At 39.7% G+C, this 136723-nt stretch overlaps 7 protein-coding genes and 1 long non-coding RNA gene across 21 annotated transcripts; 5 read left to right on the top strand and 3 right to left on the bottom strand.

Annotated features, from left to right (window-relative positions):
* Nucleotides 1-15246: 15246 nt before the first annotated feature.
* Nucleotides 15247-36631, top strand: LOC129722905 (mucin-17). 4 transcript variants are annotated; one of them, XM_055676753.1, is made up of 8 exons: nucleotides 15247-15461; nucleotides 25201-25450; nucleotides 25686-27105; nucleotides 27205-27835; nucleotides 27913-28722; nucleotides 28815-35674; nucleotides 35735-35855; nucleotides 35947-36631. In XM_055676753.1, the coding sequence occupies exons 3-7, from the start codon at nucleotides 25767-25769 to the stop codon at nucleotides 35752-35754; spliced, it is 9660 nt and encodes a 3219-aa protein (XP_055532728.1). In that variant the 5' UTR covers nucleotides 15247-15461; nucleotides 25201-25450; nucleotides 25686-25766; the 3' UTR covers nucleotides 35755-35855; nucleotides 35947-36631. The 4 variants fall into 4 exon arrangements, with proteins under 4 accessions (XP_055532728.1, XP_055532725.1, XP_055532727.1 ...); XM_055676750.1 differs by having other exon boundaries at nucleotides 25686-27835; XM_055676752.1 differs by having other exon boundaries at nucleotides 25201-25471; nucleotides 25686-27835.
* Nucleotides 36632-59392: 22761 nt separating this feature from the next.
* LOC129725880 (uncharacterized) lies at nucleotides 59393-89865 on the top strand. The gene is made up of 2 exons (XR_008728188.1): nucleotides 59393-71832; nucleotides 71886-89865. It is a non-coding gene; the product is annotated as an uncharacterized LOC129725880 (long non-coding RNA).
* Nucleotides 89866-92219: 2354 nt separating this feature from the next.
* On the bottom strand, nucleotides 92220-97929 carry LOC129720591 (uncharacterized). The gene is made up of 3 exons (XM_055672079.1): nucleotides 96309-97929; nucleotides 95679-96128; nucleotides 92220-92242 (listed from the first exon to the last, which is right to left on the bottom strand). Exons 1-3 carry the CDS (start codon nucleotides 97366-97368, stop codon nucleotides 92220-92222), a joined length of 1533 nt encoding a protein of 510 aa, XP_055528054.1. The 5' UTR covers nucleotides 97369-97929.
* Nucleotides 97930-100113: 2184 nt separating this feature from the next.
* Nucleotides 100114-101776, top strand: LOC129723713 (uncharacterized). The gene is made up of 4 exons (XM_055678089.1): nucleotides 100114-100378; nucleotides 100637-100765; nucleotides 100823-101348; nucleotides 101411-101776. The coding sequence occupies exons 1-4, from the start codon at nucleotides 100365-100367 to the stop codon at nucleotides 101774-101776; spliced, it is 1035 nt and encodes a 344-aa protein (XP_055534064.1). The 5' UTR covers nucleotides 100114-100364.
* LOC129723712 (GATOR complex protein NPRL3) lies at nucleotides 101681-103999 on the bottom strand. The gene is made up of 3 exons (XM_055678086.1): nucleotides 103604-103999; nucleotides 102404-103544; nucleotides 101681-102346 (listed from the first exon to the last, which is right to left on the bottom strand). Exons 1-3 carry the CDS (start codon nucleotides 103800-103802, stop codon nucleotides 101851-101853), a joined length of 1836 nt encoding a protein of 611 aa, XP_055534061.1. The 5' UTR covers nucleotides 103803-103999; the 3' UTR covers nucleotides 101681-101850.
* Nucleotides 104000-104115: 116 nt separating this feature from the next.
* LOC129723714 (probable prefoldin subunit 6) lies at nucleotides 104116-104845 on the bottom strand. Its single transcript, XM_055678090.1, has 3 exons — nucleotides 104630-104845; nucleotides 104472-104572; nucleotides 104116-104404 (listed from the first exon to the last, which is right to left on the bottom strand). Exons 1-3 carry the CDS (start codon nucleotides 104700-104702, stop codon nucleotides 104195-104197), a joined length of 384 nt encoding a protein of 127 aa, XP_055534065.1. The 5' UTR covers nucleotides 104703-104845; the 3' UTR covers nucleotides 104116-104194.
* Nucleotides 104846-107835: 2990 nt separating this feature from the next.
* Nucleotides 107836-110283, top strand: LOC129723538 (uncharacterized). 3 transcript variants are annotated; one of them, XM_055677816.1, is made up of 6 exons: nucleotides 107836-107993; nucleotides 108063-108143; nucleotides 108201-108676; nucleotides 108928-109096; nucleotides 109574-109815; nucleotides 109937-110283. In XM_055677816.1, exons 3-6 carry the CDS (start codon nucleotides 108626-108628, stop codon nucleotides 110117-110119), a joined length of 645 nt encoding a protein of 214 aa, XP_055533791.1. In that variant the 5' UTR covers nucleotides 107836-107993; nucleotides 108063-108143; nucleotides 108201-108625; the 3' UTR covers nucleotides 110120-110283. The 3 variants fall into 3 exon arrangements, with proteins under 3 accessions (XP_055533791.1, XP_055533789.1, XP_055533792.1); XM_055677814.1 differs by having other exon boundaries at nucleotides 108201-108727; XM_055677817.1 differs by having other exon boundaries at nucleotides 108201-108731; nucleotides 109937-110282.
* Nucleotides 110284-115073: 4790 nt separating this feature from the next.
* LOC129722773 (uncharacterized) lies at nucleotides 115074-132390 on the top strand. 9 transcript variants are annotated; one of them, XM_055676514.1, is made up of 9 exons: nucleotides 115102-115206; nucleotides 115471-115521; nucleotides 117233-117551; nucleotides 128603-129040; nucleotides 129108-129395; nucleotides 129454-129960; nucleotides 130025-130122; nucleotides 130191-130229; nucleotides 130285-132390. In XM_055676514.1, the coding sequence occupies exons 3-9, from the start codon at nucleotides 117452-117454 to the stop codon at nucleotides 132133-132135; spliced, it is 3321 nt and encodes a 1106-aa protein (XP_055532489.1). In that variant the 5' UTR covers nucleotides 115102-115206; nucleotides 115471-115521; nucleotides 117233-117451; the 3' UTR covers nucleotides 132136-132390. The 9 variants fall into 9 exon arrangements, with proteins under 9 accessions (XP_055532491.1, XP_055532489.1, XP_055532487.1 ...); XM_055676516.1 differs by lacking the exon at nucleotides 115471-115521 and having other exon boundaries at nucleotides 115074-115206; XM_055676512.1 differs by having other exon boundaries at nucleotides 115190-115521.
* The last annotated feature ends 4333 nt before the right edge of the window (nucleotides 132391-136723 follow it).

Here is a 136723-nt window from a genome sequence, read left to right as displayed (position 1 = left end):
ATCACACCACCTTACAACCATCGACACCTATGTCGGCGGTGGGATTCGAACCCAGGCGTCGAGCGTGGTTGACGGAGACGTTACCAACCACACTAGGCCCCCGCTCCCATTATGACGGCCTTGGATGTGTATAAAATTATATACATACATGATGTTGATCTTATTGATTCTCCAACCTGGGATGCACGTCCAACAAGTCATGTTCGGCGTTCTGGACGCAGTAAAGAATGAATTGGACTCATTGGGACGGTTGGGAGTGATCGCGTGAATCCACGAACCCACTCCAGTAGTTAATGCGTTGTTTTAGTAAAACGTAACCAAAAACTGAGATTGATCCTTCACAAGTGTACTGATCCTTCACAGGTGAACCGGAACCTCATGAGACGTCATCATCCGTAAACGACAGTACAGAAGATATCGGACAGTCTGGTTGGGTCAACCCGGTTCGCTATATTGGATTGTGGGCGTGGATTTTTGGGAGTGTGTTCAATCACTCCAAACACTGGGTTGTAATAATAAAGTAAACTTATATTGGGTTCCTGATCACTGTGGAAGCAATCACGAATCGCGTGTGAATCGTGTTCAGCTTCAAAGAGCTCTGGGAATGGCCACGTACCTTGGAAAGTTCATTCCCAATCTGTCTGATATCACTCTCCTCCTTCGTCAACTGCTAGCCAAATACATGGCCTAGTACTGGGAAGTTGAGCAAGAACCTGCCTTCCTGGAAGTGAAGGAGCTAATGACGAGTCCTTCTGTATTGACATTCTACGACGTTCGAGAGCCAGTTACACTGCCAATAGACGCTAGCTCGAAAGCTCCCGTGTTGCTACAAAAAGGTCTACTGGCTTACCTTACGCTTGCGCTTCTAAGGCTCTGACTTTGTACGAGATGAACTACCCTCAGATTGACAAAGAAGCAGCAGCGATTCGATCCGGGTGTAAAAAATTCCATCAGTATTTTTATGGAGAGTCTCTTGAGTTCATTTTCAAGAAACTGATTGAACCCGAAGGTGTTATATGTGAAAGGAATCTTTGATCCTTTGGTCCCATCCCAGACATCCTTAGCCGTGATGTTGAAAACAAGGAAAGCATCGAGAAAGATGATCATCAAGTTCGCGTCGTGCTTCAGATGTTCGAAAAGAAGTGTTTGGAACTTCGAGAAGATGAAAGGCGCCGAGATAAACATGCTTTTCGACGTCATTATGAAAGGATGGCGTGAAACTAAAGAGGAACTGGAACCACAGCTCCGAAATTATCGGGGCTTCAGAGATGAGTTGAAAACGTATGAGAGTCTCGTGTTCAAGTCGAACGAAGTCGTTGCATAAAAAGATGCTGGAAGCAGTTTATTGTGGACATCCAGGAATACAAAGCTGCATACGGAGAACGAAGCAAGTGCTATTTTGAGTCAACATGACTAGAGATGTTCAAGAGATGGTCGAATGCTGCAGTGTATGTCAACAACATCAGCGATGCAACATAAAGAGCACCATTGCGTCGAAGGAAATTCCGGAGCTACCATTAGAGCGAGTGGTGTCAGACTTGTTCTACTTCAGAGGAGAAGAATATCTTCTGATCGTAGACAGCTGGTCGAACTTCTTTGACTTCAAAAAGCTATCTAAGTCAACATCAGAAGAAGATAGAGGTAATGAAGAGCTGGCTTGCCACGCATGGCACTTCGATAGTTTTAGAACCGGACATTGGGCATCAGTACAGTTCGTTGTCTTTTTGCAAATTTCCCGAAAGGTGAGAATTTGAACATCGCACTTCCAATTCTCACTTCCCTCGTTCCAACGGGCTAGCCGAAAGATTTATACAGGTGACCAAAAACTTGCTGAAGAAATGGCACGAAAATGGGTCGAACGCAGGCCTCGCATTACTGTTAGTGCGCAGTACCCCAAGAAGCGACACCATTTCGTCTCCAAGGAGTAAGAGACTCCTATGCAAGAAAAGGCAGATACAGAAGGTTTATGTTGACCGAGGTGCTATAGAGCCTGCGGACTTCGAACAAGGAGATCAGGTAATGATTCAAGATTCCGAATTAAAAACAATGGTTTCCTGGAGAAGTGCTGAGTAAATGTGGATCGGGTGGGTCTTATTTGTTATCAATCGGACAACGCACTTTGGGGAGAAATACTCAACATATCCGAGAAAGGAAGTTCGATGTCCCACCAATCAACAAGAAACGCAAATCTTGATGACGAATGCTGGTAGAAATGACGATCAACCAACGATCTCCTTCGAAACAAACAGAAACAAGGAAAGAGTAACGCACCCAAACCATAAAATGCTATGACTAGAGCTACACACCTAGATTTTATTGCCGAGAATTCAACAGCTGATAAATTCAGCGAAATGTTCTACAAGTTTTCGGCAGAACTTTCAAGAATTTCGGCAAACAAAATGTCAATACATGCTGGTTTACGGTAGATCGATATACTTGCTGAATGTTCGTCGAAATATACTGCTGACATTCGTTAAAAATTTCGCCGAGCTCAATCAGCTGTTGGGAAGTTTGCCGAGATAAATTAAGTGTGTAGTACCCAAGTTCCAACCATAATAGTTGAAACCCGAATATAAGGAGGAAATACCTATGCTCCATCCCAAGAGATTGGTCAACAAAGCGTGTGCTCTCTTAGTTTTGTCATTCCCTACGAATTTTATGACTCATATTTAAATCTCACGTACGGATCGGTTGGTACGGAATGTCCCCAATCTTAGATTATATTATATTATTCTGCGCTACACAGTAGGCCTGGCCGTTGACAAAAAAATAGACTAGACTAGAAAATCTGCTCTATTTATAATAAACTTATATAAGTTTGAATTACCAAAAATCGTTTATATTCGTGGCCTTCCAGTTGGTTTAGAGGCACGAAATTCGTCCCTCGAGAAGGTCATCGTATAATCAAATCTAGACTAAAGGAGTCTTTGGGAACACTGACCATTTCATTGTTTTCGCGTGTCGATTTGGCAACAACATCTAGGAAAGATTGATGCGAATTCCATTTCTTCTTCATGTCCATGAGCAAAACGCAGCAAACTGCGACCGCGAAGAAAAGTTTATTTTCGCGCAAAGGTTTTTCACTGGTAAAAAGTTGAAGATTTATCGCCATAAAATGAAAAACGAATCAACTAGAAACCAATGGAAAATCGGACGAAGGGAATTTCTTATTCAAATATTGCTCTACCTTTTTGCAAACAAACGCACGGTCAATGTTGGCAGATAGTCACACATCGTGCGACTCACCAGATCATACTGAAAATCTGGGCGGATGAACAAATGTCGAACTGGAAATTGATTAACCTTCATTGAACCCTTGTGTGGAAAACCACACAAATGAATTTTGTTTTGATTTTTTTTTTCTAAAACTTCTCGATCGATTTTGATGAAATTTCTTGACAATTCCTAAACCATCAATCTTACACAAAATACATTTTCTCCAAGGGAAAAATATTTTTTGTTGATGAGATATTTAAAAACTTACGTTGTTTACCCTGGTGTGTGGATTTCCACACATACAACATTCGAATTTATTTTGAACAAGAAACAACCTAATTTTGCCACAAACATATTTTTTTCATTGAGTGCTTTCATACCTGAAGCTATAGGTACCAATTAATTCTGTTTCAAAAATCGAATAAGGTGTGTATGTGTGCGGAAGTATGTGTATGTGTGTTTATTTTCATTCTTACGACCAATATATCTCGATTTTCTCAGCATCGGCTAAACCGATTCGATTGTTCTTAGTCGCGTTTGAAAGAGCTTAAAGTCTAGTTATTTGATGGAAAATATCGTTTTGATCCGAGGGTTCATTCAAAAATAACGTAACAAAAGGTGATCAATTTACATTCCTAGCACCAAATTGTTTCATTTGGTCAAACCGATGTTAGGACTTTTTTTTGTTCAATTGCTATCATAGCATGTTTAATTGGTCTCATATCATGAAAACACGTTTTGTTTTGTAACTTTTGCATGAACCATCGGATCAAACAAATGTCCGATGATGACCTAATGGCCTTCAAGCCCTTCCAATTGCAGCCAAGGAAATCAAATCAATACATCCATTGCTGAGATAATCCAAATGTATTTTTCAAGATTGTTTTTGTACACTACGCATAATATCATTCAATTGGTTACCTCCAAACTACTGCAATGTACTAGGCGTTTCCACAAGTTTTGTTTTTTTTTTCAACGTACATTTGGAAATTATCATTCAATTTTAACTATATTTTTGAATATAAATCTACCCTCCAAATCCTAACAAACGCATCTAGCACCAAAAGGACTCAGTTCCTATATAAGCTGACCACATTCCGTTACGTCATTTCTGAATTAACCCTCGGATCAAAACGATATTTTTCGTCAAATACTTATACTTTTAGCTCTTTCAAACGCGACTAAGAACAATCGAATCGGTTCAGCCGATGCTGAGAAAATCGAGATATAATGGTCGTAAGAATGAAAATATACACACATACACCTACTTTCGCACACATACATACCTCATTCGATTTTCTAAACAGGATTATTTGTAACGTATAGCTTCAGGTATGTATGCACTCAATGAAAAAAATAAGTTTGGGGCAAAATTAAGTTGTTTCTTGTCCAAAACAAATTAAAATGTTGTATGTGTGGAAATCCACACACCAGGGTAAACAACGTAAATTTTTTTTAGGATGCAATGAAGGTTAAGCTGAGTAGTATGACGCTGGAGAGATCGAAATCATGCGTGCGGATAGCTGGCGAGACATCAGTCGAGATCGTAGGGTGAATCAGCACAAAACTAGCGCTGCATAGGACTCCCTAGACTGGCTCTTTACGGACATGAAGCATGGACGCTAAAGGGAGTGTTCTGATTTTTTGAGCATAAAGATTTGCGATCGTCGTTTGACGGCAAATTGGAGATAGAGTGTGGCGCAGGCGCATGAATCACGAGTTGTACCAGGTATACAAACATGCTGAAGCAGTGAAGATAATACAGCGGAGCAGGCTCCAGTGGGCTGGACATGTAGCCAGAATGCCTGACAAGAGAGCCGCTAAAACTATTTTCAGGAAGAGGCCGTCGACTCGGTGGCAGACCTTGCACTCGGTGTACGAGGTGACTGGAGAACGGCTGCATAAGAAAGAAGAAGCTGGACATCTCTAATTCGTTAAGCCCTAGACCGGTCCGTCGATCAACAAAGTAAAGTAAGAAACAAAATATGCGAGTACTCTGAAAACCATATAGGTTTTTTGGTGTGTCATACGTAAAACCGCAGGCAGACGTCCACACTGAATTGTATAAAATTTTATATTTAGTACTATCAATACGTTACCAGTGACGCCTGCCTCATACATTTGTGCAAATTTTGTTGTAGCTTTGAGGTCTTTAGGTGGCGCTAGTGTACAAGTGGTTTATAATGTTAGCACAGACAAACAGACGTTTCACTCCGTACAAAATTTTAAGAAAATTATACTCCTACTAACTTGTGCGGCACCTATTGGACATATTCCGCAAATGATAAACTTTCAGCCTTTCTGCTTGACAACTGTCAAGTGAGTTCAAAGGGAAAAAGTACATCAGCGCCACCACCGCTGCGACGGGAATATTCCGCAAAACTGAAACTCATTTGAATTGACTGTTATTTTGATCCACGAAAATAACTGTCGTGGTACGTCTGTTTGTCTGTGATGTTAGTCTGTGGTAAAACCTACACCATACATTGTTTTTAATCATAACGTTAAAATCGCGGTGCTATGAAACTTTCAACTATTGATTCTAGATATTATTGCTGAAAATGGTTGAAAATCTGGAAATTTTAAGAAAGTATTAGATCGCCTACAATATTTATCTTGAAAATATTGTTAAATACACATTTATCTGACATAATGGCAACCTTGGTTGTCATCTGGGAGGTAAAATTAAGAACAGGTTTAGGCTAACGAAGTTTTCGACAGCAGTTTCTTTTAGCATACAAATTCATTCATTAAAATGATATCATACTTGACATAATCTCGCTTCAGCAGTGGTGGGCACCGCTAATCGCAAATTTAGCGACGCTCATCGCTAAGTCGCTAACCGGAAAATTTAGCTCGATAATCGCTAACCGCTAAACCCACATTAGCGGAACTTTCGCTAATCGCTAACTTTTTAATATGTAAATAGTCATATCGCTATATTTATTGCTCGTGTTTTGTAAGATTTGGACGACTTTATTCTTTTTTGGTTAAACAAACGAAAACAATTACTTTTTAAAGCTATTTACAGTGAGAGGTTCATGAAACGGTATTCATGTTTGATTTTGTAAAAACAAGAATAACAAGAGTTATTTAGCTTGCATTGAAAATAGATACTCTTAGGAATGTTTTCATAAAAATTCAATTATTATCTGAATCGGAAAAGTAGAACCAAAGTTGTCATAATTTCAGGCGCATTGCAATTTACCAAAGTCCTTGGTGTGCCGTAAATTCAATCTAGACCTTGTGCTTGTCCTTCAAAATGCTTCTGTGGCTTGTACGATAACTGGAACTCCATTCTAGGGTAAAAAACTGACAGAAGTAACTTTCGCATTAAAGTATGTTCATCTTTCGAAGCAATTTACGTACGCCATCAGCAATTCACAGTTTTTCTAAATACAGGTCAGACTCGATTATATACAGACTCGATTATATATTGACTCGATTATATATGATTCGATTATATACAAAATTGTATATAATCGAATCATGAAAAAAAAATTATTTTTTTTTCAATTTTAAATATAACTTCCCAAAAGCAGCAATGTCGTATAGGGATCGTCCAGAAATACGTAACGCTTGGGGGAGGTAGAGAACTGACGAAACGTCGCGATCAAAACTAAAAATTTTGAAGATCTATACAAAGAGCGTTACCTAGAGGAAAGAGGGGGTCGAAAATAGTTTTTATTTACGGTACGTAATTAATGGACGTTCTCTTCAGTCCAATATGACGTAACGCAACATTTTTTGACCCAAAACGTTGGTTTTTGAGCCATAATGTTTCAAGTAAAGTAAAGCTGATCTAAAACAGAAATATCGCGAGGGAACGTTTACAAATTATGTAACACTCAGGAAACGGGAAAGAGTGTTGGGTTGGCAAAGTGTTGCAACCCATACGGAAAATTTAAACAAAAAAACAGGAGGGTTGTCTGCAAAGCCACGACTCAAATATCTTAAAATAACAATATAGTTCACTCTCGAATTTCCCATATATTCCCGTGAAGACAGACAGGGAACACCCCCTCTTGTGGTGAAAAAGGTAACTAAACTCATTGCACAGTGGTACAGTAAGGCAATTTAGGCGGACATAGGCTTTTCGTTGCGATTTTGGTTTGCGGTTTAAAGCCATAGTTTTTGTAAAAAGTTGTTTCTTATACATAGTCCTCGATTCATGTACGAATGAAAATTAGGGTGGTCCTAAAATCAACGAAATAAAACATTCTTTGGCAAACTTGTAGACCAACTAATTCTAAGTAACTTTGTAAAAAAACTTTTCTGTAGACATGAAATTTGGTTTCCAAAAACAGTCTTTTCGCTCTATTTTTTCAATTCAAATTTAAAACAAAGTTTTCTTCGGTAACTTTAATCAAAAATACGCCAATTTTGACGAAAAAACATTGTCGATATATTATACAGATGAAGAGTTTTCACTATTTCTATTTTAAAAATAGGCCCTTTTGATATATTGATGTCTCCGTTTAGGGCAAACATAAATAATATTTTTTGGTATCATTTGAAAGAACAAATATTGTATGAATATTGTGAAGAAATACCGAAAGTTGCTTAAAATTAGTTAATCCCTAATTTTCATTTGCACATAAAAAATAGACTAAATATAAGAAACAAGTTCTTAGAAAAAAAAATTACTCTAAAACCACAAAATCGCATCGAAAAACTCGTGTCCGCCTATATTGCCTTACTGTACCACTGTGCGTTGTTGTTGAATTTCTGTGAGCGTGTGACATTCTCACACACGAAACTGAATTTACTCAATTTTAGATTAAGTTGACTCAATTTCATACTTTCACAGAAAAAAATATGTTGCAGATTTCGTGCGTATATTGTTTGTATGTAAAACTAACGCCATTCCGGGAGTTAAATATTGATAATATAATAGATGTAGCTTACCGAGGCACGAAGAAGAAATATTCAAATAATCAGGCCACGACGTGTAAATGGTAAACTAATCCCAAGTTGCTATATACGTGGTTCCCTGTGTAACTTCACTAGCTCAGATCCATCACGGGAAGCAACTACGAAATGTGCGGCCGTCAAGCTCAAGCTCAATAATCAGGCCACGAAGTGTACAAATAAATGAATATTTCAATTACCTCGTGAAAAAGATAAAAGGAGAAACCGCACAATGGTTGTCAATAGTCGTATATGGTTGTTGTGCAACTTTTAGCTTAGATAACACTTGAATGTTCTATCAATTTAACAATTTAAGTATGGATACATATCATGTTGTAATTGGTTTGAAAGCTTTATTATATTATATATAAAAGATATTCAACAAAACAAACATAATTAGTGATAACAACTGTTATGCAAAAACTATTATTTAATGTTTAGTTTTCTTGGTTTGAAAGTATTTTTTTGTTTTTTTTTATCCATCCGAATTTTTTGCTTTCGAGTTCTAATCTTCGTATTAATCACTTGCAGCTTTGCTTTAACCAGCATATTTATGTATTTACTAGCTGACCCGGCAAACTTCGTCCCGCCTATTTTTGTGTTTAATTCAATAATTTTCAACATTCCAAATTCATTGATTTCTTGCGATTTGTTTACATCGTTTGAAATTATTGGTTTTATCGGAATGACAACATCCTCGACTTTTGCCTTTAGTACATCACCTCTATTCCGAAAACACTCATATTGGGTGGTATTCAGTTATTTTCGTTGTTTTCCAGAAACTGAAAGTGGTCATCTTCGAATTCAATATGGTGTCCAGGGTCAATGCTTGGCTTCTTTACATTATTTCGATTACGGAAATATTCATATGCAGTAGTATTCGGCTGTTTCCCAGAAGTTGCCATCTTACAATTCAAAATGGTGTCTGAGGTCAATTTTTAGCTCCATGCATCATTCTGGTTAAAGAAACACTCATTTTGGGTGGTATTTGGTCCCTTTAGGCTATTTTTTTTTGGAGACAATTTCTGGCCCCTGAGCGTCATTCTGGTTAAAGAAACACCAATAATAGGTGTTATTTAGTCATTTTCGGCTGTTCTACAGAAACCGGAAGTCACCATCTTAGAATTCAAAATGTTGTCTGTGGTCGATTCTATCTCCTGTGTATCATTCTGGTATCGAAACATCTTATATTGGATGGAAATCGGCCGGTTGAAGAAATACCCATATTGGGTGTTATTTGGTTATTTTCGGCAGTTTCCCATTCACCGGAAGTCGTCATTTTACAATTCATAATGTTATCTGAGGTCGATTTGTAGCTTCAGTGCATCATAACAATCCCGGAAATACCCATATTGAGTGTTATTTGGTCTTTTGCCACTGTTGTTTAGGAACCGGAAGTCGCCATATTGGATTTCAAAATGGCATTTGGAGACAATTTCTGGCCTCTGAGCATCATTCTGGTTAAAGAAACACCCATATTTCCAGTCACCAAAAGTCGCCATTTTACTACTCAAAATGTTGTCTGAGGTCGATTTGTGGTTTCAGTGTATCATCACGATTTCGGAAATACCCATATTGGATGGTATTTGGTCATATCTCGCTGTTTCTCTGAAACCGGAAGTCGCCATCTTGGATTTCAAAATGGTATTCAGAGACAATTTCTGGCCTCTGAGCGTCATTCTAGTTAAAGAAACATCCATATTGGTGGTTTTTGGTCATTTTCCTCTTTTTTCCAATCACTGGAAGTCGCCATCTTACAATTCAAAATTTTGTCTGATTTTTAAAAAACCGGAAGTCGCCATCTTGGATTTCAAACTGGCATTTCGAGACAATTTCTGGCCTCTGAGCGTTATTCTGGTTAAAAAAACACCCATATTAGGTGGTATTCGGTAATTTTCGGCAGTTTTCCAGTCACCGGAAGTCGCCATTTTACAACTCAAAATATTGTCGGAGGTCGACAAACGTACAAACCGTGGAACACCACCCATGGATTGCCTTATGCATAGGTGAACTTTATTATTATAAAATATTCGGCCGAGTTCACTTCACAATAAAATGTGAATTTTTTTCAGTGTACCCATTAGGGTAATATTATTGTCAAAAGTTACTCTATTTCGCATGTCGTGTAGAACAAAATCAGAAGTGGCGCACCTAGCGGTCGAAAAGGTGACTAACGCTTCTGTCATTTTCAATTTGTCTTCATAATTTCACGTAAGTGAACTATATTGGTATTTAATATATTTGCACGACTGCAAGGTTGAAGTAGAATACTTTTACAAGAGAGATAACCCGGCTGCTTGCGAGTCAGTCATTTTTTCTAGTAAATATACGTTAACTAATCAGATTAATCGAATTTTGCGCTTCAACAAGGATTGACCATTTTCAATAATATAGTAAGTTGCTTGTCATGGTTGGGGATTAACAATTTTTGAATTTTGAGATGAAATTTTTTCTGATGTCGTGCTCATGACTGAAGTAAAAGATAATTCAGTACGTTCTGAGACACGGAAATTAAGTAAAATTTATAACTTTTACAAATTCAAAAATGTAAATTAGCTCAAGAGAAAATATTAACGCTTTAATCATCAGGTTTTTATTTCATCCTGGAAAGGACAATTTGTTGTTCAATTTAGTATCGGATAAGATGCCGATTACATCTTTGCGTTATCACTGACAATGCGAACAAAGTATTTGTTGTGAAACTAGACGGCTCACGTGTTGTCAAAATGAGTCAACTTTTCATTGAATGCATTTACTAGTGCCCACTATCGCACAGAGACTGCATTTCACTAAAGTGTCTCACTGCATCAGCCGCTATTGATGCTGAGATCCGCTGCAACTAGTGCGCTATCCATAGCCATGCCACAGTTGTGGCTGCTTTACGCTGCCATTGGTATCCGCTGTCCCTGCATCAGCTGGCCCAGCTGCTGTAGTTGCTGAAATCCGCTATCCATTACCACGCCACAGCTGTGGCCGCTTTCCGCTATCGCTGATATCCACTACACTGCTAGTGCTGCTGTTAAAGGAGGACGACTGCTGTTGTCGCTGTCTAGAACTATTATGATCGGCTTCGGCTGAAACAAGGCCAAATAGCATGTTTTAAATTGCAAGGTATATGATTCTGTCGACCGTGCTTGGGAAGCAATCATATAACGACCAATCAGAAGTCGAATTTTTCGTTTTGACAAGGCTTGACTATTTTTAATAGTACAATAGTATGAATAATAAAATTACAATTATCTTATTTTGGAAATAATCTTAGAAGATTTTCCAATCTATTGCTGCAAGAACGAAGGAAATCCATCGAATACTAACCGATTTATTAGCATTTGAAATTGGACATATTTTTCACTTTTTTCGGTTTTAGATTTTCATTTCACATCCCTATGTGGCCGAACTTCCTGAGAGAAGTATTCTACTTCAAAAGCACGGCAAAGGGGAAAGGAGATCAACAATAATTATTCTTGCGTTACGTTATAAATCAGCGCTTCCTTATTGATTCATAAAAGTCCGTTCAAATGTTACATAACGCAAGCAGGGCTGAGGAAATATTTTATGCCTGGTATGCTGAGTATTGGAAATTTTACGAAGCTAAATCCCTCAGCTTGTGTGTAGGCCGAAGCTTCATGCACGGGGTAGGGGATTGGCATTGCACACGCGCACCGGTGAATTTGCTTACACATCACGCAGTGCAAGTTGCAATACACGCCGTGTAGTGTTTCTATGCAAAAGTGGCACCCGTGCAGCATGGTGTAGTGTTCTTGCCATGGCTGACTGCAATAACATAAAGAATAACTACGAAATCTATACATACATATATTTTGTAAGAAAGGTTTTTTGCGATTTTAAGGGGGTTAGTCAAAAAAATTCTACTTATTTATTAAAAAAAAAACAACAAAAGATGTATGCAATATAAACAAAAAAAAAAATTTTTTTTTTCTGATTCGATTATATACACATATATTTTTGTAAGAAAGGTTTTTTGCGACTTTAAGGGGGTTAGTCAAAAAAATTATACTTATTTATTTGAAAACAACAAAGGATGTATGCAAAATTAACAAGAATTTTTTTTCTGTTTCGATTATATATACATATATTTTTGTAAGAAAGGTTTTTTGCGGCTTCAAGGGGGTTAGTCACGAAAACCCTACTTATTTATTCAAAAACAACAATATATTTATGCAAAATAAACAAAAAAATTTTTTTTTTCTGATTCGATTATATACAGGATTCGATTATATACAGTGAAAATTTTTCGGAGACTGTATATAATCGAATCCGACCTGTATTTGTATTGTCGCTTCTGTACAAAATTTAGCGAATTAGCGATTAGCGTTTCGAAGGCCAAAATTTTAGCGACGCTAACAGTTTCGCTAACCAGCTCAAAAATTAGCGAAATCGCTTAATCGCTAACTGAATTTTAGCGTCGCTAGTTAGCGGATTAGCGGAATGGTGCCCACCACTGCGCTTCAGCCTTAAAAATTTAATCAAGCTTCATCATCTAGAAATGTTGTTATTTTCTCTGAAACAAAAGGAAAAAAATGTTATCGCATTCACATTTACCTTCACCGTTGCTGTGCGAACGATATAAACAAAAACTGACGTTTGTACCTACGATTGCCTGTATAGGTAACTTATTATCGTACATTGCCTTTGGCTATGTCGTTACATCCGGTGGTAAAATCGACGATAAGCATGCAGTAAAAAGCGAGAAAATTCAGTAAAATCGATATATGCCTTTCTCAGTTATGTATACCGTACTGCGTCAAATGTCGAACATATGATGCATCCTCTTGCACAAAAAAAGCATGTTGGTTATCTTATTTTTATTGCAATCAAATGATATATGTATAGATTCAAACATGTTTTGTACAAGACAACAAAATACAGAATTCGGCTTTGATTCAAATTCCGAACACTTCAACGCTAACCACTAGAAGATAGACAAACCGTCTAAGGGGTCATCCACAAATTACGTGAGGGCTTAGGGGTAGAGGAGGGTATCCAAATTTCTTACGAATGCTTACGAAGGGGGAGAGGGGGATTCAAGAGAATCTTACGTAAGATTGAAAAATTTAAAAAAAACTGAAAAAAAGTTCACAAAACTAAAAAAAAAATAGTTGAGTTATTTATCGCTGCGATCTTAACAGTTGAACCTTGGGAAAGCAGTGAATTCGCCGTCGCTGGGTGATTGCGTGCTTTATTTCATTTCTACTTAATTTTGAATTTTGTTCACTTCGACATAGTATCAACTGTATTAACTTGTTTTGTTTTATCTTCTACTAAAATGTTGTACCTTCGAAAATATTTTTTTCCCTAAAAAGACAATCTTACGTAAGATTCGTGGGGGGAGAGGGGTAATTCAAAATCTTACTAAGCCTTATTATGGGGGGTGGAGGTGTCGAAAATTTAGAAAAAAGTCCTTACATAATTAATGGATGACGCCTTTAAGTACTGACTGTCACACCTGCTAATTTTCTGGAAAGAGTCCTACAGTAAAGAGCTTTACATCACTGGGTAAAGGACATTCCAAGAAACGAAATGGTTTATAATGATCATTCTTTTTATCACAATAGCAATAATAAGAAGGTGCTAAAGCTATACCAGTTTTTCTGTCATTTGAAAGAGATAAGTTTTCTTAACAAAACGTGATTTTTGAAAAATGTTGGTCGTTGTCCTTTGAGGTTTAAATGAAGAATAAAAAAACTGCTCGAAAGGTGTTTATTGACAGTTCGCCCATGGGATCCCTTTTTTTATCTTTGTTTAAAAATTGAAGAACAACGATAAACCACAGACAAACAGACTTGCCTCTTTCAAGAAAAATCCTGAAAAATCTTCGTCCTTATTCGAAACGTTACACTCATGCGCCACCATGTGAGCTTATTGCCTACTAACTTATTTTCGTAAAACGGTTTTTGTCTTTGCTAATGGATGTGCGCGCTTGCTAAAATCAACATCAGCGGGCGGTTTTTGTCCTTGACGAAGAATGTGCACGCTTATATATAGCGACACAAGCGGCATTATTGCCCACTAAGCAAAATTTCAAAATAATCGTTATTTTTCTGGTCGATGAAATCGTCATTGAGTGGCATGTCTGTTTGTCTGTGGATAAACGTTTTTTAAAAATCACGTTTTTCTGAGAAAATCACTCTCTTTCAGTTGATGCATAAAAATCTAAATTTCGTGTTAAACTTTAGGACCCAATTCTGACTTAGTTTTTATTCTGAAGTGTTAGAATTTTGAGGCTGCTCGGAGTTCGACTCAAAACCAACTTTTTACGTTCAATCATAAATGTCTTTTTCAAAATGTGCGGAAATGAGATTTGAGCACTTTTTGTAGGAAACACTAACAGGACTAGAGATAGGGGCTTTGTTTTATTTTTGATAGAAATATTTCGGTGATTTAATACGATATTGGTGGATATATATTGATATTTATCGTTTATATGTCACATTCATATCACTTCGACAGACTCCAACAGTAATGTGCTGTCAAAGAGCTGTGGTATAGGTAGACGGGTGCCTGAAAATGCAACGATAAATTTTTTGTGTTATCGAATATTGGAAATATTTTGCAATTTACCAATAGTGTCTTGCCCCTAGACTTATTTATTTAGTCTGTTTGTCGGAGTGATTTGAATGTGACAGATAAACGATAAATATCAGAATAATTCTACCAATATTGTATATTACCGAAATATTGCTTCTAAAAATAAAGTTGTTACACGCTTTGACCAATGGTCAAACATTTGACCTTCTGACATAATGGTCAAATTTATTTGACATCATGGTTGCTGTTTGCCCGTGTTTGCCCCATGTAAAAATTGGAGAGTGTATGAGAGCCTTAACATGGCTGGTGTAATACAAGTACGCTTCTGATAAGGACCGAACGGTCTGCGCCAAAAAGCGGGGAAAGAAAAAAAAACGCGTACGCTTGCCTAATTCAGGTTGACAGTGTACAGCCGTCGCCATCAGTTTTGAGCAACCCCCTCGGTCGAGACAAATATCGATTTTACCGCCGCTCGCTTGAAAAACTGTTCGTTTCCGCCAACGAACTCTACACTTTATACGACGACGACTGCTGCGAAGAAAAGAAGAGTAGAAAAAACTAAATGCAGCAGCCTCGAAGAAGCTCGCATCGGGAAAGGAAAAAATACTTCAAATTCTCGAAGTTGGATACGTTTTCTGGACGTTTTCAAACGCGAAACAATCGTGAAATATGTGCGTTTAATGGACAATAGTGTTTGTGCTTCGATTATCTGTGCGCAAAGCGTGAAAAAGCCTAGTCCGGTGAAGCCTTAGTGGAAAGCAGCGCTCTGGACAAAGTAGGAAACCGTAAGTAGTATCTGTTTTTCTTCCTTTTTGCGAAATTGATTTCTCGATGGCGAAGTGAAAAACGAAAGCCCTCGCTGCTGGCTATGGGCAATCGGGTTTTCTTGCCTGCCAATTTGACTACTAATTTTGGCGAGATCAAAAGCCTCTAGTTAGTACTTTAGCTAATTTTTTCCGTACGTATTTTGGGTGTACTCCGCCGCGATTATTCTATGTACATTCGTGTTGGTGATGTGAAAAAGTCATCAGCAATTTTTTCTCCATTCGTGGTACGAGTGTTTGTGTTGTTTCATCCAAGTAAGCACTTGGAATAAAGCTAGAAAAAAAAACGACAAGGAAAAATTGTTTTTGTGAGTTTTGCTTAATTTTGGTAATTTTCGTTTGGTTTTGCAGTGAAACCAGAAATATTAGAAAGCTTAAAAAAGGTAAAGTTGGCCATCGTCAAAGAACGGAATGGGTTAGTCTACCTTTACGATGAACGAAAAAAAATAGATAAAAAGACAACTACTAGAAGAAAGAAGTGTGCAAAGGGAATATAAGGTGGAAGAGAAGAGTGACGGGAAAAGTAAGAGAGTGGGGAAAAAAGATTAAAGAAGGATTGTGTTGCGACGAAAAGCGATGGCATTTTTCATCTCACGTAAATGTTCCCACGGATTGCGAGGAACTCTCCAACAACAGACCTACGGTGACCCTGAACCCGCGATAATTGCATTCGGGGATGGCTTGCGAGCCATTTTTATTACGCAACAAAAACAAGAGAGGTTCATGAAACGGGGTTCGAAATTGACTAGTTTTTTCACGTACCATTTGCTGCATTCTCTGCCATTTCTGAGTCAGTTTTCGTGGCTACTGCTGTTGGAGAGTTTGCCGATTTTCGTTGTGTCCGTGCAATGGTCAGAAAAATGAAATAGAAGTGCTCGACAAGCAATAACATTCCAGTTAACGCTGACGGTTTTTTATGAGTGTTAAAAGTTGCTGCAATGCTGATAGTGCAGCGATCGTGGCGGACATTTTCTTTTACATTAAATCAAGTCAGCAGTGTACATAGGCAGAATACAACATAAAATTCGCGAATCTAATTGCTGTTATCGGAATTCTTGTCTTCGCGGTCGTCTCTGTCTGGCCAACTAGGATCTGGCTTGCTACTCCATCTCGCGGATCGCGATTTGGTGCTGCTTTGATGAGTGAGTTGTGTGTGTGAAATATTACGCTTAACACGCAGCACCTCAAGCAAGTCCCCGTACGCACGCACACAGCTGCCTGCATGTAGAGTTGAGTGTTGATCGCGTTTGCATGTGTGCGTTATTTTTATAATAAAACCGAATTGAATTCATTTTTATCTTGTTACAATTTTTTGTCGCAACTCGCATCGTCGCAATTTTAAAAATAACGCCATCGTCCAATCTGGCAATCAATGCGTCTGCCTAGTGCGGAGGGAATTTTGTTGTTGCTCTTGCTTCCGGAAGTCATGCAAATTGTAATCGAACATCAGAGAAAAACAGTAATGGCGAAACAGAGGTGATTCGCATCCATTTTATTTTTCCTCTTGTTTTTTTTTTTTTTTTTTTTTTTTCAATGTTGCCCTAGTGGAACAGTGATCAAAACAACAGTGAAGAGAAAGAAGAACGAAGAAAAATTGATTTTGTCTGACTTCTCAACCCCCGCACTGTGATCGCAGAAAGCACGAAGCACAGACCATTGCTCCACCGCGATACGTGAGATAGTGTCAGCGCATGAAGTCGAACCAGCGGAAGAAATTGTTCTCAAGCGTCAAAGGATTTTCTCCAAATAATGGGAGCACAAAAACTTTCTTGAACGATTATCGCAACTTTTGCGTACTTCTATGCTTTTGTGCGACTGCGGAAGACGTGCGCCTCGGGGCTATAGTAGTAGTGTGAGACGACGGGGGCGACAATTGGAAAACAGATTGAATTGATTGAACTCTGCGCTCGAACGTTTGACTACTACAAGTACAGTTATTGCTGATCAAAAATTTTCATTCACTGTTGGCTCGATGTTAAGCACTCTGTGGTCAAAATAAAAAATTCTAAATGTGCACATTTTATGAATTGCTACAAGGGTATAAAATTCAGAATTATGTTTTCAAAAGCTTGGACAAAATGAAAACCATTTGGGCTCTAGAATAAAAGCAAACCCTTATGTGCTTCTTTTGAGAAACATTTGCCAGAACTTGATTCGAGCTTAAGGGAATGTTAACCACTTTTAGCGCGTTCGTTGAAAATTGAAATTCACAGTTTTTTTTTTTCATTTTACTGAAAATATTGCTGAGAGTGAAAATGTGTAGCACTGTTGTCAAAACCATTTCGTCGTTTTCAAAACTGGCTGTTTAATTGATCTAGCTCGAGCAGCTTTCATCGACTCTCCGTGTCATGACATAATGTCTTGATACATATCAAAAGCATACAAATTCTTTGCCATACACGATTCAATTGCTGTGAAAAATATGGAAATCCGTTTGATGTTGGCGCAGTTGCATAAAACGTTTTATGAGAAGCAAAAGCAATGCAGGTTGGCCTTCTCAAGGTTAAACGATGTACAGTTTCATCTCCCAAGGTTAAACGATGTATCAGTACATCTCTGTAGTTTTTTACGTGGAACTACGTTTTTGTCTTCTATACTGCCCATAAATGCAAAACATGAGATAAACCCCAAAAACTCTACATTACGTGTACTCTAAAAAATAACTAAAAAGCTATGTTTGTTGTTGAAATGATAAAAAAATTTAAATTTTGGTCAGGCCCACATTACAAATAAACGCAAAACAGGCTCAGAGGTAAAAATAACTAGTAGAAAATCATAAAAATTTTTTCATTAAAAGACCAGTTAAAGTGTACTAATAAAAAAAAAATAACCTTATTGCATATAAAAGTATTCTGCCAGATATAGATAAAATTTCGCATGACGCATGTTTTAAATTTTTGTTTTTTGATTGAATACTGGAGTACATGCTGTAAAATTGGAAGTCAAACTTGCAAATGTTTCATCAGATTTCAAACGATTATGAATAGCAATAACGAATATGTTGTTGGATAGATAAAATATGAGACGATTTTGTAGAAGCCACTTTGAGCGCACTGATTCGTATAGTGTCGTCAAGCTTCCCACAAACTATTATGGATACCTCATCTGCGTAGCCAATTACCTTATATTCTGCTAGCCTATGGAGGAGTTCGTCTACTAATAAAAAACATAATAAGGATAAAAGTATTCCTCCTTGAGAACAGCCCCCAATCGATCTTATAATTAGTTGCGCACCTCCCAGGTCAGCAGAAATTTCTCGATATTGAAACATCGCCATTATCCGTTATCCGTTACATAATTCTGAATTTTATTCAGGCCACTCGCTTCCAAACAGCTCAAACCTTCCTCCTAACTTTTGGTATGTAACGCAAAGTAACACTGGCTCTGAATAGTTCGGCCGTCAGAGGAATTAGCCCTACTTTTCCCTGTTGAAGTAATGCTGGGTAAATTTTTCCAGCAGATTTGTAAGGCTGAAAAGAACTCAATGCCCATTAAACCAATGCTTTGAGACAGGCATTAGTTGACCATATGTTCGCCTTACCTGTGCTTCACCAGATCCAGGTATCGACCCTGGAGAGTGAGCTCTCATCATTACTTCCAGTGTTTCAGAGGAACCTTTTTCGAGACTGCCTAGACCATTTGAGTGATCTTTTAAAAGAACTTTTTACATTCTAGCAGTTGTTGATTTCTAAACAGATCCGCTTCCAATCCTTTCGTTTGTCGCGTCTAATCTCTCTGTTATATTCAGTCAGAGCCTTCTTGTATTGGTTCCAGCCTGAAGTAACTCGCTCGATTGAACAACTGTCTGGACTTTTTCTTCAATTCTGCCAATAAAAACTAATGTCTTGAAAGAAAACATGCTGGTAAAGGGAACACGTACAGTACAGATCAAGCAGAGCGCCGCTGGTCTATGATTGCAGCGGTGAAGGTAACGCTGGCAAATGAAGTAAACTTGTCAAGCATGAACAAAAATTAATCTTTTTAAACTTTAACTTTGTTGAAATTGCTCATTGCTACGATTTTTTTGCTGGAACTTTTTGAAAATTTTGTTTGACATATCTTTCTATGTTACCCCATTAGTGATCCTATTCCAATTCCTTCCGTCTAGCCAATGTAAACATTCGCGAATGAACCTCCCTCGAAAATGAATGTTTTTAACATCGGCTGGGAGCTGATTCCATAAAGTAATTGCTCGCACGAATCTCGATAGTGAGAAATAATTAATTGTGGCAAAACAAAGGTCTGGTACGTGTGCCTCTGAAAAATCTGAGTTTTTCTGAAAGATAACGGGGACAATGATAAATTATTCAAAATAGAGTAGATATATACCGTGATTTTAGGTAAAGCATGAAAAGACCATCTCAGTAGTTACCTTTGGAGATATGAAACTCGAGAAAAGGTATTAATATTAAAAATCCAACGGACACATCCATTCAGCGCAATTCTTAATCTGTCGAAAGCAGCAATAAAGGCGTTTGATGTTAATTATAAGCCATAGGAAAAGTGGGGAAGTGGAAGTGATTTGAAAATTTTTACCGGAATGGACAGCATGCTTGCAGTTAGCCTTAACCCTTTATAAGGCAACTGGCAACTATATTGCAACAAACTATATTTTTTTCGCTGCACTAAGAATATTGTTTTTAAATTTGGCTTAACCTAAGCCTTCTAAAGGTGTCTTAGAACACTTCAGTTTTTTCTAGGACTGCTAGAAGTGAACAATATTCATTTTCGATTCATTTTTATGTAAACAAACCGTGATCTTGAAACGTCTTTAAGAAATTCATTTTTAATTTGGTGAAAATCCAACAAATTGGTAAGTTTTTCACCAGAAATTTTCTGTTTAAGACCTACTATGTTAGATTATGCAGTTATTTTTGTTAAAATGCATGGTGTGGACAAATTTCATAGTTCTTACTATTTTTTTTTTCAGGATACCACTTGAATAATTTTTTATTTCGATCTTTTCCAGCAAAATAAATAAAGTCCTAATGTTACATTCTAGTAACTATGATGTTTCATTTTTTCATAATCACAAGAAAGCAAGCTTGCAATGTAGCTGCAAATAAATTGCTTCCATCGTTTTTGGGGTTAACGGGCAGTGGCAACTATATTGCCACCAATGTTTTAGGGGTTGACGGGCAGTGGCAACCATATTGCCACCATTTTTTTCAATTGATTCAATAGTGAATTTTTAACAAAGGTGCAGATCTGTTGTTCCTCCTGTAAGGAATACGTTTTACTGAAGTTTATGTTCATTCCTTGCGTAGTTTCCACGGCCTTATAAAGGGTTAAGTGACGAATATCTGCGTAGATTTTTGAGCACTAGGTATTAATATGAGCATCCCAATCAAGATTGTGCTGGAAGGTGATCCCCAAATTGGAGATCTCATCAACATAAAGTAAAGTTTCACGATTGGAAATTACACTCGCTAATGAAGATGGATTTTCTCGTCGACTAATAAACATAACTTTTGTTTTGGAAGCATTTACAGAGAAAAGATTTCGTTCTGACCATCGAAAAATACTTTCAAGATCCGAATTAACGAGCAAAGCCATTTCATCAAGTGAAAAATTGACAGAGCAACAATAAAGCTGAAGTGCCTGAGAACTGTTGTCATTTATAAATCATTAAAAAGCAAACCGAATTCGATAGAGTTCCTTGCATTTCTACTAATTGAGATCGATCACAGAGGTAGGACCGAATAAGCTAAACTCCAAAGCCTTGGATGAAACACAAAGTATACTAATAGGACGGAATCTCCTAGATGGTCTCGAGGTACGATGCTGGTTTAACAAGCCGTAGGTTCGAGTCTTAGCTTGGGAGAGACTAGTGCGCTAGCCCCGCAATTAACCTGTTCACTAAACAGTCGGCTGCGAAGTCTGTGTATAAATAAACAGAAGGTCAAGTTCCGAATCGGAATGTAGCACCAAGGCTTTCCTTCATACTAATAGGACGTAAATTTTCTAAGGAGTTATTTCTATTGACATGTGACATGAAAAATCCGTTAGATGGCATCTATAAATTACGGAACTCACGGTTTAATTGTAAGAAACCCTAGAGAATCTATGCGATACTTGAGTGTTCATCCGAGCGATTCCAATTTTGATAGTGAAGGGTTTCGAATCCATTGGCAGGGCAGTCAACGTTTCGAATGTGAAGAACCCTAAAGAAACTACGATTTACAAATTATGACTTTTACAGTGCAAATTCATTCTGATTTTCCCGAAGAAATGAAGTTAAACGTCTTCGAGTATATTTATTTCAGTAGAGAAAAGCGACAAGGTTTTTACGTATCTAATCGACTAAAATTTGATACAACAAATTGATGTCTTGAAAGTAAAGTGTGTTTGAAAATTGCCTGGTTAACATGCATCACTTTGAAAAAGGAAAATCAATTCACAGCTTCAACCATGAATAAATTTCTGCTGCTTCATTTTTCGAAATTGCAGCTCAAGCTTTGAACAATTTTCCTAGCAAAAATTTATTACATGATAAAAATCAAAACTCTACAACAGTTGGATTTTGCCCCATCAAGACGCACTGCACGTAGGCTGGGAGCTCTCAAAAGTTCGATTACGTTTTCCTCCGGGCGACGGACAGTGTGCCAGTGTGTGAGTGAACTCGGTCCGCTTGACTCGCGAGTGAACGGCACACATTTCACGTTTCCAATTTCCTCACTGCTCGCGCCCGTCACTTCTCGACCGACGGAGCGACCCTGCCTCTGAAGTCCGTGCACTGCACGGTTTCCCTCGACCGACCGACCGACCATTTAGTGTGTGGCTGGTGTGATGATGATATACTGTGTGCTGCCCATGTACGATAGCAGCAGGTATGGTGGCAGGGTGGTAAACTGCGAATGTTCCGTTTCGATCGTTCGTTGTGGGCCGGGGTACAGCGACTGCACGTTCGTTCGTTTGTTCGTTCGTTCGGTGTTTCGTGTCAGCAATGGCAGCGGGACATTTGTGGAAAAGAGCAAACCGAGAGTGTGGCAGCAGAGTATCGCTGCGAGAGGAAATGAAATAATTTTTAAGGAAAGATAGAATGCGCATGTTTATTATTAATTTTTTTTTTCATCTTGTTTATTTGCCTGCTTTGTATGTTGTTCTTTTTATCACTTTTTTTTCTCCTGTCCCACTCAAGCACCACATACAGCAGTTTCGGATGTATGCAGTCTTATGATGACTGGAATGAGATGCGAGTTTGAAAATATGAAGTTCCTAGTCAGTGCCCTTTGAAGCGCTGCGTTTCGCAAGCCGATTTTGTTGGTAGTCGATCAATAAATGGTCTCTGTGCAGCAGCTTCGAACCGATTGGCGCTGTAAGCAGCCTTTTTTCAACCTCTCCAGGCGGAAAGAAGTTTTCGTTACTGTTATTGGCAGACATTGATATAAAATATTGATAGATTCACACGCAAGAGTGTCTAGTATCTAAAGTGGAAAGGGTATTTTATTCTATAAGAAAAAGTCATGTTTTGTTGGAGAAGTATTGTAACTGCAGTAACAGTAACTTCTTTCAACTAATTAAAAATAAAAGGGGTTGGAGTCCCCAAGAATACACAATGATTGACTGATCGAATATCGAATTTATGTAAGGGTTTCGATAATTGTACGGATTTTAATGTTCATTTTTTGGACCATTCGATACGTTTTTTTTTATAATAGGAAGACACTGCTGTCTGTCGAGCAGTTAAAAGTTATAGAGCGAGCTGTGAGAGTTTGCATAATGCTTTGTTTCCACGGCAATTCAGACAAATTCAACATGACCACTACTTTTCTTGGCACCCTTATTTACATTTCCCGAGAGGTTCTTGAGCTCCTGCGATTTTCAACCCGCTTTCTGTTATAATTTTGCAACCCTATCAAAGAGTCTAGTGAGTTTAGCAATCTTCTTGAATGACAGACCGTTAAAAATATGTTGTTCGAGTTCGAGAGTAGTTTTTTTTTTCTTGCAACTATTTGCTATTCTCTTAATTAAAACACCACTTGATTCCAATGCAAATTTCAAGAAACTTACTGGAGCATCTTGGGTGCTTGGGTGCCGTATTATTTTTTTTTGTCGTTCCACCATCAACGTCCTTCAACTCGCATCTTCATGCAATCGAGAGTAGTTGCCATCAACACCGCGGCGGTGTACGTGTCATATTGAACTCTGCGAGTTCGTTCTCTTTTCCATCCAGCAGCACAAAGGCACTGGAACATTTCATTACCTTTTCATCATCGCTAGTGTTGGTGTAAGGTAACTGTGTGGATACTTTTCCACAGGTTATTATTTCTCTTCTTGCCCCGTTTAGTTAGCCTGTTTGTGGCTTGGTCGAAGATTGTGAGACCCTAACTAGCGGCATACGCGAAATTTGCACTCCGTTTCCACTTTTCGCAGGCGATTCGTTTTGTAATCTTCTTTAGATTCATTTTTAGTTGTTGGGCCCGAATGTCCATTACCACACACAGACACCATCAAACAAAAACGACGTCCACTCTTCCAAATAGTGAGGCTACTGACATACTGAGGCGTCAAATTATATTATTATATGAATTCTTCCATTGAAGATTTGTTTGCTGCTTCAAGCACAGTAAATCACGTTTTTAGTAAACATAGAGATTTTTTTATAAAGTCAGTTGCGCTACAGACGTAGTTAAAAAATATAAGAAATTATTCTAAATTTTAAACCCGCTGACCCAAAGTAACGTTCAACTAGTTTATGATATCTGTTCAGTATGTTAGGCATGCAATATCAATCAAAAATACCAGTGTTATTTTCCTGACGACCTGAAAATTTTTCCCGATATTTTCTATATTTAAGACCAAAATAAAACGAATAAAAAGCACCTGGCGATATCAGGTTTAGTCTGAACATGGTATTACTGCACTAACATTTTTATACATTTTAACATTTTGTTACCCGAAAATGTATTCTATTTGCTTTTTTTTTCAATTACCAAACCAAAACAAAGCAAATGTAAAGCACCTCGCGATGAAGATTTTGTCTGAACAAGGTATTACCGCGTAAGTATACGCGCGTCAAAACACTACTCGTTCTGTTTCGCCGCCTCTACCGACGCGTCGTTGCCGCTTGAGTATGACCGGTTTGAGCGTTTCATATAGAAGTTCGAAGAAGTAGCTCGGACGCTTTTGCGACGCTTCTTGCTTCGCTTCATTTGACGCCTCAGTATGTCAATAGCCTGAGACGCTGCAGAGAATCTGGTTCGTCCAACAGAGCGAACTTTTCTCTGAGGACGAAAAACTTAGCTTCTCCTGAGCTGGAGACTTTTGCAAGACGAAAGTACAAACACGACAACGAAAACCTGTGAAAATGACTAAACGTTCCAGAGGGCTTCGAAAGGCAAGCAAGAGAACCAAACTGTCAAGAGTCGAATGCAGTTATGTTTATTTCCGCCTGTCTTCTGCTCCTTACCCCACGTCCAGTCGAGTTGAGGTTAAAACACATTTGCACACCCTGTGTTGAGTGTTGTAATGTAATACGAAACGATTGAGCAATGAGACACAAGCGGGGTACCTTCGTTTTGTTTACCAGCTCCTCAAATAGAAACAGATGCTGGGTTTGCTTCGTTTTGGAAAAGATGACGCAGACCGCGCATTAATCTGTTGCGAAGCGCAGACATTTTGCTTTACACTTCAAAAAAAAAAGATCTCTGGTTTTGCATAGAATGCACTACATTGCCTTTATTCATTCTCATTGCAGATCCGCGGGATATCCTGATATGTACCACTTTGTCATGGCCGTTATGTCCGTATCAATACCAAACACTAGAGGCCAACCGACGATTCATAGCATAGGTGATCCTCCCTCGGCGACAAACACACTGCCGCGTTATCAAGTAGTACCATCAACAAAACAACAGTTAGAATCCTTCGGGCCCGGTCACAGCGCGTAGATACACGCCCCAAGCCAGGGCCAAAACGAGGACAAAGTTCCGTTTATTATCATCAAGGTATTTGTTTATTTGCTTAAGGTAATATTTAGTTTCATTGTTGAAAGACTGCTTTTTTGTTTTGCTGATAAGCGTAAGAATGATGTGACATAAATGCACATTTGAGAAGGCGAGTAACCGTATCGGCCACCGACCCGCCGTCGATAGAAGCGGCCCTTTTGTAGGCGAACGACTGAAGATATGCATTGTTTACTTGAAAATAATATGAACCTTTTCTCTTGTTTTTCGATTTCAGCAAATTTTGCCGTTTCTAGTGGAAGGAAGAGTATTCAGTTAGTGTTGATTTAAGGGGTGTACCGCGTACCGAAAGAAAGCCATGTCTGCGACGTCGTCGTCGTCCAGCCAAAATACCAACAGCAACAATAATCCCGGCAATGTGCTCTCGTCATCATCGTCTGCGGCGTCGAACATCGTCATTCTGGAAAATCAGGTCCTGGATAGTAACGATGTAGTGGCCGCAGCCGGTCTCCAACAGTTGTCCAACGCCGGCACGCTGAAGCTGACAAGAGACTGTGCGGTGCAGTATTCGAATTTAATGAATAGCTACACAGCGAGTAGCAATAGTAACACTAGTGGTAATAGTAGTGGAACAACGATCGTGGGCAACAGTAGCACCCAGATGAATACAGTGAACATTATACCGGGAGACGCCAATCAGGCCAGCTCGCGAGTGCAGGTGCTTAGCAATGTACAGCTGGTTTCGAAAGGTGGCTCCCAACCATCTACGTTCAGTTACGTTGATGCTAGTGGTAAGAATTTTAACGTTCTTACAACCACCGGCAAGATCGGCAGTAACAAGCTGATAAGTGTACCAATTACAAAAGTGAAAACTTTAAATCACATTGGCGGGCAGCAGCAGCAACAGCAGGCGCAAATCGTTTCGTCTTCTGTGCAACAGCAGAAAGTGACGGTTCCACGCAGTATCCAGTTGGTAACAAGGATTCCAAACTCCACCATTTCCGTCAGCAATGGACGTGTTTCGCAAATCGCTTCAGCGATTTCATCACCTCCACAGCCAACGAATCAACAGCAATTTACCATACAGCAGTACCCGGATTCCGGTGCTAGTTTTCCGACCAGCACAATTATCACTACCTGTGCTAATACTGTCAGTAAAACCGTACCGGCCAAGTGTAAATCTGCTGCGGCATCACTCAGAATGATGCCAAATGCAACTGTCAATCAACTTACATCCAAACCACCCTCGGTGGGAAAAGGAATGAGCGTTAGTCTGAAGAATGTCCGGACCAACTCCAAAGCAGCGGCGGTATCCAGTGTAAACTCGCCACAGTATTTTGTAAAAAGTTCAACTAACGGGGCAGTGCAACAGCTAGGTGGAACAACCTCCATCTACACAACATCCCCGGCCCAAGCGGTCTACCACAATCCGACACCTCATCCAATTTCTCAACCAGTGTCGAATCCTTTCGTAACAGCTTATAGCAACACCGGAAAGGGACGAAATGTCTACAAAACATCAAAAAATCAATTGATTACATTGCAGCAACAACAGCAGCAGCAGCAGCATCAACAACAGCAACCACTACAATCATCTCCGCAACGCTCTGTGACACCGTCACCCAGCAGCGGGTCGATCAGTACAATACCGCAGAACTCAGGGTACGGTGGCAGTGCAGCGTCAACTTTGGTTCAAGGTAACAATCGTTATCATCCGAGCTACTACTCAGCCCCACAATCCCCGTCCAACCAAGCCAGCAACATCAACTATAAAACATTTAATCATCTCTACACAGGCGTTCACTCGTCCTCGACAGGGGCGTACGACTCAACGATCGGTGCGTCATCGTCTGCGGTAGATCACCATGGTCCTGTAGTTCCCTCGATGACGGTAACTGGTTACAGCTCATCGACGGGTAAGGGTAAAAAATATACGACAATTGTGAACAATGACGTGTCAGCGTCCCCGGTTAAGGCTCGAGGAGTCGGTCGAGGTCGAAACAATAGTCTATCGAGCTATCAGCAACAACCATCGGAACCGGGCTCCTATCAACGCTATTCAGCGTCCCCGTCAAGACCCACGCAACAGCAATTCCATCCACCGCCGCTGACCAGTAATGCCGTAACCACTCTAGCCGGGGGAACTCGTGATGATCAAATATTTATCAACGGGCAACAAATGACGGACGAAGCATCGGCTCGTATACTACAGAGTTTGGCAAACAAAACACCGGATAGTGGAGGAAAGTACAGCTGTAAACAACAGCAAACGTTTAATTTTTACGGCTCAGAAAGCTTTCCGCAAAGTGCCAGTAATCGTACCGGTGGTGTAATGGTGAACCTTAGTAATCCAACGCCGCCAGGAGTCGTGTATGATCCAAGTGATTCTCGGTTCTACGAGGAAAAATCGGAAGGCCGACGGTCCAGGTAATTTTCCAACATTCCCTATCACAGGTGAATTTCATGACTAATGATTTTTTTTTTCGTTTTCTATTCTCTAATAGCACATCGGAAATCATAACCTACGCAGATAACATTCCGCTGCGCGAAGGTTTTCCGGCCTCCTACACCTATAATCATCGTGACGACGATGATCAAATAGGAGAGGAAGTGCGGCCAGCTCCGGTTGACACCTCACACGGACTCCGCTATCACATCCTGCAGGCAGTACTCCAAGATCATACATACGTGGCTGTTGGTCCGGAACTAAAGCTACCGGAACCACCACCAGCAGTAATGTCTTCTGTACCATTGGCGTCGGCCACTACACAATCAATGCAAAACCAGTCCTCTCAAATGTTAGCACGGCTGCCGACTCAAACAACCTCCAAACTTCAGTCTAGTTTATGCTCGTCATCCGCTGGCTCCGTACCATACCCCTCAGTCATGTTGTCGCAATCTCCATCGTCACATCCTACAACGGCAGTCTCTGTTTCGGCCGGTACAACCGCAATCCCGTCAGCCTCCGTACCGGCTCCTCTCACCCAAATGAGCCTAAGTACGTTGGCCGCAATAACCGCATCTCAACCGGGCAGCTGTGGCATCAGTAGTAGCAGTGTCCCGTGCGGTGGGAGCACATTGGATCTCTACCAGCGATCGTCAGCGACAGCGGACGTACCTACGATGGATGCGCAGGATGACGATGCCAACTCGGTGATCAGTACGGGGTCGCGAAACTTGAACAGCACCGAAAACGATCTGGGTGAAGAAACCGAAACCGCCCCGGAGGGCGAGGGTGAGGATGATTCCGTTACCCGTTGTATCTGTGATTTAACGCATGACGATGGTTACATGATTTGCTGTGATAAGTGCTCGTAAGTAGTTTTTGCATCTTATTCTAATCATATCAATTTCTTCTACCTAGTTTTAAATGTTAAACTTATTCTCTGTTTAAATTGTTTTACAGCGCCTGGCAGCACGTCGATTGCATGGGCATCGATCGGATGAACATCCCGGACGAATACAACTGTGAGATGTGTCAACCGAGGCCGGTAGATAAAGCACGAGCCCGTCTGCTGCAGCTAGAGAAACGCAAGGAGCAGTCGCTGTTTCTCGCGAACAACAACCTGCAGTTACCGGTCGCCGATTCTGCCGTAAGTAGTTCCAACATAATCAATTCTCAGTCTGGAACAGGAACAACCGCCAGTTCGGGAAGCGGGAAAGGTGCAAATCAGTATACCACCGGCAAAGCGGTTGCTGGTTCGAAAAAGAACAAATCTGCCGGAGGAAGCGGGAAGAAGAAAGCGAACGACGGCAGTCCTGCAGCGAGTAAAAAGAATAGTAAGAAATCATCTGACAGCAGTTCACTGAACCGGGTCAACGGAAAACGGAAAGAACTTAAAAAACCATCGAAGAAAAAGGTTAAATCAAATGAACCAAATGCGGAGAAAATGAGCAACATGATACGAAACTGGATCGATAACTACGAACGTGCCATCACAAATCACTACTCGCCGGAGCTGAGAGCACGTTTGCAGGCGTTCGGTAAAATGCAATCACAGAATCCACTGTTGAACTCCGACCGGTTAATTCCAGCGATGGAGGTGATGAATTTGCAACAAAAGTGCACCACCGTGCCACATGCGGGAGGCAAAATTCTGATCAGCACCGGTGATATTGAACCACGAGCACCGATAATCGAAATTAGGGGAAAGTATATGCTCTCTTCGCAACACAAGCCGCTTCAGTCGCTGTTTAATATGGCCGCCAACGGTAAGTTGGCAAACAACAAGAATGCCGGACCTTTCTTATTCCTGTACCAACTAACGCAAGGGGGGATGGAGTTATGTGTCGATACGAGGACATATGGTAATGACGCAAGATTCATCCGTAGGTCATGTCGACCGAATGCAGAAATTCTTCACAACATCGAGAAAGGAGTAGTCCATCTGTATATTGTTTCCACTGCGAACATCAAAGCGAATACGGAAATCACTATCAAGCACGACGAACAGTTGATTCAAAGGGTTGGCGGAGTGGTTATTCTGACGCACACAACTGTCACGAATCTCTGCGCCTGTGGTCTAATCAAAGAATGTCAATATTCAGCCCAACTGAGTGATGGTTTGTTTCCCACACAAGCGGCGCCGCCATCAAGTCTAGGAGGAGTGCCTACTGGAGGAAGTACCGTTGGAGGTTTACCACCGACGACAATTGGACAGGTTATGCCATTTACGTCTAGCGGCACAGGTAAACCATCCAAAAGTAAGAAAAATAATGGTGCTCTCGTGGGTGATAACGAAAAGAAACCGGCAAAGAAACGAAACAGTCGTTCAACGAGTTCTAGTGCCGAAGCCCGCCTAAGATCCATCTCGTCAAGCGGTGAAAGTGTTAATGAAATGATGTTGTACGCCCAACAGCAGCAGCAATTGCATCTTCAACAACAGCAAGCATCCCTGCAGCAGCAACCATCTCTTTCACCTGTGCCACAGCAATCTCAATTTCAGCAAATATCTTCTCAGCATCTCATCTCACAACAGCTGCCACAAACAGCGTTGCATTATATTCATCATCAGCACCAGCAACAGCAGCAACAACATCAGCCAACGATTTCAAACCATCCAGTTTATATGTATAGTCCCTCACCCACACATCAACCGACAATGACGTTGGCGCCTCCTGCGCACCACCCAGTGCATCCTCAAACACCACCCCCTTCAAGTCCCGTCATGGGAATGACCAATAGGCCTGGATTTTACACCGAAATAAAGTCACCACTCAACTCACCGCCACTAAATCTGAGTGGTCCACCGCCCCTGGTTATCCCAGCAATGGCTTCACCTGTCAAGTCAATGCTTCAACTTCAAATGTCACCGGTGCCCAACCAATCTTCTGCTCCAGTACCATTAACCTCTCAGCAGCACGATCATCATCAAATCCTCCCAGCGATAGTCAATGCACCCACGCAACAGACCCAACAGCCGTTGGAACAAATACCACTCGAATCGATTACCCACCAGCAGCACTATCAACAACAACAACAAATAATGGAGGACATTTTGAGGATCAAAATCAAATCCCCGATCGCAAGTCCAATAAAACAGGAAGTAGCACCTCCTAAATCACCGGTGCAAGCCAGCATGCTATCACCCCCTCCGCCTCCTCCCATTCCGATTGCCCAGCGTATACTCAGTGCGGAAACGTTGAAAAGTGAACTCTTCCATTCCCATCAACAACCGCAAGCGCAAGTACAGCAGCGTCAGCCGGTAGTGCATGTTCCACCGTTGGCGAATCTGCGCCCGCAATCCCCGGTGAAAACCGAATTTCCCAAAATAGAAGTAAAGCAGGAACATTCCCTCCTGCTCTCTCCGCCACGATCTGTGATCTCGTCAGCAAATCCCTCTCGCTCACCAGTTGATGTTAAAATCGAACAACAGGAAATTAAGAAAGAACCCGATTTACAAACCGCAAAAATAGAAGATCCCCAGCCATCGGCTGTGCCGAAAGTGGAACCCAGTGAGCAACCGTGTTGTCTTTCGCCAAAACGGGAACCTTCGCCGACTCCTGTGTTAGACGATAGCAAAGAAGATATCGTTCCCATGGCCGCAACTGCGAGTGACACTACTCCATGCGACAGTGCACCAAACACCCCAGTCAAATCTCAACCTCCATCCGCCGTAACGACTCCCGTTGCTTCCGGTTGTCCTACTGGAGATAGTAACAGAGGTAGCAATAATAACAGTACCAACAGTTCTCCTCATTCAACATCCCAGCATCACACTGGCAGTAGTAGTAAAAAGAAAGCCAGTAAGGACTCCACTAAAGAGCATACCGCTGACCCCGTGAAAGAGGAGAAAAAACCCTCACGAAAGCTAACTCGAGAGGAACGAAAAATGGAAGCCATCGTTAAGGCGTTCGAAAAAATGGAACAATCGCAACAGCGCAAACAGGAGCTCAAAGAACAGCGTAAAGAGGGCAAGCGACGCAGTGTATCGTCTTCAACGCCTGACGAAAGTGGTGCTCCCGGGAGTGCAGTGTCAGGGCCGGCATCAGCAAAAAAGAAATCTCTCAGCTCGCAGCAAAAGCGGAAGAAAAAGAAAAGCAAATCACTCAGTCAGCACTTCGGATCTCCCAATCAAAGTCGAAAGAAGAAAGTGTCCAAATCATCGAAAACGCCGTCATCATCGAAGAAGCGAAGCAGCTCATCTGCACAGCAAAACACCCGTCCACAAGAGAGCAGAGCGGCAGAGTTACTGTTAACTTTGTCGCAAACAAATGAGCAGGAGCGAAAAACGGAACAACAATCCCTGTCGCAGTCCTATTTTGGTGATGATGTACAACCTGTTGCGACTGATGATGCAGCAGAAAGCTCGACTATTAACCTCACAAATACCACCAGCAAACAAAACAGTGAAAATGAAACACAATCACCGTCGGAGACCAGTATTCCCAGCTTACCGTTACTCAGTTCTGCCTGTATGCTAATAGAGGCAGCTGTAGGTCCACTGGAACAAGCATCCAGCACGACTCCGACGGAGCAAGATTTCAAATTTCCACAAAAGGCGAAAACTAAGAAAAGCATGAGTCGCGAGTGGTTAAGTGGTCAAGCAACTGGTGGAGAATCACCTGCAACTCTTTCGTATCGGAGGACAACACCAGATCAGGATTCCGGCTATATGAGCGAGGAGAAAACTCTGGACTTCCGACGGGGAATACTAGCGGATGATAGTATATCCACACCACTGGGAGTGGATGTAGGAGAGCCAAACATTTGTATTATGGCGAAAAAGGTGGAAGAATTCATTGCTCAAAATTCCCCCCAATCCGACGAAGTTAGTGGTCACAAGTGGGATGATAAAGTTTCTTCGGCAGGCAGTTTAACTTGTCTCACAGCTGCCGGTTCTCAAGAGCAACATCAAACTCCAACAAGTGGTGGTAACGTATCGGAGAGTGCCTCCGTTAAAAAGCGATGGCTGCGACAAGCCATTTCCGAAGAAACTGATGAACTAATGCATGCCTCAAATTCTCCACCACCACCGAATGGGTTTACTACTCCACTGAAGAAACGACGCGTAATACGACAGTCAGAGGACGCACAGCAAACGCAAAATCAAACGTTTATGGCTGCTCAAAAAATTGACTTCGCTGGTACGATACAGCAGCAAACCATATCACAACCGATAACGAGTAGTCCACAGCATAATTACCACGAACCAAGTCTGTATTGGTCTAACACGGGTCCACCTCCGCTGACATATTCAGCACGTTCTCATTCGATGCTCGATGAAAAGCAAGCTATGGATCTCTCGCGAACAGCTCCGATTCGAATAGCGCAGCAGCACATAGTTCCTCGTATTCAACCGTATAAAATTGTCCCTATTGCACAAGCCCTGACGCCGTTGCATTTTACTGATCCGGATCCACTGCCGGTACCACCGGTAACCGTTCAATCTCATCTTCACCACCATCAGTTGCTATCCCGGGAACCACAAGAACTGCAAAGACTTGAGACAACGCCCGTCGAACGAACTTACGAACCTCTTCCGCCACCATCTGCAATGGCAGCAATGGTTCCAGCATCGCTGATACCGCCCGAATTGCAACCAATTAATGTAGTAACTCCGGTTTCGTCGGAAGCCATGCAACAACCTCAACAGCAAGCTCGAATCGACATGAGCTACTCCGCTTTACCTGTGTATCATCAACAAGTCAACCCAAGTTCGGTTGTAACTTCAGCGCCTATACCACCCGTTCGAAACATTACACGGAGCAAAGGAAGCAAAAAGTACATCGCTAGTCCGGCAAAATTTCAGCAACCACCGTCACCAGCCGATTCTCAAAGTAGTTGTTCCGTAACGGAAACACCAGAAAAAAACTCAAATCTCAGCAGTAGTACGGAGAATAGTGCGGTTAATTCCGACATTGACGAGGAGCAGCAGTCTGTGATTCGTGCAACCATATCCGATCAGCAAGTTCCCATGGGACAATCTATAGCTATCGGTGAGGAAGCAGTTATCCTTCAACAAACCGAAGCTGAAGAACCAATCGGTACGGCACCAGACGACGGTACTAAAGAGTATGATCCTGTGGTGGAGGACGTTGTGATGGAAAAGGAGGAGACTTTCATGCAGGAAGAACAGGTCGTATCTATGGGTGAGGTCTTTGTCGAGCAAGAAGTAGTTCCGATGGACACTAGCGGCGAAACAGTCACAAACGATGACAGTGATTTATTGGAATCACAGGAAGGAGAATCGTTCGAACAACAGCAAAAACGTCCCCTAACACCCGTAAATGTATCCGTTGTTGCTCCTCTAACAACCACCATTGTTGAGAATATCAAAGCGTTGAATGGTCGAGATAAGCCAACACTTCTGGCAGGGGATCGCGACGAAAATGAGTTGGAAGATTTACAGAAAGTAATCGCATCGTTTCATTCCGAAAACATAATGAATCTAATTTCTCGAAACAAAAAGACCAAGAAAAGCACTAGCCGCGAAGGTAGCGGGGAAGACAGACCACGAACAAAAAGACTACCCAGGAACAGGCAACATGCGATTAGTGTTGCTGTTTCACCGCCTCCAAAAGCTGCAATACCTGCCGTACCGCAGGTAGGCATGATGGGTGAAATGGAAGCAGTAGAAGAAATAAAGACATCGGTTGAAGGTGTTGAGATTTCAACGACAATAGCTGAAGCGTCAGTTGCTCTTTCACAGCCAGTTGTCCAGCAACCAACGTTCGAATCAGCTGTCTCTGCAATACCTGTCCTAACGAGAACTTATTCTCAACCGTCGTGGTTATCGGCAACTACCGAAACGTTCCGAGAGGTTGGATCTGAAGTACGAAGTTTGTCGAGCCTTCGGCCGGACATTCCCCCAATTAGCTACAACTCACCAAGCACGTATCAATCGACAGCGGCAAGAAATCTGCTCTCATCACTTTCCGTTGGCTCCGAGCCACTGTCCACTTTGGGAAGCTATCGAACAGGAACGTCATCGTTCCTCGATTATCCGAAGCCGTCGATAAATAGCATACCGGCTGTCGTCGGTGCAACAACTAGCATATACCAGTATCGCCCATCAACTGAGATCAGTACTCTGTTGGAGAAAGGTTTCTCCAGTTCTAGGCCATCCAGTTTCTCAACGTTGTCTTCCAGCTCCACCATCATCGGAACGGAACGGACCGGAACTGCTGTCATTAGTAGCAATACTAGTATCGGTACTAGTAGCAGCACCATTCTTTCGTCCTCTACTCTTGGTGTTAGTCCCAAAATAACCGAAAATTTGTCAACTCTCGGTGGCAGCAACAACGCTACAAGTTATCCGAAAATTTTCACTAAAACAGCAAGTTCAGATCCACGGTTAAATCCAGCGCTGACGGTTCCGGAACCAGTGACTCCAATCACACCAAAGCGAAAACTTTCCATCAACGAATACCGTCAGCGAAAAATGCAATCCTGTCCGGCTACATCCACCTCTTCGGTAGCTTCGTCTTCCATGGAAGGAATGATAGCCGCAGCTAGCAGTAGTACAGCGCCATCTTCAGCCTCCTCTAGCAATAGCAATAGCCGCGACGGCAGTAACCTAATCAGCAGCAGTCTGGAAAGCAACGATGTCAGTTCGTCCATCAGCAAGGAGTTGAATCTCGAGTTGGAACTGGAACTCAGCAGATCAGAAGACGAGGAGTCTGATGCAGCTGCCAGTAAAGGTGTCATGATTGAACTAGAGGAGCACGTTTCCGCCACAGAGGTTCCGATAGTGACGGATATGGAAGAAACTACGGTAGTAATCGCCGCAGCTAGTGAACCCACCTCAAGCAAGGATGATGCAGGTATGTTCGAATCATGGCCCTGTTCGTATTTTTTATGTAACGATATTTCTTTTATTTTAGTGCAAAGTGAAAGAAATTAAAACTCAAGCTTAGTGTTTAGTCTTCAACTGTCAACGGAACGCGAAGTTTCTATGTTTCAGTTTCAAATACCATAGGAAGCGGATAGCGCGAATTGTTTATGGTACGTTTATTTTTTTAGTATAAATCGACAAGTCGATTTACGGTGGATTTCTTTTTCGAACGTTAAACAATAATGGTTTCTTTTAAAACAGAAGCGCCTTTTTTCACCCGGCATTGGTTACAACAACGCGCAGCTGATGTGGTGGTAAATTGACAGATTGCAACCGTCCGGCTGATGAGTTCCTGACTGGATGTCGAGCGCGGATAGTATCGGGCTAATATTACAGCAAGCTAAACCAAAAACGGAATCACGACGAAATTTGACAACCCTGTAAGAACAACAACAACTACTACAACAACAACAGCAAGGTAAACTACTAAGATAAACACTAATGAAGTTCGAAGGTGACGCTGGCAGTCGAATTCGAATTACCACAATTTATGTAACTGGCAGGAAAAGCTAGTATTAAGCATGAAAAAATGATGCTACTGCTGCTGTCAAAAATTACATATTAGCATACAACAACAAGTATGAATTGAGTCAAGAGGGACCTACTTCTTGTGGAAGTAGCGTAATAGTAGTACTAGTAATAGTAGTGGTAGTAATAGCATTCGGTAACTGCAAGCATCCATTGAGTAACGCTTGCCAAGATTACGTAACCGTATAAATACGTTCATCGCCGACAGCTCACAGCATTTGTATGGAAGCCATGTTGTAAATAGTTTCTTACGATAATAGCACTGTGTAATTAAAATCCATCTCTTTCCCAAATTTATCTTGGTTTTTTTGCGCCAGGTAGTGTTAATCTTGGGGATAAGACGATCGACTGTTTAAAATTGTTGTGTTTTTTTACGAAATGGCATACCACAATTTGTTGAACGTTCACCGATTTTATTGAGTTGAATTTGCGTAACAACAGTACGCGGCTGTTGATTTTGATTACTAGACAAACTTTTTTCCTTTGAATGTATAACTGAAGCTTGTTTCAAGTGTATTTAAGATATCTTCAGTTTGGTCACTGTAAATAACGATTATGTGTTGAACAAATACAAACGAATGATAACTAATTGAATCGTAAAGACTGATTACGAAAGTTGTGAGGCTGTGGGCATTTTGCACATGCAGCAGCGTCTATTAGCGTGCAGTGTAGTAGTAGAGTTACGAGAAGACTATCCAGCGGTAATGTGTTTAAGCCAGTTTTTTTTTTTTTGTTATTAAGTTGTTCAGTCGAAGCTTTTTTGGTGTCACCTCATAGTAACTGAAATCATCGGATAATCAGGGCCGCCGACCATCGGTGCCCGTTTCAATAGCGGGGCTACTCTTTTTTTTATTGCGTTTGGAAATTTTCAACCAATCTTTTATATTTATTTTTTATTTTTTCACATTTATTATTAGAATCAGAAAATCGTGACCACGGTCGTCATGTGAAGCATTATCATGTACCTCTGCCGTTCTACATCTACCATCATGTTTAATTAGTCTTTTTTCGTTTATTACAAAATTACTACTTTTATAGGCAAATGGATTGCTGAAATTTCACTTCTACGTCTGTATAATTTGGCTTCTACTAGAAACAGTTGGAAGAACATCGTAATAGCATCCCCTTGCATTTTGGGTGCTAGCCAGAATCGCAGGCTTCCTTTTCAGTCACACTCCAGTGATGGCACTGTACTCACTTACTTTGGCGCAGAAGAACAATGACACAACTTTCCTGCAATTGTATCATCATTGTCAAACTGGCACGCTGTCAGTCGTTCGACACCATTTCTAAGTATTCTTTGTGATAGCCCGAAAAGTTTTCACTAACTTAGGCTCCATCATCCAGCCATTCATCGGGGAAGGGATTCCACTGAACCTTATTCTTTCGTTGAATCGAAGTGTCTTACATGATATAACGCTACGGCACAAGCGATCATTCTAGCTGAATTAAGTTGATTATTTTTGCACTTTTTACTGTTCATGTAGGTGAATATGTCTAAATTCTTGTCTTTTCTACGTACAAACTTGCTGTTCATATATGTGAACATATCAAGTTTCTGAACTGAATTAGTTTAGTTCATAAAAAATGTACAAACTCGTATTTGTTTGACTTTGTCTCGAAGTGTGCAGCCTGATTGGTATAAAGCACTTCGTATCATCCTCTCAAAGAGCCATGATCAGCACTCTACGCTTTTTTTACCACCTTCGGTGTCCATGCACCCTTTTTCTTTATAGGATACCGCAATAAACTGGACGATACCTTAAAAACCAGTATGTTCTGATCTGCGGTAGACAGATACACCACTGTAGTTTACTATTAAAAATAAAATGTTTTTTGCCTTGCATACATTAACGTTGTTACAAATAAGGTTCGTGAATCCCTCCTTCGTCCGAAGGTGCATATTTTTTTGTTATGTTACCGCTGAACGTAATCATGTCCATTATCTTCGTCATTGACATTTCGATGCTGAAATTTCGGAATAGCCATCCAGAATATTGAATAATAAATGAAAAACCAGAATATTTCGGATCACTTTAGCGCTATTAAAAGAATTCTTGTTTTCATGTTGATCATTAGTGCTGTCTTCTTTGTGAACCGATCACGCACCTCTTCTCAGAAACAATTATGAACCTTAGTACCACTTAGAAGGAGTTCGGATAATAACCATTTTCAGAAACACCTGTTACTAGATCTAAAACCAAACTGATCTAAAACCAATTACACTGTTTATCTCTTTAACGGGCGAGATAGATGCCCTTTCGTTACTTAATTACTAACACCACTCTAATTGCAGGACTTGTATTATTGTTCTTCTTACTCTAAGTTCAAGTTCAAGTTTCCACGCCTCTCGGAATTCTTCTGACAAGTCTTCCACTATTTTTTGGCGTCTTTCAAAACGCGCCGTTTTGCCGTTCTAGCTGTCCGTTAACTTTTCACTGTTTCACTCACTATTGGGAGAGAGGCTTCCCACAGAAGGTACTTCATACTGGAGTTAATTTGACGGAGGACTTGCTTCCGTACTTTGGTACTCAGTAGGCGTCCAATCTTCTTGCCGTTTTGAACTGCCGTCACCAGTCTTGCGAGGCGGATTGAACATCGTGTGTATGAGAAAACAATTTTCCCCCGGTCAGAAACAAACCATTTGGTCCATCAATGATTTGAGACAGATTGTTATGAATCCAATATCCCCATGTATATTGTTTACCTAGATATTCCCCACCGACCACCGGGTTGGACCCTACAGGTTCTACCAATGTGAGAAGTTTATATTCACTTAGTCCCGTCTCGAGTGTATCTTTGTTTAAACGATATACTCTATGAAGTCCAGGATTCAAAGGATTGAGGGATTGAAGAGAGATCCGAGATATGGGTGAACCTATAATTAATGACTCTTTTGTCTTTAAGCATTCCAAATGCAAAAGTTGATTCAGGATTGATAGTTCAGTAACATGCATAGTGTATTCTGACGAAATAATACTTATCCAATCTGTAACCTCACATTCGGGAATTTAAGACAAAAACGTAAAGAAAGCCTTGGATTTTGTCGTTTCTGCATGGTCAAATCCAATCCATTGTTTATTTGTAAAAGATATGCCATTAGTTCCACAGAATTTTTTCCGACACATATTCGATCCAGAAGAAATGTGGATATCCGGACTATACAGGCTAACTTTATCCTTAGCATGCTCATCCACGGATATTGTGGTTACTTCCATGTGATCTGTAAACAAACTGGTCGCACGGATTGATCCGGTATCCAGTAATTGTCTAATGCATGGTTTCACAGAAGCAAGTTTTATTAGGGAATAGTTCAGAGACAGGTGCATTCTGGTAGGGATAATAGAGGACTCCACGAGGAGTTATCTTGACTATTTTAGATGTTTCTGTTCTCATAGAAAGTACTTCATACCGGAGCTTATTTGACGGAGGACTTGCTTCCGTACTTTAGTACTCAGTAGGCGTCCGGTCTTCTTGCCGTTTTGAACTGCCGTCACCAGTCTTACGAGGCGGATTGCCGGATACCGGGCGATTTTTTCTAACCTTCGAAACACGAATTTCATATTCTCCGGAACTCATTCTGCGTGGGTTATCATACTTTTTGTCCCCCCATCGGGGATGCCCTTAGTCTTGTAGATGGGCCTCATCTGCTGAGCGTGTACCGAAAACACGTGCGCGTTGATCAGCCGCCCTATTTCTAAACTGACGCTCTTTTCGATTCACAGCTGTGACGCTGTCAACTGTCTCCTTAGAGTTAACTTTGAACCTAACGCTGTTGTGTATGTCTGAAGATTGCAAGTGTATGTGTATGAACGGTTGTCAACCCCATAGTTATTCCCACAATGTGAACAAATGTATGCAGAGCAAAGTTAGAAGTGACGGAATAGGGACTCCTCGCCGGTAGCCCTAAAGCAGCGAAATTGGGAAGGTAGGAGTACGGCTTGTCAATCTCATTCCCTGGTTTAAGTATAGCTTCGACGTTATCAGCTACGTTTGAGGCCCACACCCATTTGAGGGATTGGTTCATGGTCGTTCCAGTAAATTGGCGAAGTAGGTCAAGGTTAGCTATGGCTGCACAATCTCTAAATCTCGCTTAAGAAACATGTCGTATGCACATGCAAGGCGGCAGTAATTTTCGTCACTAACCCAGCTTCCGTTCCTAATTACGAAGTTCATAGACCGTAATCCAACTAACTGCGGAAGGTATGAACTCAAAAACAAATCAAGTCGGCTTGAGAGGATCGCCTTGTAGTCCTGTCTTAGCTCGATTCTTATTCTGTACGGGCAGAATACGAGCAAAATAAGACCTCGGCGGGCTGTCTCAGATGTTTCAACGTTGCTCTGGAGTCCTGCTAGTGGGGCCCCATGATCGAATTTATCCAGGAGTTGCTGAGGACTGACCCTTTCCCGAGCTTCGCCTATATCCAGGCCGAATGAGGACCAATCGGTGTCTAACTCGTCAGTGATTTCGGCCGCAACTCTCCACAAGTATACGCAGGCTTCTTGAACCGTTATCTCGTAGTCATTTACTCGCTTCATCGTGTAGGCTTCCAAGTCCCTAAGAACGGGGTTGCCAGGTCTTATTTTGATCTGGGGTTTCGTCGAATTTGCGACAAAGTGGTCTTTAGGGTAAGTCGTGGGAACCGACGTTGACAGTTCAATATGGTGTATCTTTTCAGCATTGTTGTCTCCATGTCGGGTGACATATTCGACTTCAGACTCACCCATGCTCATTTTGATGATTAGAAATTTGTTGTATTTGATGTTTATTGAGTTGAATTTTTATTTCTATACCTCCGTCCCTGTGTTCGATTTTATCTGTAACGGGCATTCGTGCACAGAAACGCAGCTCTGGACAGTTTAGAAGTTCTCCTGAAGTTCCAGAAAAAAATCATGAAAATGATAACTGAGCCCGGTAGTCACGAGGCAAACGTTGATCATTAGGGATAAGCTTCTCCCTTGAGACACTTTATTGTCCGATTAGGTAAACTAAGCAGTAGATTGAGGTTTATTGTACTGCACTTGATTTGACATCAATTTCGGTTCACGAAGTTACGTCAGTCTGTCTTTGGATTATTTATCTGTCGAGGTATTGATGCTCTTCCCAAATGTCATAAGGAAACCAACCACGGTTAGTTGCTATTAGAAACAAAAAAAGAATCCAAAATCTGTCTTTTTGTATTCCATGTTTATAATTTTAATTCCAAAATCGAATTGTTCAATGTTTCCACGGATTTTAACATTGGCATCACTTCTACTGGTAGTACTGTAAGAACCAGTCGGGATTCAAATTTCTCACAAAATAATTTTTCTATAGACAGGTAAAACAGGCAGGTAAAACCAAACGGGCTTTACCTGATAGCCTCGTTTTTACGAACTTTACCGCCGTTGCGGTGTGGTCTTCACCTATCAGTTCAGCCAGTAGGCTCACTGAATCGAGAAACGCGAGGAGTTTCTCTGGTGAGCCATCATATGGCTGTACTAGTGCCGTTGCCATCTTTATATCAAATTGTGTTGCTGGTAAAGCCATCTTTAAATGTTTCTTTTTGCCTAACTTTTTATTTATTATTTGTGTCATTTCGTTGGTAGCTTTAACTGTTGGTTGTATCTTCATGTTGGTTATTAAGATTTCTTATAAATCTATTTGGCACTTGTGTGAGTATTGTCAAGGAATATATAATATGATGAGATACAATTTAGTGGATAGTCAATCATTATTCCGCTGCAGCGGGTTCTTGGGCTACCGCTGGTGCACCGTTTGATGCACGATAAGCAGCTACCGCCAATGGCTGCAGTGCTGCGATAGCTTCAATGCTGTCCGGCTGAGCGACCAGATTGTTGACTCCCGCTGCTCGGTTGTTATAGGCTGTTAACATCGCATCCAGAGATGGTTTATGCGGAACTACTGTGGGTGCCCCTCTGTAATTCACCACCTGCACGGATACACAGCTGTATCGAGCAGTAGGCAAGTACCGGAAACTTCTTCGCTGAAGCAACCCCCACCTGAGGGTTATAACCGCAGTGTACATTGCCTCCGGTGGCGTCAATGGCTGTCGCTAAGTCTGCAAACTCGGTTGATTCAAAGTCATGTAGAATGGTCCATCCGAAGTCCGGGTAGGCGCTCATTGCACGGATGATGGTCATGTATGTGGTTAAGCCGGAATTGGCAGCAAAGATGACGAGGTTCCTCAGCACGATAACTTCTACTGGGATCAGCATTCTATAATGATTCATAATAGCTTGCGCATTGTTCTCATTTAGATGAGACGCGTACATCCTGAAGAATCTTTGGACAGAGGCGATAGGCAAGAAAACAGATGTAGCAGAGGTAGATTCACGTACGGAGTTTATGATCTTTTGGCGGTGCTCTTCTGTAATGGTACCGCGGCGGCAGATCGCAGAGATCGACGTTGTAAACAGGCTGAACAAAGCCATGTCACTGCACGAATGATAACCTGCTGCGCTTCTGCCTGATTCATCCTCCATTCGTTAGGAATATGGAGACATACTTTAACTCGCTAATAGAAATATGTGTATCATTACGTAAATGTTCTTTAATATCCCTACACAGCTTGTTAGCGCTATCTAATTTAAGTTTCAACGTTTCAGTTTTGAATTTTTTGTTGATCGATTTTTTTAAATTTTCGTTTAGTTTGAGTAAAACACGCCGATTTTCCTCAAATGACTGTCGTTTGAATTTTCCATAGCTTATTCTAAACTTCTACTTATCTGTTATGCTCTTGGGTTGAACTGGAAAGCTGGGTTGGCGCGACTGCTAGACACTTTATGCTGTTTCTGTTACTCCTCGCGTGCGCTGGCGAGCGGCATACATGTTGCTGGTGTTAGCTGCCGTTGTCTTCCACGGGGGGCAGAAAAACATTCACGAGGGTTATTAGTCAGAATCACTTGTATACTATGCCCATTGTTGGCTGGGTCGGCTTCCACGGCGAGTCAAACACATTCCCGATTATTGATTATTGGGTTTATCTTGTGTAACTAAAACAGTCTGGTGCTGCGGAAATTTTGGTTCTCACATTTTGTTCCGTTTAAATCGTTCGACTTCACTTCACACGGGCGTTATTAGATTTTACGTAGGACTCAGTGTCGACTTTAGTTGTCTATTTTTCGCTCTTTTCCACTAATAGATTTTTCGTACAACACAATCATTGGCTTTTTGTTTTGGCACGGTTCCACGATTACGATCGTCATGAGGCCATGGGTATTATGGTTCTTACTCATCACTCATCACTTTTAACTACGTTCAATGTAAACTTTAAACTGACAGCTACTCCTACTCTAAAGGCACTTACTACCTAGCTACCTCACATCACACATCCGCTGCGTCAGGAGAAACGCATCCGCTCGTGACGTCTTGCTGGGTCAGGAAAACCGTCTTCGTTTTGCTGCCAGCAGGATTGTCTTCGTTGCTGCTAGGGAGGGGTTGGGTTGGTTTTTTTGCTGGGTTACTGTGATGAAACTTGCGAAGAGCCCACGTGTTGCTGATGTTTGCAAAATCCTGAGAGTCGGTGTAGGGCAAGCATTGTCCATAACTATATATTATATGGCGTCGCGAACCGAACCGAACCCGGGGATTATTCCCACTTACCGCTAGTCAAACGAAGAATTCCCAACCTAAGGAAAACGAATTCCCAACCTAAGGAAACGAGATTGTCCAAAAGCTTTTAGAAGTAGAGGCAATCCAGATGAGCGAAATAGTAAAATAGATTTATGGCTTCTTCAAATATTTTCTCTAATGAAAAGATGAACATTTCAAGTTAACAAAGTGTTCAGAAGTGGCGATCCTGCCGTCAGTTTATTTTTAGTTCCAGTGTTTCCAGAATATCGATTTTCGAATGTCTAATTTAATCGACATAGTACATTTCGAGAGGGCGTATGCAACAGTCTCAACTGTTTCATTTAGTCTAAAATCTTCTGAGACACTTCACTGGTTTAGAATTTCTAGAATTTCCACAACTTATTTCGGAGGATTTTAACATTAGCATCACTTCTAGTTATTGGTAGTATCGTGAGGCCCCGTCCGGTATCCCCACCAGGAACTTGCGGGGTTGCGCAATTCGTGGCCACTCCTGGGTATCCGCCGACCTTCGGCAATCCATCAGCCAGTCTCGTCCTGCAAAAAGCTTCTTGCTGCAACTATTTTCTTCGTTTACGACTTTGCACTTTATTTCTCATCCACTTCGATTCACGAAGTTACATCAACCTGTCTTTGGATTATTAACCACGGTTTTTGCTATTAAAAACAAAAAAAGAATCCAAAATCTGTCTTTTTGTATTCCATGTTTATAATTTTAATTCCAAAATCGAATTGTTCAATGTTCTCACGGATTTTAACATTGGCATCACTTCTACTGGTAGTACTGTAAGAACCAGTCGGGATTCAAATTTCTCACAAAATAATTTTTCTATATCCACTTTCACTGCGTATGAGTTTTTAAATTTGTTCACTATAGTTATTATTTCGTTGTTTTTTAAAGTGTTTATTAGCGAATTGACATTGCGATGTCTGTGTCTATAATGATGGCGACGTTGTTATTTCTTGCTTGGTCCAGTCGCTTTAATGATGTTGTTAGCGCTTCTTATGCTGCCATTTTGCTCTATTTTTCCGTGAGTACTGATGAGAGCGATATTACTTTTCGTATGTTGTCTGCCGTTCTTAAGCGTTCGTGCTTAATTATTGCACGGTAGACAAAATAAGCGGCAATTATCAGCGTAATGCCCCGTAATGACCGCAGTATGCTAGTATTGATGTTGCGGTTGCCGTCTTTTCTAGGTGTGCCGACTGTTGTACATTAGCATTGACGATGCGTATAATATCTTCATGTACTCGCGGGTTTTCTGTTGATTGTTCGCTTGCCATTTTTATTCTTCATTTGTGTTTGTGCCGAATAGCCTTATTAGGTGTGCTTGAGTTCTTAGAAGCGTTTGTTTATTTAGGCGGTTATGTTCAATTAATTCAATCCGAACACAAATTTTAGATAGTTTTCATATGTCGATTTCTTCGTTCGTTACTTCCGCGGTTTTCAGTTCGTGTAATAGTGGCAGTAATCGCAGCACTCGTTCGTAGATTTCTTCATACGTTTGGTCCATTGCACTTATTTTCACTTTTTTAGTTTTTATGTTGTTGATTTCCTAGTTTAGCGTCCTTGTATTTTTCACGATAGCGTTAAACTCTTTGTCGGGGATGTTATCGTTGTTTTCATGTAAACATTCTTCTACCCCTTTTGTTAGTATGCTACTAAGGGGTCTTTTGGTATGTAAAAGTTCGTCCGAGAGCTTTTTGTGTTTATTGCCTTCTTGAGGTATCTATGTAAATTTTCCAAATCCTCGTATGATTTTGACATTTAGGCTTTTGCTCTTAAAGTGTAAGCATATGCGTATTTTGTTAAAATGAACATTTATTTATAATATTTTTCTAATTTCTTGCAAAATTTGTATATTGAGAAGATAAAAAAAATTTTGATTTGTAAACAGTTTGTAACTATATAAACATTGTAACTATTTTTAATTGTGAATATATAAAAAATTGTTGCCCTTGATGCTGGTTCGGTCTCGTCTACCGAATCGTTATTTCTGCTACTTCAGCTGCTGTTGTTGTATTTTATAACTGTTCGTTTTTTTTTTCTTCTCACTGTTTATCTTATGGGCGAGATAGTTTAATGTTAAGTTCTTTCCACGATTCGTACCATTCTTTGGTTAACTCTTCCAGTACCGCCGGTTGTCGCTCGAAACGCGTTTTTCTTTTTTCCACTTGTCCGTTCACTTCAAATGTTAATATCACTTCGATTTCTTTATCTTTAGTGTTTTTGTATTTTTCTCGTATTATGGGTGTATTGGCTGCAATAGCCGCTTCCCACGCTTGATAGAATGCTAAGCATTCTTCAAAGTCTTCCATATAGTTTTTATTCGCACTCTAAACTTATTCTTCGTTATTGTTTTCTCCGAACAGAACTTTCATAAATCGCTCGGTTCTTAATAGCGATTATTCGTCTAATCGACGTTCTTTGAGGAGTTCGATAAGCACACACACCTTTGAAAGTTTGTTCATAATTATTGTTTCCCTGGTTGCTTCTTGTTTTCTTAATTCGTATAATTCTGGCAAATATTTTATCACTCTATTATAGGCCACTTCGTATGCCGTTTCCATTGTCACTTTTTTTGTTTTTGTCTTTAATTGTTCATTACACTGTCGAGGCACTGATGACCTGCAGGCGTGTTTCTGCCTTCACTTTTTTTTTCAATGTAATTTTTAGTTGCACTTCTTAGCAACTTAAACGCGATTATTAAAATTAAAATCAATGCTATTAAGCACAGTGCGTCCGCGGCGTATTTATTCTCGACCGAACTGTTAGCACTGCTGCTGGCGGTGTTTGTAATCACTTCATCTGCACTGAAAAATTCCATTGTTTATAATGCCCCCCCTTTTTTTTGGTTATACACTTGTATCATTTATTTGAGTTCCACTCACTTACGTGCTGCTGACACTAGTTTAGTTTATATCTAATACTTTTTTTTGAATTTTCACTTCAACTGAACTTTACTTTTTCATTCTTCGCTCACTTGGCGTGCTATTTAAACTTCACTTTTCAATTTTTCACTCACTTGGCGTGCTAGTTCGCGCCACACGGTCGCCATGAGATGTTTTCATCGGTCACTGTGATACCACTTGTTTAAAATAGTAAAGAGAGGGAACAACTTCATAGTTCTAAGTCCCAAATGGGATTGCTTTATTAAAACTTAACTTAACTCTAAGTCACTTCTTAATCTCTAACTGTTCTAACACATTCTTAACTTTCTCCAACAGTGTATTAGTCTGTATAATCTTGCTTTATCTAACTAGGCGTGGCCAACGGCAATAATTTGTCATGGTATGGACTTGTGTAGTGGTAGCTTGGATGCGTCCAATTCTCACAAGCTTTCGAGCATCGGCTGATTGCATACGCGTAGGCGTATAGCGATCAGCACTCTTTCAATATAATTGCGGAGTCGCTTTTCTGCTTAGCTGCATGCAAAAGGTGCATGCTGCTAGCTTTGCTTGCAGCGCTTGGGAATTTATGAGGTGACGAAAAAGCGGGTTGAGTAAGGTTTGGGTTGTATCTCATATGACTACATGCAACTTGGTTAATTCTCAAGTGGTTGGCATGTAGGCATGGGAATCAGGATTTGTGGTGAAACATGCTTTAAGGAATTTGACTGACTTGGTAGGATTTCTTGAGTGCTTTGCATATGGTCAGTATCGTATGCAGCACTTGTGTGGGAAATCATTTGTTGCCAATGAAGATGTTTGACGATCCATATTCATATTTTCCGGGTCTGTTGGAAAGTCGTTAGAAATTTGGGATTGTGGTAACCTTATTGTGTCAGGCTACACACTTCTTAAAAATACGATGGGTTTTTTCACTTTGTTGGGTTTTTCTGTGTCGCACTTCTTAAAAATAACGTTGGTTACTTACAATATTATGGCCAGGATATACCACATAAGTATAGCGGGACAACGCCTTTGTCCTGGAAAATCCTATTAGTTCCGGGTGCTGGGTCCTTTCGGTGGGTCTCCTCGTCAATCCAAACCACAAATCACGAAGTTGATTCACGAAGGAGCTAGGTCCGGATTTGGTAGATAAAACACTTAGAGCCGCTTCGCGCTCGCGCACTTATACTGTTACCGATTTAAGGTCCCGACTTCGGGCGCCAGTTACGTTCCGACTTGGCTGTCAACGTTTTTGAAAAACTAAACCACTTCGGTACGGAGCTCAAATGAAACTGATTTTATTAAATTCGATTTATGTTGCTACAGGTGCACGAGTTAAAAATAATGTCTACGCGACACATTCCGTCGCCCTAGCACTGTCTACCTTCTGACTTAGCAAACTTCAAACACATGAAGCTCGGTGCGCTGGGTTGCAAGTTCCTCCGGTGCCGTGTACCGTTCTTCGGTGGTAACTTGTACTATATTCGTCATTCGTAGTTCAACTGTCTGTACCTGCTCTACCGAATTGAATCCTACCTGACCGATGGACTGAATACTGCTGGTCACCTTACTTAAAAGATAAACTATCTACAGTCGAGTGAACTGTTTTTTTTCTTTCTTTTTCTAACCAGTTTACCTGGCAGATTTACATGCAATACAATTTTACTATTATTACTTATCTATTTACTACTTCTCAGTTGATTTGACTCTAATATTTAGAATTGCAGGAAACTTACCACGATAATTACTATTAAAACAAACACAAAATCCAAAAGCTTATTACCTTGATTGCATATGTCTATGTTTGTTTCGATCTCACTACTTGTGTTAAGTTTTTTATCAAAAATGTTTCAAATTTTTTTTTTACACTGTTTACCTTCTTCGGGCGAGGTAGTAGCCCATGTCACATAAGTTTATTACACGTTATTTACTCGTACTTCTTGCAAGCTTTTTGCAATTTTCAGAGCACGTTTGTTGATTTTTTGTTTTAGCAAGCTGTACGCGGTAAGTAACAGTTGTAAGCCCGTCGCGCACAATATTACCCACAACAGCACTTCGTGAGTTTCCAACGACTCACTATGTAATTGTTGCGTATTAATTATGTTCACTTGGGGGTCCGCGTTGTGGACTGTCGCAGATTTTGACTGCGTTTTCCCCATTTTAAACAATTAAACTTGCCACCATTTATTCTCACTCGGATGTTCAGTTTAGTTCAGGCAATTAAACTTGTCACTTTTATTCTCACTCGGGTGTTCAGTTCAGTTTAGACAATTAGACTTGTCACTTTTGTTCTCTCACAAAGATCGCAACTGCAAACGACATTCTCATGTTCGAAATTTTATATGCATTTGCTTGATGTCACTGATTGACACGCGTGGACAATAACTACTGATTTTCACATACACATTTTTATTCCACACTTGGTGGTGTAAAAGCAACAAACGCGCGGGGTTACTAACTCCTTATTTTCACTTATTCACCCGTTCGCGCCGCTGCACGGTCGCCATAAACTATTCTAACATACATTAAACCGAGGGAACGTTCTTCTGGATATTGCAACAATCAAACATTTCACGTTGGCGTTTGAAATAAGAATGTTCTTTATTGATTCTTCCAGATACAGCAAAACCTTAATCCTAGTCATTTTAGTACAAGAGTAGAAAGTAGAGAGGGAAAACATAGCTATTCACATAATTGTCAACCAATCGTGGGCCAGCTCAATAACGCCGGTACGATTGGTGAAAGGAGATACATAACATACAAGCGTGCGCGGCAGGCGCAGTTAGCTTGAATGTTATTTTATTTATTATTTTCAGCCATGTGCGCACATCGCACTGGGCTTGGGATAGGTCTGGATAATTTACTTATGGGTGTAATTGGATACTCACTATGGCACTAGGGCATTATGCAACTCAAGTGCATTAGCTCCTTTAGGCAACTTGTGAGGTTGGAAATAATTTATTGGCTGGGAAAGAACATGACCCAGAATAACTGCTGGACATGTACTTTAGACTGGTGAGAAAATTAAAGGATTTGTTAATCGTTTTGGGACTTGTGGGAATCATGAGTGGTTTGGAAATTATGGTTTGTGAGTGGGAAACAAAGCAATACTTTGCTTTGGCTTTTCTTGAAAGCATATGGGTAAAAGGTTTCTTGGGAACATATGGGAAAAAGGTAGATTTCGTTATTAATTTATGGTCTTGGGAAAATTATCTTGAAGTTGTGGGAAATTCATAAAATTCAAAAAATTCATAATCTGGGATATACCATACTAAGAATGTCTACTCATTCACAAGTTTAAAAAAAAGATTTTTTATTCACTATTTAGATCATAATATTAATTTGTCACTTCAATTCACTGTTGGTGATTCAATCGTCCCGTCTTACTTCACGGAGCTATAAAATTCAACTGTCTGTACCTGCTCCACCGAATTGAATCCTACCTGACCGATGGACTGAATACTGCTGCGTCAGGTGGTCACCTTACTTCAAAGATTAACTATCTACAGTCGAGTGAACTGTTTTTTTTTTCTCTCTTTTTCTAACCAGTTTACCTGGCAGATTTACATGCAATACAATTTTACTCTTATTACTCATCTATTTACGACTTCTCAGTTGATTTGACTCTAATATTTAGAATTGCAGGAAACTTACCACGGTAATTACTATTAAAACAAACACAAAATCCAAAAGCTTATTACCTTGATTGCATATGTCTATGTTTGTTTCGATCTCACTACTTGTGTGTACTGTAGATAACTCGGAGCGAGAGGCTTTCCCCTCCTTTCACTGGCTACCGTTTACTGCCTGAGCTGTATAGGACTTGTGATTAAATCGAAATGAGACATTAGAAGTCTTGTACGTGCACTTATAGAGTTTCAATAGGGCGAATTTCAGGGCAGTTTGGAGGATTCATCTCCTTTGGAACACATGTGACATTATTTGTTTTATACCACCCTAGTGCATCCTTAGAGTAATGGCAGGAAGTAAGATCGGGCCAAAAGATTGGAGGATTTATAATCCAATTTTTGATTTTGATTAAAGTTCATACACATTACCACTCGTTTTTTTTTTTTGGGTTACTGTTCATAATTTTTTTTGACTAAAGTTCATACACATTATCACTCGTTTTTTTTTTGGGGTTACTGTTCATGATTAATTTTTTCACTCTGGTTGCTGCTTACTATTTAACAGCTCCCAACGTTTTCGCTCTTCCGCGTAGAAGCTTTTCTTCTGCGCCTTCGTCATTCGGGGCGGCGTTTTCTTATTTATCTTCTTTTGTTCCACGTTTGGGATGTACGCCGGGGCGTCCGCGTCGTCCCAACACTCTTCACTTTGCATTTTGAACAGTTCCCTAAGTTTTTTTTTCACTAAGTTCACTAAGTTTTTAAGTTTTTTTTTCACATTTAATTCCTGACTTCACCACTGCTTTAATATTACAGCATACATATTCATACTTCTCGGCTTCAGGCTTCGCGCCACCTGACGGTCGCCATATAATCACTTTAAATGAAACAACCACGCTGTTTGGTGTTTCGACTTAGAATGCTCTTTATTTTACTCTTTTGGTTACAGGTTGGTTCTTAGTTTACACTGCTTAATTCTAGTACTTCGTAAGTGGGGGAAAACATACCACTCAAATAACTATCATCCAATCGCGGGCTAGCTTGATGCCACCGACACGATTGGTAAACAAAATATATAATATACAAACACACACGCTTGTGGTATTTGTTTACTATTTAACCATGTGCGCTTAGCCATATGCGCTCGTCGCGCTAGGCTTGGGATAGGTCCAGACACAGTGTGAAGCAATGTAATTTGACTCTCGCACTGTGTCATGAGAAAAACGCTAGCCGGGTTTATGCACTGGGACAAGTGCATTGGCTCGGTTATGCAACTTATGAAGTTCGGAATTATTTATTGACGGGAACAAACATGACCCAGTTTTGACTGTTGGACATGTTCGCTTGACTTATGGGAATGTTGAGGATTGGTTAATCGTATTGGGACTCGTGGGAAATCTTGAGTGGTTTGGTAATTAATTTATTTGTAAGGTTTGCGTGTGGGAAACAAAGTAAGACTTTGCTTTGGTTTTTTTCTTGGGAACCAGGGAGAAAAAGGTTCTTTTGGATTTTGTTACTAATTTATGATCTTGGGAAAAGTTATTAGGGATTTGTGGAAAGAATGTTGAAAAATGTTCTTGAATATATGACAGATTGTTATGCCGCTTAACCATGGATAACAACCTTTTCTACAAACACTCTTTCACGTAAATTTTACCATTTATTGTGTCATTCGTAATGAATGGACGAGATATTTTCCCACATTCACAAATGGCCTGCCAAACCATTACCTTCTTGCCGAATTTTTCGGTGTAAATGGCTTTCACTGATCCAGGGACATCCTTTCCCTTCGGTGACGTATAAAATTGCGGTCCTGGCAGAGTCCATCAAGTGGCCATCAAGTGTACCAATTTTAGAAGTCAATTAGGAACATTTCTTTTGTCGATATAATGAACCTACCACGTCGAGGTTTGGTATAATTCCCTAAAAGAAACATTATCTAGTATATATGTTTTACAACGTTGCACAGAATACTTAGCTCTTAATGATTGTCACGATTCCATATGAGTAACGTGTCGAGCTCATCCTTACGGGTTGAAAAATTCTCTAGTCTACCTCGGGTCTCCAGTTTTATGTAGGTTTCGTCATCCATGATAAAACACCCCATTTTCTTGGTCAGAAGTTTGTCATAAAGCTTCCGAGCTCTCGGTTTCACAGATTCAGCTTGTTTTGGATTTCGTTTTGGCTGCTTCTGCGCGCGCCAAAGCATGTGCGAGAGCATGTAAAACCGGGAACTTGTGATATTTTCCGATGCGATACACAAAGATCCCGTACGTGCAGTCAGAAGGACTGGGGGGAAATCCCTGTACGCGCAGTCGACGCGAAATTGATCACTAAGCGTTTTGGTGGACTAGCTGCATTCTTTATTTTTACATAAGCTTATATACTAACCTACAAGGTATCTCAGAGCGAGAGGCTTAATCCACTCTTCGTTTACCATTTACCTTACAATGGCACAGCAGAAGGCTGCGTAAAGTTCTATGCTACCTATTGCATAATCTGTTGATACACTCTTACCTAGAAGGTTGATAGAGCCGTTCGCGGTCCTCTGTCAAGGAAACCAAATGTTTCGCCTGACCAAGCCACAGCAGCAGGCTGTGCCCTTTCAAGACCGAAAATATACTTTTATCACGAGACTCGTGACGGATCATTGGGTTCTGCTCCGGGTGTGACGCACACACGGAATCAGTTTCAATTTACGATTGATTATAAGTTTACATAGGTTCTCAATGCTTGCCCTAGAGTGTATTCCGCGAGAGACAATTTCCCCTCGCGGAACCACTACCTATCTTTGTTATCCTAATAGCCTCTCCTCGGCCTTTCTCTATTTTAGTACACTACTTGAGGCTTAGTCCCAACTAATTATGCTCTTCAGAGCGTCTCCGGCATTCGCTCCGCCACTCTTGTCTTACTTACGAACAAACCCGGTAACTCATCCTCGCGCCTGCGACGACGAGCCACAGGGCGCATCAAGTATGGTGTTTATTTTAATTGCGCTTACAGGTGACTTTTTGCAGTCTGTCACCCAAACCAAGCAGAAGACTTGGCTACAAATGTAAGCAAGTTCTGACCTACTTTTATGAAACGGCTAAAGGCCGTGTTCCAGTGGTGTTTGCTAGCTTCATGGAAAGAATCCGGTAGAAGATCTAGAAAACGATTTATATCGAATTGGATGCCAACAAACTTTTTGGGAATACTGAACTGGCTTTGTGTGCTGCGATCGTTCAATTCGATACGTGTAGTTTCGATACGCGAAGATACGGCGACCTGTCCTTGTTTATTACCAAACGAGCCATTCTCGACTATCACACAGAAGCTTACCACGGTTTTTGCTATTTAAATCAAATATTTTCTGAGGCTTGCTTGCTTTTCCCGGCCAACTCTATTTTTTGCGCAAAAAAATCTAGTTAAAACCATTATTTTAACAACGAGGTACAACGACTATGTGAGTTATATTTTCGCGAATGAAGAAATAAGTGAGAGTTTTCTCGCATTTTTGTCATTCCGATAGACAGCTTCAGTTCTCTAACGTTATTTTCGCCCATTTTCGCGGTTTACACTGTAAACAATAATAGAATTGCGAGTGAGATGTCTCATTCCAGATGATTGTGACACTTTTTGCATCACTTTGTAGTCTTTGCATTTTGCTGATTGTTGCCAGTGCTCACGTTCTAACTAGCGGAAGACAAACACACAACCACTCTACTTTACTATTAAAACAAACTTTTTTTTTTCTTACATACATTGACATCGTTAGAAATAAGATTTCGTTTCCATTTTAAATAATCAATATGGTTTCAATTTTGTAGCTGAATGAATGGTTTCATTATACAGGGTACAAGCAATACGAAATACTTCCTTGTTAGATAACTGTTCGTATTTTGATCTGATACACCTAAAAATCTCAGCGAGTGTAGAATGGAATCTTTCGACAGTGCCATTCGTTTCGCTGCAATTTGTAGGTGTAAAATATATTTGAACATTTAAATCGTTGAGAAGTCCCCTGACTTCAATTGACCTCATGGCTGGTTCGTTGTCGCTCACGATGAGTTGAGGTTTTCCGTGTGTGCTGAAGTATTTCAACAGAGCCTTCCGAACGTCCTGTATCTGCCTTGATTTAATTGGAATGATTGCGCCAAACTTAGAAAATTCATCTACAATTGATAAAAACATGTCAGGTAACGAAACGAAAATGTCTATGTGAATAATTTCTAGTGGTTTTTTCGGAATAGGAGTTTCGCCAAATTTAATTTTATATGGGTGACGTTCGTATTTTGCTTTGTTGCACACTTCGCATAATTTGATAAATCTTCGGATTTTGAATTTCATTCTGGGAAAGTAATAGGTTCTAGAAATTTTTTCTTTGTTTTCCCATATACCTCGATGTGCTGAATCGTGCACATTCTGAATTAGGTCATTCTGTTCCTCATCCGTTTGAACGTCTTGTAGCATGGTTTGCGTTATTTTAACTTTGAAGGTTTTGCATCGGTTAAAATAATTTTTGTAGACAACTTGTATGGTGGGGATTAATCTCTCGGGGCAGAAAATACAGTTGACTCTTTTGTGATCCATATATTCTTTAAAGATATTTAACATTGCGGGTACTCCGAAACATATTTTTGTTATGGTTCTCCTGAAAACAAACAACAAACACTCCCTCGAACTCATTGCTATCTTGTTCGCCAATTTTTAGCACTAGCTGATTCGAAAACACGTTTAAAGGGCGGAGAGTCATCTGAACAAACTCAGAATCGTCTGTATCCGCTGAGTGAACAGTGGCAGCGTCCGTGTCGCTGTCACTTTCTTCATGTAGGTTTATTTCGTGTGGAAATCGTGATAATGCGTCGGCGACAGTATTTTGCTTTCCAGGTCTGTATCGAATTTCATAATCATATTCTTCGAGTGATAGCCTTCATCTAACGAGCTTACTGTTAGGGTGATTCAAATTCAGCCCGTATGTGAGCGGTTTGTGATCGGTATACAACACAAACTTTCGACCGAAAAGGTAGGGTCTGAAATACTTGCAGGCCCATACGATAGCCAGCAACTCTTTCTCTATAGTCGAGTATTTTTCTTCAGTTTGGGAAAGAGTACGAGATGCGTATGCTATCGGTTTATCTTTGCCTACTGGACCTTGCGACAGAACCGCGCCAATAGCATGGTTTGATGCATCGGTCGTGAGGATGAAAGTTTTGTCAAAATCAGGATACTGTAGAATAGTACTGCTTGTTAGAATGTTTTTGCATTTTTCAAATGCATTAATAAATTCTCTCGAATAGTCTAATGTCTCTCCTTTTCGTAAGCTGTTAGTAAGCGGTTTCGCTATTCGAGCAAAATCGCGAATAAATTTCCGGTAGTAACCTAAAACTCCAAGAAAGCCTCTTAGTTCTTTCTCGTTTTTTGGTAAAGGCCAATTTTTAATAATTTCAATTTTGTCTGGGTTCGGCTTGACTCCTTCTGAGGTGACTAAGTGACCCAAAAATGCGACTTCTTTGTGAAGAAACTCGCTTTTGTCTAATTGCACTTTCATATTGAATCTTTTAAGGCAATTAAAAATTTTTGCTAAGTTTTCCAAGTGTTCCTGAAGGCTTGTCGAAAACACAATAATATCGTCCATGTAGACCAGACATATTTTACCTATGTGTTCTCTTAAAATGTTGTCCATCACACGTTGAAATGTTGATGGCGCATTGCGAAGGCCGAATGGCATTCTTAAAAATTCATAATGACCGTGTTCTACGCTGAAGGCGGTTTTCGAAACGTCTCGTTGTGAACTTCGATTTGATGAAACCCACTTGCAAGATCTAATGTAGAGAAATATGTGCATCTACCCAGTTTATCAAGAATGTCATTTATGTTGGGTATTGGATACTTATCCTCAATTGTCTTGTCGTTTAACTTCCTATAGTCTATTACGATTCTCCATTTTTTTTGACCGGAAGCATCCATTTTATTTTGGTACGACCCAGACTGGTGAGGACCAAGGACTATTCGAATGCTGGATGATACCTTGCTCTAGCATTTTTGAAATTTGCTTCTGTACCTCTTCTTTATGACAGAAGGGGTACCGATATGATTTAGAATGCACAGGAATGTCGTCTTTCGTTGTTATTTTATGTTTTATTGCGTTGGTGAAGGTGAGCTTTTGTTCCTCTAAGTGGAATATTTCCTCGTATTTTCGAATCAAATCAATTAATTTATGTCGCTCTTCTTCATTAAGGTGAGCGAGTCGTAGTTGTTGGAAAAGATCTTGTTTATTTTTACATTTCGGGATCATGTCAGGAAAACATGTCTCAAAATTCTGTATCTCAACTTGAAAAGGTTCATCAATTTTGACTTTAATGGGTTTGCTGCTAATGTTGGTAATGGCAACGTACGCTTGTCCTTGCTTAGAGCTGTATAACCCTGAATGCACTATTAATGATTCGGAAATTTCTATGTCATTTTCAATTAAAAAATCACCTTCGTTGTTGTTTGTAGGGATACTGATGAATTTTGATTCGTTTGAATTTAAACTAATGTTTGTTGTGTCGGGGTATTTTCTAAACATTGGTATCGTGGTTGATGGTAACTGTAACTCGTTAGAATGCGTGAGGATGTTGGCTTTCAAGTGTTGAAGTGACTCGTAACCTATGAGTCCATCAAAGTATGAATGAAAGTCAAAAATGTAGAAAGTTAATTTGGGAGAGTTTTTGATGTGAGGAAATGGATTGAATTCTGTAAATTGATTAATTTGGTGCGATCCGTTAATATTTCTGACAGTAGCAGGTTTCATGAATCTGCATTTTTCTATGTTAACCAAACGTGGGCTAATATAATTCTTGTTAGCACCTGTGTCAATCAGAAATTTTAAGGATCCTCTCGTCGTTTCTATTTTTATGTACGGTATGAAATTGGCTACGTTGTTGTTTGTGAGCTTGCGGTTATCTGAAAATTTAGGTCATCTGGTTTATCATCATCTTCCTGTTTTTCACTATGAACCTCGTTAGCAGTTTCGGGCAAAATTTGCGTTTCATTCTCGGTTGTCTCGTTGGACTGATAATAATTTTCAAAGTCTGGATAGTAAGATAATGGTTGATAATAATTTTCTGTATAATCTTCATATGGGTAGAAGTTATTATAGCACTGTTCGGTATTTGTTAGTTCTTCAAAATGGAATTTAGGAGGGTTATATGGTCGAGCAAAGTTTTGTTGTGCGAAATTCTGGGGGCCAAAGTTCGTTGGTGGGCGATAATTCTGTGGAAATCGCGGTGCAAAATTGTTTTGCATTTGAGGAGGGGGTATGTTCCGAGGACGGTTCATGTAATTTACTCTAACGGATGGATCTACATCCATTCTTTCAGGTTTTGGTTGAGGTTTCCGCGGGAGGAAAGGCCTAAACATGTGTGGTGGCGGTTGTTGCGGATGTCTATAAGAATTATTCACTGGAAATATTGGTCTTGGTTGAAACTTAAATGGTACTGGTTTATATAATGGCACCTGTTGAGGTGCTCTGCTAGGAATTGGTGGCGGATGATGTGTAGTTTTTGGTTGTATGTAATTGCTTTCATCTAAACAAAGTCTCAGCGCATCTTTTAAGCTTTTCGGGGTTTGGGCTCGAATTGTGGGTCCCAGCGGATGGTGTAACCCAGCAAGAAACACTTTGAGCCCCATTTGTTGATAAAACTGGTTTTTTGCTGATTTGACTTCCGGATTTTCTTCCGTTATGTTGAGTAAATTTACAAGCAAGGAGACAACGTGGGAAACTTTTGAATAAAATTCTTCAAGTGTTCCCGTTTGTTTGATACCGACTAGATCCTTTGCGAGCGACACTTCATCTCTGCGGTCGCTGTAATGAGTTATTAGGTTGTTTTTTATTTCTTCCCAGTCTAACCCGGTGCCGTATAATCCTAAAACGTTATCGGCGTCGTTTATAATTTTGGACCTAATGGCCTGGATCCAAATAATATGGATCGGAGATCCCCTGGCCGAATCAATAAGTGGTATTAAATTGTCTATTGATCTAATAAATGAATGTAATTTAACGGGATCGCCGCTAAAGCACGGCAGGTCTCTGATAATTTGTGGCGTCTGAAGCGCCTTCAGAATGGTTTCTGTCTCCCTTAATGGGTTTTCTGGTTGTCTTACGGCTGCTGCTCTAGCAACGCGAGCGGCCTCAGCAGCGCCTTGTGCTTCAATTCTTAGTTGGTGAATTAACTCATCTCTTTCGTTGATTTCATGTCTTAATAATTCTACCTCTTGTTGCAAATGCTCCATGTTTATAAAAATAATTTCACTTAAACTTGTTTCACTTTCAGAAAAAATTAATCACTTCTTATCTACCTTACCTTAATGATTCCGGTTGACCGTACGGTGATCCTCCGTTTAGTTTCCGTGAGTCGATTTTAATTCCGATATCCTCTCGAAATTACTATCACTGTTTTTATTTTCTTATTTTCACTAATCCGTTCCGACTGCGCCAGTTAATTATTTGGAACTCTTCGGGGGATTTCTGAAAAAACTAAAACTGAACTTCACTTCAACACGGTTCACACTGGAATGATTTTATTGTCGTTAAATTAATTACAGAGAGCTAACGAATAACCTAAATCCCTGACTTAGCACATAACGTGCACCTAGCGTTTGGACACCTGCTTGTGGCTTCGCCGTTCGACGTTGGAGTTATTTCCTGTTGTCTGCTGACGCCGCGGATTCCTGGGCCTGTGCCGGTTAAACTTTGAGATTTGGTTTCGTCGTTAACTTATATATATATATATATATATATATATATATATATATATATATATATATATATATATATATATATATATATATATATATATATATATATATATATATATATATATATATATAAGTTAATATATATATATATATATATATATATATATATATATATATATATATATATATATATATATATATATATATATTATATGGCGTCGCGAACCGATTACCTTAGGGAAATCCAACCCCGAGATTATTCCCACTTACCGGGGATGGATCGTCAGCCAAATTAATTTGGTCAATGGTGTCTCGGATCTGAAACCAGTCGTCAATCAGACGACTCATCTTCTTGTAGAACTCGCTATCGGTGTTGCTCATTGTGTAATGTCGATAGGAGGGTTCACATTCCTTGGCGACAACAGTAGCAGCTATTATGAAGCGATTGAGCAACCCTCGGTGTATTGGGTAACACTCTTCAGCAGGTTTGAGCAGTTTGACATAACAACCCATTCCTTCTTGTTCCTCCATGAATCTCAACATAGTTGAGATCTCCTTCCATCATCTTGGTGGTCAATAGTTCAGGAGCCATATTAACCAAGTACTTGCTCAGATATGCCTGTGCAAATATTATTAGTCTTATCGATACTTTGTTGATTTAATGAACGGGATTGACTACTTGTGCACACAAATAAGTGTAGGAGCCACAGGTCATGGAAATCCCTGTAAGTGTAGGGAATGAAGAACCACTGCACTGATTGACTTGAGAAAATCGAATGATTTATTAATAGAAATTAAGCTTAATTCTATCTTACCAGAAAGAATCGGAGTTCTGTCCTTGTCTAATCCTGTCACTTTTATTTACTTGTAATCTCCTGTCTCACTCAATTTACTCAATCGATTATTACATACGTTCGGTGTTAACTTATTCGGTTTTGACCATGTGGCTGTCATCGTTTCTTTCCCATGGGAAATAGAGCGTCGAATTTCAATGGAGATTTTCAAAAATCCCATCCCAAAATGTCAGAGAATTTCACCAATCCAGAATTTGTTTCATTAGCACTCTTTGGTTTGTTCGTATACTCTTCGAAGTATTCGTCTTCTCTGTTTTGTAAAATCGCGTTATTCCATGCCTCTAGGTGTTCATTAAAGAGCATCAACGCAACTCAACCTAGCGTCCCAATTTCCTGTCTGCCCTGTTGCCTCTGCAATGCGCATAATCTGCGTGTAGTACAGCTGGTTCATGTTATGAAGGAACACTTCACGTGGGAGGCTGCGAGATACGCCTGTCTGAATCCTTATTATCTTAGCATGACACTGCTCTACCAGATTTCGCTATTCGGCACCAAATTGCCTACCGTGGGGATGTCGTAACGCAACTCATTAGAAGGCGGGCTCGCCTCTTTACTTACATATTCGGATGGTTGCGCCGAGTACTGTCACGGTCGCCATATTGTGTTCCTTCGTTATCCTTTGCGAACGAGGGACTACCACTGTTATAAATGCTTGATATCCATAAGACTCGACGGTTCAATTAATAATGATTTATTCTGAGCTTAATATTTAACCTGACTTGAAACATGCTGACTAAGGCTCATTTTTAGTAGTACACATATGTATACAATGAGAACGACCGGGACGATCGTTCCCAGGTTATGATAGTGCTGCGTTATCAAAACCTGCTGTTGGTGTCGTGTTATATTACGTTCGGTGAGATACGGTCAAAGCGATCGTTCCCATGTTTGAAAAATGCTGATTTGAATTCAGTGGAAAATGTAGGTGTACTACACAAACTCACAACCACTCTACTTTACTATTAAAACAAACTTTTTTTTCTTTACATACATTGACATCGTTAGAAATAAGATTTCGTTGCTATTTTAAATAATCAATATATTAAAGATAATAAATCGCGCACGGTTGAAGGCCCTACGTTGTGTTTTATTTTAGCCTTTGGCATTGTGAAGAGCAATTAAGGCCAGGGGACGAGCTTCTTCGTGTTTGTCAAAATTTCATTCTACTGTAACGGTTTTCCTGATGAATGTGATATTGCACTGATCGGTTCACTCGGCGTTGTTTTCACTATGTAACAATGTTTATTCACAAATTTATTCTAATTATCGCGACCATGAGACAATATTAATCGTGACACTACCAATACTTTATCGTCACCTTTTTATAATTCACAATAGTTCCACTTTATATTATGCGACTACTAAATTGAATGTCTGTTACCAGAAAGATCACTTATTTTAAATTCTTCTGCTTTTTCGTTGAAAATTATTCCCTTGCTGGTGGAGATGATTATTTTTCCGTGTTTTCCGGCCAATGCATTGATCAAACGAGCTTTGCTGCAATTTTCAAATCCACTCCTTTAACACTGAGTTTTGTCGGTACCAGCTTTTGAATTTCTGCTTCCATTTTACACACTTCAGCCCTCGTTAACTGTGCATTTTCTTTGGAAAATATTAGTTTGATTGGACGACAGAACGATACCGAAGAAGGTATATCGTTGTTCCAGATGATTTCCTCTTTTCCATTTTCAAACTGTCGTCGAATGATTCGGATCGGAACCAAGGACATCGCAAATATATAAGCATCACTGTATTCCTTAAGCTCATTATCGTTATCCTCATCAAAAAACACCTGCTTGAATCTTCATATAGAAATAGGAAAAAATTAAAATGCATTTGATTCTACTATTTCCGATATACTATGTACCTTGAATGGTTGGAACTTCCATCACAACCCCATTTAAAAATCACGTGTACCCAATCTTCCTGCAGAATGTCTATATTGAGGAACTTGATAAGGCGTAGCACTGTATGGTCTATTAAAGACTGTAGAGATATTTCCGCACATGACGGTTTGATAGTGATACCTTGAAATGTTTTGAATTAACCAAAATATTATAAATATTTCAAAAGCTTCTGGCATCTAGGTTCTCAATAGATCGTAGATCGTAGATCGAGAGATCGTAGATCAGAAAAATCGAATAGTATTTACCGTTTGGACAATTATCTTGTTTGGCCAATAAAACCTTGTTGTAGCTGGGATACAAATGAACGCCCCTATTCAAAGTAGTCATCCGAATGTCACGGTACTGCCTTTTGGAGAAATTGTTTCTGCAAATAAACGCTATGGCTTCCGCGGTATATTCTTCAATCTGTGGTACGTTTTCGAAAGACTCTGTTGCTGATTCCGGAGATCGTACGAGACTTTCAATTCTTTTTCCAACCGAACGAAATCCACAACGGCTAACACATAGAGCAGAGGCCATACCTAGCTCCTCCGGTGAATGATTGTTAGTTAAATCATGCAAACGGGTTTGTTTGCTTCTCCGGCCCAACTCGGAAAATGGTTTCAAAGTAGGTTTTTCCACAACAGTTTGCTTAATTTTGAACACCACATTTCCACTTAGCCACGTTGAATTTACGGTGAGGAAACGATTCTTCGAACGATTACATTTTTTCCACAATTTCCAGAACATTAAACTAAAAAGTCTTAATTTTTACGTGAGGCGGCATTATCCGTATCGACACTGGGAAACCGTTGACTAACTAAATCAATCAAATCACTAAGTTTTCTTCCTTCAATAAGAAGGTTTGCTAAATCGCTTCGTGGAACTTCCATCTTGAAAAGTCGTATTGCAATGATTGTTCCTCAGAAACAAGCAGGTTCCCAGGCAACACACGTTGTTAAGGAACAACACAATTTGCGCATGCGCAAATGTGTTGCTACGCCTGCGTGAATGTGTACTGTGGTGTTAGGTTGTACTAGTAGTGAACGCGAGTATGAGAACGTTGTCTGAAAGTGAACATGTTGCTATTTCAGGATTTTTAATGAAAACCAAGTATATCCTGCACTGTATTGACGAAAATTCACCAACACATGTTTACTTCAAAATGTACAATTTCAGAAGTTTTGAAAACAATATATAGAGAATTTTGCCGAAAAAATTAGACACGAGGTTAAGCGTAAAATACTAGTTACATGAATCTATCTATCAGTCAGTTCAAGAGATACAGTTTTTTTTATTGCAAAATTATCTTAAATTGATTCACTTTCAACTTTACCCAAGCATATGTACATCAGTTTTATCAAATAAAAAAACTAGGCTGTAAAAACCTTACTTTTTCGACTGAAAATGATCATATTTAAACTTATTTTATTCGCTTTTAAGAAATAACTTATCTCCAATTTTTTTTATGACAAAGTACAAAAGTTGCTCTTTAAAAGAAACCAGAAGATATTTTTTTCATCTGCCCCATTCAGAGATATCAACAGTTGAAAAGGGCGTATTTAAAAATTAAAAGCTTAATAGCTTTTCACCCATAAAAGATATCGTTAAAGTATAGCCACCAAAAGTTGCGTCTTTTAAAGCTCGAAAAGTCGCCTGAACATAATTTTACTGAGAAAATTGAATTAAACAAAGTAGAGCGAAAAAACCGTTTTTAAGAGCCATCCTAGGCAAAATTGCTCTAATTCAGTCAATTTAAGAGCTACAAGAAAGTAGTCTTCAACAAAGCTGCTTAAAATCAAGTGATCTACAACTTTACTGAAAATAAAATTTTATTTTTCCACAAATAAAAATTTTAGTTGGTTTATTTCGTTGGTTCTAGGACCACCCTAATTTTCACCTCAGTTTAAATGTAGACCAAATTATAATAAGCAACTTCGCCATATAAAGTATGGCTCTAAAATCACAAAAATGTATCGAAAACTCCATTTCCGCCTAAATTGTCGTTCTGTACCACAGTGCGATGTCTATGTGTGCTTTGTACACGATCACCAATCGACTTCTGTTTTTTGTCGCTCCAAATTCCAGGCATTGAACTGAAGGTTCGATGCCGGGTAGAATTTACCTTCTCAGCATGTTTCCACTGGTGTGGTCTGCTGGAAGTGTGAAGTCAAAACGCATGGTAATGACATGTGGAATGTCACATGTCTCTTGTCATTACATGTCACAATTGTGTGCAGTTTGTTTAAGGCGGATGGCCTTTCGGTTTGTTTATGTTTTGGAATTTGATACTACAGCAATGGATCTAAGAATCCACGGGCTCGTATATTCCTTCTCTGGAATACCTTTACCATTGTCACCTAGGTCGTGATGGAGAGATCCTAAATCATCATGTGTCAATATTGATTGTTGAGAAGGAAGCTTGGTAACCTCTCTTATTCTTCCTCCCCATCTTCCCGGATGAATCAATCGCCCTCGGAACCAAAACATTCCATTTGGCCCGTCTACAATGTCAGCTGAGATTGTGATCGGATCGGTCCAGAGACTCAGCACATTCTAATGCGTCTGAGATCGCCTTATAAGGCGTCTGCGGGTTTCTTGCTTTTAATATGAACTGCGTGGTGTTATCTTTCAGTCCTTCTGTCTCAACAAGGTTGCTAGCAGCAGCTACGTTGGCGAATGTTCCTTGCGAAACATGAGCAGCAGCCAATTTAGTGGCTAGCTTACTGATTCTCCTACCATCATCTTGTTTGTCAATAGCTCAGAAGCCATATTAACCAAGTACTTGCTCAGGTATGCCTGTGCATAAATGAATAGAGCGTCGAATTTCAATGGAGAGTTTCAAAAATCCACTCCACAATGTCAGAAAATTTCACCAATCCCGAATTAGTGTCATTAGCACTCTTTGGTTTGTTTGTATCATTCATTCCACTTTGGGAAATTTCAGGATCTCCACGTCTCGTGCGGGTACGTATACGCGATACTTCCGAGTAAAGAGCTCGAAACAGGCTATATCGTTGGCTTGTTTCAGTTCATTGACTACGACACGCAGTTTGTTCGGCCTGACTTTCGAAATTTCGGTCACAGTGGTGTCTCGGATCTGGAACCAGTCGTCAATCAGGCGTCTCTTCTTCTAGTAGAACTCGCTATCGGTGGTGTTGCGCATGGTGTAGTGTCGATAGGAGGATTCACATTTCTTGGCGACAACAGTGGCAGCTATGATGAGCGGTTGAGCAAACCTCTGTGTATTGGGTAACACTCTTCAGCAGTTTGACGTACCAACCCATTCCTTCGTGTTCGTCCATGAATCTCAACATGGTTGCCGTCATCACCTCCTCCCCTTCCATCATCTTGGTTGTCAATAGCTCAGAAGCCATATTAACCAAGTACTTACTCAGGTATGCCTGTGCATACATAAATAGAGCGTCGAATTTCAATGGAGAGTTTCAAAAATCCAGTCCACAATGTCAGAAAATTTCACCAATCCAGAATTTGTTTGGTTTGTTTGTACCATTCATTCCACTTTGGGAAATCTTAGGATTTTTCAGATGTTTCCATAGTCGATCTCCACGTCTCGTGCGGGTACGTATACGCGATACTTCCGAGTTAAGAGCTCGAAACACTATTTTTACACTATTTATCTCTTCAGTGGGCGAGATAGATGCCCTTTAATGTTCTTAAGCACTGCACTTTACTTGGTTTGTTTTTGAGAACTCGCATTTTTCTTCTTTAGGTAAGGAGCAACATTGAAAATACTTTATACTTTGTTTTCTATGCGCGTACATTTCGCGGACATTTTCAGTTCATTATTTCGCGATCACCTCGTTGAGCACAGCGACAGATCTAACTGCTTTCAAAGCGTTTTTACGTTCGCGTCTTTTGAATGCATTATACAGTATGATTATTAACTGCATAGCAACCATTATTAGCACTACCCATGACAACAGGTTGGTTTCTTCATGATAGGCGGTGTGCTGTTCCTGGTTGTTTAAGGACGAGCCAACGATTTTGCTATGTCAATGTAGGAAGCTAGTAGTGCTGGCTTAGGCTCAATCGCAGCAGCATTCGCTGTTGGATTGGATGCCTTACTTCTTAAAACTTGTAGCTCGTATTGAATAACACGAATTCCCAAATGGTGGTGATGGCTGAAATGACCGTGACGCCCACTGAGTAGAGCTTGTGCTCGCCTTTATGGCGACGAAACACTGGTTGCAATCATCACCTCCTCTCCTTCCATCATCTTGGTTGTCAATAGCTCAGAAGCCATATTAACCAAGTACTTGCTCAGGTATGCCTGTGCATAAATAAATAGAGCGTCGAACTTCGATGGAGAGTTACAAAAATCCAGTCTACAATGTCAGAAAATTTGACCGATCCCGAATTTGTTTGGTTTGTTTGTACCATTCATTCCACTTTGGGAAATCTTAGGAATTTTCCAGATGTTTCCAGAGTCGATCTCCACGTCTCGTGCGGGTACGTATACGCGATACTTCCGAGTAAAGAGCTCGAAACAGGCTATATCGTTGGCATGTTTCAGTTCATTGAGTACGACACGCAGTTTGTTCGGTCTGACTTTCGAAATTTCGGTCACGGTACTGTAACGTGACATCAGGTCTTTTGAAATTTGCAATATATTCGAAGATTTTTATTTCGGTTCCGCCTTGGGCCAAAAGTAAACAACCAAGGGGCCTACCTTCACTGCGGATTAACTTTACACAGCACAGAACTCGGAAATACCGGAACCGGGCAAGCAATGCCTTTTGTAATCTAAAATGCAATATATGAATGCAGAAATATAAGGATAGCATTCTTCCTTGCTACTGGACACATTCTTGTTTTAGGAACGTCAGCCATATTAATTTGGTTAATGGTGTCTCGGATCTGAAATCAGTCGTCAATCAGGCGGCTCATCTTCTTGTTGAACTCGCTATCGGTGTTGCTCATGGTGTAGTGTCGATAGAAGGGCTCACATTTCTTGGCGACAACAGTGGCAGCTATTATGAAGCGGTTGAGAAACCATTAGCATCATGAGCACCATTGAGCATCATTAACTCGGCTTGTTGAAGCAAAAGTTTCATCACAGGTTCTTGCAAGTCAACGTCAATCCTCTTCTTTCCAGAGAATACTGGCATAGAGCAGATCTGATTTCCACCACCTGCCAGTGCGTCATTCTGGGCAGCACTTGCTAGCTTAGCAAATTTACGGAAGACGTATGCTTCTCCTCTACTGCGAAGAGTTTCTCCGATCTCCCTCCTGGTGTGGAATCGGTAACCAGTCAACCATTCTAGATACCCAAGATCCTCCGTGTAGGTACCCCAGACGGCATGGAATAACATCTCGGACATCATCTACTTATTAAGTCCAGATTCTTAATAAGGTCATGAAGAGAATCCTCTGGCATTCCCGTAGTCTTTGCTTGCTCTAAGGTCTTCCCTGCCCAAAAGGTCCTGTACACTGCGCTTTTCTCGGCCACACCCATTATTAGTGCTATGGGGAAGAAGGCCTTGTTGGCTGCATGCGTCACTCCAAACAAACAAAAATCAGCCAGGTTCTTCATAATAGCCTTCGCTCGATCTTTGCTCCCAGCTAACATGTTGGCAATTTCTAGGGCAGCCGGAATCATTTTAAAGGTATGCACAAAGACCTTTTTCCAGGGACCCTGATAGTTCATGTCAGTAGTCATTGCAAGATTGATGGCGATAGTCATTGGACCCAATGAGGATTTCATACTGGATTGTTTCATGGGTGGGAAGGTGCATCCTTTCAATGTTACCTGGTGAAAGGGTTCCAATCCAAACTTATGAATGTAAACCTGTTTAGCCTCTCCATTCTCTTTCCTTAGTGATACGATCCCTGAAGGTGGCCAACAATGACATAATAGCGGAGAATGCACCAATCTTCTTCTTCGAGGCGTCTTCTCTGTTGTACGCCATGTCGGTTCGGGGTCGGGGTTAGTTCAGAGAGAGGTTTAAGAACTCCTCCTACTTTCATGGTAGTTGCTGGAACCAAACGGGCATTCAGTTCTCCAACGCCATTCACTGCTTGTCTCTTCAGGTTGTGTATGGTGAAGATAATGGAGGAGATATCGGCCATTGTATCAATGTTGGTCTTCTCTCGTTCATCATACTGGATGCGGAATGCCCCATGCAGGTGGAGGATAAGCCCAATAATCGACTTCTTTCGTGCTGGGTCCACTGGTGCTCTTTGACGTTTGGGATCAGGCTCCACATTTCCGTCCAAATCAGCGTAGATCCTCTTGGTACACACCACTGGCCTTGCTGGCCTACTTCAGCAACCTCCATCGGGGTTTCATCTACTACTTGAGGTGCAGGTGGGGTAGCCAACATAGTTGCAATCATTACTCCTCTTCTTCCATCATCTTGGTGGTCAATAGCTCAGGAGCCATATTAACCAAGTACTTGAATTTCAATGGAGAGTTTCAAAAATCCAGTCCACAATGTCAGAAAATTTCACCAATCCAGAATTAGTCTCATTAGCACTCTTTGGATTGTTTGTACCATTCATTCCACTTTGGGAAATTTCAGGATCTCCACGTCTCGTGCGGGTACATATACGCGATACTTCCGAGTAAAGAGCTCGAAACAGGCTATATCGTTGGCTTGTTTCAGTTCATTGACTACGACACGCAGTTTGTTCGGTCTGACCTTTGAAATTTCGGTCACGGTACTGTAACGTGACATCAGGTCTTTCATACTTGTATTAGGACCGACAGCCATATTAGTTTGGTCAGTGAAGTCTCGGATCTGAAACCAGTCGTCAATCAGGCGTCTCATCTTCTTGTAGAACTCGCTATCGGTGTTGCGCATGGTGTAGTGTCGATAGGAGGGTTCACATTTCTTGGGAACAACAGTGGCAGCTATAATGAAGCGGTTGAGCAACCTCCTGTGTATTGGGTAACAACACTCTTCAGCAGGTTTGAGCAGTTTGATATAACAACCCATTCCTTCTTATTCCCCCATGAATCTCAACATAGTTGAGATCTCCTTCTATCATCTTGGTGGTCAATAGCTCAGGAGCCATATTAACCAAGTACTTGCTCAGGTATGCCTGTTCAAATGCTAATAGTCTCATCGATACTTTGTTAATTTAATAAACGGGATTGACTACTTGTACACACAAATAAGTGTAGTGGTCTATCTTGGGCTCCCTACCGGGTCTGTAATGAAGGTTAATTATAATTGTTGATTATTATTATTAATTAGTAATCATTTAATAATTAATTGACATAAAGTTCTGTATCTATTGGATTTGCTTGCTTTATTCTCTTGATTTTTATGCAGTCTAGTCTTTTGAGTTTCTAATAGCTGAACACTTTTTATCCTCGCTGTTCGTAGTTTTTGTCTGAGCTCTAAGTGATACTATTCAATATATAAGTTTGTATGTATTTTATTTTGAGAAGTTAGTCCGAACTAAAACTAGGGGTTTTTCACGCTTTAGCCGTTAATCATCCGGTTACCGTGCTGAACTGTTCTTTGCTAGAGTCATTTTTTCTAGCTGAGATAAAATCAAAGCGCATCTAGTTGTATATTGTTGGTCTATTTGCTTGTATGGTGTTCTACAGAGGCTACGAAATGTGGCATGTGCATCACACATGGCATCGAATCCTGTTCAATCACAGCAGAACGCATAAGAAGATCTCTTTCAAGTGCTCCACCGGGATGGACGTTCCGTTGATCTCAATTAAATCCTCATCTTTGACCTTTTCCTTGACTGATCCGGATTTGTTTGCATGTTGCTTTATGGTGGTGTAGATGGTCCATAGGGTAGCTGTGACTTTGCTAACTTCATCAATGTCATGGCCTTGAGGAGGGTTGAGGTCAAAACCGAATCTCTTGAGGAGTGCCACATGCAAGTGGTGAACTGCCAACCTCATCTTCCTGTTAAGGGTTAGGTTTATCTCAGGCTTTGATAGAGCTTTGGAGCTAGTCTTCTGTTGCACTCGTATGTAAATCATCTCGCTTCTGTTGCATTCGTACAATAATCAGCTTAATTTCTCGAATTGGTATGTTGTAGTGTTATTTTCCGACGGGTTTACTGTCATCCCGTTTCGCGCACTTTCAGTTTATTTCGCACTGTTCCCTAAATCGTTTTTGTAGACACACACTTGTGTACACTGTCACTTTGTCAGTTTTTTAAATTGTGGTCAGATCCGAAATAGTTTTTGCAGCTTTCAAAGCCTGCGCACGGGTGTGTTCTTTGTAAAGTTTGTACACTGTTATAAGCAATTGCACAGAGACGATCACGAGTATAATCGTGAGTTTGACTTCGTGCTCTCTATGCTGCTCTGCGTGAATTTCCAGTCTATTTAAAACTTGGACCTAGGGGTCCCCGGAATTCTGTGATTCTTTTGACTTTTCGTTCCCCATGTTGACAATTAACGCTGGTCATTATTTAAACTTGTTTTTCGTGAGGGGAATAAGTCACTTCACACCGATTATCACGTCGTTTGTTCACTGCTGCAGTTTACGATTAGCTCAGAAATTCAGCTTCTTCTTATTTGCACTTATTACTTATTACACAAATATTCTTCACTTAATGCATTTTTTGGAGAAGGCTGTGCTTGGTTTTAATGTCACTGGTCGCCATGTAGGCATGATGTCGGCATGTCATCGTGACTGATTTTAAACACCTTACGTGTTGAGTATCAACTTAGGAATGAATCTTTATTTCAGTAATTGGCTTAACCTAACCTCCTATTTACTGGAGATACTTGAAGTCATTATGTATCGATCAGCCAATCGGTGATCGATGCAGAAGGCGGGAGAGAGCTAAGTATTGAGAGAGAGACCGCCTGGTCAGCGCATCGTCGCTGCATGTAGCTTGGGAATGGAATGGCTTGGGAACAGCCATAAAACAATGACTCTGTAAAATGACACTTTCATGGGAAAGTGTTTATGCAAGGCAGCAACGATGGGTTGATGACTGACGAGGGTTTTGACTTGGAATCAGCATGACGCAACTTATGCGTTCTGCTGTGATTGAACAGGATTCGATGCCATGTGTGATGCACATGCCACATATGCCTGTTCAAATGCTAATAGTCTCATCGATACTTTGTTAATTTAATAAACGGGATTGACTACTTGTACACACAAATAAGTGTAGTGGTCTATCTTGGGCTCCCTACCGGGTCTGTAATGAAGGTTAATTATAATGGTTGATTATTATTATTAATTAGTAATCATTTAATAATTAATTGACATAAAGTTCTGTATCTATTGGATTTGCTTGCTTTATTCTCTTGATTTTTATGCAGTCTAGTCTTTTGAGTTTCTAATAGCTGAACACTTTTTATCCTCGCTGTTCGTAGTTTTTGTCTGAGCTCTAAGTGATACTATTCAATATATAAGTTTGTATGTATTTTATTTTGAGAAGTTAGTCCGAACTAAAACTAGGGGTTTTTCACGCTTTAGCCGTTAATCATCCGGTTACCGTGCTGAACTGTTCTTTGCTAGAGTCATTTTTTCTAGCTGAGATAAAATCAAAGCGCATCTACCCTCTGCATGAACGAGTTTGTAACACAAAATAAAATTGAATAAATAATACCTGCAAATTTATAGCAATGTTTTGTGTTTTTGAGTTTATTATTTATGAACTCGAATAAACCTGTGTGCAATGTTCTTCTAACTTTTATGTAGTATTCTTGTTTGATTATCTTTAACTTTACTTCGTTCTTGACGAGAAGTTCTGAAATTGAGTTGTAAGTCTCGCTTGTGACAGCCGAGTGTTTGGTTAACGTTATCCGGTTATATTTTCTATACGGATTTTTCACAAGAGTTGCTACTTCGGTGTTGGTCATGATTTCTTTGCTGGTCGATATTAGTAGAAATCCCTGTTGTTCCGGTGAAATCGAAAGAATCCAGTGTGTCAAATGTTTCCTCTTCGTATATAAGTGTGCAAGTGCAGGCGTGATCGCAAGGGCTCTCATGCTCTTTTGACATCTCTTTATTTTTGCTAACGCTTACGTAGCCCCTAATGTACATACTTGCAGTGTGATTCTCAAGTATTGGCACCCGAGTGCTAAAACTCTCCTTTAGAGTTATTTCAAGAGTTCCGAATGCGCAAATCTGTCAATGACTGTTTGCGTTCTCTAATTCGTCTCACCAGCGACTGTTATTTTTTATTAATCCAATCGTCCATCTTTCTGTTGCATCAGATTCGTATAAAAAAAAAACAAATAAATCGAGTTCGCTTCCAATAATTAACCTCAGACTTGTACTCACAATGATGCGTGGTTTTTTCTTGATCGTACTTTTAAATATATAGGGTATCGAACCTCTTCGTCAGTGGTTTTCTTCGGCAGGTTTGCTGCAGCAATCTTATGCAAAAACCTGCCGAAGAAAACCACTGACGATGACGTTCGCTGCCGGTGCTGCGGAGTCAGCAGTAAATGTGTTAGGTGCTTCAGACCCGCGACGCGTTCTCTTTTCGCACCCGGGTAGCATCGTCCTTCAGTTGTCGTAGCCGCTTCTGGCTTCGCCGCCAGTGATACAGCAGGGCGGCGATGAGATGGCCCCGTTGAACGAGTAGGAAGCCACGTCGTGTATACTTATCTGGTTCTCCACCACGTTGTCTTCCCCGAATGACCACATTATCACGTTGCATTGTTGATACTGTATGTGGCGTGTGGTGATTCTCATCGGAGTTTTGTCGCTCCGACGTAGGCCTGATTCTGCTGAATCAGCTCCCCTGGTCGTTGGAACCCGATAATGCGTGGGTTCTCACTGACGACGATGTTTGGTGCATCGATTTCGGCTTAAGCATCGCCACTTACATTGCATATATTGACCTCGTTAGAAATAAGATTGCCCCTTGAACTGTACTTTGAACCACGAGTGTAAAGATGATTAATGTAGCACTGTGCTGGTTCTTGACACCAGTCAACTCGCGATTTTTTTATACAGGCACTTGAATCACTATTCCAAGAGTTTTTCACTAAGTTTATCGCTTATTCCCTTCCCAAAGCAGTGTGGCTGTTTCTTTTGATTTTTCCTAATTTTCACTATTTTCTTGTATTGTCATTTACATTTTTTTATGTTGTCCGAGGATTTCGCAAAACCTCTCCGGAATGCTCTTCTAGCAACGTTCTTTTGATGCTACCGGAACACGATTATTGTGACATTTTGTGACATATGGGGACATTTCAACTTAATAATAAGATAAATAAATGAAAAAAAAATACTGCCTATCTCTCCCACTTGATTAGCAGCTCGATCGTTAACTTAATCGTCTTGCGCACTGGCGCTCCGTAAACAACCCGGTAACTCAGCAACGAGTTTTACACGGTGTGACCAAATTTTCTTGCGTCGCGTCTGTTTATTCGGATTCTACATTATCAAGAGGATTCAGGAAGGAATAAGAAAAAAATAACCCTTAGCGAGAAGACCGTCAATTGGGAGTTTTTTTTATATAAATGGGAAGAGCTTCCCAACTATCACACTGTGGTATGTTAGGAGATTGTGAAATAAACCCATCCACTATACTTTGCTATTAAAGTAATTGTTTCTCACATTACATACATTGACCTCGTTAGAAATAAGATTGCCCTGTCGTATTTGGTTCGGATTTTGTGATACACAACAGAGAGTTAATAACTTCCTTCTCGCGTGCCTGTCTGGACGGGACTGACTCACTTCTTTATTTCTATTCTTCGCTTAAACTATACCACTGGCGATGACCGGCAGCATAACGCGGGGTCAGCAAAGTGCTCGATCGCATGACGGCAGTACAGTCGCTTTACGCCTACGTCGGCATATCACGCTGAACCATCGCTTGCTCGACCGAACTACACGCCACACACCGCGCAGCTATCCGAGCCATCTACCACACGCCCTATTTATTTTTTTATAAAATTTTTCACTATAGTTATAAATTTTATATAGTTTCAGATTGAACAATTAATGATATTATATCCGAAAAATCGTGTCCATCTACCACACGCCTTATTAATTGTATAAACCTTACTCACTATTGGTTATAAAAGGTTTACATCTAGTTTTATGTATTATATCTATTTTGTCTCCTATTCTTATTTCTACATTAGGACCCTTATCTGCGGTTACTGGATATGGTCCTTAATATATTTTACTCAACTTAGATCCTGTTTCATTTTTTACAAGAATTAGTTGACCTACATTATATCTTATATCTTTTGCATTGACATTATATTTGGTTATTCTTTTCATTTTAGAGTTTATTAATTTGTCTCTTGTCTCCTTTTGTGTTTTTTGTAATTTATATTTCAGAAGTTTTGCATAGTCCTCTACGTTGTATAGGGTATCTGCCTTGTCGTTTTCGCTCAGATTAGATGGTAATCTACACAATTTTCCAAAAACTAATTCAAAAGGCGTCATATTTGTTTCTAAGTGTGTTGTATTATATGCAAATTGGTAATACTTTATCCAAGATGCCCAGTTTCCTTGTGTTCCTGATGCGTATATTCTTAGAAATTTGCCTAACGTTTTGTGTGAATTCTCTAAAGCTCCCACTGTCTGATGGTGGTATGCCGTGGAATTCAGCTTTTTAATTCTTAGAAGATTGCAAATTTTTTGAAATAGCTCAGACATGAACTCTGTTCCTCTGTCGGTTGCTATTTCCTCAGGAATCCCATAATTTAAAAGAACATTCTCGACGAAAGCTCTTGCTACAACATTTGTGGATTTATCTTGTATTGGTGTTGCAGTTACGAACTTAGTCAGTTCGCACTGGGTTGTCAGAATGTATTGACATCCCTCGTTGCTTGGTGGCAATGGACCAACTAAATCCAAATATATTTTATTAAATGCACTTGTTGCAGTTGTTGTTTGCATCATGGGTGTCTTGTTCGGTTTTACGTGTTTGTTCTTTTGACAAATTTCACATGAACGAACGTAATTCGATATGTCTTTCGACATGGTCTTCCTTATTTTTTTTAATGCTTTATTTATTCCTGCGTGCCCTGCCGTTGGCAATAAATGTAAATCATTTATTATTAATTCTTGTTACTTTGGATCTACGATATGCTTTACTTTATTATTTACCAATCTTATTGGTGGCATGCCTTTCATTAAATTATTAGTGTACACTTCATTATAAAATTTTTTCGCGCGTTCATTTTAGTCACTGATGTCACTGATGGTTTTACTTAACGCTTAAATTCTATGTTACATTGAAACTTACTGCTAGCTCTAGAGTGTTTTCGCGAGGGACAATTTCCCCTCGCGGAACCACTCCCTATCTCTGTAATGCTAATGGCCCTTCTCGGCCTTTCTCTGTTTTAGTACTCTCATTCGTGGGTTTAATCTCACTTAGTCTAATTCTACCGAGAGCGGTGAGCCGTGCGCTCTGCCACTCCGTCGTGTTTGTGAACAATCACCGGTAACTCACCCTCGCGATGCGACGACGAGTCACCCAAGCCAAGCGGAAGACTTGGCTTCAACTGTAAGCAAGCCACGTCGTCTCCGAATGGTCACATTATTGCGTTGCGTTATCGATACAATATGTGGCGTGTGGTGATTTTCCGCAGAGTTTTATCCGCTCCGAAGCACGTGCAAGAGCGTATGATATTCGAAATTCCAGTTTATATTAAAATTGTTTCTCATTAAAACTGCGCACGAGGTCGAAGCTCTTCCCGGGCTAAAGAAGATTTTGGCCCGACTAACACATGCTTCGTAACGGAACGTCGCATCACCGAAGGGGCTCTGCTGAATTCTCGTATTATGAGTTTCCATACTCCTTTGACAGTGAACGCAATAATAATAAAGCCAACACAAGTTGCAATGAAGTTCAACGGGCCAATTCCACTCCATTATGCACCCGGAAAATAAAAGTTTTCAAGCGTATCGTTTCGGTGCAGTTTTTAAACTTATCCTTAATTTAGGTTCGCCACCGACTTTGGTGATTTGTTTCGCCACTATACATAAGATCAGATAAATGTTTATTTCGTGATCCGCGTGTTTCCTGTCACGGTCGCCATGTACCATTTGCAGGATCAGTGTGATTTATCGACGATCTACTCTTCTTACTTTTTTCTTGGAGCTTGGAGGCTCGATCACTTCATTCAACTGCGTACACACTTCTTCTGGTATTTCTTGGGCTTTTCGAAAAAAAAAATCAATGATAAACTGAAAGCAGATATTTTTTACCTTTTTCGGCCAAATAAAATCGGCCACTCGGAAATACCATAGAGAAACGTGCCAAACACTTTTAACAATCGAATAGTACACAAAAGCAAAAGCTGCGATTCCGATTAATTTGATTGTTTGTTTTTTAGAATATCGTCTGAATTATGTGAACCACGATTGTGGTTGAGTACAGGTGCAATCCTGGCAACGAAAAACAAAGATATCGGCTATTTTAATTTTATTAAAACATTGTCTATTCGCTAGATTTTTCCCTACACTCACGTGTGTAGGTTATAACCTACCAGGGAATTCTTCTACTAAATATCCCTGTACGCGCCTTTGGCGCGAAATTAATACACAAGATAACGGTGGACTAACTGACTTTATTTTCGTACATCACTACTTAAATATACCCTACCGGTAACTCAGAGAGAGAGACTTTCTCCACTCTCTGTTTACCTTACTAATCTCTTAACCTATAATCTAGTACCGCATGTACGATAGAACGCATACGAGAGCATCAACACCGTTGAACCGGCGACTTCTGTTTTGTTTATAACACAAAACTTGTTTATTTTATTCGAGTTTGTTTGCCTGTAGCACAGCAGAAGGCTGCGCGAAGTTCTTTGCCACCTGTGGCATAATCTGTTGATACATAGAGTGTTGACAGAGACGTTCGCGGTCCTCTGTCAAGGGAACCAAATGTTTCGCCTGACTAAAGCATAGCAGAAGGCTATGCCCTCCTAGGAACAAAATTAAACTTTAATTATAAGGCTCGTGACGGAGCATTGGGTTCTTCGCAGGGTGTGACGTAACATCTGCCACCCCGCCTAGTTGGCCATTATCTAGAAGAGACAATGGTCACATGGTCTGTTCTGATGGCCGATAGGTGTGTTTTTCTCTACAATTATTTTTTTATTACAATTATTCTAGTTTTTATGCAACTATATACACCGTTGTTTTTTTATATGTTTTTTTTTTTTTTCTCTGGCAGTTTACATTAGTTTACATTATCATACATGACATTTTCCTTATTTAGAATTAAAAATTGCTTGCTCGCCTGATGCGCTGCGTCGTGAAGATGTCCGCCGCTTGGCTGTCGTATTCAAGCGACGGGTTACAGGGGGTTTGAAACGAGAGGGTGCGTCTGGCAGTAGAGGTTCTCATCGGTTGGTTGTGGTGTCATCCTCGCGAACTCATCCCTAAGGCTTCATCGGGTTATTTCCAATAGTTCAATGGTTATAATTGCACTTCAATGAAGGCTGCAGTTCATCTGGCTGTTTTACGATTGTTCAGAGTGTGTTGTTGAACTTTAATGTTGGGTTAGCCGTGTCCCTTTGACATAGATCGGCTGTATTTTTGTTTGGCTTATAGTATTGTTACGCGTCGTGTGGCGAAAAGATTTGCGATTGCCACTGGCTCAGTTTCACAATGCAGTCACTTGGTTTATCATCTTTAACTGTCTGCGCGGGGTGTCCAATTAACCGCTAACATATGTGCGCACACTTTCAGATCGTAGTGCGGAAAGAACATAGTTGATTAAACACGAGCAAAATTTTATAGCGTCATTTTGCTTGTTTGGCTTTGACCTCGAATCCTCATTTGTAGAAGTCAATAACTCTCAATGAGTAATATATATTTGGAACAAATTATTACGCCCTTCGCTGTGTAGTTTGCTGGATTCGTCTTCGCGCTGAAATCTCGATTCTGGCTCGACCATGAGCCGCATTGATTGAGTTCTGTTGCACATCTGACCTCTTCAGGGATCAAAAACTGGAAACTGCTCGTCTCCTCTTGGTAATAACGTATGATTTACCTCCATCTCGACCATAGACACCCGCCGTTCAACTCCCCTCGCAACCGTCTGCTTTCCTTTTCGCGCTGTACTGGGCATCATGGTATGCCCCATCTCGACATCCGTTGTAATCACCTCGGTCGTCTTCGAAGATCGGGAACTCGTCTCGTTGTCAATTCTTAAATGCTAGCTGCCCTACTTAGATTAAAACTCCGAAAAACTATTTCATTTTTCACTGAACCACAGATATTTAAACCACTACTTTTTCTTTTTGCTCCCTTAGCGTGATTACTACGACCGAGTTTACGACCGCGTCTGACTTCCGAGATACGTCCGATTAAAGAAAAGATTCAATGGCGCGGAAAAGATCCCACCGCTGTCACCACGTGTGTAGGTTATAACCTACCAGGGAATTCTTCTACTAAATATCCCTGTACGCGCCTTTGGCGCGAAATTAATACACAAGATAACGGTGGACTAACTGACTTTATTTTCGTACATCACTACTTAAATATACCCTACCGGTAACTCAGAGAGAGAGACTTTCTCCACTCTCTGTTTACCTTACTAATCTCTTAACCTATAATCTAGTACCGCATGTACGATAGAACGCATACGAGAGCATCAACACCGTTGAACCGGCGACTTCTGTTTTGTTTATAACACAAAACTTGTTTATTTTATTCGAGTTTGTTTGCCTGTAGCACAGCAGAAGGCTGCGCGAAGTTCTTTGCCACCTGTGGCATAATCTGTTGATACATAGAGTGTTGACAAAGACGTTCGCGGTCCTCTGTCAAGGGAACCAAATGTTTCGCCTGACTAAAGCATAGCAGAAGGCTATGCCCTCCTAGGAACAAAATTAAACTTTAATTATAAGGCTCGTGACGGAGCATTGGGTTCTTCGCAGGGTGTGACGTCACACACGAATGATAGGCCAACCGCATGAGTTTTACGATTTTATTCACACGATATGGCATAAGTTTTACGGTTTTAATCACAACAAAATTCACATGAAAATAAATAAATTTTCACACTTCTGCATTCGGCGTTCTTGTTAATAGAAGGTTTTTTTTCTGTCCCTTCGTTATTCTCGGGGTTTTAAGATTTGTTCATTAAGTGATTACCGCACATACTGTTGTATTTGGTTCGGATTTTGTGATACACAACAGAGAGTTAATAACTTCCTTCTCGCGTGCCCGTCTGGACGGGACTGACCCACTTCTTTATTTCTATTCTTCGCTTAAACTATACCACTGGCGATGACCGGCAGCATAACGCGGGGTCAGCAAAGTGCTCGATCGCATGACGGCAGTACAGTCGCTTTAGGCCTACGTCGGCTGAACCATCGCTTGCTCGACCGAACTACACGCCACACACCGCGCAGCTATCCGAGCCATCTACCACACGCCCTATTTATTTTTTTATAAAATTTTTCACTATAGTTATAAATTTTATATAGTTTCGGATTGAACAATTAATGATATTACACCGAAAATTCGTGTCCATCCACGCCTTATTAATTGTATAATCCTTACTCACTATTGGTTATAAAAGGTTTACATCTAGTTTTATGTATTATATCTATTTTGTCTCCTATTCTTATTTCTACATTTGGACCCTTATCTGCGGTTACTGGATATGGTCCTAAATATATTTTACTCAACTTAGATCCTGTTTCATTTTTTACAAGAATTAGTTGACCTACATTATATCTTATATCTTTTGCATTGACATTATATTTGGTTATTCTTTTCATTTTAGAGTTTATTAATTTGTCTCTTGTCTCCTTTTGTGTTTTTTGTAATTTATATTTCAGAAGTTTTGCATAGTCCTCTACGTTGTATAGGGTATCTGCCTTGTCGTTTTCGCTCAGATTAGATGGTAATCTACACAATTTTCCAAAAACTAATTCAAAAGGCGTCATATTTGTTTCTAAGTGTGTTGTTGTATTTTATGCAAATTGGTAATACTTTATCCAAGATGCCCAGTTTCCTGGTGTTCCTGATGCGTATATTCTTAAAAATTTGCCTAACGTTTTGTGTGAATTCTCCAAAGCTCCCACTGTCTGATGGTGGTATGCCGTGGAATTCAGCTTTTTAATTCTTAGAAGATTGCAAATTTTTTGAAATAGCTCAGACATGAACTCTGTTCCTCTGTCGGTTGCTATTTCCTCAGGAATCCCATAATTTAAAAGAACATTCTCGACGAAAGCTCTAGCTACAACATTTGTGGATTTATCTTGTATTGGTGTTGCAGTTACGAACTTAGTCAGTTCGCACTGGGTTGTCAGAATGTATTGACATCCCTCGTTGCTTGGTGGCAATGGACCAACTAAATCCAAATATATTTTATTAAATGCACTTGTTGCAGTTGTTGTTTGCATCATGGGTGTCTTGTTCGGTTTTACGTGTTTGTTCTTTTGACAAATTTCACACGAACGAACGTAATTCGATATGTCTTTCGACATGGTCTTCCTTATTTTTTTTAATGCTTTATTTATTCCTGCGTGCCCTGCCGTTGGCAATAAATGTAAATCATTTATTATTAATTCTTGTTCCTTTAGATCTACGATATGCTTTACTTTATTATTTACCAATCTTATTGGTGGCATGCCTTTCATTAAATTATTAGTGTACACTTCATTATAAAATTTTTTCGCGCGTTCATTTTAGTCACTGATGTCACTGATGGTTTTACTTAACGCTTAAATTCTATGTTACATTGAAACTTACTGCTAGCTCTAGAGTGTTTTCGCGAGGGACAATTTCCCCTCGCGGAACCACTCCCTATCTCTGTAATGCTAATGGCCCTTCTCGGCCTTTCTCTGTTTTAGTACTCTCATTCGTGGGTTTAATCTCACTTAGTCTAATTCTACCGAGAGCGGTGAGCCGTGCGCTCTGCCACTCCGTCGTGTTTGTGAACAATCACCGGTAACTCACCCTCGCGATGCGACGACGAGTCACCCAAGCCAAGCGGAAGACTTGGCTTCAACTGTAAGCAAGCCACGTCGTCTCCGAATGGCCACATTATTGCGTTGCGTTATCGATACAATATGTGGCGTGTGGTGATTTTCCGCAGAGTTTTATCCGCTCCGAAGCACGTGCAAGAGCGTATGATATTCGAAATTCCAGTTTATATTAAAATTGTTTCTCATTAAAACTGCGCACGAGGTCGAAGCTCTTCCCGGGCTAAAGAAGATTTTGGCCCGACTAACACATGCTTCGTAACGGAACGTCGCATCACCGAAGAGGCTCTGCTGAATTCTCGTGTTATGAGTTTCCATACTCCTTTGACAGTGAACGCAATAATAATAAAGCCAACACAAGTTGCAATGAAGTTCAACGGGCCAATTCCACTCCATTATGCACCCGGAAAATAAAAGTTTTCAAGCGTATCGTTTCGGTGCGGTTTTTAAACTTACCCTTAATTTAGGTTCGCCACCGACTTTGGTGATTTGTTTCGCCACTATACATAAGATCAGATAAATGTTTATTTCGTGATCCGCGTGTTTCCTGTCACGACCGCCATGTACCATTTGCAGGATCAGTGTGATTTATCGACGATCTACTCTTCTTACTTTTTTCTTGGAGTTGCTTTAGGATGTACTCGATCACTTCATTCAACTTCATTCACACTTCTTCTGGTATTTCTTGGGCTTTTCGGAAAAAAATCAATGATATATTTTACCTTTTTCAGCCAAATAAAATCGGCCACTCGGAAATACCGTAGAGAAACGTGCCAAACACTTTTAACAATCGAATAGTGCACGGAAGCAAAAGCTTCGACTCCGACTAATTGGATTGTTTGTTTTTTAGAATATCGTCTGAATTATGTGAACCACGATTGTGGTTGAGTACAGGTGCAATCCTGGCAACGAAAAACAAAGATATCGGCTATTTTATTTTTATTAAAACATTGTCTATTCGCTAGATTTTTCCCTACACTCACGAATGATAGGCCAACCGCATGAGTTTTACGATTTTATTCACACGATATGGCATAAGTTTTACGGTTTTATTCACAACAAAATTCACATGAAAATAAATAAATTTTCACACTTCTGCATTCGGCGTTCTTGTAAATAGAAGGTTTTTTTTCTGTCCCTTCGTTATTCTCGGGGTTTTAAGATTTGTTCATTAAGTGATAACCGCATATACTGTTCCCAAATGCAATGTGGTGAAATATTCAATATCTGTTCCCCTGATTCTAACTGTTCATGTGTTTCGGTATTATAAAAACTCGAACCTCTCGGGTGTATGGTCGATTCAAGAGTGTTTTATTTTTTCTTTTCCTTAGTCTATACAGGCCGTACGATCGCAGATCGATACGTGACCTTTAATGCTGTGCTCAGCATAATCGCCGTCGCCCGTTCATCGCGCGGGTGGCGTGATAGCGTTTATGCTAATTACAGTGTTAACACTACTTAAGTTTATTTTATTATTTCCTTTCGCTTATCTTAGAAGGGCCGTATCCACCACTGTGGGATCTCGCCGGAATCTCCAGTTGGGTTTTCTTTCTAGCTAAAGAAAAGACGACTACACTTTACTGTGGTCGAACATCGAATGTATAATTTTTCTCAACTTAAATTACATTACCCTAAACCTACAGTTCACTGTTGCTGTCGTGTTGCGATGTTTGTCAACACCGAGAATGCTAACGCCAGCATGTGGTGCGACGTGACTAGGTCACTGATGCTCGATGTCGGTCTACTCGTTGGCAACATGTGTTGCGTCGTATCCAGGTCATCGGTGCTCGGCGGTGGTCTCGTTGCCATCGGACGGTGAGTGGCGTAGATGCATTCTTTTTCCAGGATGAACCTTCGTTGCTAACTCGCACCGAGTTCGTCCGCGCGGAACCGGCTTTACTTAACGATTAAATTCTATGTTACATTGGAACTAACTGCTAGCTCTAGAGTGTGTTCCGCGACAGACAATTTCCCCTCGCGGAACCACTCCCTATCTCTGTTATGCTAATGGCCCTTCTCGGCCTTTCTCTGTTTTAGTACCTTAATCCCATTAAGTCTAATTCTATCGAGAGCGGTGAGCCGTGCGCTCTGCCACTCCGTCGTGTTTGTAAACAATCACCGGTAACTCACCCTCGCGATGCGGCGACGAGTTACCGGCCCATTAAGTACCGAACCGCGGCCTCTTGTTCAATTAATTGTGCTTACGGGTGGCAGTTTTTGTCACCCAAGCCAAGCGGAAGACTTGGCTTCAACTGTAATCAAGCTCGGACCTACTTTCATGGATAGCTGAAAGCTGTGTCAACATACGGAGAAACCGGTAGAGAACCGGCTATACGCCACTTAATGTGACAGAACCCTGTAGGAAGCTATTAAGGGATGCAACGTTTGTACCGCTGAACATGCACTAAGTGCACGGAACCACTTCAGTTCGTATAAGGTGATGATGATCAACTTCATTGCTCAACAGTCGGACTTAAATATTAACCTGCGGGTAACTCGGAGCAAGAGGCTTTCCCCTCTGATTTGTACCAGTTAAAAATGTTGGATTTCTTTTGTTTCTTATGACGACATGATGACATCTGAATGTCACGGAGATACGAATGCAACTAACTTTTATTTTTACATTTAAAAATGTGCAGAATTCGTCTTCTTTTAACCCTGCAGGCGGTTGCCGCCGTCAAACCTAAAGGAAAGATTTTTGTTACCTTTTCTCTGTTATCAATTGCAGTGGTAAAAGCTGCGACTCGACTAATTTGATTGTTTGCTTTTTAGAATATCGTCTGAATTATGTGAACCACGATTGTGGTTGAGTACAGGTGCAATCCTGGCAACGAGAAAAAAAGATATCGGCTATTTTATTTTTATTAAAACATTGTCTATTCGCTAGATTTTTCACTACACTCACGAATGATAAGCCAACGTTTAAGTTTTACGATTTTATTCACACGATATCGCATGAGTTTTACGATTTTATTCACAACAAAATTCACATGAAAATAAATAAATTTTCACACTTCTGCATTCGGAGTTCTTGTTCATAGTGAGGTATTTCTTAACAATTCGCCATGAGATATTCTTCGGATCTTTCGGACTAGTGTGGTGTGCTCCGAGTTGAAGTTCACGTTAGAATGAATTTATTAATTTTCCAAATTGCTGTCGGGGTCTGCGCGAAGCGACAGAGCGCGTAAAACCCAGGTAGCTATGTTTGTAAAATAGTAGCCACATTGTTATGCGCACATGTGCAAATGTGAAGGTTTTAAACAAGGAAGACAGAAAAGGTTAAATGGTAAACAGGTCAGGATTGAAGTTGTCGTGTTTCCACATGTACGCCAGATGGTTGGAAAAAGTGTCGTATTACTACCACAGTAGAAGTTTTTTTTTCTGCGCCTTCGTCATTCTCGGGGTTTAAGATTTTTTCACTAAGTCATTACCGCATATACTGTTTCCAAATAACCTGTGGTATCTCGCCGGAGCCTCCAGTTAGGTTTGCTTTTTAGCCAAAAAAAAAAGACGACTACACTTTACTGTGGTCGAACATCGAATGTATTATTTTTCTCAACATTTTTCTTCGGCAGGTTCAACGCTTCCACAACACCACGGGGAAAGAATCTTTTGTACAGATTTCGTGAATTGACCGTTGGTCACTTATCATTTGTGGCGTGCTGAATCGCGTCTCAAGGTCGCCATTTGATAGGATTAATACTCAGTTTGTTAAGAATGATCCGAATCTGAACTTAAACTTTGATCATTTCTTAATTTATAACTTAAACCTAGCATTGTATAGGAAAAAGTTGTATATTGTTGGTCTATTTACTTGTATGGTGTTCTACAGAGGCTACGAAGGCTACACCAACTAGCTCCACCAGTCGCCGCTGAACTGTCCGGGAACTCACAGTCAAGTTCAGTTCATCTCGGATCTTTTTCGGGGTCTTGAAGGGATCTATCTTGGAGGCTCTTTTGATGTCAGGGTCATTCTTCGAGGTCATTTTCCTCGAGCGTCCAGTCGTTTCAGATTTTCTTGCGGTAGCGGAGGGCATTAAACACGATGGTTTCGGATCGTCCCAATTACTTTTCGATTTCGCGTTGACTGCTGCCAGCGTTGGACATTTTGCGGATGACCATCATTTTACCAGTGCCTTCGTCCTTTTTTATCCGTTCTTGTTTCTGCCTCACTGAAAGGTTTCACTTTTAGATCTTGACTTGAAGATATCCATTTGCTCTGTCGAAAAGGAATCTTCCGACTGTGCTCATTCGTGAGTTTACATTTGCTGCCCAAGCCCTATGGGCCCGATCTATCATGTCCTGTGGAGCTGTGTCGTGGAGGGTTTTAATATACGTGAGCCAATTCGATCAATTTCTGTCTCTCGGGACTGCCCCCAGTTCCTCATCATCTGGATTCCCGATATTGAAGGCTACAGGTGCTTCCTCATCGGAGTCGATTTGTGGTCTAGTCTTATATTGCATTTGTAGATCTGCGATGTCTCTTAAGACTTCTGCCGTGATCACTGCGTTGACAACGGGGCTGGTTACGTCTGGAACGTCAACTAATCGAGCATTAACCGACCTTTGGACACCCATCGTTGTCCCGACGGTGTGTATAAAGAAATGGAGGTTATGATTAACACTCGCTGAGTATGGAGACTTTAGGGAAAGATCTAACTCCATGGAATAGGGGCAGTATGACCGGGTGTTTTCTATTTCTTGGTCTCTAACTAAGATACGATTTGAGTCCCAAGCGACCTTTGGGGTCCAGATCCAAAGTGCGATGTCCTTAAACTCCATCCTAACTAGTTGATTGAGGTAATGGCACCCCACGAGCATTGAGCAATCATTGAATCGTGAAACAATGGTGCCCATTCGAATCATTGAATAGGGAAACAAGGGGAATTCCTGCACATACATATCACATCCTGCCATAATTCTTTTGAACGGTTAGTAAGATGCCAATGCTTATATGAGGTGATTTCCATGTCGATTTGTACAGCTGGTTCCCCGAAGCTGCGCATTACCTCTTGAAATCGCTCGCACACCTGCTCACGGTAATCTTGACGAGTTATCATGTTCAGCCGGTAAACGGCAGCAAAAGCGACTAAGTATTTGATGCGATTGTTTTGATTGTTTTTTTTTTTTAGAATATCGTCTGAATTATGTGAACCACGACTGTGTTTCACATAATTCAGAAAAACAAAGATATCGGCTATTTTAATTTTATTAAAACATCGTCTATTCGCTAGATTTTTCACTACACTCACGAATGATAAGTCAACCGCATGAGTTTTACGATTTTATTCACACGATATCGCATGAGTTTTACGGTTTTATTCACAACAAAATTCACATGAAAATAAATAAATTTTCACACTTCTGCATTCGGCGTTCTTGTTCATAGAAGGTTTTTTTTCTGCACCTTCGTCATACTCGACAGGTTCAACGCTTCCACAACACCATGGTGAAAGAATCTTTTGTACAGATTTCGTGAATTGACCGGGACAAAAAGCGAATCGGAAGCGACTTGAAACATGTCCTATCTGATTGACGATTCAAACTAAACTGAATTGCACTTTAGTTATTTATCACTTTTGGCGTTCGTTTACTTTGGTCACTTATCATTTATGGTGTGCTGATTCGCGTCTCACGGTCGCCATTTGATAGGATTATTACTCAGTTTGTTAAGAATGACCCGAATCTATTGAAACTGAACTTAAACTTTAATCACTTCTTAATTTAAAACTTAAACCTAGCATTGTATAGGAAAAAGTTGTATATTGTTGGTCTATTTGCTTGTATGGTGTTCTACAGAGGCTACGAAATGTGGCATGTGCATCACACATGGCATCGAATCCTGTTCAATCACAGCAGAACGCATAAGAAGATCTCTTTCAAGTGCTTCACCGGGATGGACGTTCCGTTGATCTCAATTAAATCCTCATCCTTGACCTTTTCCTTGACTGATCCGGATTTGTTTGCATGTTGCTTTATGGTGGTGTAGATGGTCCATAGGGTAGCTGTGACTTTGCTAACTTCATCAATGTCATGGCCTTGAGGAGGGTTGAGGTCAAAACCGAATCTCTTGAGGAGTGCCACATGCAAGTGGTGAACTGCCAACCTCATCTTCCTGTTAAGGGTTAGGTTTATCTCAGGCTTTGATAGAGCTTTGGAGCTAGTCTTCTGTTGCACTCGTATGTAAATCATCTCGCTTCTGTTGCATTCGTACAATAATCAGCTTAATTTCTCGAATTGGTATGTTGTAGTGTTATTTTCCGACGGGTTTACTGTCATCCCGTTTCGCGCACTTTCAGTTTATTTCGCACTGTTCCCTAAATCGTTTTTGTAGACACACACTTGTGTACACTGTCACTTTGTCAGTTTTTTAAATTGTGGTCAGATCCGAAATAGTTTTCGCAGCTTTCAAAGCCTGCGCACGGGTGTGTTCTTTGTAAAGTTTGTACACTGTTATAAGCAATTGCACAGAGACGATCACGAGTATAATCGTGAGTTTGACTTCGTGCTCTCTATGCCGCTCTGCGTGAATTTCCAGTCTATTTAAAACTTGGACCTGGGGGTCCCCGGAATTCGGATTTTTTTCGGGGCCTTGAAGGAATCTATCTTGGAGGCTCTTTTGATGTCTTTGATGTTTTCGGGGTCATTTTCCTCGAGCGTCCAGTCGTTTAAGATTTTTTTGCGGCAGCGGAGGGCATTAAACACGATGGTTTCGGATCGTCCCAATTACTTTTCGATTTCGCGTTGACTGCAGCCAGCATTGGACATTTACCAGTGCCTTCGCTCTTTTTTATCCGTTCTTGTTTTTGCCTCACCGAAAGGTCTTGAACTTTTTGGATCTTGACTTGGTCTGAAGTTTATTTTTCAGGATCCGACGGAGACTTCGATCAAATACGTTGAGATCCACTACCAATTTGGTTCATCTATCCATCTTTTTTTCTCTAAGCCAATCCAACAGGCCTTGAAAAAAACTAACAATTTTCTTTCGCCCGTTACGTCCATCAGTTGTTTATCAAATACGTCTCAAACTCATTTCATCGCTCCAATCAGAGAAGAAATTTACCTAAACCAACTCAATCGTACTTGGAAAGTTACGCTAAAACCAACTGAAATCAACGCAAGAATCACTCAGAATTCTTTCTAAAGATTAGCGTTTTAATACGTACCAATACTGACAACTCCGTTTAAGAGTCAAATAATCATCATTCTTTTATCAATGACTGAAGATCCCCCAGCAGACTCAAATTTACTTAAACTCACCTGCTCAGTTATCTCACATTTAATCTCTTTGCTAAACGGTGATGGTGGAATCAGAGCAACTCATTTGTTGAATGTTTTACAGTCACTGCACTATAAATATGAAAAAAAAAATGTATTGGAAATCGCACTTTCATAGATCCCTTCGCGTACAATTCTACTCCCAAATGATGTAGAAGGTTATTCTAAAGTCAGTATGTTATTTTATTTGATGTAAAAGGTGCATATTTCTGAACTAGTATCGTTTACTATGTCAAAATATTCATTGTGACAACACCGGTTTATGCTGCTTGTAAAATCATTGGTTACACTGAAAAAGTACAATTCGTTGCTATGGTTCAATAAAAAGCATAAACAGTCTTTATAGGTACTTAACGAAACTTTCTTTTTAACACGTTTTTTATTTACTTGACAACCGTCATGGCAACGACGCTACTTTACATTGAGTTTGTTGTCAGCTTCTCGTCTTGCAATGTCATAGTAATCTGCGATGTTTTTGGAAAAAATAGCAGAGCATCAAAACTTGTTCACAAGTTCTTGTACGCAATAAAAGCATGCCACGCTGCTTTCGTATCAGTTTGTTTTTGTTTTTTTTTTTATCTTTCATTTTGAAAACTCAATAAAAAGGTGAGCCATGATTATCCGATTCAGACAGACAGAAAAAGCTCACGACTCTCAGCTGGGTTCCGATTGCAGTTATTTCGATCGACGGTTGATCCCTTTTTCCCCCACGTGCGTACAACATAACCAGTGACATACAAGCCTGTGTAAATATGAACAGCATTCTTTCCAAACTCCCCACCCTACACTAGGAAACAAAATCAAGAGAGGAATAAAAAAAAACAATATTGCATAATGTAAATTGTTGTACAGTTGTATAAAGCTAGTAACCCTACTTTAAAAAATAGATTAAACTACGCGAAAGTTCTTGTCTGTAAATACGGCGACAAATACAGAATAACGCAAAATCAAACGACATGAAACATGGTGTAAAATAGTACAAATAGCTAATATAAATAAAACACAAAAGAGAAATTTATGCTAAATCACGCAACAGAAGTGGAATACTGCGAGTAATATATTTGAAAAAAAAAAACACTTAAAGTGAAATAATAACTACTTGAATTAAACACTAGCTCATACTTGTAAAAAGGTAAAACAAAAAGAAAACTCAGCATGGCTAATAATTAGCGAATAGAAACTACTTGTAAGCTATAAACAGAAGTTTTAAAACACGCAAACCGGACCGAACCGGTTCGAGCTAAGCCGGGCTGTTGTTTCTTCTCTGGAACAGCAGCCGACGGAACTAAATTATTTGCAAGTGAATATATAGTTAAGATATGCAAAAACAAAACTCTAGCTTGAAGGAAGCGCGTGCGAGTAGCAACGATTATCACACCTACTTAACATTGATACAATGAACATGTTAAAGAGCTACTTTTTTATTATTGGTTTTAGATTTCTTTACATCTTACCTGATAATCCATCGATTGCTGCTGCTCGCGAGACAATGTATAATACTTTTTAACCTACCTAACTCTAGATAGAAATCTTGATGCAGTGCGTTATAGAGATCTGCTAAGCTCCCCTAATGTAAAAAAAAGAAAGATTATGACTAGAGATAAGCTACTAGTGAGTAAGTCTAATTCGAGTGTTCGCCTGAACCTCATATACATCCACAACCAGACAGAAAAAAAAACACATACACAACAGGTAAAAAACCATTATGTTTAAATGTTCTTTTTTGTATATTTATAACATTTTTTTAAAGACAAAACATGGTTATTGAAAATGCGACGAAAAAGAAAGAAAAAAAACTTGTACTATACAAAATGATGAATCGATTCAAGATTAAAATAAAGAAATAATTGAAAAATTATCTCTGCTTTTTACTATCATTGGTGTTATCGATGACAATACTTCCTCAACGGTTCAACGTGTTCGGTACCAATAAAGACATTTCTAGTTAGATTTCAAATTATAGACCTTGAAAAATAGTTAAAAAGTTACTTTTGACGAATAAAAATGTGTTCATTGAAACTTTTGAAGGAGGATATCAGCCAATTTCTTTTTGAACTTTCGTTTTTTTTTTGGATTTTTCCAGCTGCTTGCACACTTAACGAGAATTCCCAATGACACTTTAATAAATTCTAACTTTAAAGAAACCCTGATACATGAAACTTGTCATGATCTGGGGACAACGTTGCAAATGTGCGGGTAGCCTTCTTTGAGTTTAGATTAAATATTTAGAATAAATTCGACAAAAACGAACAAATAGACTTTGCATTATTATAGATTGTTGCTATCATTATGAACATCCGAAAGCCATATTTTTTCCATTATATAGGGCAAATGTTCTAGTATCATTCCCAGTCATCTGATAATTCATCCCCCCCTGAACTACTCGACCTTCTATGGAAGACTCGCTCACATACAGAAATTTAATTTCTTGTGGCAAAGTTAGCTGCATTATAAATCCGAGTTCGTGAAATATCAAAACCATGGCTTTGTTCGCATGTTTTAGGAAAAGGCTATGCTGACGATAAAGTGCGCTTAATTCCAGTCAGTCTAGTGCAACGTTTATGTAGTGTGTCGATTTAAGGTATTTCACAACCGAAACCAAACTATACTTTCACTACTGTGATCAAAAGCGATGCTTGCTTCAGTTAACAAATATACAATTTTTTGACTTATTCAATCATACTTTTTTCACGGTAATCGAAGCAAGTTGTGACCAAGACCGGTTGAGAAAAATTAGGAGGGTTGTGTGACCGGAAGGTTGATATAGGATTGTATGAGGCTGTTCTTTACATTAATGACGTTCGCAGTCGATTTTTAGCTTAGATACATCAGCCTGACTACGAAAATACTTTTCATTGAGTGGTATTTGATCATTACCGGAAACCGTAAGTCGCCATTTTGGATTTCATAATGGCGTCTGGAGTCGATTTCAGGTTCCTGAACATCATCTCGATTCCAGGACTGGTAGCAATGCTTCTTTTTTAACACAATCCTTTTTTCCCTGAAAATTTCAAGCCTATTCACGAATAAATGACTATGCATCGCTCCTTAGCCTGAGATTTATTCTGTATAAATTTTCTTCATGGTCTTTTCAGTTTTTTTCAGTCTCTTTTTTATGTCTTTGGTCTCTGAAGTTCCTATTTTTGAATCACTCAGTCGCTACCAGCTCTGTAATTGGTATTCGGTAATTTCTAGAAACTGAAAGTAGCCACCTTGAAATTCAAAATAAGGATCTGGAGTCGATTTCCGGCTTCTGGACACCATCCTGGATTCGAAAATACCCATATTGAACAGCATTTGGCTTTGTGTACAGCTCTTATTCGTCGATATCAACGTTCAAATCAAGGCTTTAAATTTTGCAATAGTAAAATAGTTAGCATCTTCACTTTTTTATAATTTTTCCGCATTTTGGTGGGCGCGTAAATTATTTTCCAATCGATTGATGCGAAAGCCAAAAAAATCCGTCAAAATCTGACTTAGTTATAAGCATTACAAATTGGACAAAAATTATTTTGTGCTCCGATGTCCTGTTTCATTTCACAACCCTGGAAAGGCGTAGCTCAACGTCAAAAGTTTCCCGCTAAAATTCTATGGTTTTTTAGTTTTGTTATATGTAAAAGCTTGCAGCTACCTTTATGAAATTGTTGCATATCTTGATTGTCCGGACAACGGAGCACACTATGTCTGGTTTACAATTCGCTTCCAAGGTCCAAGTTTTTGGTAGTTTGTCATTTAGTTTGGACGGAAGGGGCCATCCACATTCCACGTGGACAAATTTTAAACGATTTCGACCCGTTCGTTATCGTTAAACCATATGGATTACACAGTGCAACATTTGTTTTGCCTTGGCTTCTAAATACAATTTTTTGATGCAATAACAAAAATGCAACGATAAATGCTTTGTAATGTTGAATAAGGCTGATACAAATTTCGAATTCTTTTTATGTCCAAGATTATCAAAGTTCTTCTTCTTCTTCTTCTTCCTCTCTGTGTGGACTGTCAGCTGACAGCTCCGATAGAAGGGCAAAGTAGCAATGACTATAAAGCCCTGTGGTTCTTTTTTCATCGTGGGTTTTTACGTATGCGTTTGCGTTTTCTAATTTGTTAGCATTGAGAAATCGAATCATCTCTAGTACAGCTTCTTATGAGCTTTTTCCTGAACTGAGGAAACATGATAAAATCAAAGTGCAAAGGTTTTTTTTTAAGTTGACTTTAAATGTCCATCTTAATTTCATCTATAAATTGGCAAATATCACAAAAATAATCAAGGTTTTTGCTTTTGAACAATTCAAGTAATATTTGGAATTTGTTGTTGAATGAATATTTGGCTCGGATCATCTCAAATTTGCTGCAGTGTAACACTACGATTTTCATTTTGGCTTTCCAGTATTATGACCAATCGTGTCCGGTAAGCAATATATTCAGCAACCTGATCTGTAGATTGTTTAACGTTTTATTGAAAAACCAGGATTCTTTTTCGAAATTTGGTTGAAACTGGAAAAAAGTCCGACCTTTTGATTCTGAATACTCCCGATACCATTGCTTTGTTTTAAGATTCATTTTACTTTTGAAAATTCGATAAGCATCATGTAGTAGGATACAGTTATGTATGGTTCTAGTTTCAACTAAGCCTTGTTTAGCTAATTTATCTGCTATTTCGTTTCCTGAAATATCAACATGACTCGGTAACCATTGCAACGCGGTTTTCCATTTACAGGCTATTTCAATTATTTGTTTTATTAACCTAGGGATCTTTTTTTTCTCTAGACCAGCTTCAATGATCTGGCAGGCTGAATTCGAGTCTGTATATATAATGGCATTTGAGGTTTGATTTTGATCTATTAATTGTAATGCTACATCTATAGCGATTATTTCCGCTGTAGTGATACACGTTTCGTTATCCAGTTTGTATGCGTATCTTTGTCTGTTATATGCACTGAATATTCCTATACCACAACTTGTTGCATCTTTAGATGCGTCCGTAAAGATCGCTGGCCTATTTTTGTATTTACCGTATAATAATCCCAAGCTACTTGTTTTAGTTTTATTGGATTGGTATTGTTTTTTTAAGTAACCACGTTTGGTAAGTCTGTTTCTATATCTATGTGTGAGGTGTTCTGATCTACTTCAACTAAAATAGAAATCTTATAAAAAATCTGAATTTCAGTTAAGTAAACTGATTCCAAGTACGTTAAATGGTCTTCGTTGTTTGCTTCATCAATAAGTGATAGCTGCTTTGATATTATGTTTTGGTTGTAGATGCATCTGGCTTTTTCTTTGCAAGTAACAAAACGATGTCTAATTTCTAATGGCTCCGTTGCTGCTATTGCTGATAGTGAATTGATAGGGGTTGTTCTGGTACATCCTGTAATCTTCCGTAAGCATTGGTTATTTATCGTACTTAGTATTTGTCTATTAGTTTTGGATGCATTGTTATAAATCGATGAACCATACTCTATAACGCTACGAAAAAAGGTTTTGTATATTTTAATCATAGTTTCCGGGTGAGCACCAAATTTTACGCTGTTTATAACTTTTATCATATTTAATCGGTCTATAAATTTTTTGTTTTGTACTCTTTATATGAATTCCGAAACTCAGAAATCGATCCAAGGTTATACCCAAATACATGTGGGATTTTACGGTTTCAATATATTCATCGTCAATTCTGATCGACAGGTTATTGTTACTGTTCTGGAAGAAGATTATTTTTGTTTTTTGAGGGTTTACACTAGAGTTGAGCTTGTTGAGTTCGTTTGTGAGTATGTCTGTTTTTTCCTGGACTTTATCATTCAACTCTTCTAGAGATTTAGCTTTCACTATGAGACCGAAATCATCTGCATATTGTACCAACACAGTATCGTCACTGTTGATTTTATGCAGAGATGCAGTGTACATATTAAATAAGGTTGGGGATAATATATCCCCTTGTGGCAAATCGTTTGATACCAAACGTGACAAGGTGTTATCCATATTTTCAAAAGTGATCTTCCTATTTCTGAGAAATTGAAGTATCCATAGCGTAATGTCTTCTGGTATCCGAAAATCGAGTAAAATTGACTCTAGAATGTCCGTTTTGACGGCGTTGAATACGTTGGAAAGATCTAAAAAAACTATGGCTGTTAATGTTTTTTCTCGTTTGTTGCGTTTTATAGCATTTACAACATAATTTTTTTTTTTTTATTCTCGCTTATTTTCCGTCGGTCTATTTCCGCCACTGTTGTGGCCAATTACCGACGCCCAGGGAGGCGACTCCACACCCAGGTCCCTAACTCACGACCCGTTTATTAACGGACCGGCGCCAACGGCTTTACTTCCTCATGCGATGGAAGGCGTGATCCCAGAGATTTTTCGCCTCAGAAAATCTCCCGGTGTCGGCTAGGATTGAATCTAGACCAGTAGGGTTGGTAATGAGTGGATCACGCCACCTCACAACCATCGACACCTATGTCGGTGGTGGGATTCGAACCCAGGCGTCGAGCGTGGTTGGCGGAGACGTTACCAACCACACTAGGCCCCCGCTCTTACAACATAATTTGTACATGTTATTGTTGAGCTGTTCTTGCGAAAACCAAAAGATGTATCTGGAATTAAATTGTGAAAGTTTAGATGTTCGACTAATTTGTCTAAAACTGCGGTATTCATAATTTTCGTTAGTGTAGGCACTAATGATACGGGCCTTTTCCCGTCTACTGTTGCTTGGTCTTTTTTTGGTTTTGGGATCGCGACTACTTTTATCGTTTTGAGAGTCAGGGGGAGGTTACAGTCCTTCCAAATTTCATTCAATTGCGTGATTAAACCTATTTTGATTTCAGGCTTCAATTCTCTAAATAATGAATAAGATATTCTATCTTGACCCGGCGCGCTACATTTCTTTGTTCTAAAAATTATGTTATTGAATTTGTCTAAATCCAACAGATCGTAATTTATTTTGAAACGGGAATCGACGTTGAAGTAAGGTTCATTGGGACCAAAATGCTTGTTTAGGAACTCCTCAGCCATATTACAATCTTCATATAAAATATTGTTACTTTGATTTCGTTTTCGTTTACCAGTTAGTTTCCCTATTTTCAACTACAGTTCGCTAGAACTCATTGAAGGGTTGATTTCTTGTAAAAAACTGTTGAAGTTATTGTATTTTGCTTCTTTTTTTAATTTGTTAAAAATTGCTTGTTTCTTCTTGAACATAAGATTTTCAATTGTTGATTGTTTATTAAAATTATTTCGTGCATACTTTTTATCTTCCCATGCTTTAGAAAGTTCACTGGACCACCAGTGCTTCGGGGTGTGTTTATTTCTTATTCTGTTTTTCTTGTGAATATCATTAACCTGTTTTTGAAAACATTCAATATCTGTGAGGTTTTCCAAGTCTATTTGATTTAAGTCCTGTTTAATTTTTTTGTAATTATACGTGAATTTCGGTTTTTCTGTACTTTTTTTTTTGAAATTCCATTTCAATTAACAAATGGTGACTCCCTATACTATCATCAATGGTTTTCCATGAAAATTCTGATATCAAATTGGGTGTACAAAAGGAAAGATCTATTGCTGTGTGTTTTTTGTTATGTTGAATCGGAACAAAAGTTTTTGATCCGTCATTCAGTAAAATGATATTATTATCGTTGATTAAATCCATGACTATTTTTCCCTTAGTATCGTTAAAATCGTTACCCCAAGTGATGTGATGACAATTAAGGTCGCCAGCTATCAGTACTCTACTAAACTGTTTCAAAAAGTAGAAAAGGTTGGAAATATCTGTTTCAAACTCGGTATTTGTGATTGATGGAGCAACGTAGATTGAAACCAGAACCATGTTCCATGAGCAAACTTTTATTGCTACTGTTTGCATGGAATTTGACGTCGAAGGTAAATTAATTGTTGTGTATCCTAAACTGTCTTTAAGGAAAATTGCGCATCCACCGTAGTTGTCAAATCTAGATTTCAAAAATCTATGGTATCGGGATATATTATACTTACTAGTAGACTCTAATTCTAGTTTCGTCCATGTCTCAGAGATCAAGGCTGCGGAATAGTCGCCCACCATCAGAACGTGTTGTAGTTCTTCTTTATTTTTCACCAGACTCTGAATGTTACATTGCAACAGTTTGAAGTGCGCCATTTCTAAAAGAATAAAAACCAATGATAAATTTAATTTAGCGGGCATCCGTCTGCTTTAGCAGATTCACTTCAAGACTTGATCGAGTTTTAAGTATTTTTTTGTGCAAGCTTTGATTTTATCTTTAATTTCTTCAGAAACATCAGGGATTTCTAGCAAGGCGCTATAGAAACTCATAAAATCACCTCGCATGTTGCGGTATACAGTTTCCTGAGCATGTGCCTTTCCTTTTTCGTACATAGCTTGTAATCTTTCTGTTGTAGTAGCGGTATGTGGGTTGTTTAAACCAGTTCCGTATATCGTATCGGTTTGTTTGTTTGTTGGTGGTTTCACTGAAGTCGAATTGCTGGCGCCCACGTTATCGATTCGAATATTCTCTTCATCGGTTTTCTTCCTTTTCCCAATGTGACTCTGAGCATTTAATGTCTGGCTTGGGGTTACGTTGTTCCGCCTTAAATTTCTACCATCACTGTTTATTTGCTTATGTACGTATTTACCAGCTGTCATCTTAGCGAAACTTTCCTGGATTGTAGGAAAATCGTCAGAGTTAGTAAGGAGTTGGTATCTATTACTTGATAAGCTTGGTGCTACTATCTCTTTCGCTTCCACGTACGTCAGGTTTTGTCTGGACATCAGTTTCTTGATTCCTACTTCGCGTTCTCTTGCAGGGCATTCCTCGTCGATGCTGCGATGGCTGGAAACTCGACAATGCAAACATCTTATGGCTTTAATACACTGACTGGAATTCTCGTCATGTACCTGAGCACAACGATCACACCTTTTCTTAGACTTGCAGTTTTCGTGGTTATGTCCATACCTGTGACAATTTTTACACATTTCTGTCTTTTTGACGAATGGCTGAACCTTTGCCACGACTCCAAACAACTTTATTTTCTCTGGCAAGTTTCGTGCTCTGAAGGTAAAACTCACTCGGTTTGTGGCCTCCTTTTTCATTTTCTCTCTATCCCAACGATTTAACCTGTAAACCTTTACCACCTGTGCGCTACTTTCGGTTTCTTGTTTCAGATACTCTATGTCAATGTCGGTATCTATTCCATTTACTACCCCGGTTATGCATACCACGTGACGTGGTATATAAGCTTGGTAACCTTTTTCGTTGATGACTTTTTCATCAATTAGTGAATTAGCTTGCATCCAGGAATTGAAGAATATTATTAGTTTATGTCTGCCGAGATATTTCATGTCTTCGATATAGTTCCGGTACTTAGTTTCCTTCCTCAACATCGCTCACACCGAATATTTGTTGATTGGCTTTGTTCTGTCTGTTACTTCGATGTAAATTCTGTATGGTCCTTCATCTTTTGCCGTGTACAAAAATGTCTCGCGTTCGTAGTCGTCCATTTTGCTTTCGTGTATGCTACTCTTCTCATTCTCGTCGGGGGCCTCGTACCCCCGCCACCTGACGCCATTTTGAGAACGCACTACCACGTTTATTTTAATAGCTACTATAGCTAATAAATGTTACTGTGTCAGTATTCAACTGAATTAAGATCACTTGTTGAAAACTCTACTATAAATTGTCACTGTTTATTATCTTTACAATACAAAACCCGAAAAGTAAACCGCAAACCGATCAAGCGTTTTAGCACAACCGTTCGCAATGGCGTTCACGATTCGAATAGTTATCAAAGTTAGCAGAGGGGGTGACAAAAATAAATAACACCGAGACGAAAAAAAAGAAATATCTTTGATCAAAGTTTGTGTGCAAGTTATGACGTTTGTAACTTGCACTCAAATAAATGTTGAAAAATAACACTTTATTATTATTAGTATTTATTTCGCTTGCCTTTCGACGATACTCTCGCTGTCACCTGACTTGTTTGTTGCTAAATTAAGCATTTATGCTTAATTTACCAATGAACAAACCAATGAAATGAACAAAACGGTTTGAGCTTTTTTTTCTTCCCCTTCCAATATTCAAGATTTGGGGGGGGGGGGTGTCTTGCCCCCTAGATAAAAAACCCGCAAGTGTAGTGTTCATTTAAAGCGTCCTGCGCGCCTTTGAAATGTCCCGCGATTTCAAAAAAAATTGAACCACCAAATGTCACATATTTTCAGTGGGAAAACACTTGCTAACTTGCTAAATTTTTCACTTCGCTCGCAACTGCAGAATGTGCCTAAGTGCGAAAACAAAAAACATTCAGTGGAAAACCATCTACCCGAAATATGTGAAGTGTTTAGTGAAAATAGAAGTAACAATGTTCAACTTCAACGCAAGGCATATATTGTATGTTTGATTCAAAGAACCATTGTTTTGTAAAAAATTGTAAATAATAACTACTAAAACCGAAACAACCCAACCCCCTTTCCTTATCCAGCTTATTGGTATCCCGCGTTTAAGGTTTAGTAATCTTTAGCTAAATCTAGAAAATCTATAACGAGCGTCTTAGCAGAGTGATTGAGATCAATCAAAGAAATAGTTATCGGTTTCCGTTATACTCTACTAATTTTTTTGGAAATAAATATTGAAATTCAGTCCGCAAATATATATTTCGACTGTGACTGTGACGCTCAGCACTGAGGAAGACTGTACGTCACAGTCGAAATATATATTTGCGGACTGAATTTCAATATTTATTTCCAAAAAAATTAGTAGAGTATAACGGAAACCGATAACTATTTCTTTGATTGAAATCTTTAGCTAACTTTACTCAAGTGGTAGAATCTGAAGTTAAGTCGAGCTGTTTTGTTCATGTTACTTTTTGATTTGCGCAATTAACCTTCACTGACAGGGTTCGCATTGCTCAGCTAGCTGGCATCTCTATCTTATTTGCAGGGGGCTCTTGTGGCTGTCAAACTCCATACATTTTCTATCTACCACTCATTGATTCTGGTACCAGCGTTTCTAGTAACCACTTTTTGGTTGATTTGCCCTAAAACAAGTGTAAAAGAGTAAAGGCCCAAGCACAATGGATACGTTTGCGTTGCGTTGACGTTAATTTGACAGAAAATGTATGGGCTAACTGTCAAATTGCCGCAAACGCAGCCGCAACGTATGAATTGTGTTTAGGCCTTAAACTTCCCATTTTGTCGGTAGACTTATTCTCAAGTAAATGTCGTTTTAGATGGAAAATAACAAGAGCTCAACATTTGTTTTCAGTACAATGTGCACTTTCAATGAATAAAATAAGTTTTGTAAGCATTTGAAATAAAATATTACCGCCGTGATGAATTTATGATTGATAGGCAAAATGTTGACGTTTATAGGCCCCTGCTTATTTGCTTTGTTTCATCGCAGCTAACATCGCAGCGGATCCGCGATTTGCGGGCCCCATTGACAGATGCTATGTTATGCGTATGAAAAGTGGCGGTGATATGCTATCTCGTTTACACACACGCTGAGATGTTAGTCCTCGAAACATGGCGAGATGCCAGCTAGCTGGCATTGCTAGCCAAACTTGCGACTTTTATAGCAAATCGAATTTAAACGCGCGCAACGTGAGTTGAACGTTTTATTCCATCGATGAAGCTTTGACGGCTAATGACTCTAGCTTCAAAAAAATTACAGGCAACCCCTCATATATAGGCCTCTTCGAGTAATCAACTGTCAACGTTTCTGTTGTCAGCAGGGATGCCACATGTACAGATTAATCTGTATTTTACAGATTTTTGGCCGAAGTAACGGTACAGAATCTGTATATACAGATATACAGATTTTCGTCGAAAAGTACAGACTTACAGATTTTCCGAAATCGACATTAATTTTTGAAAACAATCCAAATTTTATTTAATTAAATAATAAGCAAATTGAACATATTTTCAACTCCTCACACGTTTTAAGCTAAAAACTTTGTTTATGTACCATAAAAACTTAAAAAATACAAAGTTTTTTATGTTTAAACAATACAGATTTTTTTTACAGATATTTTTGTTCCAGATACAGATGCTCAGATTTTTTCAAGGGAAAACACAGATTTAAATGTGGCAACCCTGGTTGTCAGTCGCTTCGTTCTGCAGCTGTCACGCACGCGGTTGTCGTGTTCGCGACCGTATGAAATATATTGTTATTTTTAGTGCTTTACACCGCGCTGAGGTATTCAGACACTCATTTTTTGGTCGCTCTGTAGAACGTTCGTTTGGTAACGTGGTCGTGCTGAGATACGCTTACTAAATGCACAGCTAGTAACCACCGCGAGGATAGAATTTGATGTTATCAAATCCGCACGCGTTGGATCGATTAATTGTTGTTTGCAAATTCTCTTTAAAGTAGCACTCAAAAGATGGCAAAATTAAGGTAATATTCTCTTTCATAACAGCGATTGTTTGTAACACAATGTAGCTAGACCAGTTGAAGCTTGCATACGTTAATTGGGCGAAAGCTGATAAGTGAATCGGGATACGAACTAAGTAGTTCAGTAGTAAGATCATTGTTGCTGTTGTGTGGTTATATTTTAGGAGTTTGCTTAGAGATAAGCAAACGCGCATCGAAAGAAAGGTCAAAGTGATAATCTCTGTTCCCGTGTTGTACTGACGTCTTATTTTGTAATTCTAGAGATGGTCTCCTGTTGGGCTGCGGTAATCCGCTGTTAGACATCTCAGCCATTGTGGATGAAAAGTTTCTAGCGAAGTATGACATGCTACCAAACAATGCCATCCTGGCCGAGGAAAAACATATGCCGATGTAAGTTTGCATGTTTTCCCAAAGCGTACCATCAAAAGCCATATTCGTGTTTTGCAGCTACAAGGAGTTGATTGAGAACTTCAACGCGGAATTCATCGCCGGGGGTAGCGTTCAAAACTCCTTTCGTGTGGCGCAATGGATTTTACAGCGGCCGAACGTTTTCGTTTTCTTTGGCTGTGTCGGGAAGGACCGCTATTCGGAGATCCTTTCACAGAAAGCAATTAGCGATGGGGTGAACGTGCAATATCAGTTCTGTGCGGATACTCCAACCGGCACGTGCGCCGTTTTGGTCACCAACACTCAGCGCAGTTTGTGTGCTAATTTAGCAGCCGCCAACAATTTTACGGTTGAACACCTGAAGACATCGAGCAGCGAATCGTTTCTGCAGAATGCCGACTATTTCTATATATCCGGGTTCTTCCTGACAGTGAGCATTGAAAGCATTCTGACGGTAGCACGGCAAGCTCTGTCGCGAAATCGACCATTCATGATGAACCTCAGTGCGCCGTTCATTCCACAGTTCTTCAAGGATAATCTCGACCAAGCTTTGCCGTACGTCGATATTTTGTTTGGGAACGAAACAGTAAGATTCGGTCGACATTGATTGTCCGCTATATGTGCTGACTATATGATTCTATCTTCCAGGAAGCCCTAGCTTTTGCCGAACAGCAAAAATTGGGTACTGAAGATCTGAAACAAATTGGCCTTAAAATTTCCAACCTGCCGAAGCTGAATGCGGAACGACCCCGTATCGTAATTATCACCCAAGGCAGTGATCCGGTTTTACTGATACAGGAAGGTAAGGTGACCGAATTCCCGGTGGACAAACTCGAACGGGGACAGATCGTTGATACGAATGGCGCGGGAGACGCTTTCGTCGGTGGCTTCCTGGCTCAGCTAGTTCAGGAGCGAAACTACGCGACCTGCATCAAGTGTGGTATCTGGACTGCACGCCAAATTATCCAAAGATCTGGCTGTACCTTCGAGGGTGTACCCGATTTTAAAGTATAGGAAAATTTTTCGAATCGCAACAATATTTTCAAAAAATTTTGTTTATTGTTATTACTTACACACGGCGATGATTCCTACTGGGAAATGGTGTACAAACTAGCAATAGCTGGATCTTCCGTTTCGTAGATGATTAACACACCACGGAATTTGTCCACCAGCTGAAGTAGCTGCGAACGTCTCAGATTTTCAAAATACATAATTTCTTCCAAGTGATGGTCTCCCTTAAAATAACCTGCTTGCCAAAGGCGAACCATCAGAGCCAGATCGTCTGGATTCGCTGCGGCGGGTATCTTTAGAATTGCCTTTCGATCACATTCATCGAACACTGACAACAGACGCTTAATTTTGTCCTCATCTTCCATTGACGCGATGCTTTCATCGTTATCAGTGCTGGAAGCCGTTTGACCCACGCTTGAGTGGCTAATGTTGGACCGGTGGCTGGCAGATGAGGGACGTGTATTAGAGGTTGTCGAAGCAAGCGTTAAACTATCTGGAAACATGTCCTCCGAGGGAGAACTTTTTCGATGGGTTGGAACCGCCAGCGGTTGACTTGAGGTGCTCGGAGGAGAGCTAAAAAAATTGTGTGATTAAATTGAGGGATAACATTCAGTAACAAATAACAATTACATAGTAAGCTTCCCCTGATTTCCTACGGTTTCTTCTGCGATTTCTGCAATCGGCAAAGACTCGCAGTCTTCCTCCCCATAGGAGGCGATAAACTGTACGTAGGTGTGCAGCTGCATCAGCAAATGATGCTGTAGCATCCATAGGACCATCTGAGCTAGCCGTCCCTGGCGGGCGGGGTGCTGTAACGGCGTGGTCAGGTGTCCTATCGACGTTGGCAGCGAAAAGTCACTGATCACTTCGAACAGTGACATGCCGGGAAACTTGGTCGCAAACTTATCAGGCAGGTGGGAATGTATATTCAATTGCGCATCGGGCGCAATTACGTACACGTTCGTCTCACATAGCGGATAGATGATGGTGGCCTTTGCCCAATACACCAAATGACCCACCAGTTGGTAAACGTGATCGATCATCAGATCGGCATCGGATGCCATATTCTGGAGACTTTTCAGTGGGTTGTAAGCTTCTATGAGCTGGAGGAGCATTCGAGCACCAGACGGGGGCACGCAGTCTAACAGCTCTGAGGGATCTACGAGCAGCAACATACCATGATAAGGTTTCAAAGCATGTAAACACCGGTCAATAGCTTCCGGTTCGACGATTACCCCTTTCTTATGAAACTGGTGCGCCTTTTGCGGCAGACAAAAACTTAACGTCACCGACTGATTGAGAGTGACATTTAGCAAACCAGTAGTACACAAATCCTGGTATATTGTTTTTATAAATTGTGCCAACGAACTGTCCCTCAAAATCGTTTCGAAAGTGTTAGTATTGCCACTAGGCCCAGATTCATGCTCTTGAACTGCCGCTGCAACCTCATCTATACAGGTAATCATTATTTTCATCTCGTTCGAAAGGTAACTAACCCGTCGTTCCTCGTACAGCAGTCCCACTCCAATTCGTTTGCTTAACTCGTAGTAACATTTGACAATCGAATAACTAGCCTGAGCGTGCAGCGCAAATACGACATTAATCCGGAAGAAAGCTGTGTTTTTCTGATCCTCGCTCTCGACCTTCACCAGCGTCGGGTGGGACACAAAGCGCACATCATTAACCTTCAGTTCGAACTTTTGATTGCACAGTTCCGATTTAACTGCGAACAGCGTGGCCAAAACATCATCCGATATTCCATATAGTTGATCTAACCGGTATATAAAAATGATAGATGACCTTGTAAAATTAAAATTCATCTGAACTCACCGTAACAAATGTTGGACACAACAGGAGGGGCGTTTTGCAAGATATCATCACTGTTATTCATAATTGAATAGGGAGTCTTACGCACCGGAGTGACGCTCGCCTGGAACTGTTGCGGAACATTGAACGGATAGCGGAACAGCAATCGGTCGCCTTTGCTGTCCGATTTAACCATGATTATACTCAGCGGGTTCACCTCCATTGAGATTTGTTTTCTGATTATTTTTCACTTGAATTGAAATACATTTTTTCTTGCAATAGGGGCTTAAAACAATAAAATTATAAAAAATAGTCTTATACACCGCAATGCCTTATCAGCTGATAAACGATAACCTAATGTCAAAATTATAGACACGCAGGTATAGTCTGGCGAATGAGAGTGTCAGACAAAGAAAACGCAAATGTCAAACGCGGAGTAAAATGCTGATGAATTTTTGTTCAGCGCGGGAGGGAGGAACTTTGCTAAAACTTGCCAACAAATTTCTTCGGATTCGTTAATTATATTCACAAGAAAGTTTATTAATGCGTAAACGAAGTATATTAAGATGACATTCGAATCAATTATTTCCTTTGAAAGGGCTCACAACCAATCATTCACGGTTTCGTAAGCGCAATCTGATTTTGATACTGTCGCTGTAATTTCTGTAAATTTGCTCGATACTTATCTTGCTTCTGCTCGAGACTAGTGATGTTGTCGGTGCACTTTTTCAACTCCTTGTTAATGTACTCAATGCGCTTGGCTACATTTTGCTTACTTTCCTCCAGCTCCTGTTTAACCAGAACAGGACCGTACAGCTTGTAAACCTAGAATAGATCAGAACGGTAAAATCAATCCCATATGGCAGCGTAAACCTGCACGGTTTCCTTTTACCGTGTTGGTTGGTTTCAGCAGTTGCAACTCCTCCAAAACGTTTTTATTCTCATTGTACTGGCCATCTAGAAGCTGCTGCTGTTGTACCAGCTTATTAAACTCTGCAAAACGGTGCGCAAGTTATCGAACCCTGTAGCTGAAGTAGACAGTAGACTAACCTTTTTGTGCATCCTTGTAGTTTTTCAACTCAGATTCTAGTCTGCGCTGCAGGACGGCTGTTTCTTTATCCATGTTTCCAGAGACTTTGCAACGAATCGATTATTCTATTTGGGTGACACAAATAATAGGATCTCAGTTCCTATGACAATGACCGAAATAATTTCTCATCCAGCAGGACTCGTGTTTGTTTGTAAAACTCTTGCGGAGAAAATATCGATAAAATTGACAAATGCACGATCCTATCGATATCGAACGTGAACATTGAAAAGGGTCCAACAAACAGCGGAGCAATAACCCGAATAGAGGTTGTCACCTGATATTTTGTATCAACAAACCACCCGAAAAAATACCATAAAAAACTTAAAAGTTGCTGTAATTGTACATAGTTTTACCACAGACAAACAGACGTGCCACTCGATGACGATTACCAGAAAAATAACGATAATTTTGAAATTTTGCTTAGTGGGCAGTAATGCCGCTAGTGTCGCTATAAGTATGCGTGCACATTCACTATCAAAGACAAAAACTGTCAGGACAGCCGTTGGTGTTGATCAGGGATACCAAATGTGCAGATTTGTCTGCAAGCGCAGATTTTTGGAGTCCGTGTGCAGATATTTATTAATTTGCATATATTTGCAGTTTTCTCACGGTTTCTGCAGATTTTTGTCAGAGTCTCCTTATATTTGCGCAGATTTTCTGAAAATGTGTGCAGATTTTTACAGACTTTTGCCTACGCGCGCGAATTTTTTTCGGAAAACGGATAGATTTTTTTTCAGATTTCTCCGGTTTTTCGAGCAGTTGCAGACATTTTTCAAAAACATCTGGCATCTCTGGTGTTGATTTAAGCAAGCGCGCACACCCATTAGCAAAGACAAAAACTGTTTTACGAAAATAAGTTAGTAGACAATAAGCTCACATAGTGGTGCACGAGTATATCGTTTCGAATAAGGACGAATATTTTTCAGGATTTTTCTTCGAAGAGGCACGTCTCTTGGTCTGTAGTTTTACCATAATTTAACTATGTTTTTAATTATAAATACATCATTTTTACATTGAATATCATTGCCCAAAACAATAAAAAACATTGTTTTTGCCATTTTTACCATGAAAAAGGGGGGTTGTTACTAGGGGCTAGACAACTTTATTTTCACGAAAAAAATTTCGATAATGTTACTCGATATTGGTTGATATATTCTGATATTTATCGTTTATCTGTCAATTGACAACCCTCCAACGATAAGTTAACGTCAATGAGCTAAGATATAAAGAGAGGAGTGCCCAAAAATGCAACGATAAATACTTTGTAATGTTGAATATTGGGAATATTTCGCAATATATCAATAGTGTCTTGCCCCAAGGGTTGTTATGTATTTTAACAGAATTTTTTCAGGCACTGTTCCCACACATTTAGAAGTCACTGACAACGTTTTTCATGGTAAAATTATTGTCGGTGGTATATTCAACAACAAAAAACGTTGTTCAGACATGGCAATAACAAAAAATGTTTGCAAGCTTACAGTAGTAAAAATACCATGTCCAAATTACTTCGTGATTAGGGCAAAACTTACAATAACAACAAAACTTAAAGAAGGCAAACAAAGTTTTCACTCACAAATTTGAATCCTAATTATTAATTCAACAATATATTTGTCATATAAATATTTGGCTAATAAAAGCAAAATTACTCTAACTTCGTACATGTTACATACAAAACTTGAATTACAGTCGCTTTACATTGTATTTTCGAGAATTTGTTGTTACCTTGCACCTTTTCTAATCTGCTCGACAGTATCGCCCTTTACTTTGCGCAATATTTTGATCTGCACGACAGTATCCCCCTTAACTATGCGCCTTATTCTAATTTGCTCGACAGTATCGCCACAGACTAACAGACATAACACTTCGAAGCAAATTTTCAATAAAATCATCGTTCGGATGATTCCAGTACTTTTCGTTCGCCACACTAGCACCATCTGCTGTCGTGTTCGCGCTGCGTCATTTATTTCGACATTAGCGCCATCGTTACTGCATGTGTCAAATGGGGAACCACAAAGTATGTATGAGACTGCATAACAGCGCCCCAGACGACGTTATCGCGTGATGACTGATATTCGATTGTAAATTTGAAATGATCGTTTTTTGTGGCGATGGAGCTAGGTTCTAGTGTTACGTCTGTTAGTCTGTGGTATCGCCCTTTACTATGCGTCTTGTTTTCATCTGCTCGACAGTATCGCCCTTTACTTTACGCCGTGTTTACGTTATTGTATCGGAATACGCCCTTTGCTTCTAATGTTGATTTTGTTGACAATTTTGATTCCGCCCATTCATCAAAATGAAGTCAAGTTTCGCCTTTCACTAACGTAAACAACAAAAAAGGGCGTATTCCTCATTTTATTTCGTTTTGATATAAAGTATATTTCGCCCTTAACAAACATGGAACTTTTCAATAGTTAGAAAATAGATACATTATTTTTTCGAAGTTTAGAGGTAGGTAGTAGCTCACTTCATACGTTTCCGGTATAATCTCTATTTGTTTACAGTTTGTTAGATTCGCCCTTATCACGAAGTATTCCGGATGTGTCACTGAAGTTTTGTGTTTACGGATTTCCTATGTATAAAGGCATTGTTTCGTGGAGTGTGGTTATTTGAAAAATGACCTGGCCTCTCTGTGTCATGATTTCTAGGGTAGGGTATGTGTTAAAGCCACTTACAGTTGTTAAAACTCGAGATCGATTTTTTCAATAGTTTTGCTGTTTAAATTAGAAAAAGTCAGTAGAATATGTATTTCTTTTTACATTCCTCATCAAAAGAAAAAATAATATACATACTCCAAAAACACCCTATTGCATATAAGAGTTCGCGTTGGTGCTAGCCAACTACACTGAGAAAAAATGTGCAGTAACACGAACCATTCATGTGCGTTTAAATTTACCACGCCAGCTCACAGTAATTTTAATAGATTCAACAGTCAGCACAAACATGCTTCAGTAAAAATTACTGTGCGATTTCCAAAATCTTGCATAGTACCGTTAAAAATATCCATGCTTGAAAATACCATGCATAATTTTTCATGTTACCATGCCACATGGTAATGCCGACTGATATCGCACTAGTTTAAAAAATGAATGGTTTTTATTTTTATTATGATCATATTTTTGACAGTGTTTTTGTTGCGCGATTTTGCATGCCTGCCATTTTGAGAAACACAGTTGGCTAGTGCGCGTCATAGCGGAAGCTGTTTTTGTCTTGTGGTATTTTCGGTATTTTAGTTTATGATAATATAAATGGCAGCTGAAAATCAAATTGATAATGACATCGTTTTTGTCATACAAACAAATCCAGAAGAGGAGCAGCATACTAATGGTGAGAGTTCATTTAAATAAGTATATGCAGTTTCGGAAAGTTAAAGTACTGTTTTTCGTTTATTTTCAGAAAAAGACGACGTACCGGAACTAAGGAAACTTCTGGTGGAAGATTGGGACCTGGATTCAACTGTATATGACATCCTGATCGGTAAGGTGTTAAAATTTATGTTTTGTTTTTTATTAAAATTATTCATCGCGATTTCAGATCACGGAATAACCTTAGCTTACTTAAAAATCGTGGATCATAAGGCACTGGACGACATATTTTCAGTTCTAAAGTGGAACGGTCACAAGCATGCGCTTCGTGCAAAACTGGAGAAATGGAATGATTCTGTTCTGTTTCGAACACAGGAATTGCCTGCCGGTAGCCAGATGAACGAACTAGTTCCTTCAAGACCCCGATATGAAAAAGACTGCACTTTTCATCCAGGATCATTCAAGCACAAATTACTCCCAACAGCTGTTACAAACAGCTTATTGCTCGATATTTTACAGAGAAATGAAAAGGGAAAAATTGTTTCCTAATACTACGAGAAAAATCATAAGTTGGAGGATGAACACAAGCGCTCTTTGGCTCACACTATAGTTGATTTTTACACTGCCAACAATGAGTACTTTCATCTTCCGGACATGGAACGTTTCGCACAATTGATTGCAGCCCGATTTTCAACGGAAATAGCAGTAATTTTTAACATTCATGAAAACCATCACCATTTTATACAACATGTTACCGTACGTGAGTAAGATGTTCTCGTACGTGAGAGTTGGTGATGGTCTGATTCGCATTTTGCATAAAAACTTACCTTACTTTAAAATATTAGACTGTTTTATCAAAAAGAGTCTATCAAAATTTATTATATTTGCCCTAGTTTTCTCGATTCACCTCAACTACCAGTACCATTGAGCATGATTGAATACTTTATTAATTTTAGGAGACCTACTACAATCCTCGTGATTCAGCAGCTGGAAAACTGCACCCTTATGGACTATTGTATCACCGATTCCACAACCGTAACAAAACTATTTCCGCTAAACGTCGGACAAAAGTTGTTGATCCTTGGAAGAAATGCAAATCCAAAACATCAGACCTATCATCGGATGGTAAGAGCCATGTTAGATTTACTTGTTTTAATAGTTATTAGGTTGTTTCTCAATTGTTTCGAAGTTAATACAACCCATAAACTACTGCGTTGTTGAAAACATCAACTTACTTTTTCATCGCCACGGCGTAGTAAATCAAGATAAATATAATCGACTTCACCTCGTATAGCCATTCCTTAAGTCATGTCTTCCCGGTTAACGGTGCAGGTTTGTAGCAATTTATCCTGATGTCTCGAAACATTGTTATTTGTTATATAAAATATCGTTTTTCTTGAAACAAATTCCAAAATTGGGGTTCATTCTTTTCCGCGGGAAAATTTGTCGCAAGCATCAGTAGGAAAATCGATTGTCGCGAGTTGAGTAACTCAGTTTCCAACTCGAGCGACAATATTTTTTTAATTTCGGGCAGTTCGAGCTAACTACGTCGAAGTATGACAACAAAGTGTAATGTATAGCCATCTACTCTTCTTTTTTTAGAAAACCGATCGATAATGTCGGTTGTTTTTTCAAATCAAAAATTTCATCATCTGTACATCGAGCTTCAAACTGCTATCAAAAACTGGCTGCGGAATAACTTGGATCCTTTCGAAAAAGTTCAACTAAACTGGAAAAAATCTGTGTTTCTTCGTTGTGAGGCTATAGAACAAGAAACGGATGCCAATAAATCGAATGTTCTCAATGAGTGGCCACGAATTAAAGACCCGAACGGATACATACTGGTGAATCAATATTTTTTATTTTATTTTTTTCTGAATGATAGAAACTTTTGGCGTCTAGCTAATTAAAGTTACGCACCATTTTCTTCCAAAAGATTAACATATGCTTTGTTTTATTTTTCAGATTCACGAAGATTTTGACTACATTTATGGAAATACTAGCAACTCTGATAGATTATACAATAGCTGGTGCTCTTTTTTGGAAGTCTTTCACAAGTTTATTGGCACATGCAAACTCAAAGATCATTATTCTCTTCAGTTACTTGAACATTCAAACAGCGATTCGATTACTGAAGGTAAACATTGATCAGTTTAATGGGCCACCTGTCCACATTTACAGTTCAGAAGGCAAAAATTATGTAACACTGAAGATGTTTTTTACATAGGATGATGTGTTAAATAAAAATTGTTAAAATTGTATGATTGTAGATTGAACATTGTATTTTTGTGAAATGTATCTCGTAATAAATAAATTAAAACCATTTCTAATGCATCCCTATTATTATCCATCATTATTTGGGGTTCTGATCAGTTGGGATTGCTCACTAAACATGTATTGCAGTTATTTTTACTGCAAACATAGTTAGAACTACCATGCTCAAAACCATGGTAAAACTGACTGTAATTCGATTTGCTGCGAAAACAAAAAACGTATTTAATTCAACCTCATTCGTATTTGATTTTACTACAACATGGTTGATTTTACCATGGAAACATTTTTTACATTGCGTGATATAATCAACAACATTTGTGGTAAATTCAAATGAAGAATGTTTTCTACCGAAATTTAGTGGTTTTTTGTTTTTATTTTTTCCCTCGATATGGTACTGGTTACTACGGGACTTTTCTCAGTGTAGCTGACATCTGTATCCTAATTACATTGCTCTTGTTGTCTTGTTTTTGCCTTGACCTGTTTTTGTTGTCTTCTCTTTTCAATTACCAAATCAAGTGTCAAACCATATCATCTGACTGTATAGTGTATCAAATTTTTTTACAGTACCAAGCGAAGTAAATTTTTTACTGCTTGCATTTTCACGCGCGTGAAAAAAATGAAATTTTGAATAAGATTTTCACTTCGTTCGGAACTCTATACAGGGCTTAATGATAAAATTCAACAACGCCCTGCATAAAATCGACCAATCAGTGAGGGCTGTCACTTTGACAGAACATTGGTTAATTTTTGTTTCTGTTGTCACGTCCTGTCAAGTGACTGGCAGGGTAGCTTTCTGGCGTAACAAATATCTATTTCTGTACCGTTGATCAGAAAACCATTTAATCTGTCGTTACCGAGCCTTTGGCATCCCTATACCGAGTAACAGTGAATGACAATGAACTTATGTCCTGGGCTCAAATTAATTTGTGCCCGCTATCAGCAGTAAGATAAAGATGTATGAAAAGAAGCGGTGATATGCTATCTCGTTTACACATATGTTGAGATGTTAGCCCTTGAAACATGGCGTGATGCCAAAGGGGTGGTTGTTACAGCTTGCTTCAATTTATCTTGGGACTGAAAATATCATTCAGTACGTCAAAATCATATGCATATAATTTTCCAGAAATTGCTTCAAATTATCTGAAATGCTATCAACAATTACAGTCAAAATTTGGTTGTTTTGCCCGAATTTATACAATAAAAGGGTAAAGTGTCCATTTTTCGGGTACCGGTGCCAGTTAGAGATCCTCAGAGAGATAAAGAGAGATAGAGAGAGATAAGCGATGAAAAAACAACCGATTTGGCAACTGGGTTTCACATGTCAGAGGTGCCAGATTTATTCTCAAACGCATTGTTGACTAACTTTTTTTAAACGCGTATGTTCGGTGGTGACGATGGAAGTCCTGGGGAATAATAAAGTGCATCAGAAAAACCATGAAGATATTAACTTTCATGTTTTTGTTTAATTTTATTCACTTTCACCATAATTGATTATTATTTTGTGAACCACACACAAGGTTTGTGAACCTCCGGTTGAAAATCACTGAGATATTGAGATTGCTCTCGTTGTCTTGTTTTAGCTTTGACCTGTTTTTGTTTTCTTCTCTTTTCAATTACCAAAGCAAATGTCAAATCATATCAGCTCACTCTAATGTGAACGCTCGAGGTGATATTCGATATCATCTGGCGATATCAGGTGATATCCGGTGTAGTCTGAACAAGGCATTATATTGCTGGCCTGTCGAAATATAACCCTGGTTCGCGTGTTATGACAGGGATGCCAAATGTGAAGACATCAATTTCGAAGACATTATAGCTCGTGTGAAGAAGTGGAAGCCTAATAGTCGGTTAATTACACGCACCCGATTCAATGTTTTCACTGGCATTTTTGCTAACTTTCAATGGGGACCATGTTTACAGATTTCTTATGTGTGTGAACATTTTTTATGGAGTGTGAAGACATTTGAAAAATGACCTGGCACCACTGTGTCATGATTTCTTAACGGCAGGGTTTGTCTTAAAATCACTTACAGTTGGTAAAATTCGATTTGATTTTTTCAATAGTTCTACTGTTTAAATTAAAAAAAAACAGGAGGGTTGTGTGCAAAGCCACGACCGCAAGGTTGAAGTAGAATTTTTTTCCTGAGTGGACTCATCACTGCGACCAGAGCTTAGATCTATTGTGATATTGCCCAGGTGTTTTCTGTACTCCACACTTCATATTATTGGCAGTATCACTATTGAAGTAAGTTATACGCTTATCATTCATATCCGTGCTTGTGTGTAGGTTTTACCTTACCGTTTCAAGCTTACTACTCTACTATACCGAGCCTCTGCCCATCCTAACAATATCGCCTAATTACAATTCCCTGGAGAGAACTTTCGTTAGATACGTTACTCACACTAATACCTAATAATATTATAGTTTTATTGTAACAGGGACTTATTTTTGTTAGAAGGAGAGTCAACAGAGGTACTATAGAATTCAGATTGAAGGAAGGGTACTTGGTGGGAAGCCTGAGAATAAACCCATGCTTAAGTCCTTTGGCAACCAAATGGCCTGATTCTACTAAGATTCGAACCCACGACCACCTGCTTACCAAAGCGGACTCTGTAACCTTGCGGATACGGAGCTTCCCTTGAAGTAGAATACTTTTACAAGAAAGATAACCCGGTTGCTTGCGTGTCAGTAATTTTTTCTAGTAAATAAACGTTGACTAATCAGATCAATCGTATTTTGCGCTTCAACAAGGATTGATTTTCAATAATATATTAAGTTGCTTGTCATGGTTGGGGCTTGACAATTTTAAATTTTGAGATGAAATTTTTTCGGATGTCGTGCTCATGACTGAAGAAAAAGATAATTCAGTACGTTTTGAGACACGGAGATAAAGTAAAATTTATAACTTTTACAAATTTAAATGTGAATTAACTCATTAGAAAATATTAACTCTTCAATCAAGTTTTTATTTCATCCTGAAAAGGACAATTTGTTGCTCATTTTAGTATCGGATAAGATGCCGATCACATCTTTGCGTTATCACTGACAGTGCGAATAAAGTATTCCTTGCGATAAAATAAACAGTGAAAAGCTGATTTAACACTCAAATCTAGACGACTCACGTGTTGTCAAAATGAGTCAACTTTTCATTAAATGCATTTACTAATGCCCACCATCGCACAGAGACTGCATTTCACTAAAGTGCCTCACTGCATCAGTCGCTATCGATGCTAAGATCCGCTGCAACTAGTTCGCTATCCATAGCCATGCCACAGTTGTGGCCGCTCCCAAGTAACAATTTTGTTAAGTAACAGCTTGTTAGGCTTCATTTCAGCTGAAATCCACCTAATAATGGCCTAATAAGCTGTAAATCAACGGAATTGCTTGTTGGGCTATACGCTGCCATTGGTATCCACTGTCCCTGCATCAGCTGGTCCAGCTGCTATCGTTGCTGGAATCGGTTGCAACTAGTGCGCTATCCATTGCTACGCCACAGCTGTGGCCGCTTTCCGCCATCGCTGGTATCCACTGCACTACTAGTGCTGCTGCTAAGGGAGGACGACTGCTGTTGTCGCTGTCTAGAACTATTATGAGCGGCTTCGGCTGAAACAGGCTCTTATATAGGCCAGCATGTTTTAAATTGCAAGGTATATGATTCTGTCGACCGTGCTTGAGAAGCAATCATATAACGACCAATCAGAGGTCGAATTTTTCTGTTTGACAAGGCTTGACTATTTTCAATAGTACAATAGTGTGAATAATAAAATTACAATTATCTTCTTTTGGGAAGAATCTTAGAAGATTTTCCAATCTACTGCTGCAAGAATGAAGGAAATCCATCGAATACTAACCGATTTATTAGCATTTGAAATTGGACATTCACTTTTTTCGGTTTTAGATTTTTTCATTTCACATCCCTATCTAGCCGAACTTCCTGAGAGAAGTATTCTACTTCAAAAAGTCAGTGGAATATGTACATTTCTGCCATTTCTTATCGAAAGAAAGAAAGAATATACACACCCCTGAAACACCGTATTGCTTATGAGAGTTCGCCTAGGTGCGAACAGCCTTTAAAATCCGGATTACTTCGTGATTAGGGAGAATCTTACAATGACTACAAAACTCAAAAAAGACAAACAAAGTTTACAAATTATTGCTGATTGCATCTGAAACGCGAATTACAGACAACTTGCAAGCAAAATGCAAATAACGTGCACGCCAGATTGATCGTATACCAGTCAACTAGAGCGAGCGCGACAGAATGCCTTCGTTAATAGTATCTATACAGTCTATCGCGTTCACTTTCGTATGCTGGTATACGATAAATTTGACGTACAAGTTGTTTGCATTTTGCTTGCAAGTTGTCTGTAATTCGCGTTTTAGCGGAAATTTGCAATAAAATCCTAAATAACAGTGGAACAATATATTTGTCATCCAAATACTCTTATAAAACAAAATTGTTCCAGCTTTGTACATGGTAAACCTAAAACTTGAATTTCAGTCGCTTTACATTGTATATTCGAGAATTTATCCAGCTTTTTACGCGCCATAATGGCGGACGCTATAATGCAAAGTTCGTAATAAATTACCCACCCTTTTGAAAACTTGCTTTCGGCTATTCAGAATTCGGCTATTCGCGACTACGAAGTTGAAAGAGATTTCAAAGGCTGTTCGCACATAGGCAAACTCTCATATGCAATTGTCAAAATGTGTGTGATGATAAAAGCAAAAATATTTGCCTCCTTCTTTTTCTCATGCAAAAAGCAAACAAATATCAGCACGATCAGCACCTTCGTAGTCGCGAATTCTACTTTCGGCATTAGCGCTACACCAAAAGTTGTTTTTTTTCTGTTTGAGTTTGACGAGTTTGGTTTGACAGATCCTAAAGCAAAAAGCGTTATTTGCACGCTATCATTAACGCAAAAAAACGCTGTACCATGTTTGATTATTATACAAATAGGTATTAGTTTGGAGAAGCATAAGTTTCTTTTGCATTTCAGATTAATTAGTTTTGCGTAGTTCACCTGATATTCAAGTTTTTTTTAGTGCATTGGAGATTGGGGCCTTTATTTAGCATGTTGATAAGCGCGTGTGCATTTTTCAAATCGGAACTTTATTTGTCTCGATTGTAGCAGTTACAAACGTCCCATTCTAACCTCGTGTTGCAATCGAAAAATTATAAATTATTAAACATCTATCAAAGAGCTAATTCTCCATGTTCTAGCCTTCTAGATATGTACAATTTGTGCAACGCTTTGTCAAGCGAGTGAATTAGGTAAGATAAGAGTAGTAGTGTTCTACCTATTTTGTCAAAATCTGATAACACATCATCCAGCTGGTGTGGCGAAATCCAGTCTAGCTCTCAGCTGAGCGCGGATTGAATTCGCTTTAAGCAGAGCACATACTAGTGCAATTTGCAGGTGTATTGATGAAGGAATGACAATCAACGGTACCGGTCAGCAAGCAAATCGATCCATGGTGCTCTCTGTATAGTTTGGGTTGCAGTTTTTCTCCTGCGAGAGCCGGAAAGAAAAACACGCAATTAGGTAATCGGAAACTCTCCTTTGTTGGACTTAATCTGCCTATTTACGTTTCAACGATTCCATCAGAACAAGTATATAAGCGATATAAGCGGTTAACCGGGAGAGAGAGAGCACGTCATAACGGGAAAATGAGTAAAAGTGGCGAGGATACTAGAATTTTTGTGAGAGAAAATCGGAAAAGAAACAGACGGCAACGAAAGAGCGATGAAATGGTGTGGTACTGAAATAGCACCTCAGTATCGAACATGCTAAGTCAGAGGATATTGTGGTTGCTACCGCTGCTGGCACGAACTGTTCGCTGTCGCCATCGCCGTGGACAGAAGACCGTCAGAAAAAGTGTTGTATAATCATTCACGGACAGCGTGGTGCGTACTTCCAGAAGAAAGATCCATCGGTGCTTACTACTCATCTATTCCGGAAAGCCGGTCATGCCGGTATCGTTTTTCACTAGGACTATCGAACAATCTTAGTTTTTTTTTTTAAATTTCTAAATGTTCGATCACGAATCCGGAATTTAGTGCTTATAGGTTTTGCTAGGTACCAGCAGTCGTGCACTATCTCTATCGAACAATAAAAATATAGTGTAACCTTTACTGACTCTAGCCACAGGCTTTTAATCCAATTCGAATTTATAATAAAATATATTATCAACGAGTTCAGTCGACTGTGTGGAGAGCGATAGAAAACAACAATACAGTGTGGTTTAAGTATGTATGGCACGTATCAGCAGGAAGAGGTTGGAAGTAGAACATTCTATACTGCATTGATTATCGTGGATATCTGTTAGAAAAAAATGTGTTAATCGATTGTGAAAAACTCCGATCTCCTGTCAGCTATCGGAAGACTTGTTAATACGGGAGACGGTGCGAGTAAGAGCGCAGCTTTTGGAGCACGAGATTGCAGTTTTCTAAATTACATAACACAGCTGATTGTGTCGAGATAGAGCAAAAAAGGGAAAGAACCACAAATATCTTCAATGGTTAACCCTGTATCTATGTGATCGACACACCGGATCAGTCAGCTAGGGTTTTATCGAGTAATTTCAAAGCCGGTGAATCACCGAAGCATAGTTGGGCTGAAGAAAAGAACGAAATCGCCCTTCAGTGGCCCTGTGTGCAAATTCTTGTGGGGAGAGTGTAGTTTTTGGCAATGTGTTTTACAAATAGATATTAGAGTACATATAGCATAGCCGACATCATCAGAGGCACGTGAGTCTCGTAGTCTCATTTATAGAGTCGCACGCCGTACTGTAGCGGTAGAGGCAACAACGACGGTTATGCAACAGCACCTACGACGACGGATGGCGATGATTATAGGAGTGTACGTTGGCTTCTACCGCTAGTTTACGAGCAAATGTCTGCATACACGTTAAAATAACAGTGTATCTCAAAGTTGTGCCCTTGCTGAACCAAAGCATCTCACAATCTGCTTATATGTTTACAGAGAAAACAGTTTGTATATTTTTGTGTGCATACGATTGACTAAGTGAAGCAAAAAAAAAGTTTCGAAAAACCTTTAAACGTTCTTCTGCGCTAAAGGGAGCCGCCAGTGAGCAGGTTAAAGTTTCTAGTTCATTCCAACGTTCGCGACGGCAGCATCCGTTGGAGTAGCTGCAACGACAACGTCTGTATCCGCAGCCCAAGCCCCCTTGGTCCACACTCAATGGCGAAGGGTGCCAGGAAAAAGACGAAATGGGTGTCCCTGTCGTTAGCCAGCGCAACGGCAACAACGGCTCCACCAGCAACCAACGACAACGATGCCGGTAAGCTAAAGATACTTAGGTTTAAATTAACACTCGCTAGTTTCTTCTTATCGTCTCACCTCGCGCGGTGATCAGAAGCGTCAATCATGTCAATGCTCCTCCGAGGTTCATTTCGGTTGAAAGCACATGTGTGTCGCGAGAATTCGAAATCACATGGGTCCTGCCCGGTTTAGTGCTTGACAGGAAAGCGTGCTCGCATTTCACATCTATGCATACACGCTGAACAAAAAAATGATATCTTTACATACACTTAAGCACGGCGCGAAGTATGTAGAAGAAGACGAAGAAGAAACAGAAAGTCCAGAGGAGCAAGTTAACTGGCACGTTTTGTTGATTTTTCTAATTATTCATGGTTTTTGACATGTGCTCTTCTTCAAGATGCGCCACTGCACCGTGCCTGTCTTCTATTTAAATGAACACAATGAATTTAAAGAGTTCCCGTTGGCAACCTTACCAGAAGATTAGCTTGAAGTATACCTTCTTATGTTCCAGCAACGTTGTATCAATTTGCTATGCTCGCTCTAATCCAAATAATGACATGGGAATCGGAATGGAACAAGACAAGCTTTCATAATTTCAATACTCATCATGGTGCGATTCCAATTGTCAAATGATGCTCTGTGGTATGAGCAGAGAAAAAACTATAAAATCACTTCACACTTGCAACCTGCTGAGTATTGAGAGGTGATAAATTGATGGTTGAATGATGAAATCATGAAAATTGAACATTTTTTCACGCCAGTCCAGATTACGTAACTCCTATTGGTGAATAGTCTTCCAAAATTGCAAAATGTTGATTGTTGACTGTAACTCAAAGCAAACTCAATTTAATTCACAAACCTATTTCATATTTCTCTAATTTCCCATTTTCCTATTTCTTTCATTTCCTATTTTTTCCTTGCGACTTTCAATTTATTTGCAACCCACATGGGCTTTCGAAATTATCACTAATCGCTACCTTATTATTGCATTGAAAATTGTTGTTCATTAATACAAATTACTAGAACTAAGATATGTTCATAAGTGTAAGAGGCATGAGAGATCAAATCATCTAAATTTTACAGTAACGTCGGAAAAGCTTTTTTGTAACAAAGGTGTGCTATAACGGCAAACTTCTGAGCAATATTACTCTTCACATTTCGTGTTATCCATCACCAACAAAAACTGAGCCATTCTATGAAAAATAAATAATAAATGAAATAAATAAATAAATTTGATTTAGTATTTAACTCTTGTTATTACCATATGTCGATGAGACGCACTGGATATGATAAGGTTCTCGTAAGAGAAACTTTTTTCCTTAAGAGTACTTTTTTTAAATTGTTCAGTTTAAGGAAACTGAATTGTCTATCTAAAAATCTTATTTGGAAAAAATTAGATTACTGTTATTTAAATCAATTTTTATTTTAGAATATTTATTTTTAAATTTAATTTTTTCCGCATCTCTAATTTTTTTTGAGATCTTTTAATAAAAATTCAGACAATTTTCTAGAAGTCATCCATTGACAACTTTTCTTTATAGCTTTTATATGTTTGTTTATAAAAAAATACTGGCCCTTTTTAAATATTTTTTTTTTTTATAAATTGTTGAAAAATGAAGTACCTATATGTAAATTGCTTAGTTTAGCACGGCCTACACAACCACAAAGTTTCACTGCATTCTGATAGGGTGCTGCCAACATCTGGTCGAGTCAGCTCGAAATTTTTCTATAAACTTATCTTGCATGCCACTTTTCACATTTTCCGGAAAATATTCTTCCGTTTCACCAGAGTCCTGTCTTTCGCTTTTCATTTTAAATTTTAGTTTGAAACTTTGCTCTCAAAGTAGAACACCTACTCTTAATAATGATTTAAATTAAAACATTTTCAAAATTTTTGTTTTTTTTTTTCATATCAATTATGAAAGGCAGTCGTTTTGTGAAGCATTCGCTGCTCCTTCTCTAGCACATTTTTTGTGCACCACTATTTTCTGGATAGTAGTAAACTTCCTTCCATTACTAGTGTGATGTAACGTTTAAAATCTTTCAAGGTAATTTTCGGAATTTCTTTGAAAATCAAATACACTAAGGTCGCTTTTTACGCGATTTTTTTTAATGCGGATTCCGGAATTTACGCGTTTTTTACGCGGATTCCGAAATTTACGCGTTTTTTACGCGGATTCTGGAATTTACGCGTTTTTTACGCGGATTCCGGAATTTACGCGGTATTTTCTTTTTGGCGCGGATTTCCGGTTTCTCTTCACTCGGAATGCAGAATTACCGCGGTTTTTTCTTACGCGGATTCCGGAATTTACACGTTTTTTTACGTGGATTCCGGAATTTACGCGTTTTTTTACGCGGCACGTATCCCCCGCGTAAAAAGCGACTTTAGTGTATGGATATATTGACGTATACAGTCAAACCTGTTTTTGTGCGAGAGACCGCACAAAATTAATCGTATAAAAAAAATCATTTGAAACTTCATGAGTAGCTATAAAACAATGTTTACGCAACAATATAGAAACATCTTATTTTATGCAGTGGAAAGGAACCGCATAAAAAAAAGTATCAAGTTGAAAATAACTCAAAACATGATGATTTTGATTTAGAAAACAGTTATGAGATCTTTTTTTTAAACATCTGAGTGATATACGTACCTATTTTAAACATACAAACCTTTTCAACCAATATCTTTCGTAAGCTAGCATTGCGTTTCTTGCGTGAAAATGGCTGACGTAATGGTATGGCATGCTTAAATATTTATTTCAAGGATTGAAAAAACTAAACGGCCGAAAAACTTATCGAATATGGTAGCACAGACAAACAGACGTGCCTCTTCGAAGAAAAATGCTGAAAAATCTTCGTCCTTATTCAAAACGTTACACTCGTGCGCCACCATGTGAGCTTATTGCCTACTAACTTACTTTCGTAAAACGATTTTTGTCTTTGCTAATGAGTGTGCACGCTTGCTTAAATCAACACCAGCGGCTTTACTGACGGTTTTTGCCTCTGATAATTAATGTGCATGCTTGCTTATAGAAACACTAGCGGCATTATTGCTCACTAAGCAAATTTTCAAAATATTCGTTATTTTTCTGGTCGATGAAATCGTCATCGAGTGGCACGTTTGTTTGTCTGTGATGGTAGTTTCTCATACACCGCATAAAAAAATCACACATAAAAAGTCGCACAAGATAGAATTCGCAAAAAAACGTCGCACAAAACCAGGTTTGACTGTATCTTAAAAGAAAAACATACTTATTAGCTCCAGGAATCGGAACAAGGCCATAAAATCTTCCCTGTAATATTCCGTTCCGAATCTGTACAATTTGTATTGGTAGCATACATCCTTAGTCTTCTGAAGATATCACCCACGCCAATATAAAAACATATGATTAAAAAAAATTCGAAAAATAAAATTTACCGTGAGAATAAAAGCACATGAGCAAGATCGCGCCAAATGACCTGTTTTTTAATTTGAATGAAACTTTGCACACGTATTTGGCTTAGCAAACTGAGCATTTTTCACAGATAGAGAGATTTTTTACACCCATGAGTTACATTCTAAAAGGGCGTATGCCTTTTGGCATAGGTTTTATTCGAAGCATTGTAGCCCAGAAACCGTTGGTTGTATAGAAAAACTGTCTGAAAATGAGTTGTAGGGAATTAAAAATGCAGCATAAAAAAAATATACACTGTACAAAAAAAAATTTCTTGACCAAAAAAAAATTAAAAATAAACATTAAATTTTAATTTAAAAAAAAATTGATTTTTTTTTTCAAAGAAACTTGACGTTAATACGCAACTTTTTTAAAAAAGTCCAGGATGGAGAAATCAAAAATAATTTTTTTACGGTAGATTAATTTTTTTATAAAAATTCTAATTTAAACATTTTTCAAAATATTTGTAATCCGATGATTTTAAAAGATGCAGAGAGTCATTGTGAATTAAAAAGCTCTTGGTAGTAAACATTCTAAAGGCATCGGTTTTCGAGTTATTTTAAATTTAAGCTCGAAAAATTATTAATATTTCGGAAAATACACGTTTTTCTTAATTTGTTCATGGTTCTCCAGCAAAAACCATACGTTCATTGGAATGCTTGATCAAAAATATACTCATGTATAAGTTATGAGCTATGTATTTTCGAAGCAGCTGATGTCCGAACCAGTCGCTGGGGTTCATTTAGAAATTTCTGGTGGATTTTTTTCAAATTTTGCCATTCGTTGGTTCAATCGTGGGAAAAAAAAAGAAAACGCGTTATACCATTAGTGAGGTCATTATAAAAAATCACAGGAGGGTTGTGTGCAAAGCCACGACCGCAAGGATGAAGTAGAATACTTTTACAAGAAAACCCGGCTGCTTGCGTGTCAGTCATTTTTTAATTTGTTGTCCAATTCAATATCGGATAAGATACCGATCACATCTTGGCGTTATCACTTATCAAACAGTGGAAAGCTGATTTAACATTCAAAACTAGACGGCTCATGTGTTGTCAAAACGAGTCAACTTTTCATTGAATGCATTTACTAGTGCCCGCCATCGCACAGAGACTGCATTTCACTAAAGTGCCTCACTGCATCAGCTGCTATCGATGCTTAACCCGCTGCAACTGCTACGCTATCCGTAGCCATGTTAATGTTTTGGCCGCTATACGCCGCTATTGGTATCCGCTGTCGCTGCATCAGCTGACCCAGCTGCTATCGATGCTGAGATCCGCTGCAACTAGTGCACTATCCATTGCCATGCCACAGCTGTGGCCGCTATCCGCCTGGTATCCACTACACTGCTACTGCTGCTGCTAAGGGAAGACCGCTGTTGTCGCTGTCTAGAACTATTATGAGCGGCTTCGATTAAAACAGGCTCTTATATAGGGATGAAAAACCTATCGATAGTAGTAGGAAATCATCGATAACTATCGATAGCCATTTCAGTCGATGATTCCCATCCTTACTCTTATACAGACAAATAGCAAATTTAAAATGACAAGGTATATGATTCTGTCGGCCGTGCTTGGGAAGCAATATATTAACGACTAATCAGATCAGTCAAATTTCGCGCTTCAACAAGAATTGACCATTCTCAATAATATAGTTGCTTGGCATGATTTGGACTTGATAATTTTTGAATTTTGATTATGCGAAAAATAAATTTTTATGCTGATAATGAAAGCTTTTCGGATGTTGTACTCATGACTGAAGGAAAAAATAATTCAGTACGTTCTAAGACACGGAGATGAAGCCAAATATAGATGTTCCAAATTTCCTGAAAGTGAAAATTGATTTAAGAGAAAATATTAACTCTTCAGTTAGGTTTTTATTTCATGCTGAAAAGGACAATTTGTTGTTTAATTCAATGTTTGATAAGATGCCGATCACATCTTTGCGTTATCACTGGCAGTGCGAATAAAGTATTCCTTGAGGGAAAATAAACACTGAAAAGCTTTCCAGAACGTTCTTTTTAATGAAAATGAAAAGGATGCATTTGCTATTGTGCCTGCTATCGCTCAGAGACAGCATTTCACTAAAATGCCACACTGCATCAGCTGGCCCTGCTTATATAGATGCTGAGACCAACGTCAACCGCTGCGCTATCCCCGTTGCCACAGTAGTGGACGCTTCCGTTGCCATTGGTATTGGCTGCCCTGCATCAGCTGGTCCTGCTATCGATGCTGAGACGCGCTCCGCTATCCGTTGCCATACCACAGCTGTGGCCGTTGTCCGCTGCACTGCTACTGTTGTTGTATCCACTGCTGCTGCTAAGGGAGGACTGCTATTGTTGCAGTCTAGAATTAAAATGAGCAGCTTCGGGTGAAACAGGCTCTTATATAGGCCAAATAGCACATTTCAAATGGCAAGGTCTATGATTCTGTCGACCGTGCTTGAGAAGCAATCAAATAACGACCAATCAGAGGCCGAAGTTTTCGTTTTGACAAGGCTTGACTATTTTCAATATTACAATAGTTTGAAAAATAAAATTACAATTATCTGCATTTGGGAAGAATCTTAGAAGATTTTCCGATCTATTGCTGCAAGAACGAAGAAAATCCATCGAATACTAACCGATTTATTAGCATTTGAAATTGGACATATTTTTCACTTTTTCCGGTTTTAGATTTTCATTTCACATCCCTATATAGCCGAACTTCCTGAGAGAAGTATTCTACTTCAAAAAAATAACTTAAACTTTTTCTTATTTTAGAAAACTGTTTGTCCAAATGAATGACAGAAAGTCGAATGATCAAAGATTTTCTATTTCATATCTCACTTTTGAACACTGCTAATAAAAAGTTAGATTTCGAACAACTATATACAAATGAATTATACGACAGTTGAAAGTACGAAACGACGTAGACGGCATCCATGAATTACGTAATACTCATAGGAATAGAGGGGGTACCTTCGAGCATTACTGACCTACTTTTATAGCGACAGGTTGCTAACGACCCACTGCCGAATCCGGGCGTTTTTATCCACATCACACATCCAACGAGTACGGGGTCTACCACGGAGTCCCCGACCAGCCACCATGTACTTTGTTTTGATAGAGTTGATGGTAAGTCCAATTCTCGCTGCTTTTATCTTGAAAAGCACAGATGCCTCTCCCACTACTCTGCGATTAATACCGACGATATCAATATCATCCGGAAAGCCAAGAAGTCTATGAGACTTTGAGATAATAGTACCGCTTCTTTGCACAATTTTGTTGGGCAACCATTTTCGAGCATAATCTACCTTAATTCATTACGCTTAACTGAATCGTATGCCGCCTTGAAGTCTATAAACAAATGATGAGTCTGCAAGTTCACTTTTCTGAACTTGTCAAGGGTTTGACACAAGATGAATATTTGGTCCACTGTAGATCGCTCTTTCCGGAAACCACACTTCGACAAAGGTTTCCTGCAACGTCTATTAAACAGAATGCGGGAGAGACTTTTGTAAGCAATCGAGTCCGTTACACTAGTGCGTTGTCTTCGGCCCAAACTTTCAAGATGGATTTCACGCAACAGCTGCTCACTTCCGGCTTTAAACAGTTCGGAAAGCCTGTCCTTTCCAGCTACTCTGTGGTTTCTCAACTCTACAAGTTTCGCTAACCTCGTCCAAGCTTAGCGGATCCACAGCTTGTCCATCCTCCTCAATTTCTCTCCTATTTCTGTCTACAACCTCACCCTCTTTGCCGTTCAGGAGCACTTCGAAATGTTATTTCCATCGCAAGGTCACTCATCACATCAGTTATCAGGTTCCCTTCCTCGTCTTTGCACATGCCGGGATTGGCACCGTCCGGTTCCTAATTCCGTTTACCACTTTATAGAAACTTTTGTGCATGGAGGAGCTTGCCTCCTCATCTGCAACAGATCGTGCTCACGTTTCTTTCGTTGATGGAGGCTGCCTCTCGATAACTCTCCCTTATCTGACGAGTCACATGATTAGTTACCGCCATCGTGCGAGGTTTCCGTCACTCCGCATCCAACCACGTGTTGCGTGTGGTTCTCGCGGTCGTGCCCAACACCACTCGCGCTGTATTGCTGACCGTATCGCGGAGGTGCCTCCACCGTTCGTTCAGGTCTCCAACTAGTTCACCAATCCGCTCATCAACTTTCCAAGTGTACTCAGCAGCAACGCCATCAGCTGACAACCTCTAGATGTCCAACAGTATTCTCCTCGAAGTGCTCAACTTGCTCGGACTTATCGTTCATCGATAAGATATTCTCCTCGAAGAAATGTGTGCTCGGAATTCAGCTACTGGTTCCTCAAAATGCAGTGAGTTTTCGATCAACAGTCAACGGCAGTAACTGTTTCTCGGTAGGCTCCGTTAGTGATTGGAAATCATCACTCTATACCGGGTGCATTATACCTGTACTTAGGGCTGTTACCTATTAGTCTAATCTTTTTTTTTTCCTCTGTTGTTTGGCTCAGACCTACCGATTCATAAAACCAAGTCTAGTCTTTATGTAAAGGCCGTGGATAACAGAGCTATCACCATTATCCTTTTTCCATCCTTGAAGCCTTTGCTCTGATTCCTAGAAGATTTAAGTTTTTTTCGAACAGACCTCTGAAAAGATCTATGATTGCAGACAAGTTTTTTTTTAATTTTATTCATAGATTTTCGTTTGGCGGAAATATATCGTTACATAACCGACATTTCTGGTTGCAAAACGGGATGAAACAAAGGCAAGAATATTATGCAAGAGTGGACCCAAGATACTTTCTTGAGGAAATTGGAATATTTATGCTATCGAATTACATTATAACCGAATCATGGCGAAAACCAATCTGTCTATTTGCAAAAACTGAATTCTCATCAATATTATTATTACGAAAACATTTAGGTTAATTTATAACTTGAAATTTGATATTTTAGTTGGATTCTATAACTTGAAACTTGATATTTTAGTTGGATTATATTCGAATTTTAAAGTTGCAGTTACTTTAGTATTTTTAATAAACATAACCCTGTCGTAGACAATTTCTTCTGCCAGTATCATCAAATATAATTTGCTATCAGATTTGTTATTAGAGTAGAATGAGTAGTGGCGTGGAAAAGAGTTTGTTTTTGTTGATTCTGGTAACCTGAAAATAAGTACTGGATTCCGTATCGTATTCCGATACTGAGAAGCATTTTTATGGCAGTTTTGTAAAAAGACGATAATCTATAATGGCATTAGAAAACCGTTTTGCCATAGTATTTCGTGTAGTTGATGTATCTAATTAGCAACAGTATAGCAACTGAATGATTTATTAGTTTTAGAATTTATTTTTACATTAGTTTTCGTTTGTAGTGGTGAGTAATAAATCTAACCAGAATAGTCTAAGCAATTACAGGTTAGTGATTAGTGGAAATTCCTCTAGTTTGGATATATTTTAAATTTTTGATTTCATAAAATTTTCGACGGATTTACTTTGCGTTAGTATTTCACGCAAAGTTTTTCAAAATCAGAGCTACAGGGGATTTCTCACATTGATATGTACAGTGGGTCCAAAAAGTATTCGTCTAGACGAATATTTTTCTAAAAAGTCCAAGACTGGAGCTTGATATGTACTAAAAAATAAAACTAACGGTTAGTTTGGGTAGCAGATCAGTAGGTTAATATTTACTCTTCGAAAATTAAAAAAAAAACATAACAATAAAGGTAACAAGGGTGACATTTCATCACATTTCATTTAACATATGCTCAAAAAGTATTCGTCTAATTGGGTTTTAAATAGTTTTCGCATAACAATAGAAATAATAATATGAAAATTAATACTTAGTTGGGTTTCCCTTTGCGTCTATAACAGCTCGTAGTCTTCGGGGCATGGAGTTTACCAAATTGGCCGTGACGGAGGATGAAATTTTTTCCCATTCTTCTTTCAAAACTTGTTTCAATTGGTTTTTGTTGGAAATGTGCCTTTTCCTGATTTCATCATCCAGTATTTTCCATAAATGCTCTATCGGGTTAATATCTGGGCTCTGGGGAGGCGTGTGAAGTTGTTTCGGTGTGTTATAAAGAAGCCATAGCTTGGTGTTAAGGGCCGTGGTCTTGGGATCATTATCTTGTTGGAATATGTATTTCCCTTGTAGCCCCAATTTCTCAGCACTGGCATTCAAATTATCCTTCAAAATGCGGATATACATTGTATGATCCATAATCCCTTCAATTATATGTAGTTTTCCTACAACTGCTGCACTCATGCATCCCCAAACCAGGACGGAACCCCCACCATGCTTCACTGTTGGTGTTAGGTTTTGCGGTTGCATTTCCGTGTTCTTTTTGCGCCATATCATACGTCGACCATCTGATCCAAATATATTGAATTTGCTTTCGTCGGAAAATATGACTCGATTCCAGAAGTCTTCCTTCTTGAATTGGTGTTCCTTGGCAAAACTAAGCCGTTTCTGACAGTTAACTTGACTCACCCAAATTTTTTTCCGAGCAACACGTCCATTATAGCCATACTTTTTGCAGGTATTTCGGATTGTGCTAGTGCATACCGTTGTACCTTTTCTCTCCAGTTCACCTGCTAACTTGGGCGCACTTATTTTCGGATCTTTTTTATTGCTCGCACAATCAATCGCTCATCCTGCTCAGTTAACGATCGAGGACGACCGCTCCGTTGTTTGTTTTTCAGTGTTTTTGTAATGCTAAAGCGATTAATAACTGATTGAATGGTTGATCTAGGCCTACCTACAAGTCTCGCTATCTCGTAAGATGACTTGCATTCATTATGCAGGCGTATAATTAGTTTCCTCTCTTCAGAACTCGTCTCTTTACCTTTCCGACCCATGATGTCTCTTAATTTACACTTCAATTACAATAAAAACAACAAAATACTATGATCTGTCAATATATCATTCGGCTAGATACTGCCAGAGGGCTTATTCGTCGGTAAAGAAGTTTAACTCTTGTATGAACTCTTCAAATGGTAAATTTCTTAAGTAGACGAATACTTTTTGAGCACACGTAAAATGAATTGATTGATTTGCGACCCAAAATAACGATTGGTTTTCTTTTCTAGTAACAATCAAGCTTCAGTCTCTAGCTTTTTCAGGAAATTTTCATCTAGACGAATACTTTTTGGACCCACTGTATATTGCGTATGACAATTGAAGGTTAAGTTTTTTTAACCGAGAGCTATGTAGGGAACGTCCAGAAGGAGATTTTTCTAATCTCTAATTCACATGGGCATGTGAAAAATGTGAAAAAAAAAACAAGGTAATAAACAAGAGTTTTGGCTTTTCGATTCATAGATCGACTGTTATTTTTAAAAATTTTATTTCTGTCAGAAGTCAGGACATTAAATTAACATAAAGAGGCTGGTACAGATTGGAAGTGGTTTTACGTTCCGTACACTGCGGGTGGCCTATCTTTCATGCATTCCAGGCGGTGATGCTATACTCTAGTGAGAAAAAAATCGTTCAATACGAAAGCGGTTCCAAAAATACGCCAGACAAAAACTGTGCAAATTTTTCTTCTTCGTGAGCTGAAAATGCAAACCACTCGAATTTTACCCTATCGTGCCCAGTGCACATGCCAATCACCATGACTTGCACTGTGCACTAGTGAATGCCATGCTAATTTCATTAATACTATTGCAGATGAAAAACTCAAATCATCTCGAGGGAGAAAAACATACACGGCAGTTGTCAGGTCGGACAGCACTCGAAATTACTTCACTGTCGGCGCATCGAACTCGTACAGCAACGGTGCTCCTAACGAGGAGACACCAACTGAGAATGGAGCGAACGTAAGCATCGATCGTGAAAGGCCAACTGGCGAGAACCGTAATAGCTCTCCCAACTCGAATAGTCGACTTCCCTACTCTTCGCACAGGAATCATATGCGCTATTCCAAAAATCACTTCAGTAGCCATAACAGCCACTACCATCACAATAGTAGTAGTAACTCCAATGGAAAGTCCTACTACAGCCACCATAACGGAGGTGGCCCCTATAGCAATAGAAGTAGTGCATACTCCACCCACTATACTGCCGAAAGCAAGAACGAACAAAACGAAACCGTCACCATAAACGAAGGTAACGCTAGTGCCATCACTCGAGCACGGGTTTCATAGCATACACGTGTTTTTTTTTTACTTTACAGAAGAATACACGAAAATAACCACCCCCCGGCAGGATGTCCTGTTCAAGAAGGGCTACCTGTCGCGACCGAAAAGACACACATCGACAGCGAACGATAGTGGTGCTCTAAGTTCCTCCATGAACGGTAGCACTCCAACCGATGGCAGTGATACCGCTACCGGCAGTGGAAGCGTTTCTACCGCCGAATCAGTCATGTCAGATGCGACTTATCTGACCGAAGGTCACTTTCTAGAGTATCCTACGCCGTACTTTGGCTATTTCGACCCGAGTGGTGTGCTTGTGATGAATGGTAAGTATGAAACTAATGTTAAAGGGAGCAACCCATTATCGAATTACCTCGCTTTCAGGATTCGCCGTTGATAACAACGGATTTTCGTACATGAACGGAGGTCAAACTTATATCTATCCCCCGAATTACAACTGCCAGACATCCGCCGTATTCGACCAGGAGGATCAAACTGAACTAGGGCACGTGGAAGACTTTCCAAGTGGCAATCAGATCCAGATGCCAGATGTGGCCGACACCATCGAAGAAGATCCTGATCAAAGTGCAATCAACCAGTCCGCAACCGGTGCTGCGGAGGACAGCGAACACAGTATGTGTGCTGCATATCCTTCGCCGGTGGAAACTGCCAGTGATAATGCCGGTGCAATTTGCAACGGCTACGCAGCCGCAGAACAACAGCCTCTCGAAGAAGAAGAGGAAGCATCACTCGACGACGCTGAATTGGATCATCTTGTCCCGCAGCAACCGCTTCTATCGCCTTACGTAAACGCTTATGATTATGCTCAATTTTATAACACCTTTTACTATCCCGGCTGTGTAATGGCTCCGTTCCCGGTTGTCGAAGATGGTACGTTCTTTTTGATAGTAATTAATTACAAGCTACGTGACACATTTATTTCTTCCAATCTTAGCAGTTTATTACAATCAAGTTGGGTACTTGAGTGAAGAGGAATATTCGAAACAGTTTAGCTTTAAAAAACGCAAGAAGTGGTACAGAGGTTGGGAGGAGGTGAGTGATATATTCACTTGAACCGTACCTTTTAATTGCCATCTAAAACACACTTTTCTTGTTTATAGTACCCCATGGAAATTCACGCGGAAGTGCTACCGGAAGAGGTACGACAGTCATTAACTTGTACGTAAGCTGACACTAACGTTTTCTTCTCGGTAGGTTGTTTCAGCAGATCAACAAGAGTTCACAACGTCCGAAGTACCCGCCGCGGAACCTATTTCCGATAACAATAACCAAACTCAACTGCTTCCCAATCAATTACCCACTTTCGAGAATGGCCCACCAACTCCCACACCGTCTGCACAAACAGCACCAAACGCGCCAGTAGCTCAGAAATCCGACAACATCATCCGATCTCAACCGGCGAATTCAGCCACTAGGAAGACGCAGAAAGCGCACCGCAAGAAGGACCTCATCGAATCTACACTGGCATTTGCCGAACAAAATATCGACCTCACCAAGAGGGCAAGCATGGTGGCTCCACAGCAAACCCCCGACAGCGCCAACGTATGGCGGACCGTACGAAACGGTAAAGAAATTGTGGAGGAAGATCGTGAATTGCGCTATATTGACACTCGTGCCATGACCAAGATGGAAGCCATCCGCGAGGAACTATCGGAAACATCATGTTCCAGTGAAAACACAAGTCTGACGCAACAATCGGAAGCATCAAATTTATCGGGTGTTAGCGTCAATTCTGCGACGAGACAAGTTAAGAAAGAAGAGCGGATCTCGAAAAAGGGGAAAAAGACTGCCAAAAGCAAGGGAAAGAAGCAGAAGCGGGGTAACCTCGGGCAGCAACAGATGGGTTTTGAGGTAATAGAGCCGGAGTTTGTAGTTTCTGTGACGAGCTTCGAGCGGGTGATAGAAGATGTAGACGAGGATGGAGAGGATTTGTCAGAATCACATTCGCTCCAGCACAATGCGTCTCAGCAACAGTCTATCGGGGACTTGCAAGAAGAATTAGAAACTATATCACTTGAGCAAAGTGAGCCGCAGTGCGACTCCATCCAGGAAGCTGTCGAACAGGTGCTTAAAAATTCCGAAAAAACGTTTACTGCTGAAATGTTACAAAATCGAAACGATTATAGGGCTGTGCTGGAACTAGAACAGGAGCTGAAAAATGTTCAATTTGAGGATCTCCGCGGGGATGAAGTCTGCGATATTCTTGCAGGTAATGTTCAGCACAGTTTAAATGTGGATACCGTTGATAGTGATGGTGCTTGTCCTACAAACACTGAGGAAAGCAACTCTTATGGAGAGTTGCCACAAGACACCCAAGAACAGAGTGATACATTATTGACTGAGGAACCTTCTAACGAAGAGCAGGCGAAATCAAATTGCGTTACGTTGTCCGAGTCAGAAAAAAGCGATTTAGCCGCAGGCTTTCCCGTCGCCGAAAATTCGACATGTCTAACCTCAGCGTCTAGCAAGCAGGAATCACACTGTCTAGCATTGAAACCGGAAGAGGAAGACAATGATTGCAAGCATTTCAGTGATAAGGAGTATACGGAAGATTACGATTCCGGCGTGCAGAGTCCGGCAGTTTGTGTCGCATCAACCGGTAGCTTTGGAGCGGAAGAACGAAAATCCTCAGCCAGCAGTTCCTATAACGATAATGATCCAAACAATCTAACCGAAGTGGTGACCAGTTGGCTTTCGGAAACACTGCGCAGCAAACGGCTGGATGAAATGTTCGTCCTGCCTGATGATCCCACACTATTGGGCCGAATCCGACAGTTTGCTGCTGCAGGCTTCGATGACATACTAGCCTTGTCTTCCGATACGTTCAGCAGCAGTGGTGAGGATGCCGAAGACGCAGACAGTGACTATATGAGTGATGTGCAAGTTAGAAACCGTCTTATCGATGATCAGGTGCTCCAGCACACTAGTCAAAAGACAGATAATGAGAAGCTTCTTGATAAACAGACTGAGAATGGCCACCTCCTCCAAGAGGCGATCGGCGGAGGTCATTCTAATCCTAAGCAAAAACGTTGTATTATTATGTAAAGACACGTAGGAGATGCGATCCTAAATTCATTGTTACTTAATATGAAACAAAACTAAAATTAAAAAAAAAACTCGCGCAAAAAATAACCAAAAAAGTCATGCATCCTTAATCTACTTACGAAATATAATAACACATTACACTTATTACTAAACTACATCAAGTGCCGTTCTGTTTTTGTTTGTAATTTTTGCATTCACTTGGATTTGACTGTGAACAAGCAAAACCGAAATAAATATCGAAAAATTGAAGTTGAATTGTGGACTATCATTGCTATGAGCTTAGAAAGAACAGTTCCAAATCATTCGTTGTTTCTCATATTTGTTAGCAAAGTCCAGAGAAAGAAAACAAAATAAGTTCATATTGCCATGCGTCGAAGCTTATACAAATCTAGTAGGCTGCGTCTATCTACTTTGCTCGGGGTTATTGTTTTGTTCCGAAGCTGTGTTTTTATTGCTTTTCCATTGCGTTAGTGCTTTTCTGCCATTTAACAGTTATTCCATAGTTCCGGTCATTTGGCGTATATATTGGTAAGTTAGTAAGTTAAACTTTCCAAAATTCTACGTGGTCATGTTCTGAACTTAAAATCATTTATTAAACAGAAGATTATTGATGGCCGTATTCAACATTCGTACGAATATAACGATCAAAACAAGAGATGGTTATCCTATTGTTGGAACCTTAGTATGGATACGTTCAAATTACGCCAAAAACCAAGTCGTAGATGATTACATCTAATATGTTCTTTTGAACCATGCTTAACGAAATTTTTGAATTTGATTTTTTTGCTTGCATCAAATAAGACAACCACTGCCTTGATCTGCAGCATAACATTTTGAAAGCTATTGAGTTTTGCCATTTTTAATTTTGGCAAACGCGAATTTATACTGGTGTATTATACAGGTTTTAAATAAAGAAAGTTGTTTGGATACATTTGTTAAGGCCTAAGGGCAAAACAAAACAACATTTTCACTCTAGCACACGGGTTCAAGCTCTTTATTCAGATTGTTCAGTTTGATCATCAGTCGCTTCTCTACGAACAACCGAATGATGTCGACACCCATCTTCGGATGGCGCCTCGAGATGGAATTCACGACATTCTCGATCACATTTTCATTTTTGTAGAAGGTAAGATCGGCGACATACTCTTCGAGCTTTTTGGCCTGCTCTGTCCACAGGGTCGATGGTTCAACGTATCCGGTGGGCAGTTCTGGCATCACGACATAGTTGTTATCCTTCCGCTCGATAAGGTAAGTTTGGTATCCCATATACTCATATCGGTCCTGAAGTTTACTCGCGACGTATTTCGTTAGAAAAGGACACGCTTCTCGTTCGCTAACATTGGCTAGTTCCTTCTCCAGTTTGTAACCAACTTTGTTTTGTGCACGGATTCCGGTGTTCAAGCAGCACATGTTTAGCACTTTGCTCGTAACAGACAACGGATCGTGATCCGCTATTACCGTACTGAGCTGCTGTAGTATCGTGGTAATAGGGGCAAGCTCGCATCGATGTACTTTTTGGAATTGAGAGAAAATCCGATTAAGTGTTTGAGACGTTAATCTCACAGTTGCTATAGATTCAATGTTGTGAAATTTTTTTACGTCTATCAGTAACTTTTTCAGAGAATTTATGGATACTAGAACAGCTTGTTGCAGGTAATTGCTTTGCGAATTGATGCACTTCAAGGATTCCATGGTGTCGAACATACCATCCAGTACAATGTTTTGTTCATCGAGGTTTCGACCGTAAGGTTGACACGTTATGGACACTTCATTCCCTGCGTCTTGATCCTCAAATGGTGTTTTGAATTGTTCATACCAATCACGAAACACTTCAAACATTGTCGCCATCACAGAAACACATTCCTCTCCTTCCTCTGAGAGGATCTTTAGCGCATGGGTTGTTTCGCTCGAAATCACCTGCTCGGACAGACGAATGTTATCCATTTGAACACCCTAGAATAAAACATGACAAACCGTTTAAAGGACACGCAATCATCAAAAATTTCTGCGAAATACTCACACTGGGGGATAAATGAAGTTTCGTTATTTTCAAATTCAATAGAATATCCGGATGGTTAGATTCCAGGAGTTTTTCCAGGACATTTTTCTTGACGATCACATCATCCTGTACCAGGAAACCTTCTTGCACGAGAATCTGATGAATTGAAACCAACGTAGAGATACTACAGGCAAACATATAGACTGGTTGCTCGGTTTTGGGGTGAGTAAAATAATGATGGTCGGTGGTCACATCAAGTTCAGTCCATAAATCCACCGTTTCTTGGTCACAAAGTCCACTAACAGCCAGGACATTAAATCCTATTTCGTGCAGTTGACTTACCAAGGATATCACTAATTCAGCAGAATAAATTAGATCAAAATCCACGTAGATAAGTTGATGCCAGTCCGACAAAAGCCCCTGCAAGCAGATGCAGTAAAAATATCCATTGTTGTCGATTATTTGATCCCGCATCGAATCGTAGCTATACATTGGACTGGCCTTTGTTCGAGCAAACAACAAAACACACTCCTTATCAAAGTCCTCGAGATTACGACCGAACGCTTGCAGCACCGTAAGCACTGAATTCAGCAATCCAGTTTGTAGGTAGCTGTCGTGAACCCATTGTTCCATCTGCTTTGCCTTAGGAAGCGGGTATCGAAGTTGATTGGTAAGATAACTATAGACATCCGCCCCATATAGACAGAGTACGAAAGCACGCAACATGTCTTCGTTGGTCCAGTTAATATCGTCGGCATTTGTAAGTATTTTTTGTATTTGATTATCAGTGAAAACGTCTTTAAGCCACTCCGTCACACGTATGTTGAGATTCCGATTTTCTATATCTTTGAGCTCTTGGAGAGCAACTGTTATGTTCAACATTTCCGTTTTGGCCAAATTAATTTTTTCGTTCTTTTTTTCGATTGTTTGCTCTAATGCGGTAACTTTTGCTTTGAGCATTTGATTTTCCCTTTCCAATGCTGTGAGTGTTCTTACTTTTTTGTTGCCCTTCGGAGATCCAGCGGAAATAACTTGTTCGGCACTTTCGGGTTTTGTCTTTTTGCCGGTTTTAGAATCACTGGAAATGAATACTTGCTCTATTTGTACCGTTTTCATCTTTTTGCCAGGTTGAGGAGATTCAGCGGACGCACTGTTACGCTTCTCTCGGAATGGGTTCTTTATTGGTTTTGGTACTATTCCGCTTAGTAACTTTTCTACTTCTTTCTGGCGTTCCTTTCTCTGCTCCTCCTCAAGCTGAAGCCGATTTCGTTTGGTTTGCCTGGCTTTCTCAATGGTGGGAATGGCTAAAATAAAACCAATGTTTTAATATAAATTTAGCATCCGTACTTTCATCGCATTACCATCTTTGCTAAGAATCATTCGCTTAACTCCATCCAATAGTTCTGACTTTAGATCACGCACTAGATATTTTCCCTCAAAGTGTTCACTACAAACAAACTTGTTTTTCGTGTTGTCCTTGTTTGATAGTCCGCAAAAATCAAGCCACTTTTTACATCTTTCAGGATTCATGGGAATTTTAAAATAGGTGATCTTTTGCAGCGGATCTAGAACTTGACGATCGGTAACGGATGCTTTATTACCGCAAACTGTGCAGATCTTGGCCATTTTTGCACTTAGTTCGAATAGTAACAGTTTGATAAACAAAAATCCAGCTTCGAACTGTTGTTAACAATACTGACAATCATAACAAAAAGTGGCGACAAAGGCGACAAATAAACACAGGCCAAGATAGCTGGTGACATAGGTGTCGAAGAGAAAGATGATATACTGTCACGCAGAGTCTATGTGTATATGGTGTATCTGTATATACACTGAAAAAACTGCGCACGCTCCATCCAAGTGTTTCATCAATTGGGTATTAAAATGACTCTGCATTGTTATTAGAAGAATTTTTTCTATCGAATTCAATCATTTTTCACTTTCGTTTCATGTTGTCGCACACATCAACTTACATCCATGAGCCGCACTTCTTTTACGTATGATTTCAACATCCCTTTCAAGTGAATTACACTTGAATCTGCCCCACTGTTTCATCACAGTGATTATCATGTGCGAAACACTTTTAGTTGATTTGTTTTGTTTTGAAGTAGAATACTTCTCTCAGGAAGTTCGGCTACATAGGGATGTGAAATGAAACCTAAAACCGAAAAAAGTGAAAAATATGTCCAATTTCAAATGCTAATAAATCGGCTAGTATTCGATGGATTCGTTCTTGCAGCAATAGATTGGAAAATCTTCTAAGATTCTTCCCAAAAGAAGATAATTGTAGTTTTATTATTCACACTATTGTACTATTGAAAATAGTCCAGCCTTGTCAAAACGAAAAATTCGACCTCTGATTGGTCGTTATATGATTGCTTCCCAAGCACGGTCGACAGAATTATATACCTTGCAAATGAAAACATGCTATTTGGCCTATATAAGAGCCTGTTCCAGCCAAAGCCGCTCATAATAATTCTAGACAGCTACGACAGCAGTCGTCCTTCCTTAGCAGCAGCACTAGCCCTGTGGTTGGTCACCACGTTTCGGGAGCAACGCGGTTCTTCTCAGCGTGTGTCGCCAGACTGC

The sequence above is a fragment of the Wyeomyia smithii genome, chromosome 2, assembly GCF_029784165.1.
Source record: "Wyeomyia smithii strain HCP4-BCI-WySm-NY-G18 chromosome 2, ASM2978416v1, whole genome shotgun sequence".
In the NCBI taxonomy this organism is placed as follows: Eukaryota; Metazoa; Arthropoda; class Insecta; order Diptera; family Culicidae; genus Wyeomyia; species Wyeomyia smithii.
Note: the sequence above shows the minus strand (reverse complement) of the source record. Positions and strands in the feature narration are given on the sequence as shown.

What these genes read in the sequence shown, in the direction of transcription:
- LOC129722905 (XM_055676750.1), top strand. Translation starts at nt 25,767, where the DNA reads ATGTCTGCGACGTCGTCGTCGTCCAGCCAAAATACCAACAGCAACAAT. An exon ending in ATTTGCTGTGATAAGTGCTC is followed by an intron (nt 28,723 to 28,814) that starts GTAAGTAGTTTT and finishes ATTGTTTTACAG; the next exon opens with CGCCTGGCAGCACGTCGATT. An exon ending in CTCAAGCAAGGATGATGCAG is followed by an intron (nt 35,675 to 35,734) that starts GTATGTTCGAAT and finishes CTTTTATTTTAG; the next exon opens with TGCAAAGTGAAAGAAATTAA.
- LOC129720591 (XM_055672079.1), bottom strand. Translation starts at nt 97,368, where the DNA reads ATGTTGAGGAAGGAAACTAAGTACCGGAACTATATCGAAGACATGAAA. An exon ending in TGTATACCGCAACATGCGAG is followed by an intron (nt 96,129 to 96,308) that starts GTGATTTTATGA and finishes TTATTCTTTTAG; the next exon opens with AAATGGCGCACTTCAAACTG. An exon ending in TTGTCATCACATCACTTGGG is followed by an intron (nt 92,243 to 95,678) that starts GTAACGATTTTA and finishes GCCAATTTATAG; the next exon opens with ATGAAATTAAGATGGACATT.
- LOC129723713 (XM_055678089.1), top strand. An exon ending in GAGGAAAAACATATGCCGAT is followed by an intron (nt 100,766 to 100,822) that starts GTAAGTTTGCAT and finishes CGTGTTTTGCAG; the next exon opens with CTACAAGGAGTTGATTGAGA. An exon ending in TTTTGTTTGGGAACGAAACA is followed by an intron (nt 101,349 to 101,410) that starts GTAAGATTCGGT and finishes TCTATCTTCCAG; the next exon opens with GAAGCCCTAGCTTTTGCCGA.
- LOC129723712 (XM_055678086.1), bottom strand. Translation starts at nt 103,802, where the DNA reads ATGGAGGTGAACCCGCTGAGTATAATCATGGTTAAATCGGACAGCAAA. An exon ending in TGTGTCCAACATTTGTTACG is followed by an intron (nt 103,545 to 103,603) that starts GTGAGTTCAGAT and finishes TATACCGGTTAG; the next exon opens with ATCAACTATATGGAATATCG. An exon ending in AATCAGGGGAAGCTTACTAT is followed by an intron (nt 102,347 to 102,403) that starts GTAATTGTTATT and finishes CAATTTTTTTAG; the next exon opens with CTCTCCTCCGAGCACCTCAA.
- LOC129723714 (XM_055678090.1), bottom strand. Translation starts at nt 104,702, where the DNA reads ATGGATAAAGAAACAGCCGTCCTGCAGCGCAGACTAGAATCTGAGTTG. An exon ending in CTACAAGGATGCACAAAAAG is followed by an intron (nt 104,573 to 104,629) that starts GTTAGTCTACTG and finishes ACCGTTTTGCAG; the next exon opens with AGTTTAATAAGCTGGTACAA. An exon ending in TGCTGAAACCAACCAACACG is followed by an intron (nt 104,405 to 104,471) that starts GTAAAAGGAAAC and finishes GATCTATTCTAG; the next exon opens with GTTTACAAGCTGTACGGTCC.
- LOC129723538 (XM_055677814.1), top strand. Translation starts at nt 108,626, where the DNA reads ATGGAACGTTTCGCACAATTGATTGCAGCCCGATTTTCAACGGAAATA. An exon ending in ATTTTATACAACATGTTACC is followed by an intron (nt 108,728 to 108,927) that starts GTACGTGAGTAA and finishes TATTAATTTTAG; the next exon opens with GAGACCTACTACAATCCTCG. An exon ending in ACCCGAACGGATACATACTG is followed by an intron (nt 109,816 to 109,936) that starts GTGAATCAATAT and finishes TTTATTTTTCAG; the next exon opens with ATTCACGAAGATTTTGACTA.
- LOC129722773 (XM_055676516.1), top strand. Translation starts at nt 117,452, where the DNA reads ATGGCGAAGGGTGCCAGGAAAAAGACGAAATGGGTGTCCCTGTCGTTA. An exon ending in AACCGTCACCATAAACGAAG is followed by an intron (nt 129,041 to 129,107) that starts GTAACGCTAGTG and finishes TTTACTTTACAG; the next exon opens with AAGAATACACGAAAATAACC. An exon ending in GTTCCCGGTTGTCGAAGATG is followed by an intron (nt 129,961 to 130,024) that starts GTACGTTCTTTT and finishes TTCCAATCTTAG; the next exon opens with CAGTTTATTACAATCAAGTT.